Source organism: Salvelinus fontinalis, chromosome 4, assembly GCF_029448725.1.
Source record: "Salvelinus fontinalis isolate EN_2023a chromosome 4, ASM2944872v1, whole genome shotgun sequence".
NCBI lineage: Eukaryota > Metazoa > Chordata > Actinopteri > Salmoniformes > Salmonidae > Salvelinus > Salvelinus fontinalis.
Window position 1 is genome coordinate 30269936 of NC_074668.1, and position 144179 is coordinate 30414114.

At 42.2% G+C, this 144179-nt stretch overlaps 1 protein-coding gene, 1 non-coding gene and 1 pseudogene across 3 annotated transcripts; all 3 read right to left on the reverse strand.

The window, feature by feature from the left end:
* Positions 1-93: 93 nt before the first annotated feature.
* LOC129854638 (U7 small nuclear RNA) lies at positions 94-149 on the reverse strand. The gene has a single exon (XR_008759347.1). It is a non-coding gene; the product is annotated as a U7 small nuclear RNA (small nuclear RNA).
* A 10120-nt stretch (positions 150-10269) lies between these two features.
* Positions 10270-78593, reverse strand: lmx1bb (LIM homeobox transcription factor 1, beta b). Of its 2 annotated transcripts, XM_055919615.1 has the most exons (9): positions 78362-78593; positions 77966-78085; positions 76977-77163; positions 18387-18619; positions 16714-16889; positions 15764-15841; positions 15269-15335; positions 12898-13059; positions 10270-11760 (listed from the first exon to the last, which is right to left on the reverse strand). In XM_055919615.1, exons 2-9 carry the CDS (start codon positions 78027-78029, stop codon positions 11609-11611), a joined length of 1119 nt encoding a protein of 372 aa, XP_055775590.1. In that variant the 5' UTR covers positions 78030-78085; positions 78362-78593; the 3' UTR covers positions 10270-11608. The 2 variants fall into 2 exon arrangements, with proteins under 2 accessions (XP_055775590.1, XP_055775589.1); XM_055919614.1 differs by having other exon boundaries at positions 77966-78593.
* Positions 78594-98825: 20232 nt separating this feature from the next.
* On the reverse strand, positions 98826-139846 carry LOC129852845 (multivesicular body subunit 12B-like; annotated as a pseudogene).
* Between the last annotated feature and the right edge of the window lie 4333 nt (positions 139847-144179).

The window sequence follows — 144179 nt, forward strand, 5'->3', positions numbered from 1 at the left end:
TTGAGGACATTATTGTAGTAAAGTGTAGTGTTTACTGTAGTATTTTTGCAAACCTTACTGTAGTATTTACTATAGTGTTTTTATCTTTAGAAGTGGGTTCTTTCTCCTTGAGGAAAACTACTGGACAAATACTAAAAGAGCAAATTTTTCATAACCTGTACTGTAGGTAGGTAGGTAGGTAGGACTGGGGTCTGAAAAGATAGTTCAGAGCTTCTGCTCTTTTCTATAACCTATAGCGAACACAACACATCGTCTAAACTTGGCATGTAGGTTTCTCACTTATGGGTGGAACAAATTGGGATATGGGGAATGGGCAGGGTTTATGCAAATTAAATACTGTGGTATCACTATAGTTAAAAAACTGTAGTGTTTTTGCCGACTGTAGTATTTTTTCAGACAATACAATAATATTTACTGTAGTGTTTTTGTGGACTGTAGTATTCTGTTGTATTTACTGCAGTATCCTACAGTATTCAACAACATTCTAAAGTAAGTACTACACATGATCGAGGGATACTACAATGTACAGTATAGTATTCTACAGTATTCCGTTTACTACAGAATTCTATAGTAAATACTACAGAATACTACAGTCCGCAAAACCACTACAGTAAATACTATAGTAAACTGTAGTATTTTTCATGTGGGTAGAGCCATAAGAAATATGTTTAGACAAGAACAAAATGTATGCAGGTAGGACCTTTCTTTCCCCAATATGTCAAATTAATCAGCAAAGTGTACAACTGTGAAGTAATGCAGGCTGCTAAAGACGTAAGCTATTGGTCATTGGATATGGCCATAATACTAGATCAGTGTTTCCTCATTGTCCAGTCAACATGGAAGAAAAAGAGAAACCAATAGCCATTAAGACATTGCTCAGCACTTGTAGCCTACTGGGTCCTAAAGCACCAGTAATGTGTTGTTTCTATATGTCCAATGCTGATGAGTTTATTGTTTTAGAGCAGGGCTCCTCCTGCTGAGATCATTAACAGCTTTAAATTGTTCAAGGCTGAACTCGTGCTGAAATCCAAGCTCCCAGACATCATTCATTAATTCAATTAGGCTACAATGACATCATTTTCTGGGGGAGCATTGTCGTAAACACTAAAGATGGCTGACACCTGTCTATGTAGATACTGCAGGGCAGTCGTACAGTCACATACTTTGCATATTTCTCTCTTAATTGTATTAACACCCGCGCGGTCTATTAATGTTGCTCTGTTCCAATTGCTGTGGTGACACAAATATGCCGTGTTTGCCATCATCCCTGCAGTGTGAGTCTAGTTATGTTTGGCATACAACCTACTGCGGGGATAATGCAAAATTAGATGGTGTTTTCTTTATTGTCAGGAGACCAAGAAGAGCACTAACAAACTATGTTATTATCTATTTTTCTCTGTAAGGGATGAAAGATTTGGGATACACATCATTCTGTAAGCGTATGTCAGACCTGTAGCTATCTAACAGACCTGTGACAGGACTAGTTGGGCAGGGACATTTACACTTTACTCTTACAAACAGTTCATGTGGACTTGAAGGATTAAAGCAGGTACATTCCTCACCTGACACTGAGACAGCTTATCTTTTGAATCTTCTTCCAGACAGTTTGAACACAAACTTTAAGACAGTGAAGAGGCAACCCAATGTTTCCAGGGCAACTTGACAAGAAATGACATGCACCTTCAAATGTACAGCCAAAGGCAAGGGGTTTGTGGGTAGCCTTTCCTCCCTGAGCGATGGTAACTCATTCCAGGCTGGCTGGGAACACAGCCCTCTCTCTGTCAGGGCTTGCTGCCTTCACCTGAGCTTCCTGCTGCCTTCACCTGAGCCTCCTGCTCCCTCCCAGAAGGCTGCTGCATCACATTGTTTTCCTCCTCTCAGAGGCAAATCAGGTGATCCAGTTACACAGTGATTGACACCACCGATGTGCATCTCAACAAGAGGATTGGGTCTGCTCAAGAAGTATTTCAAATATTGTTTTGAGGAGCTAATACAGAATGGTTGTTTCTGAGTAATATGCAGATATCATAAAACTATGACACAAGAGCTTTCCAAAGCATGAGTAATGTTCATTTTAAATAAATCTTCCTCAAACCCCTTCTCTGAAAACGTTTTAATTTAGTGAAAAGCTATAACATAAAGACATAAAACCGTGTGTTACTTATCCTGATTCATGGCTTAGCGCTCAACGCCATATAGCTTGTCAGGCCTCCCTTTCAGCAGAGGAAGTCAACAGAGAGCTTCCATCAGTAGGGTACAGGGAGTCTGATGACATGCAGGGAGGTGGGGAACAGAGCCATGTGAACCCATGTATCTCCACACCACCTTGGGAGAGAACCAGTAAATGTCCGGGAGGAACCGATCCATCACGACCTTGACTTTCCATTGCCTGCTCTGCCTCACTGATGTGACGGTCTGACCGCACCAAGCGAGGAGGAGTAGGACTAGAGGGAGGGTCTGTGAAACCCAAGCCTCACACACACAAATGCATGCACGGCCACAGTCGGATGAGTAAACACACCGAGAGAATGTATACATAAAACCTGTTTACACAAGACCGGGCCGGGCGGTACTGGTGGATCCAGAGGCTGGGGCTGAGTCTGAGGCTGGGGCAGTGCAGGTCACCAACGCCTCTACAGCCTCTTCAGGAAAACACCACAACTCTATGTTCTACTCTGGTAGGTCCACTTAGGCTGTTGACTGTAAGGTAATCAATATCGACACAAAGGTCATTCTGGGAGGCCACGTCCTTTGATATCTGTGCTAGGATGTAATCTGCAACTAGAGATTATTGCTCCGGCTAGAAACATATACTATAAAAAATGATAACGCATCCCCATACCAACACTGACAGGTAAACAATCAATGAGATTGAGGTTTATATAACATGGAGATCAAAGAAACGTCAAATGATTTGACATACTGTACATGTTGTGGTGTTCTATGTCTAAATATTAACATGGATCTATTGAGATGAATATGTTATTACACCCACCAGTTAATCCCCCCAAATATATACGGAGAAGACAAACAATAGCAACACTTAATTTCACCAGACTCAGAGACATTGTAAAAGTGCAATTTCTCTCAAAAACGACCCCACAGTTAATTATTAAACCATGACATTTAAGAAAGCCCATAAAAATCCATATCGTGAATGTCCTAACCTTTTGAAGAAAAGTTTGGCGGGGCTGTTCATCTGAGGTTTATTTGGGATGTTTAAAGCCTTATAATAAAGCTGTCAAAGCCAGTGAAAGCTGCCCGTCTGAGAGCAACGGTCTTCTGGTGCGCCGGTTGGTCAGCTGAGAGAAGACTGGGGTTCAGTCAGGCCTCTGATACAGTCAATACAGTCTGGGAGGACACAGCCATAGAGAGAAGACTGGGGTTCAGTCAGGCCTCTGATACAGTCAATACAGTCTGGGAGGACACAGCCATAGAGAGAAGACTGGGGTTCAGTCAGGCCTCTGATACAGTCAATACAGTCTGGGAGGACACAGCCATAGAGAGAAGACTGGGGTTCAGTCAGGCCTCTGATACAGTCAATACAGTCTGGGAGGACACAGCCATAGAGAGAAGACTGGGGTTCAGTCAGGCCTCTGATACAGTCAATACAGTCTGGGAGGACACAGCCATAGAGAGAAGACTGGGGTTCAGTCAGGCCTCTGATACAGTCAATACAGTCTGGGAGGACACAGCCATAGAGAGAAGACTGGGGTTCAGTCAGGCCTCTGATACAGTCAATACAGTCTGGGAGGACACAGCCATAGAGAGAAGACTGGGGTTCAGTCAGGCCTCTGATACAGTCAATACAGTCTGGGAGGACACAGCCATAGAGAGAAGACTGGGGTTCAGTCAGGCCTCTGATACAGTCAATACAGTCTGGGAGGACACAGCCATAGAGAGAAGACTGGGGTTCAGTCAGGCCTCTGATACAGTCAATACAGTCTGGGAGGACACAGCCATAGAGAGAAGACTGGGGTTCAGTCAGGCCTCTGATACAGTCAATACAGTCTGGGAGGACACAGCCATAGAGAGAAGACTGGGGTTCAGTCAGGCCTCTGATACAGTCAATACAGTCTGGGAGGACACAGCCATAGAGAGAAGACTGGGGTTCAGTCAGGCCTCTGATACAGTCAATACAGTCTGGGAGGACACAGCCATAGAGAGAAGACTGGGGTTCAGTCAGGCCTCTGATACAGTCAATACAGTCTGGGAGGACACAGCCATAGAGAGAAGACTCTCTGAGGAGGCACAAGGAATCATGCTTGTACTTACACTATATATTCATCCATCTTATGAGACATGTATGGAAAACACATTCACATTCACATTAAAATAATAGCATTGCTGTCCTGACAAAAACTCTGGAGCCTTCATAATATCTCAGAGAAGTTCAGAGGGAAGGGCATGCAAGTGACAGTGGTAGGGACCTCTATCCTCTCTGAGAAAACACCCGTTATCAGATAGGTCAATTAGGTCATACATAGATCACACAGGGTGACGTGACAAGATCCAGAATCCAGCCCAAAAGTCATTAGGTTTGCACTGGTAAAGAATAGCTTTGTCACTGCAACTGGAGTTAAGCAGGATTCCAGCGTGGGGTTTAACGAGGGCTTAAATAATTGAGGTCAGCCAATTAGATTTTTGTGGATTCATTGCATGACTTGTCTGGGTGTAGTTAATCCCTTGGACCATTTCACTTAAACATGGCCCAAAGGTCCTTACTACTGTAGCTACTCCCCTCAGAATGTCATACAGTATGGCTCACACTGCCACTGACGTGGTAAAGCTTGAAAAGGAAGACCCTCATCGCTCTCTGTAAGAGAAGTATCCCTCCTGCTCTTGTTAGGAAATTGAATTATTTATACTGACCTAAGGACGTTCTTCTAAAAGTGGTCAATTATATAAAGTAATATAAAAGTAAATTATTTCATTGTTTAGAAGTTTTTTGCAATTCTATCAGAGTAAATTATTTCATAACATATGTGCAAAAGATGCTGCAAACTGGAGGCATCAGCTGATTTGAATAATAAAGATTAGGAGAACAATTATCACAGTGTCACTTCAATAAGTTTTGCACTCTGCAGATTTACTATTTTTCAAAGACCTTTGGGCATGAACAAAAACTTAAGCTAATTTATGTAAACAAATATAGACCTTGCTTTTTATAACTTCCCTCATAAAGAACAGAGGCAAACTCGTATTTTGTGAGCAAATGTATGTCTTACAAGTCAGCAATGGCCTACAGGAAGCAGAGAAAAAGGGTCTCTTATTGGAGGTATTAAGCGAATGTAATAAATAGAAAGTACATGACAGGATGTGCACCAAATGCAGAATTCCTGCCAGTTTAGTTGACTAGTTATTGGCTGTTGACTTTAGGATTTACTGTCTACGGCAAATTCTATGCCCACAGTACCTGTGATTTATTAGCCAATGGCTATTTCTGTCAAAACATCGTGGGGTGAAATATAGCAGAGAGCCTAAACACCTTGTCCTGTACTACATCCCAGGGTAACTGAAAGGTTTCTTCTACTTCCCAGAGGACTAGATGTGCTGTCTGCAGGGACACAGTCTGCTGCGAGCCAGTCGTCTGAGTCTTCCCTGCCCTGAGTGTGCCTGGACAAGTTGTCTCCTATTCAGTTTCAGCTATACAAGTGTGATAGGATCACAGAGTGCAGAAGGCATCGGGCTTTAACAGGCTATCAAATGAAACTGATTATGTCTCTCCGTTACATGAAGCCATTTTTTTTAAAGAAAATGAGACGGAATAAAATACTTAAATAGAGCTCTTTATTTGACGGTTTGTAAACTGCCTGAGTAATATGAAACTGCAGACACACACTCCCTTCCAAGTCTTGTGGTTAACAGACAGCTTATCTAGAGAGAACTTGGTGACAGGTTTGATTCTGTGTTCATTTTTGACGTATGTCCATCCAATACAACAGCAGAGGTGAACTTTAATTTGTTAGAAGTTAGCTCAGTAAATGTCAGTGTCCTGTGTATTTGCAAAAAGGTAAGTCAGGTCATGTAATAATGGTAAGCACACAGGTATCAGTTTACATTGCATTTCATGGTTATGAAACACTATAGTGCATGCAAGCAATGACTTTGCCACTGCATAGTGTTCTAACAAATCTCTAATTAAAGTTAAGACCACAAGCAAGATATTAGGTTTTCCAATTAACTTCTCTTTATCCACATTGAATAGCCTTTCTTAGGTTTCATAATAGGAGCATAATACTGTCTGTCTGTCCATTTTAATTAGACGCAGCAAATGGAAAACTCTTCCTATAGTCAGTCTTATTCTATAAATTGAGGTCCCCGGTCAATATATTGTTCTAGTTTGCAAGACATACAATTCCCACGAGGAAGTCCAAAAATGTCTGTGGCAAAAATGTGTTTGGGGATTGTAGGGCAGCATTAAAGGTGGATCTCCAGGAGGTTAAGGGTGCTGGCTTGTGTTGGCCCTGGAGGTTATCTCTACTACATCCATTGCCCCTGGCCTCACCATCCTCCTCAGACTTCAAACAGTCAGACTGCATTCCTCGGCCGTGTACAAATAAGGACTAATAATGCTGAAAAATAAAAAAAGCAAAACAGATGGTGTCCAATAGCGTGGGAGAATTACTGGGGCTATCCAAGGCTATGTCTACACTTCTGGGCACGGAGAGGTAAATCACATTCCATTTCTTTCTCAGCAAAAGGACACAGAGTTGACCAGCCTCTCACGACGCAAATAGTTTCATACAGTATCTGTGGAAGAGTGTGTTTTTTTTGATTGAGAGCCTGAACTTAAAGCTTCTCTGGGGGGCGGTACCTGGCTGGATAGCAGGCTATGACCTCTCTATTTGTTTACAGTCACAGCACAGTCAGTCAGCCTCAGTCGTGTGCTCATCACGTACAGGGCCCTTCAAGACTCTTTCTTCAAGAAAATGACTGGCTTGAAGAAAGTGTCAGAGTCAGACATTGGTTACCACCATTCTCCCTAACAGTTAACCACAAGCAATGAAAACTGCTCAACAAAAACGGAGAGAAGCTCCTCTGCTCCCCAGTTGGACTAGGGCTGAACTCAGATGATTGTGCTGAGAGCAGGGAGATCCAGACAGTGGTGAGCCCACAGAGGCCTGATTGTCTTTGGCCCAGCCTGTAATTAATTGGGCTGAGGGAAATGTGGTCTCAGTCGCTTCTAATTGTAAGGTTGGGAAATAATGGTGATAAAATACGCCTTAAAGGACCTCATTGTGTTAAAATATGCTGTGGATATGAAAACAATAGTCAGATAAAAACAATGTATTGTGGGATATTCAGAGCAAACCCAGTCATCTGTTACAGTAGATGAATTAATGAAGGGCCTCTTCTGATTTGAGTGATGGAGAGAGGATGGTTGTAAGGTCACTGACTGACACATACTGTAGTACTATCAATTGTCTCCAGCCATGCTGTGTTCTTAAGAGGCATGCTGCTAAGAATGTATGTAGCTATTCATCTAATACTTTGGATAAACAAACAGGACCATACATATGTTTTTTCTTGGGGCGGAATGTAAAGACAACATCTAGAAGAAAATAACAGGCCTACAACTGTCTCTCAGGTGGAAAATGGGGGATTTTGGTAATCAAATGAAAATATTGTCGCTGGACTAATTTCCTATGTGGTGCCAGAGCGGCAGTGGTGAAAATGTGTGAAAACTCTACGGAGGCCAACGGTTAACAGAGTGGAAATGTGTGTATGAGAGTGTGTGTGAGGGTGTGTGTGAGTGGTAGAGGTCAGCTCATGTTTCAGGAGTGGTGTTTTCTTGCCCAAGCCACCCCACTAGTGCCTAACAGGGACTTCTCTGGGCTAGCTGAATCTCAGAGCAGGCAGTGATACAGGCTGGCATTCAACTACTGCCTGCACTGTTTTGGCTTGATTAGTTCCGCTCTAATTTGAGAAGCTAGAATCTCAGGTTTGTGTTGATGATGAGCGGTGCATTATTAATGACAATAAGCAGTTCGTGGTTTGAAATGACAGGATATGAAGGCATGTGGATGGAATAAGGAATTATGGTTGGAAAAAGCTTAAACAACCAGTACATTATTGAGATCCAGAAGTTCCTAAGAGTGAAAAGGTTTAAAATATTGTGATGTTCACTAATATGATATAATATCTTCAAATAATGGAATCCAACATGAATAAACATGATGTCAACTCTGCACAGTAAAGTACTATACAGTACAGTATACCACACTACATGCTTGTGTTTGCTGGTAACTGAGCTTACAGTTGTTGTCAGAGCCCTACACTGTGGGTTCACCTGGCCTGATGTCTACTAGGTGAGGTCCTGACCAACAGTCTTTTTGAAATGCAAACACTCCGTGGGTGTGCCAGCTCCCTGTGTGTTTACTGTAAATGAGGCTTCTTTGTCATCCCAGTTTGCTGTGGCTTTCACTCTGTAATCAGTACGCACAACTCAGCCCATGGAGCCCATCGTATCAACCTGCTTCCTGAGAGGAGACATTATGATGCATGTTCCCTGGACGTACTGTATCTCTTCACAGCTGTACAGAGTCTTAGTTCATCTATAATAAATCATTCCTAACATACTAATAATACCACACATATATTAAAAGGATATAAGCTAATATTGTACAGTAGAAATTGCAACTGCATTTGGCTGTGGTAAGACTGTCATAGTGGAGAAATGACAGCAATTCAGCCAGAGGCCATAACTCACATAGATTAACAAGGTGATATGGGTGGTACCCATTTCCCTGTCATTTGTATCTGTAGATACTGAGGTGTTTGGGCTGAAGTGGTAATGTAAGCGATGCTCCTTTAAGGAGTGGCGGGATAATAACAGAGAGACGGGGGAAGACGAACGACCCTATACCTTCCAACACCTGTGATGTCAGATCTCGAGGTTGATAAGGAAGAGATATACTACTGTACCAGAGAGAGGAGGCCTTCAGCAGCTCACTCACGCCACAAGCCCTCCAAGCCTCGGTCATCACCATCACAGCAGTAGATCTCGCACGCATTGTTCTAGCTGCTGTGGAGTTGTCTTCAGGTGGACATTTATTTAATACCTCACTCACTCAATCACTCACTCACTCACTCACTCACTCACTCACTCACTCACTCACTCACTCAGTCACTCACTCACTCACTCACTCACTCACTCACTCACTCACTCACTCACTCACTCACTCAGTCACTCACGGATCCCTCCGGAACATTCATCACACACACCTGTCCCCTATTCCTACTGATTAGTATTTGTATATATGTGCCCTTTGGTTTCCATTGGGTTGTCGATTAATGTTACAATGTCCGTTGGTGCATGTGAGTACCTGTGCTGTGTGTTTTGGGCTTTTGTGCCATTGTGGTTTGCGCAGATGACTACGGGTCTCGTCCCATGTGTTAATCATTGTGCGCATGTGTTATTTATTCGAGGTACTCCTCACTCTTTTATTTGGGTTTCAACCCTGTTTTTGTATAGTGTTTGTTTGTTCTTCGTCCCCGTGCCTTTACACGGCACGCCGTAATTTGGGCTTAATAAAAAAAACTATTCCACATTTCCTGCACCTGTCTCCCGAATCATTCATACCAACATGACACACACTCTCATGTACGCTGTGCATGAGGCAAAGAAAGCAAACACACAGCAAAAAAAAGAAAGGGCAGCTACTACCCAATTATGATTTAAAAAAATTGAAGTGAACATCCTGACCACAGCAGCTAAAAGCTAAACAAATATACATACACATGTGATTCACTGTTTACAGAATGTCAACCTGCAGTCATAAAAGGACATAGAATGGGAGGACGAGGAGGACTCTACAATTGGATTGACAGAAGTATCACCTCATTTAGTATGATAAAATAGAGCTCAGATTAGAAGAGACTGTAGGCAGTAAGCAGGAGGCAAGGCAAAGCTCTGGAGGAAGTGTCAGCTTGCCTGACTGCATTGAGGGGCTGTCAGGGAGATGAAGGATCACCCAGGTGGTATCTAGCCTACATTCAAGCAGCTGCTGGGGGTGTGTCTGGAGCCTACTCAAGCCACGCTACAGTATCCTGCTCTCTTTTTCGGTCACCCAAATGACCCATTTCCCCCCCCCTCTCCCTCCCTCTTCTCTCAATTCAATTTAAGGGCTTTATTGGCATGGGAAACATATGTTTACCTTGTCAAAGCAAGTGAAATAGATAATAAACAAAATACTCTCTCTCCCCCCAACTCTCTCTCTTTCTCTCTCCTTCTCTTAATAAAATCATAAATGAACATGGTTGCAATTGCAAATTTCATCCATTCACAGAGTTTAATAAAAAATAAAAATAAACCTTGAGTTCAGTCGCTTTAACTATTACTATACAATGAAAATACACAATACAATGTTGAATTTGCTATTATGAGGTTCAGTCTTTTGAGTACAACAGTGTTTTAGTGTAGCATGAATTAAGCTATTATCAGGAGAAGGAAATATTGTTTATTCAATGAACCAATTGACTTTGGTAATTTAGCAATTTCTTAACATTCAAAATGTACATTTGACATGGTCTCAAGTCTGTACGAAATAAATAGCACAATTTTGCTCATTTACAGCTTGGCTGAAAAAAAGGGTTATGGTTGGTTCATAATTAAATGGCATACAAATTCATTTTAATAATCATGTTCTCACCAGTGGAGGCTACTGAGAGGAGGATGGGACATAATGGCTGGAATGGATTTTAATGGCTGGAATGGAGTGAATAGAATGGTATCAAACCCATTGACACCATATGTTTTTGATTCGATTCCAGTCATTATTATGACCCTTCCTCCCCTCAGAAGCCTCCACTGGTACTCATTAGTTACATAACAAAATATTATCCTTTTAAATAAAGCTTTTCAGATTCATAAGTACCTTCAAGAGCATGTTATAGTTAAATAAATAGAATGTTTTCCATTTTAACATGCACAACCAATCTGTTTGGGAAAGTATTTACACTAAACAGACACTACATTTATTTTTCGAAAGGTGTATATGTCGATGCCCGGACACATACATACTCACATCCTCTCTTGTGAACACACTGTCTATTTACTATGAACACCATATCTTCTCTTTAGGGCTAAAACTATCCATGGGATCAAGCCGAACGCATTATAAAGAAGACAAGGAGTTCAAAACCACGTTCTGACATCTCAACAATTCACATGATTTTTATTAAGGGTTTTTCACTTTTATGGTCATACGATTAACTATGGAGTCATGCATTTAGAGAACTGGTAGGCTTGTAGTATTTGGTAAGAGTTTTTTTTTAAATCAGTGGCTCAATGAAATGTCTTTAGGTGGACAAAGAAAGGTGTGCTACTTCTGTGACAGTACTATACAAATATGCTACCAACAATCTCTAGAAAGGAGGAGAAAATAGAATTATCCCAGGGAATCTTCACGGTTGAGAAACTAGTTTCTCTCTCTTTGAGTCCATTGTCTGCAAATGATCCAGGAGTCACTGGAAGAGGTTGTTGCTTATGTCTTGTCCATAGCAGTGTGGAAACTCCTTGATGTGAGGCAGTTGAGGAAGTTGAGAAGCAGATTCTGTGGATGATCTGCTATATTACATAACATCATTTCTGTTTGTGGTTCTTTCATGACGCAAAGTAAGAGTTCTGCATGGAATAGAGTCGGTCAATGGGTCCCACACGTGCTGGCATGTTCACTTCCGAAGATGCCATGAAGCAGTCACTGAGGCTGGTTAAAGATGTGTCGCTGTCTATGTCATGGAAAATTGAGTCATTACCTGTAAAGAAGAGAAAGAGAAAAATAAGTTGCAAGAATATAACCATGTACATAACAAATAAATACTAAACACGGCACATTGAATAAAAGCACACTGCAACTTCCAATTGCACTGATAATACAAATGATGTACTGTATTTATGACTGTCTTGAAAATGAATAATTGTTAGTCTTGAATCCCACTTTGAATTATTATTATTACATGCTAGTGTAATTCTGATAACTGTTTTGACAATAACTCCCTGAAGTCATTGTCCTTCCTCTCTGGGACAGTTACTACAGATCTGAGAGGAACATGTCAACAAAGAACTTAATATGCATCTCATAATTTCTTGTCCTATTATTTTCCTTGCGGGAATTGTTAACTTCATTGCACTCCAGATTTTAATGACACTGTTACACAAGACGGGGACAGAGTGATGAAGAGGCATATCGTTTAATGTGTTGGCAATATCATCCTTCCCTCTATTTATCCCATAAAATAGAGGGAGTGTGATGAGACTGGGACTTTGGGTGTTGCAATTGCAAGAAACAAAATGGTGGCTTAAAAAAATTATATCAAGTTCAAGAAGCTATCTTTATGGGGTTGGAGACCCTGCTCAGAATTGTCTTCTAACAGTTTCACCCTGTGAAAGTAAAGGGAAGAATAAAACAACAGATTCAAGATAGATTCAAATATTAGTTTTTTCTTGCTTGCACCTGCATCGCTCTGGTTGTCACATATTAATCACATAAAATTGTTATTTTGCATCGTGGCACGTTACTATACTCATCATGGTCACCATTTTTTTGATTATAATTTACCGCAAGCCCTTTGGATTATCTAAAAGCTCTTCACATAGTCTGCAATGCAAACTTTTAGATATCATACCAGAGCATGTCACCAAACCCCATGCATAGAGAGAATATAGCGAGTGATTGTCGGGTGGGAGTAGGAGGGTAGTAGAAAACATGTTGGATTGATTTACAAATGAACTTCAAAATAAACCAGTGGCCTGTTTGTGTCATCTCATGTGGGGGTGGGGGGGTGCTTGTACTTTGTGCGAGCGGCCTAAACCAGGGGTCTGTGGCCTGAACACATGTCCCACACTGGGGAGTATGTGAGGTTGAGTAGAGGGGCAGGGGGACTGATGCTCACCATATGGGTTCATGTGGTCTCCGGGCATCTGTGGGGGGGTGAGGCCCTGCTGGAAGGGGTCCGTACTGTAGCCGTTCTGATCCATGGCAACCAGCTGCTGCTGGGGCGGGACCAGTGGCGTGAAGGAGTTCATCATGCCCTCCATCCGATTGGACATCACCTCTGTATCACAGCCAACCACACGGAGAAAGACTTTACATTAAGACTGTTGTGGAAGAGGCATTTACCTGACAAGCATTTTTCAGCTGGAAGGAAAGCCATCGACTCTAAATCTAATATAGAAACTAGACCAAAAGCACTGTCTCCATGGAAACCCTCCCTGCTCTGCTGTGGCCAATGGAGATTCTCCCAGCATTTCCTGATAGAAGGCTGCTCTTGACTCACTCAGTGGTGAGTGGGACACACACACAGCCCTTGTTGCTTTAAGACTGGAGCTCACCACCCTGCACTTTCCTTTACATTGGTGAGCCCTTGTGAACATATGTCTGTCATTCATTTTAGTTCCAGAAGTTTTATATGTTCTTGAGATTTTTTCTTGTTTAAGTTAACTGCACAGAGTGGATTTTGTTATCTTAAACACATACAGTGCCTTCAGAAAGTATTCATACCCCTTGACTTATTCCACATTTTGTTATTACAGCCTGAATTCAAAAGGGATAAAATAAAATAAAAAATACCCAATCTTCACACAATACCCCATAATGACAAACTGAAAAAATGTTTGATCATTGCTAGACAACCATTTTCAGGTCTTGCCATAGATATTCAAGTCGTTTTAAGTCAAAACTGTAACTCGGCCACTCAGGAACATTCATTGTCTTCTTGGTAAGCAAATCCAGTATAGATTTGGCCTTGTGTTTTAGGTTATTGTCCTGCTGAAAGGCACTGTATATCCTATCTCTTCCCATACTATCCTATCCACAGTATGCACTTTTGGGCATTTCAGGGCATGACTATGTTCCTTTTTCTAGAGAGTTTGACAAAAGGTCCATAAATTAACAAGGTCAGTTTTACAAACTGGTCCATAAAATGAAAGCATTATTACATTAAGTTTATACTGTAACCGAAAATGATTCAATGATCTTCATGGCTTTTCAGTACCAAAGCAAGGTCTGTTCAGTAATACAATGTCAATGTAAGCCTTGGGATTTTCACAGAAAATAAATATAGAGCTCATTTAACTTGTAAAAATGTAATTTCTCTAGTGCAACATCTCTTAAATTGTGAATCTTATGTCTACTGTATACTTTGTTTTGATTCTTCCTTCTCACTGTTATAATTCTTGTGTTTTCTTACCATATTGTGAGATGCTTCCTCCATAGTGGATGTATGCCTTTCCAATTAAGCTTTTGTCTATGACTGGAATGATATCATTACCACAATTTAATCTAAAAATCCCAATCTAATATGATTTGTAAACTTTTTACAACTGCTTTAGGTATTTTGCCTGGCAGTGTTTTACCATGGCATTATCTGCAATATTTCTTTATTTTCCTCTGTTTTTATTTGCTTTGAAGATTGTCTGTGAACACGTGTTGGTGTGGCTCTAAGTTCGTGTGTGTGACATAATTTTTAAAAATGTATTTCAACTTTATTTAACTAGGCAAGTCAGTTAAGAACAAATTCTTATTTACCATGACAGCCTACCAGCGAACAGTGGGTTAACTGCCTTGTTTAGGGGCAGAACAACAGATTTTTACCTTGTCAGCTCAAGGATTCAATCCAGCAACCTTTTGGTTACTGGCCCAACACTCCAACCACTAGGCTACCTGAGATGCAGTATCTGAATTGGGACACGAGAGTTGGACCTGGCTACAGCATGCAGACTACAGTACTCACACAGAACGGGTCATCTAATTTACAAGGATGCTTAACAGGGTTTGAGTTGTAAATCTCCCCACCCACACACACAGCAGACACGGTCTCCCTTGTACCACGCCTGACTGGGGCCACAGACGCTAGCTAGCCTCCTCCACCTCCGCACACCAGTGGACACTAGGGATAATATGAGGGGGGTCACACATGAGTAGAAGCCATTACGACCGTTCTACTCCCATGGTTCGCATGTTCCTCAATTAATGCCATGTTTTAGAGTGGTCACACAGAGCTGTGGTGTGCAGTATGTGATTATCCTGCCTCTGTGCTTCTCATTGAAGTGTCATGCTACACGTTTAGCTGGCTGAAACATCATTTTCATTTCGCTATGTGATAATCCCAGATCACAATTTAAACATCATGTCAAATGCAAAATAACTGTCTGAAGTGGTGGTAATAACAGCTGTTTTTAAACTACTGAAACAGCTATTAAAAATGATACTGGGACAGTGGTTGTTGCCCTATTTCAGGCTGACCTGAAGGCTGTGTACTGTACCTTGGCCAAGCCGTTGAGAATTCTGTTGTTCCTGTTGCTGCTGCTGTCTTCTTGCCAGCTTCTTCATCTGAAAAAACGAGACAGAGTTTTAATGTACTCCCCAAACTAACATGTGCTCTTTTTAATTTGAAAATGATGCTCCTTGTTGCTCACCCCTGAGTGAACTACAGGAACACATATCTGACTGTACTTCATTATCAAAGGCTTTTGAAGATAATATCAAAAAAGGCAGTGGGTGTGGACATCTAATGGAAGCCTGAGGTAGATTTGCAAGCATTGCACTTTAACTTTACAGAGTTGAAAGGAACGCAATGAAAAAGTTAAATTTATCGTTGATAGCTGTGGTGATTTGATAGCTGTTTTAGAGTAAGTAATGTTTTGCCCATTCCAGCCAATCCGTGTGCACCATTGCTGTTGTTACTTTGTTCTCTTGATTAGTAACAAATAACATCATTATCTCAAATAACACTGCCTTTGGGGTGGTTATGCTCTCACCTTGGCTCTCTGGTTTTGAAACCACACCTGTACCACACGAACACTGAGACCTGTCTCAGCAGCCAGAGTCTCCCTCACCTTTAATAGTCAACACAAAAGCATTTCAACATCATACAAGAAAACAAACTTAACTACAGATTGGAATCGTATGTGCTTTTTGAAAAACTTTTGGCATGTTTCCAAGTGGGCACCTTGCCTCTCTATTTTCTTTGATTTCAAATGTTGAATTAATGTGGCGGTCTTTTTGGACTGCTTGGTTACTGCCTCTTCAAAGCTCTGGACCGGGTGCAGTGAATGCTTTTAGGGCCTACGCTAAATGCAGTTCCTCTCTCTCAGAATGTCATTTGGCGCAGGGCAGGCGGGCTGCGTTACCCTCTACCTCAGTTAACACAGACCAGAGTGCTGCTTGCCACTTCAAAGCACCGCTCTGAGGTGCTGGAGATTTTTTGAATTTGAGAATTTTATTTGTAAAACTACTGTAGGCCTCATGGCATGCATCCAATTCTCCACATGCCAGTCTGTCCAGGGGGATATTCTAAAATATTAGTGTGGATTTGTATCGACCGTATACTACAAAAGCACGTCAAAGCAAGCTTAAAAGATTGATTTTGTTCCACAAAACCCAGGTTTCAGTTCACAATGCGTGTATAATGTAGCCATGCAGACATTTCAAGTAGCTTTTCCAATGTAGGCCATTCTTACAGGTAATGTTCTGTACATAAAATTGTTCCTCAGCTACTTTTGTGCTCAAACTGCAGCCAGCTGTCTTCGCGTAAGAGGTTAAATAGAGTGTTAGTTTTCAGTGTTTTCACTCTGAAAACTCTAGTTTTCACTCTGTTCAGTGTACAGTAGGCAGACAGTGGTATTGTATGTGTCTGTCTGTCTGTCTGGTGAGAGTAGAGCTGCTGTGGCAGAGATCAGGTCATGTGAAGGACAGGAGAGGGCCTCACCTTTCTGCAGGGTTTGGAGGACACCTCGAAGGAGGCTTTGAAAGCTCGTCTCTGCTGAGTGGTCAGAATGGTGCGTGGCCTCTTGGGCCTCCTGGGGTCTTTCCCATCATCTCCCTTCCCCTGGCCTCCCGTGCCTTTCTCCTGCTTGATATCCACATCGTCATCGTCACTTTTCTCTGCATGGAGATACAGACATTTTTCACCAATATCAGCATGGGTTTGAGCTGACAACATCCCTGACAGTCTACTGATAAATATATGGTCTGATCTTTTCAATTCCAAGAGATTCAGACTCCACAACTGTATCCATAATGAATGGAGACACATGTGGTTTTAATACATTTTATCAATTTATTACAAAAACATTAGGCCACATGCACGATTAGACATTCAGAGGACTGAAAAGCATAATGAAAAATGCACATTTGTCATTAGATTTGACATTGTGTCATTGGTAATTCATTACAATGGTTGTTTTACACCAAATAAATCTTTGATAAGAATCCTACATAGCAGATCCACCCCAACATGAAAAGGCAGCATGAGCACATATGGGAAATTAACTCAAGATATCAAAGGAAATGGGAAATATATATTTTAGAACCACACAAACTCAAAATAAATGGAAAATGCACATTGGGTCCTAACAGACAAAAAGACTGAAGGGACGCATAAAGAGACAAATTGCAAAAGTTACCAAAAGGTGGAAAGCTGATGTAGATTTGATTGTCTATGGTAATTAAATGTGTCCATAAAGAGATCTCCATGTTTCTCTCTATTGGCACACATTAAGTGCTATCTTAACAAACGAGTTAAATTGCTTAATCATCAAAATAGTCTGCTAATCTAATAAGCAATATCAGTGTAATAGAAAGATAATCATAATTATAACACTGAACATAATGGCTTTGACTGTTAAACAATGTATCCCCAACGCATAAGTAAGATAACACAAGGCCTGTGTGAGTGAAAGGCAGTGTTCTCAGAAGCAGCAGCAATGTCAATTCAAGCAACAAATGATGTGGGCTTCCAGTGATTGCTTAGAGATGCATACATCATGGTTCCGTTCTGTCTGCTGTCATCTGGTTCTGATCATCTCTACTGTAAATAGTGTGGTGTAGTAGGCCAAACTGCATTTCTCCAGTTGATTTCAACATTCTGACTGCCCATCATCATCACGGTTATACTCTGTTCATGTCAACTCTGGAATTTTGGAGACCCTCCATAAAATACCAGTGTGATACACTGGGAGAAAACGAAGAGCATAAGTTAAAAAAATATTCCTATAAGTTGACAAAAGTGTACACAGGCACAGACGGTTTGATAAATTCTCTACCTTTGTGTGTGTGTTTAAATGAGAGCCAGATGGGTCTGAACAGTAAGGCTTGGCGAGATGCCTCACTGTGTGGAGGCGAGGCGAGGATGCAAGGAACACAGAGGAGCAGATAAGAGGAGCTACGCTCGGCCCTCCGCAGAAAGGCCCCAAATCCTCCCGTCAGTCAACATGATACACTGATTTAATTCCTTCCAGCACAATAGCCCGCCCACACAAGAACCCAACAGCCATTAATTGGCTTCTGCTCACTGCCCATAATATCCATTAGAATAAAATGAATCACAAAAGACTGGGTGTCTCAACCAGAATATGTTTTTGGGATAGGATTTGGTCCTACCTGAGTCAGAATCGTCTGGGCTGACAGAACTGAGCAGGTCCTTCTCCTTCTCATAGTCACTCTTACACAGCAGCTGGCCCTCCTTCAGGACAAACTCATCCCCTTTCCTCAGCTGCCGGTCACACACACAGCAGGAGAAGCAGTTTAAGTGGTATACACACTCCAGAGCACGCATCACAAACTCTGTGGGGGCGATCTTCTCCAGGCATCCACTGCACTTGGTGGCAAACAATCTACGGAAGAAGATGAGAGAAAAGGTACCATTACTAATTGATGCATTGAAAATGTATGTAACATTAATATTATTATTTCATCACAGAATCAAGGGGTCTACTTAGTCTCCCTAGCTTGGCCTGTCACCATGGGCTTTTGATTAAGAGGGTTTGGGGGCAGGGAGCAGGAGGCTGTGGGCTGATCCTGTGGGCAGCCAGTACCAGTAAGTGATTCTTTTGACTAGAGCTCATGTGTTAAAGTGCCTAGTGTTGCCCCAGCCCCACGCCACACCAACAGCGCTCGGTCATGGGCACCCAAATGCCTCTTAGCCTCAGACAGCTGGCCAACACTGGGATCAGTCAGTTATAATGCTCAATTAGAATCCACACATTAAAACCCTACACAAGTCTTTTTCACTTGTTTATCGTAATCACTGTTTCTCTGTCGGATTAGCATCTGATATATTTGGCCCTATGTAACTGTTGCAATAGGTTGTCAGCATGGTCCGTTTGAGTAATGCCTAGAAGTGGAACATGCCCATTGTGTCCCCTCCCCATTCTATTCTACACCCACTATATCTGTTTATTCTTCTCCTCCTACATATCAGACCTCATCTGGCCATCCTAAACCAGCCTCTATGGTACATTGCAACATTACCAGTACCCAGACAACACCTCCATCTTCCTTTCTGTCCTTTCATGAAGATGTAAAACTGTTTGTATTGTTTTATTGGTTGCTGGGAGAGTTTTTAATTCATTTGTTGTCGTTCAGAAGGAGCCCCATTAGCTGGAGCAAGGAAACAGAGAGTGTGCTTGATCTTGGCCAGCCTTGAAGCTGGATTTACTATTGGGCTCTTTGTTTGCGTTGGTTTGGAGGACAGCTGGCAGCCGCCTATCTATTTCTGGTGAACATCTATTTCATTGTGCAAGGGAGAGAGCACAGCAATTGACATAATCTGCTGTTTCAGGACAGGGATGAGCGAAAGTGATGAATATGTGTAAATATGAGGGGAGAGTAACCCAGGGAAGGTTTTGTCATGCTAATGTTATTGTAGATGCTGATTTAAAACTGCTAGGGAGTTTGTCTGCCACACAGTTCAGTAGAGCAGCTGTTTGCATGGTTGAAACAAGATAGTACATGTTTGGTTGCTGTCTCTTGTCTCAACATCTCATATTAGGTCCATCTTTGAGCTGCCATTTACTACAGATCAGACTGTACTAGAAATCAGACTGTACTAGAAATCAGACTGTACTACAAATCAGACTGTACTACAAATCAGACTGTACTACAAATCAGACTGTACTACAAATCAGACTGTACTACAAATCAGACTGTACTACAAATCAGACTGTACTACAAATCAGACTGTACTACAAATCAGACTGTACTACAAATCAGATTGGTTCTACTCCAGTGGATGGGTCATTTTACAAGCTATCCAATAGTATCATCACACAATTGATCATTGACATTGATAATAGAGCAACTATGCCATTTTCTGAATGATTATAACCTCCAAATATAATGTTTAATAGAAAATATGGCATTATTATCCAAAGAGGCGAACACATTTGACCTGAGTGTGAAAACTAGCCTCCGACCTTCATTTTCCCACACTGTGCTCCAACCAACTAGGCTATTGGAACTTCTCACTATAATGGAAAAACAACAGAGATATCAAAATTAGCCCACGTAGGATTGATGAAATCCTTTAATCTGTAATTTATTACAATACGTTAAGAAGATTATTATTCAACTATGGAAAAACCTTGAGGATAATCCCTTAAAAAAATGACTTTTTGCAAACACACTGACTTCTTGTGAAAACAACCTGCTGACCTACATTACGCATATCTGTTCAACAATGAAATGACTGTGATCACTACAAAATATGCTATTCATACAACCTTAATGATCGCCTAATATGAATAGTCATGCATTGTGTATCAAAAGATTATAGCAGGGACATCAAACATCCAAAATCTACCACAAAAAAATATAAGCGTAAAACAAAAAGAGATCAGTAACACTGATAGCCCTCGTGGATCAACCATGCAGTTGCTTGGAAAATTGCCTTTCCCTGTTTACACAAATCCACATTTTCACCTGCTTTTTCAAAGATAGATCAATAATCATTCATAGCTTTAGAAAGGACTGTCTAACTGTTGCATGCTGGGATTGAGGGACATGGGGGAATGAATGTGTGGAGAGGTCCAGAGGTCCAGCTCTAATGTTTAGCTAATGATTGGCGTCTTAGTCTGAGAGTATAAAGGCAGAGGAAATGACTTGTTAGTATGGTTTGATATGTCCCGGATTTCACATTCACCTTCAACCGCTCTCTCAAATCTTCTCACCCAGATGAAAACATTCTTATTCAGACCCTTCTTTTCTTTCTCTTTCTTTTGCTCTCTGATTCTAATCTTGTAAGCCATTATTTTTCTATTTCCCCTCTCTGTCACTTTGCATTATTTTTGGTGCTGTAATTCCTATTTGTCCCTTCTGGAATCTTCCTGTCCCGCTTTGTCCTCTGCTCTAATCCGGACTTCTAGCCTGTTGTCGGCCCCTGTTCCCCATTCTCAGTGGGGTTCAGATGGAATATCCATGCATGACGCCCCTTCTATGGCAACCACACCTCCACAGGAAGGCAACGGCGACTTTTCGGATGGGCAGAGAGGGCCTTTCAGAAGCTGGCAGCAGAAGTAAATCCTTCTCTAAGGAACAAGGGGAATTAGCAGGGAGCACTGGACTAGGGATTTAACCCTACCTCTCTCCTTTGAAAGGCCTAGTCACTCCGACTCCCGTGGCTAGCCACAATCAAACAGAAAGGGGGTGGAGGGATACGGTGCAGAGAAGAGAACACAGCTCCCTGAATGACACAAGCACTGGATTGTGGAGGACCCTAATCCCGCTTTAATACCTTTCCAAGTTCAGCTCCTAAAGAATGCTCTTTAAAACAACACCAGTGTGTGAGCAGTGAAGGCCGACCAGGGGGAGGCACGCCATTCAACCTCCCTAACATTACCTGATTAGCAGATAGAGGCCCAGGCGGTGGGGAGAATATGCCCACGGGAGACAAGGGAAAGACGTGGATTATGATGATTACGCTGATCCATAAAAATACTATAATAAACACATCAACTTGGTTGTGCTGACTCCACACATAAGAAGAACAGGGTCTGCAGTTTGTAGTGTAGGCTAGGCCTAATGGGGCAAGAGGGAAGAGATGCAAGAGTTGTTGGGCCAGCATTGTTAGATTATTACTTTCATCCAAACGTATAAATGTGATTATGACTCATAAGACAAAAAAATGACCAACTGACTCAATCAAATCTATCTGCCAAAGATCAATCAGTTTCTCCTGCTGCCAATATTAACCCCTCTGGAAGATGAGGTAGGAAGTTTGTTGTGTGGTCAGCCGCTGTCCTGTATGTTTACTGCAGACAGAGCAGGTGTGCTGTACGTTTACTGAGGACAGGGAGAGCAGGTGTGCTGTACGTTTACTGAGGACAGAGATAGAGCAGGTGTCCTGTACGTTTACTGAGGACAGAGAGAGCAGGTTTCCTGTACGTTTACTGAGGACAGAGAGAGCAGGTGTCCTGTACGTTTACTGAGGACAGAGAGAGCAGGTGTCCTGTACGTTTACTGAGGACAGAGAGAGCAGGTTTCCTGTACGTTTACTGAGGACAGAGAGAGCAGGTGTCCTGTACGTTTACTGAGGACAGAGAGAGCAGGTGTCCTGTACGTTTACTGAGGACAGAGATAGAGCAGGGACCAAAAAAAGGACCACCAGCAGAATCCTCTGTCCCTCCTTTAATTTGCAGTCAGGATCTGTGTTTCTCTCCTACCACACCTGAGCGCACGGATTAGCCCATAAGACCCTCCTGTGTGGATCAATGATCACGATTCCAGCAGCAAAGTGTCAACATTTACCCAGGCCTTCTCAGCATTGGACCTCATCACTAGAAGAAGACATACTCTCAGCAGATACCTTTAAGAGGGCTCCCAGGGGAATCATCATCTCCTTCCAATCCTTTGTCCACACAATTCCTCCTTCCATCCTTACGTCTCTCACCATCTCTCTTCCCTCACTCTCTCTCTCTGTCATGTACACATTCTATCAGTTGAGATTCACAAGAACCCAGACTCTCAAATGGTTAGAGCAATGCCCTACTACTACAGCATAGTTGTATTCGATATGGTGCAGCTAAGAACCCTCAAAGCACCTCTTCAGATGGAGAAGACAAAACTTTTTGACAAGCTTTGTCAGATAAAGATATTTCTAAAAATATCCCTGCATGGTCAAAGGCTAAGCTCAGCATAGCTGAGAGGCCTCAGCCTTGGGGAGTCGTGGGTTTTCACCTCCCTGCTCCTCTTCTTTCTTTCTCCTGCTAAAGCCCGCTGGAGAAGTATGAACTTTCCCTTTGAACTGATTACAGGCAATTTAAAGTGTGACAACATCTTAAGCTTTCACCACATGTTGCCAATGATTTCCCACTAAAGACATTACTTTCAATGCTTCTACCGCAGTGATAAGGATCAGGGTGAGTGGGTGAGATAAAAGAGGAGGCCAGAGGAGAGAGAGAGGTATGGAGGAGTTTGTGGTTTGATAATCATGGTACATTTAGCAACACATGTTCTCATCTCACCTACTCCCCCTTTGCTATTGAACAACCAGAGAAATAGCATAACAATTTAGTGAAGAATAGCCCATGCTATTATCTCACCGCATCCCCTTCAAAAGAAAGAGAGGATCAGGATTAACCCACGGAACAGCTGTAAACTATCACTTTGAAGATCCTCCTTGTTTCACTAGGAAGCGTGTGGGCCTGTGAGGCTAGCCATGTCAATCAGCCAGACGTGAGATAGGCCAGGGTCACAGCCACAGGAAGGCCTCCGGACACTGATTGCAGACTGACGACCTGTGGAGCGATCGGGCAACACTGCATGGCTGGAAGTTCATTGATTTATTTACAGGCTACATGTCTGGCTTGACCTTTCTCTCCAACTATCCATCTCCACTGCAGCCCAACAACAGCCCAAGCTGCCTGTGTCCTGGAGACCAAGGAGAAGGGTGGATGGAGAGAAGGTTGAGAAGGGGCCAAAGTTACTGATAAACAGCAGCTCCATAACAGCTCCAATAAACAGCAGCTCCATGGTAACTCTGTTCCAATGAAGTCTGGAGTGTAACATGCTGACCAGAACACATGCGCGGGTGCGTCCGCGTTGATCAGGTCACGCAGGTTGAAATATCAAAACAAACTCTGAACCAATTATATTAATTTGGGACAGATTGAAAAGCATTAAACATTTATGGCAATTTAGCTAGCTATGTATGGTTGCTGTTTTACCTGAAATGCACAAGGTCCTCTACTCCAACAATTAATCCACAGATAAAACGGTGAACCGAGTTCGTTTCTAGCAATCTTTTCTCCTTCAGGCCTCTTCTTTTTCTTTGGACTTTATATGGCGGTTGGCAACACACTTTAAGGTCCATTACCACCACCAACTGGACTGGAGTGTGGACCTCAGTTCATCTTTCAATCCCCCACGTGGGTATATGCTCCTAAAAACCAATGAGGAGATGGGAGAGGCAGGACCTGCAGTGCGTCGAGCGTCACAAATCGAACCAAGTTCTATTTTAGCGCCTAGCTACGTAGACACTCGTTGACACGCTCAAGCAGTGTGAGTGCAATGATTCAATAAACATGTATGTGTACATTTATTTTGCAACGCTCACACACGTGACGCGAGCAGTGTGGTCAGCATGTAACAACGTGCATATGAGGATGAGGTTTACAGTTGAACAGATTTACTGGTTGTGTATGTATTTTCATGCAATGATGAATAAAGGCGATCCTTTTCAACTTTATTTCACCTTTTAGAAAATGACTTTATGTACAATTGTGTTGGTTACTACATACAGCACCCTCTATGTTAGATCACAGAGGCACATGCTCTAAATATAGCAGCCTGAACCACAACCCTACTTTGTCTAATTGCTTACATTGACATGGGAGAGTATGGACTGTCATCATAACCAAATCAACACAAAACTTGTTCATTTACTCTCAATCCAATTGTAATCTAGAGCAGCATTACTTTTAATAATCCTAAAGGATATGGCTCAATAGCAGTAAGGTCTCAGCATGTATCTTAGGTTGGTGTAAATAGATACGCGTAGAAAGTAATGAAGCCAAATAAGAAATGCCATCCTTCTAGTCCCCAGGGCCAGCTCCAGTCAGCTCTAAAAGCTGCTTAATCACCTCCCTCCCCACTCTTAATACATTAGCATAGTAATGGGCTTTAAATTGAGGCTCTGTTTTTTAATTAAACTCCCAGCAGGTAAAAGTAAAACGCATTAGAGGAAAATGTGCACACCACTAATGGCCCAAAGGGGCCTTTTCCATCACAACAACGGGTGGCAGGTAGCTTAGCGGTTAAGAGGGTTGGGCCAGTAACCGAAAGGTTGCTGGTTTGAATCCCTGAGCCGACTAGGTGATAAATCTGAGCAAGGCACTTAACCCTAAATGCTCCTGAAAGTCTCTGGTTAAGAGTGTCTGCTGAATGTAACAACTCTCTCACCAGACTGGCATTTGCTAAGATACCTTGTTGAAGCAAGCTACATAATAGCTCATATGCACCTGCCCCAAAATTACAATTTTGCGATATCACTATGTTTAAAACATTATATAATGAACCACAGTCTGGGATGAGGAGGTGTTATTCTTGTCACTTGACCCCCACTGCCGGTCTGGCTCAAATTAACACAGTATTTCTATGACAACACGATTTCCTCTATACTGGAATACGGAGAGATTTCTTCAGTCAAGCCTCTGGCCACACAGACAGCCAGCTAGTCATATTAGTTTGGGCAATATCACTGTATTACACAACTATACACAACAGTCCTCTGCCTTTAGTCAGTTGTGTCATGTCGTATTTGATATCAATATTAAATGTCTTTACTTCGCTTTATATGGAAAAATGTATCAACTTCTATAGCTGCTGTTTGTTTCCTTAAAATTGCAATTTGTTTGTGGAGGTGTACTCTACCATAGCATGTTGGCCTTCCAGGATCCCCAGACACTGTAAACCCTGTGGGCACCACCTGACAGTCAACTGTGGGAGAATAAAAGGACCTGGGAGAGCCTCATCACACGTATAGGAAAATGTCACGGCTGCCTATCGTAATGCTATGTCTATCATTTACAAGACATTCTGCGGCACCAAGCATCAGAAAACAGAGCCAAGAACAACACCCACATTCCTCCAGGCATTGATCAACCCGTTGGCTACTTAAGTCTGACATATGGAGTCCCATTGTGTTGTTGTTGAGTTTAAAGGCCTGCTTCTGCTATGTTATCACCATCTTTCCCGTGAGTCTATAACAGAAGCAAATTAACACCATACAGTTAACCTCTATCTTTTTCACTCTGTAGTCAAGAGAGCGAGTGGGATAACGTTCTATGCATGTTAGGGAAAGAGTTGTACTTCTACAGGTTTGGGATCTTTATTTGACATATATTTTCACAGCAAACTAATTCTGCAGCAACGTGATTTGAACATTTAGTCCATAATGTTGCATGATCGGTGGTTAGGCTATTAGCTAAACAAAAGTAGGTTACATGAAAAGTGCAATACTGTTAATACAACCATGTGTTATTGTTGGTTTTCAGTGAATGTATGCAAATCACAAAGCTCATTTGTATTTCCTGCGCTGCAGGAAAATTCTTAGCAACAAGAGTGATCAAATTAAGATCTTACATCTGTAGCACACAGTGAGAGAAAAGCTAGTGTTGAAATGTGAAAGGACAGTGAAATGGCTGGCCAGCAGAAGAGGCTGAGTACACAACTAAGCCAATGAGCAGGCAGCCAGCTACACAAGTGCTGTTTGGACAGCTGTAGTTTCTGAAGGTGGATGCTCAATGCAACATCACATTCAAGCCCTTCAGTGTCATCACTCCCTCTGAGTAATAGAGTGGGTGAAGAAAAAAAAAATCACTCAAATACGCTAGTCTTACGATACATAGAATAGATTACCTTCCTGAGTATTGCATCTACATGTACATTTGCTAATTAATAGCATAATATTCAAGGTAATCACCCGACTGTCTAAAGCAGGGATAGGCAACTGGCGGCTCTGGGAAGACCGACTGAGTTCCAATTTTGTATTTATTTCCCCAGTCAGTCTCAACTTAATGTTTTTTTGTTTGTTGTGGCCCCCACCCCCATAAAAGTTGCCAATCCCTGGTCTAAAGGTTTAGGTCCATTATGTAATTGTAACTGTCTCTAAACTGGACCTTTATCTTGGATTCAAAACAGCTGAATTTACTCCTCTACAAATGAGGCCGAAGGCTGTGAATTACCAGACTGGTATTAAGAGTGCTCTGCTTCTTCTCACTCCAAACCAGTTAGTCTAGCTGAAAGTAACCGAAACTGTTTGTATGGCCCATCTCACCTGCCGCCCTGCTGGAGATTTGACATCTTAACAGCACATGCTCTGCAAATGAGAGCTGCCGAGAACAGAGCGAGGGCTGGGGATAGCTCCCATTTAAAGCCACTGTAAATTCCTCCGCACCCATTTTATATTTTTAATAACTCTATTGAGGGCCTCTCTCTGTCTGTCCCTTCCAAGCTAATCTAGGTGAGGTGTAGCAGACCCCCCATTAAGGGCTTGGCCCACTCAATGAGGCATCCTGGGTGATTGCTTCTTTTGAGAGAGGGAGCTGGTGATGGCTAGCTACAGTTGGATACATAGTTCTAAGATGTTTTGGAGTATACTGCTGCCTATAACTGCCCACAGATACAGTCGGCTCTTATGACAGTGGATCTGAGGCTTGCTGTACTTAGGGCAGCAGTTAGGTCTGAGGAGGCTCTGGGCCTGTGTGCTCATTACCACCCACTGCATCTGAGAGCTGACATCATCCTTCAAAAGTACAGTTCATAAAATAAACCAATAGTAATGGCTAAAGTTCCAGTTTTTTTTCTGTAAGTAAAGATGGAGGTCTTTGATGATGAATAACCTGATCCTCTATCAAACACCAATCTAAGACAAAATGTTCAAGACACAAAAAAACTATAAACTCTATAAACTCAACTCAACACAATACAGAAGCACTCCTAGGAATCAAGATGCACATGGTTGTTTAAATGTATTAAATAATGGGATTCTAACAACAAAAACCTAGAATTCTATTTTGGGACATTTTGGGGGGAAATAGATATGGAACATCAGCTTTTACATTCAGCGGTGAAATAGTTAAAAATAAACATTTGGAGCAGAGGGCTTTATAATTACTATTGACCCCAGAGGGTCCTGGACTAAGAAATAAAACAAACAGTAATATGAGGTGCTCTGCAAATATGGAAAGACAGGGTCTGGTGGAGAACATCACGCGTTGGTTTCTTTTCTCAGCTCCTAATCTGTGGGCGAACACAATATTAAAACGGCTTTGGATCCACTTGTGACCCAGCTATTCACTAATGAAAAATTCCACAGCTCCATGCAGAGGCCAATGGAGCCTGCCCCTCTACCACAAACCATGCCCTGTCCATCTTGTGGAGTTTACCATGGCTGAAAAGACACTGGATTAATAGGTAGAGCGGGAGAGGCAGACAATCTGGAAGAGAATCTCTTGTGTGTTTTGCCCCTCTGCTTCCGCTCATCTTTAGGATATTGGTGCAGACAAGTGTTTGCCCAGGTTTTAATGATCAGCAACGAGGTGGTGATTATTGTGATGGTGGATTGTTGGGTGAAGGGCTCAATTTATTCAACAGAGATTCAGCCTAAAATCAGTCATAAGAGAAGAATCCCAGGCAGCCAGGGCTTAGCTATTGTCCATGGGAGCCCGACTGCTCTGTTTGTATTCCTGCTTTTTCACTCTCCCCACTGATTCTGTCTTTCTCAGCGACATAAACCTCTTAACTCAGACTGCTCTGATCCACTGGTTTGATATCACTTTGGATGGAGGTCAGCTTTAATTATCCTTGGGTATTATCTTAATTACAGAAAAGTACTGATTAGAAGAAATCAAAAGCAAAATGTTACATTTCCAGCACAATTATCACAGAAATTCGAAATATATTTAATTCATTCTCAATGGTCCGGAATTGAACATCCCTCTTCAGCCCTCATGTTCCTGTCTGGCTAAGTATACAAATGCACATTTAATAGGCATACTGCAGGTTGGCAACTAGCTGTGAACAGCATAGCACACAGAGAAATACAGTCAACAGCTGCTCATCTGACTCCCCTAGTTGACTCTGAAAAACTATTTGGGCTGTAAAATGAAATCTACTATACAGATATTGTTTTCCGATTTATATAATTTCATAATGTCATACAATTTACAAAAGACTCCCTTAAAAACGTGCAGTATTAATTCCAATAAGGTTTTGACAGGATATGCCCAGAGTGCAGGCAGGCAACTTAACCATACTGTAGTAAGGCTCTTAAGAGATCTGGTTAAAGATTGTTTTGTGGGAAATTATGGCAACATTGGCAGGAGCTATAACATGTTTATGATGGATGTCCTGGAGGGTCTCAGCGTGAGGACACCACAGCATCCCTGCCACAGCCAGGACACAGAGGCAGTGTTCTTTATAGGACATGTTCTAGGCAGGGAGCACAGCACACATTAACCAGGGAGATGTCTGGGATGCTGATGGGAGAGGAGGAGGTTTACTCAAAATTCCATTGCTGCTTCTTCTAGGGACAGAGTTCACTGAAGGGACGTATGTAAACTCTGGTTCTCTCAAAAAAGATAATGAAAGGCCTTTTCTTGACAGGGTTAGCAAAAGCTTAAGAAGATGAAGCCATAGACAATGTAAAATGATAGAGAGAACAAATGAGAGAGAGTGGGACAGGATGGGATAGAGAAAGCCAATGGAGAAAAAAAACTATATTTTTCAATGACAGGATGTTTCAGGACCCAAAGGCCAGGGATTAACACTGAGATTAGCATACAAAGAATACATTTGAATTTCTGATCCGCAGGCCCCTTCAAAACACTAAATCCAAGATTAGCAGGTGTTATGCTAAAACAAGTTTTGTGTGACATAGTTACACTAGACAAACAAATATGTCTTTAGTGTGAAGGGCTGGCATGAATGTATGGCCGTAGCCATAGAAACCAACTGGTATCTCAGAGCCTTGGAGAGGGGGGACAGTGTTGGAATGTGTCAGACAGAGAGAGGGGCACACACACACCACAGAGCTAACCAAAAACCTGCTGTTTCCCCCCAAAAGCACAATCTACTCCACTGTTCTGCCTACAGACCACCTATAAATATCAAGTATCTTTGGAGAGGCAAATGAACATGTTCCTTGTGAGATCACAAAGCTTTTCAGTGCCTGAATATCTCTGTATTGTCTATGTTTTGTGAGAGAGGAACCAATTGAGGAAGATTTGAATAAACAAATGTGAATTCATGAAGTGAAGCATTCACACAAAACATGCAATTTACTGAAGATTGACATTGTGACGTACTGTGACGTACTGTCTGTGTTCTAAAATAGATGGACTATATGTGCACATAAAGGCTGCTTTCATTTTGTTGACAAAGAATTGTCACTCATATATCACTGCACCAATGACAGGGACCTGCAAGCTTTTAAAGAGAGAGACTGAAACTGCAGAGAATAAGATCAGATAGAGCGATGGCCCAGGATTCCTCTGGAATGTTAGGGGAAGCAGGAAACTGACTAGCTAAAGCATTCTGGACCTTCTGCCAAAGCCGCACCATGACGCATAGACCAGCAATGCCATAACGAGGTCAGTTATGGTATGATAATACAACTGAAACATGGACATGACTTGGTTTTGTTTTACACACAGATATACAGTCACAGAACTGGTGCCACTCCAAATCAAAACGATTGAAGAAAATCCTGCACTCAAATACCACTTTATTAGGTATTGGGTTATTTTCAAATGCTAACGCATTTGATTTGACACTGTTATGTAATTGGAGTAAGGGATGACAATCAGAGAGGAATATTCAGCATTTTCCCTGAGAGACAATCATCAAACAAGAGGGCAATCATAAAATCACTTGGAAAGGTCTGCACAGATTCATTAAGAGGTAAGTTACTGCAGGCAAAGAGAGGGTTAGCAATTAAATCGTTGTTTGCAGATATTAAGCCTTAAAGGCACAATACAGACATTTTTTTTATCTCAATATCAAATAATTTCTGGGTAACAATTTCATCAGCTGTTGTACAATATAATACAAAACACAGGGAAACGGAATTTTGACTGCACTGGGCCTTTAATATTTCTGCTGCTTTACAGTATACAATACAAAGTCTGCAATATTTCCTAACAATAACATTTACAACATGTTATTGTTAGGAAATATTGCAGACTTTGTATTGTATACTGTAAAGCAGCAGAAATATTAAAGGCCTGTGTTCTGTGTTTTAAACCTTCCATCTTGAAAATGCCACAGCACCTGAGGAGTAGTATTTTCCCTTTGTGAAACTGGAATGATTAGGCTGCATTTACTATGTGCAGAGAGCCCAGAAGTTTCTATAACAACAGCATAAAGAACATCAAATGTGCTGCAATACAGAGAGAAAACCATGAAAAGCAATTTCTCTGCATCACAGCGATGAGAGTAACATACTGTAATGTTTAGACATTGTGCAAGGAACAAATAACAACCCCAAAAGAACAATAAATAATTGTCTGAGTTGTCCCTTACTTGCTGAAACTTGTATTGGTATATCTGAATAGGAGGTATGTTTGTGTGTTTCATCTTGAATGGGTTTTTTCCACCCTACTTGTTGCCATCTTATGTTACCGTGAGGATATTCTGTTCATGTCTTCAAGTATTCAAGCATGCATTTTGCCTCCAGAGATCTGGCAATGGAGTTGTCTGTCTGATATGCGCGCGCGCGCGCCCCCCCCCCCCCCCACACAACATTTTCGTAACTCACTGAACTATGGAGCACACACGTACACACACACACACACACACACACACACACACACACACACACACACACACACACACACACACACACACACACACACACACACACACACACACACACACACACACACACACACACACACACACACACACACACACACACACACACACACACACACACACAGCTCTCTTTCATGCGGTTGGCTGAGTGCTTGTGTGAATCACTCCAGCTGGAAGAGAACAGGTTGGACAAAATTCTCACGTGGAGCCTTCGAGGCACTGAGAGGAACGGTAAAGCATGGCAGAGCATGTCCACTCTCCCCACAATCCAACCCACACACTGACTCCCAACATTCCCTACCAGCACTGACCACAACACATCTCACTGGTTTAACCATGGCTCCTGACTGCAAACTACCCCTCTGACTGTCCACCAAGGGATTTGACCCATTTAGTTAGAAGTCTTTTGAGGCCAAAAACACCTCAGCAGGACTTCTTTCTAAACATACCCTGTAAGTGCCATCAGCTGTGAGGTAAGAGGATGAATCCAGGTTAACAGAGATCCAACCTTTCTAGGGTATGTGACGTTGTACCAGCTGTATGTGCAGTGAATGTGGCTTGTCTACCAAACACCACTCACTATACAAAACAACTGATATGGATCTCGATTTCTCTTCAGAAAGGGTGACAGTGAATGTATCCTCCTACACTGACAACCTTGGCGATCCCTCTCAGCTAGTGAAAGGGTGTGTATTCACAAGCCAATTTTACACTCCCTTTGGGCACGCCCCTCATCGTGCCTGGGAGCAGCCCATTCTCTGGCCCTGCTTACAAAAAGCAGCTGTTTATATAATGCAGTGGCGGCACTTTATGTTACAGAATGATAAATAAAGGGGAAGACGCAGAGCTTAAAGCTAATGAAAAGCATCTAAAACACACAGAAAATTAGGGGGAAATACACACAAGCACCCACACACACACAATATGCATATAAGCACCCAGCAGGTAGGGGTGGTGAAGCACAGACCCAGCCAGAGGTTATGGGGACGTGCTGAGTGGCTAAAAGGACGATGCGCCCCACCAGCCGAGGTCAGTCCCAGGGGGGTGAGGGGGTGTGTGGCCCCCTGCGGCACCAGGGCCTGCAGCTCTCCTATCCTCAGGGCAGTCACCCTTCTCTCCACCTCCCACCTCTATACCCTAATGACAGAGCCCTGAGGCCTTGTCACTCCCACACTCCTACCTCCCCACCCCTCCCCCACTGTCCTTCCCAGGTGTCTGTCAGAGGGGTGTCTGCTTCACGACTGGTGTCACCATGGCCCAAGGCCCAGTCTTTCATTTGGAGTGCCCTGGTCCAGCTCTGCCACAGCCTGAGCCCACGGCCCGCGGCCTGGGCCATTGTCTGGCCTCAGAGAAACACCATTATTTCAACTCAATTTACTGTGAGTAAACACTGAGTGATGAGCCCCCCCACCCTGTCCTATCCCTCTCTCTCACACACACACACACACACACACACACACACACACACACACACACACACACACACACACACACACACACACACACACACACACACACACACACACACACACACACACACACACACACACACACACACACACACACACACACACACACACACCTCTCTGATTCCTCTCTCCCTCTCCAGATTGTCACTCAGTAATTCACTTCCCAGCATAGAGTGGAAGACAAGCCCCATGTGCTTCTGAGTACGCTTTCATCACTGAATGGGTTTTAAGGGCTGCTGGCCCTATGGTGCACCCTTATAAATAATATCCACAACACACTGTGACCATTCTGTGACCACCATGGTTCCAAACAAAAGAAAAGTTATCAGACTCTAGTGTGACTCTAGTGTGTTATCAGACTCTAGTGTGACTCTAGTGTCTTATCAGACTCTAGTGTGACTCTAGTGTCTTATCAGACTCTAGTGTGACTCTAGTGTGTTATCAGACTCTAGTGTGACTCTAGTGTCTTATCAGACTCTAGTGTGTGTCTCAAATATGTGTAGATGGTAGAACCTCTGGTTTTGTCATGAGAGACAAACGGTGAGGCAGTTCAATTGAGCTGGGAGTATACATTTTTGTGGCTTTTGTGTCCCTCAGACAATGGTCACAGCGTGACTTGACACACGCAGCTGCAGAATTAGAACGCTGGGAGTGTGTCTAATGTGGTCAGAACAGTCAGTCCACACAGTCAAAAGGCAACATGAGACCGGCATTCACTTATTGACACGTCAGACGAAAACGTGAGGATGTAGACGCGGGAACAGCCATCCACCAAACTCTGTGCATTTAAAAGACATTTGCATAAACATTTAAAATAAAGGGGAAAAGACGTCGTTGTCTAGTGAAATAGCACCATATTCCTATTTAAAAAGCCTTTATGTGGGAGACAATACATCTTAATTATGGTGAATTATCAGGCAGCTTTAACTAGTGGTCGTTTGCACTGTCTCTGCCCAGCATTGGTAATAGGATTATTTGGAGTGTACTTTATCTTAGGCAGAAAGAGGCTGACACAGTAGCACAAACTAATGTGATAAAAGCTCCTGCTATCACTGCTTGATTCAAGGATTTTAAAGGTAACTCTTTATGACAAGGTAATAATGCTGCATGCAAAAGGCTGGCCTGTAAATTGGTTAGTTAGGGCATGATGGATGAGGGAGAGACTAACCTTATTTCCAATACAACTGCTTGATTTCTGAAGCTGAGGATAATGAATTTGATTTAATTAGCCCCTCCCTTATCTAGTTAAGAGTTTAAGAAATTTGACCCCGCATGTACTCACATGCAAAAAAAATAACATTTTGGTGAAAATGATAAAAAATATTTGAAACAAAACCCTCAAAATAAAGAACCACAGCACACAGGAGTAAAAGTGAAAAAGGTATAGTGCATTTGAGATATTTTTCCCTTTATTTGACATCCATCTGTTTAAGCATGGCATCATACATTTAAGCAATAATGCATGATAAAAATGTCATAACACATGGACTCGAGTGTATTATTGCTTTTATACAACGGGTTACCAGCATTGAAAAGCACGATTCTTTACTAAACCATACATTTTTCCACAAAACATGACGCTACATTCACTCATAATGGTTGGCAAGTGCAATTTTAGGCATTTTCTGGTCGTTAGTTCTATTCGTATTGACTGCCACGTAAAGCAAAACTACCCAAGCGCTGGTTGATAGTTCCAGAACTTTGCAGGTAGCTATGGCAACAACAAAAATGGTTGCTATGGAGGCTCTTCCCCCTTGCTAGCTAGCCAACTACACAGCTAACACAATCACTTCAGAATGAAGCTGGAAATATGGCAAACTAGCTGCATTTTGTTGCGTTTCACCTGTTTTTCTATTGACATTTCTTTGTATGTATCCATAAAATTATGCGGATTCATGATTTCGACTGGCTGAGAAAAGCTGCTTGTCTGTCTCTTCCCGACTCCCGACACGTTCATTATTATGGGACACAACGGAGATCAAATTTCATATTTTACAACAATGTTGCAAATGTTGGAGATAATGAGATAATTAGATAAGAGATAATTAACAGTGGAGATCAAGTTTATAAGTTGCATGACTGGGCAAATGAGACAGTGGATCTATAAAAGTACTATTACTACTACTAGTAGTAGTAGTGGTAGTAGTGCGTTGCTACCAATGTTCCCGCTAATTGTTTTCGACACTGACAAAATTTTAGAAAGCAAACTTGAATTTTGTGAAAATCTGTGCTACTTCCAGCCCGCGTTTACTGTGAACACTGAGGCTGTACCCACTTTAAGTTACAGTTTTAACAGTGGCCAAGTAGGCTATTGTGGCTATTTGATCATAATGTATGCATACCAGAGTGGCCTACCATCAAAAATAATGTAGAAAATGCATTCCATAACATTTTAACATGGAAATAGCTGTTCTATCATTCAGCCTACAGTAGCAGCCAGATGTTTTAACATTAATTAAAAAACATAAGCATATGCAACATTAACCAATTAAAAACAGTACTGTAGCAATGAGGTCTGTGCAGTAAGCTGTAGGCCCAATACATTATCACCGCATATTGGCTTTGCTTGAATAGCCCTGCCAATGCATTGTTGTTGAGGCCATGTTTTTAAATGATATTTCAAAATTTAAGGTAGGCTATATGTGCACACCGATAATAGATCCGCTGTTTTATTACTTGTGAGGCACAGCTGAGTGAGCATATATTTAAATTATTTGTATTTTACTGGGCTGATGTTGCCTGCATCTGATGGTCAGTCTCAGCAGACGGAGAGAGCAGCAGACTGAGGGTCCGCCTCGCAACATCCCTCCGCTCTCCCTTTCCTCCACTGACCAAAAGGGACACAATTTTCCAGCTGATGGAGAAACTTGAGTCGCACAGCATTATTTCTGCCTCATGCACAAATTCAATGCAATCCAAGCCTATAGATACACTTTCCTACTCATTCATTACTGCTGCAGTACTTGTTGCGCTGAGTGGAAATAAGAACATGCATTTTGTGGCTTATAAAAGTGTTGAATACAAAGTGTTGACAGTGCTGAGTAAGAACTTCAACATGAACTCAGTCATAACAACAGCAACACTTTGCTGTATTCGTTGACAGTCTCTCTAGTCATGGTTTTAAACGATTTGAAATCTCACAGTATCAACTTAGCTGTAGCTTTCTTTTATGCCTGTTACTTTACTGCAGACATGGTAATCTGAGCCATCCGATTGGCCAGCGGTAGGCATATAGTGCACTTGATTTACTCTCTGGGCCCACCTGGAAGGCAGAGTTTGTACCTTCAGACACATGAAACGGTTCAAAATGGCAACAGTTCGCCTATCCAAAACACCAGTCGACTGCAGTTACTGCACTTTCACTGCAGTTTTAAAACTTCAATCTTTTTTTGTAAGTGTCCCAAGGGGAGTTGCGCAGCAGTCTCGGGTCTACTGCACGCCTACGCGCAGTTAAGAGGTAACATTGGTTGCTAAGTAACAATGTAAACTATGGCACTTTTTTATGAATGTGGCCATGTGTGTTGTGTAGTATATTATGGTCAGCATAGACTCTAACTATGGGAATTCCAAACCACCCGTTGTACAATTTGTACTATCGCCATCCCTTTTACCAGTTTTTCTACATATCTACACTAAAGAAAGGAAATACATGAGGAAGTGTTGTATACAAACCTTTAAGAAGTCAGCTGAGAGGAGGAGGCTAGGGATCAGGCACTATCTATAAATTGTTAATTAAGGTAGTGATTCATCATCAGATTATTAATGAAGCTTGTGTTGGACCCTCAGCTCCACAGTAATGGGGTGGTGTATATCTCTCTCCTCCTGGCCCTCTGGGTGGACCTGGGCCTGGTCTAGCACTGCCAGCTAATCTATTTAAAGGGAGAGCCAGGCTCCATCATGCCTCTGAAATGTTACCCATCTATGGGTCCCCAAGCCTTTCCACACAGGCCTGCCTGACACCTCCTATTATGACTGCTACTTCTATTCCACCTCTGACAACAGCCCACTCAAGTCCATCATTCTGACAGCCCCAGGTATGTGTCATCTATCACTAATTGACCATGCATGTGAGAACCCCCCACCCCCCAAAAAAGCAAGCACAAAGAAAAACAGAGGTGAGAACAAACGATGAGTTCAGCCACTGCAGAACCTCCCTCTCCAATATAGGGCATGGTGTTTATACAAGTCAGGGGTTTTCTGGGGTTATTTATTTAAAGCCAGCTTTGATTTGCTGTGGGTTGTGTTGATGTCTATGGCCTGAGTCCTAAACTTCCTGGTTGAGGAAATCAGCCCGCACTACAACAAGACTTCAAGAGACATACTTATCACTGGCAGTTCATCTCACGCTCCCACTGGTAAACTGGGGGAACAAGAGCAACAATACACAGCCCATTGATGCTTAAGAGGGGTAGCGCATTGGAGATCCTATTACCGGTAATACACATTTCACTTTATCTCACTCTCAGTCATTATCTAAACTGCATACATATCATTAGAGTACCTGGTTGAGAAGTGTGTGTGTTTTTCTCGGTCTCCTAATAGGGCCCAAAGGGACATTGTTGTTTTGTAACTAACCCTCTGTAGGCCATGAAGGAATGGGTTTATAAACCATTTACAAACTGGAGACATGCAGGACCCACAGAACACTACCATGACGCATCAAATACAAACATATCTGTCATGAGATGGAGACGGTGAGCTCTTTCTCCCTCCTTGTGCATTGTAGAAGCACGAGATTAATTATGTGATTGTGGAGAAGAGAAGGAGCCCAACAACCCTCAGTCAGACTCAGACCAGTTCCTCATTACATTACTGAGGCCTCTGGAGAAACCCAATTGACTTCAGACCCACACAGCTCCACTGCTTCAGAGGTGGAGGAGAGAGGTACCTACCCAAAGTAGATTTACACTGATTGAGAACCATAACATCTATTAAGGGTGTATTTCTGCTTCTCAGATAATGTCTCTGTGTACTTCCACAAGGGCAATGATACATTTCAGAGGCTAAAATATAGTTGTAGATTAAAACTGACTGCAGTGGCAGCAGAATTACACTATATTTCAGTTTGCATACATAGACAAGTTAGCCTCTTATGCTATCAATTATTAGCACATAAGAATGTTCCGGTATTCTCCTCTACTGGATTATCCATACAGTATTGTATGGAAGAAATGCATTGTGGCTCCAAAATGGTCAAATCCTTGAAAACCATACATAATCATTGTGGATGACATTAGAAATGAAGCTGCTTTAAAGAGCAGTACAGTGCCTGACTTCTGACCACCACAAGCATTCCTTTTAAGATGGTGGATATGAGTAAGAAATTATTACCCTACTAAGAGCCAACAAAAATCACATATTACAGTACAGCTTAGATACAGATAAAATAACACATTGGCATTCAAATATTCCTTTTTGTGGACTGTCAATGTATTATTTTCCTTTTTTTTGGTAACATCATGCTCATACCATGCCATTCAGTTAGTTGGCTGTACTACAGTATTGACTGTGACGTTGATACATGCTAAAGGAACAAATAGTAATCTCTCACATCTAAAGCACCAACAAAAGCTACCATCTCTTGTTCTCATAAAGATATCCAAGCAAGTTAGATCTATGACCATGGCCTTCTCTCTGAGAGCCACACACCTATGCAATTACAGAAAAGGTGAGGCAGAAAATGCCTCATCCATAGGGAGTTTCACACAAGCAATAACATGCTATCAGAGAGATAGACAGCTAGATTAGATAGAAAGACAGCTAGACAGGCAGAGATCAAGCTGGATCCGTCATCTGGCTATATGTTCACAGGTCAGTCTTAGCTAATCTAATTCCTAGGGTTTCCCACAAAAAAGGCGAGTGCCACTCAGGAGAAGTGGCAGGGACAGAGAGGGGGTGAGGGTGGATGGGGAGAAAGGGCTTGAATAATTATGAATCCGGGAGCTTAACCTTCTGGGGAGTTAATTTGAAGAGCACTGGGGATAGGGTAGAGGGACTCTTTATTTCCCTGGGGAGCCTCTAATGCCATTGTGTGGGAATGGAACGATCAGGCCACAGTGCAATATCGTGTCTGTTAACAGCCATATGACGAGCTGACCCCACTGCCATGCCCACAATCACACCTGCCGTCATCACGGCTAATTAGTTAAACATATCAATAGCGCTCTATTGGCCTTTTCTCTCCCGTATTGGCCCATTGATGCTGCCTGTGTGCTGAGTGACAAGTCACCCCCCCCCCCTTCCAACCCCTTTGAAGAAAATAAAGAAAAAGGAACTCATCAGATTCCCAGCTATGTATTGGCTGAAATAACTAAAATGTGTTATAGAGCAACAGATGATGTTCAGCATAACATTAAATAGAAATAGATGAATAAGGATTAATTAAATGTATGATTTTTAAATATGCTCTGTGTAAATGTATTATAGACCTACTTACAGTATATGATGGTGTTTCCCACACCCCTCAAATATTTTCACTGATCTCCCATGTTTAAGTTGTGAGAAATAGAGACAGAGAAGGGGAGAGAGAAGGGAGAAAGCTGGGAGGGAGGTGAAGGATACAGACATAAACCAAGGGTTAGATAAATCAGCATGTGCAGAAATGATACTTTGCAGCCCTTGGCTTTGTTAGGGGGGCTAGCTGGAATTCTTTCATTTGGACTGGGGGGGCCCGTCCCCAGCTCTCTCCAGGAGTCTCCTGTCATGTTTGCAGCACGGAGGCTGAGAGATTGGATCGGTGGATGGCAGAAAGGCTCTGTTGTGTTGCTCTGGCAGCAGCCAGGGCTTATGGCAGCACGGGCCATGACATCTGGATTGAGTTTGCTGTGAGCACACTCAGACAGGGCTGCCTCTGCCAAGAGGAATCTCAGCCCTTTGACTCCTACTCCCATGGCTTGCTCTAATTGTCATCTCTCATTATTTAGTCAAAGGTGCAGGGATGAATCATAAACTATTATGTAGGGATGACATTCTCCTCTCCCTGTGAAATCCTCCTCTCCTTCTAGCTCTCTCCCCCTTCTCGCCTTTTCTGATAACGAAACTAGATTTTTTTTATCGGGGGAAAGACTGGAAGATAAACATTGCTCATCTCTCAGACTGGATTGGTTTCTGCTCAGATTTGGCTGAGAGGGGCTCTGAATTCTCTACTAGAGTTTCTTCCCAAGCCGCAATCGACATAAGATGAGAGCAGGGGAAGTTCACAATGATTTAATGAGAGTGTTCAATTAGAGAGGACTTAGAAAGGACTTTGTCTTTTGTCAGGAATGTCTCAACACAATAATGGGAGTCAGTTCCAGGCTAGGGTTTAACCAGTAGCAATTGAGGGGATTATTGCAAATAAAAACAATGTGTTTACTGTTTTATAGAGCATGGTGTGCTCTAATAAAGAGCTTCATATTAAGAGGTGGGTACTTCATATGAATCAACATCAAACTCAATGGGATTATAATATTCCAATAATTTATAGGTAGTGGAGACAGAAATATGGCAGAGAGCTCAGAGTGTAAAACAGGGTGTGGGAGCTTTAGACTATTTCAACAGTATCAGTGAATAAATCAGAAAATTCTCTAAGATAGCTGTATATATGTTTATTATCGCACTCCATACGACATTCTAAGGTATTACTTTCACATTTCATGGTTGAGGCCCACTGGTCCAAATCTGTTTAAACAAATAAACCTTTGACATTTTGATTAGATAATCTCCCCCAATTAAAAATATATATACTTTGAGACAAGCAACACCAGAAATAAATAACTATAAGTAATTTAATATTGGGTGAGAACAAAATGTAGCACTGTTATATCATTCTAAGCATCCATAGTACAGTCCCTGTTCAATGTGGCCTCTACAACCCTTGGGTCATAGGTTCAGTGAGCCTAGACTCCTATCTGATGTTGTTAAAGAAAATAAAAGTCACACATAGCTCCCAATTATAGCCATCTAATCCTGCTAGCTATATGGCTGAAGAGTGTGTCAGTCAGTCAGGTGAGAAAAGGTTGCACTAATGCGATGTGGTTCTCTGAACACGGCGGGGTCTGCCTTTGACGTGTCAAATGCTTGTTTTGGAAACAAAGTCAGGCGTGAATATGTGGAGTGTGTGTGTATGTGTGTATGTGTGCGTGTGTGTGTGTGTGTGTGACATGGCCTGCTTGTCACCCCACTGGTGGTATGCTGCTGTGTGCTCTTCATGACACACACATCACTCTCCTCTCGTGCCATACATTCTACAGGGATGAGCAGGGATGAGCTAACCTTATGTCTAGATCCTCAGGCTAGAGGCTACAGATTATGCAACAGATTAGAACCAACCAAGCTATTAAGACATAGCTGGCCAGAAAGTATAATAGGAATCGAATCCTATGTATTGAGACACCAAATTTCCCCACTTTGAGAGACTACAAGTACCACTTGCATTTGCAGGTATATTGAATGGTTCAAAATGAGGTGGAAAGATGAGTATCAGTCCCGTCTCCCTTACACAGCTTTGACTGCTCTGTTTATAGTAGCCATTACTCATTCATCACTGGTTGGGAGGGCTATTTTTTCACTTTTGTGTGTCAAGCATACCATCAGATTAGGAGGACTCAGATTTCATCACTAATTCTGCTCGTCCACTTATGAAGGTGACAGCTCCTCGAGTGAAGAAGCAGGCCTTGGTGACATGACACTATTCCATCATTGGCTAACTGATCACATCCCTCTCAAGGGCTATACGCTAACACTATTAGCACTACTGCTGGGCGTCTGACTAACACATCACTCACACAGAGCTACATGCTAACATCATTAGCTAGCTCTAATGTTGGGCTTCTAACTAACACATCACTCACAGAGCTACATGCTAACAGCATTAGCTCTGTTGCAAAAACACCCGGACCACAATGCAGCCTTCTAAAAATATAAGATAGATTTTTTGCCTCAAAAAATGTGGTTGTCGTGAGAAATGCCCTCATTTGTCTCTGAGAATGTGGCCTACAGTGTTAGGGAGAGAAATACTGTTCTGATTCCACCCTCTCATGCCCACAAAAGCTCTATACATGTTATTGAACTTGCAGTACATGCCCTTAGCAGAGCAACAGGACCCACCATTCAAATCCTATTATAATGTAATATTTCACATAGACATTGAACTACCGAGATGATTTGTAATTAGAACCAGAATCAGTCAAATGAAAATAGGATAGAGACAATAAAAAAGGAATGTTTTCATCTATGGGAGGATTCTCTGGCTTTATTTAAGACCTGTGAAATGTGCTAACAGCATTAATGATGTTAGAAAGAATTATGAGGAAATCAAATTTGCCTCGCCACTTGAGCGCCACTAAAATGCCAAACAATAAACTACCAGATTGCAAATTAGATCAGTAAAAATATCAAACACATTGCAGTGGAAGAAAATCCATAATTGCGTTTAGCGCCGGGCCTCTCCTGGGAGGCGAGACACTAAAGATCATCAGCACGCTGCTACATGGGATCTTCTATTGACAGAGCAGTACAAATCGACAGGCTAACTAAATAAACACTCCAGGCATCATTAAATATTCAACAGCTGAGATTTGACTGGAACGCCCGCTTCTCCCACCCCTTCCGATGGCTTCTCTCTGAAGCACATCTTCCTCAGTCGACCCATCCTCCACCCCCCTGGCTCTTCACAACAACAAATGATGCGGTGCCTGAGGGCCCTACTCCAGCGGGAGACGTGGCTGGGAGGACAGGTGCAGGAGAGCAAAGGAAATAAAGAGGAGACAGCCTATGACCAATGCCTATTAACTGAGGGCTGAGGCAAAGCCCTATGGCATCCAGTGACCCCCCCTCAGCCCTCATCTATAGAGACAGAGAATGTGTCACACACGGACATCCACCCACCTAATGCATCGTACCTCATTTTCTCTATCAAGATGTCCCATCAAAAGTGTTAAAGAGAAATCCAACAAATCTGATCCCATTCACCCAAATCACACTGTGGAAAAATTCCATTGTATCAGCAGAAAGACCAAAGGACCTGTTAAAGGACAATTATATTCGATTACAGTATCAGAGGGCAGTACAGTTAAACACACAATATATGGTGTTGCACTGCTAAACTAAACACAATCCAGCATCTGTTTGATCATAGCTTCTGTATTTCTAGTACTGGCAGCATAAAGGAGAGAAAAACATATATCCATAAATAATATAAACTCCCTGAGGCACATGACAATATCATATACATTCATCTGCCTGTGTGAAGAGAGCGGGGTTATGCAAATGACTGATGACAGCATTATTGTGTGAGGAATATCAATGGAGTAATTACTGTTATATGCCCCTCCACCGCTGAGCCTTGCTCGACGCTCTCCATTTCTCAGCCACTCTCGAGGGGGAGATGAGCCGCACGCTCGAGAGCAGAGCTAATAACGGCAGCTCAGATACGGGCATGACTTAGACGAGCCCTGGGGTCCTGAGCCGCAGACTGCTAAACGTCGCCCGGGTCTCAGGAGAGGTCCCCACCACAGATCAAATGATTAAAAAACCTACCCGAGCTGTGTGACAATCATGCCTGCCACCTAGGAGACTCTCTCTGTATGTCGGGGTCAAACCAACAGCTCTCACTTCAATAAGAACAACCGGTGACTTTTTATCACATCAGATGACCAACAGACACTGACACGTGTGTTTAGTCCCCAAAACCTCATTATATAATTGGAATAAAACAAACTGATGTAAACTAATGCTACATTATTCAGAAGAATAACCAAAGTATTTTAAAGTCATTATTATTAAATATCAAGGCAGATGAGTATGTTAAGTAACCATACATTTTGATATGACTAATATCATGTACAGTAATGAACGTGTAATCATTTTGTTTTACGGTTACTGTTAATATGCAGGACCGAAGTGATCTGGTCTGACTTTTGTAAATATGTCTTGGCACCTGGCCAATGAGCAAACACTCTTGGCATGTAAGTATCTTCTAATGTAAAGCTCAAATGTGTTTTAAGTGCTTAAGAAAACACTCGCCATGCCATTAATCTATGTGCAGCAGCAGCAATCTGCCTGAAGACCTCTAATATGTCATCTTCATCATATTTTACAGGTGAGTGATTGTCTAATAAATAAAAAGGTAAGAGGGCAGAGGTATGTTTCAGAGAGAGATATAGAAGGATTACGGGGAACTTCAAAAGAAGGAGGTAGACTTGTGTAGGCCCTGAGGCTCATACCAACCAACCAGGAATGTTTTCCCCACATACCTTATCAGAGAGGGAAAAAATGACTGGTTCATACTGAGAAAACACATCTTGTTGACTGTATTTCTGTATAAAATCACATTTGAATACAAGAAAACAAATTCCCAGGGATGAATTTAAGATGCAAGTGTAAGCTACCCTTACCCTGTAAGTCAGATAATGATCTAGTGTGCTGCAGTGTGGGTTGAAGAAAGAGGGCCAGGGGTCGCAATTGTACCCTCACACCATTCATTTCCTGATCAGGTGCAACTCTTGCAGTGTCGACACCTCATATATCTCCCTGAGTAGGATCAGGTTGATCTCCACACTTATCTCACAAGTAATAAGTCCCACTTAGACCTGCACCAGTCTAATACAGTGTCAAGAAAAAGTGTGTGAATTACCCTTTGGAATTACCTGGATTTCTGCATAAATTGGTCATCAAATTTGATCTGATCTTCATCTAAGTCACAACAATAGACAAACAAAGTGTGCCTAAACTAGATCAGATCAAATTTTATGACCAATTTATGCAGAAATCCAAGTATTTCCAAAGGTTTCACATAGTTTTTCTTTCCACTGTAGATGACCAGGTAGGGTAGGTCCAGATACTTGGGTGGTAGGCTACACTGCCCCTAACACAGGTTTGACTATGAACACTGTCATCTCACCTTACACACGCAACACACATGCACTCACACGAGCGCACGCAAATGCACACACAACACGATTCAGTTAAGACATTGCTCCAAGCCACACAAGATGCATTCCAATACAGAGCTGTCTGTCAGGATGTATAAAACACTTACAAAATGATTCACCTACTGTCCTCAGTCTGTACCATTTTTACAAAAGAAATACAACTTTTTCTTCTACTGATGTAAGCATTACATCATCAGGTCTGAAACTATCATTTATCATTTTGACCACAATGCTGAAATAACAACCCCAAAAATGATGATGCTATTCCAAAGCATTTTTAAGCAGGGGTTTAGTCTAAAAGTAGTGAAGACCATTTCAGCCATTAGCTTCAAGCTCAGCTATACTTCAAGACTAAAAGACAGTCCGTGCTAAAACAGTCAGATCAATTAGACTTCCCTAGCCGACGAGCACCAGAAAATGCCAGTATTTTAACGGCTGAGTAACAGAACCGAGCCACATACTGGTTCTTGTCTGACATGAATGCTTCATTCACACAGTGTTCTGCTCAACGTTTCCTCACAAACCCAGAAACGCATTGAGAATGAAAATGCTGTCAAACACAATTTTCATCCAATTAGTGTTCTGTTTCAATCCTGGACAGAGAAAATAAAATATTACAGAGCAATAAAAAAAGAGCCAAAAACAGAATATACTGTATGTCTGTGGTGTGACAGTTCAACTGTTTTCTGTGAGTTTTTTCCTTTCCCCTACTTTTAACTGCTATTGTTCTTATGTTCAAGTGGTCTGGTTTTTATTTTCCGTCTTTTTTTCACAGCAATAAAGAAAAATATAGTAAAGAAATTGGCCTCTCCCCGGCATGGTTTCTCACCCTGGGATGAGTTGTAAATCTGATAGCATGATTAACCGTGGATGACAAAAATAAGGCCATTTTGTTTATTTGTTCCTGTTTCCTTGCCTAATGTCCTTTCAACAGGGCTTTGATCCCTCTAACCTTATGGATCTTCACCGTAAACACGTACCTTCTCATGACACTTTTAGTGCCATGAGGTTTGATGCCAGGCATCTGCAAGGAAGTCCAGAAACAGATAAAATCCCAAGGCAGGAGAACATATCGTACAACTGTCTCTCCTATTGAAAGGTCTTGGAATTATTGTAGTATGCTGACAGATAAAGGACATTCAATGACTCCTTTCAGTTCTTGCTTTCTGAAGATAATGTTGTGCAGACGTTGCTGTTGTGGTGAGGTTTTATCTTATGAAATGTTCTCTCATTGTGACAGTAGGCTATGCTATTCACAGGGAGATTAATCTTTGAATATCATCTGTGCTGCAGAGATACCTGGCTTCTCTCACAACCAAAAGGCCACCTACACCCAATTTCAAGAGAAGAGCTTCATCTGAAGCTTTGAAAGGCATTGCAAAATTACCCCAAAACCACCGTAACGCCTTCTGCCGTGAGACATCTCTACACATTCGAAAGGACAGTTTAGACATGACTGGCTTTGATACGGCCAACCAGACACATTATTGTAAACAATGTGGTTTTGACCCTGACCTAAACATAATCATGATCTTGATACTACCATACTAACTGTCTTTTAATTCAGCAATAAGGCACAAGAGGCAGTGCTGTATATGGCGTCGGGCCGAACAATGCCATTTACCTGTTACTGTATTCATGATACAGCACTGCCTCACGTGCCTTATTACTTTTATAAAACTGTTACAAACATATATAAATAACAATTAATTACATAATTTCGTTAAAGATGCACTATGCAGAAATCACTCCACCATTTCCTGGTTGCTAAAATTAGAATAGTTAGCCTAATTTCAGTTTATGTGACAAAAGAAGCAAGTAGAGCGTAGATAATCATTGTATCATCTAAACCGCTGTGAAATATCTTTTCCATATTATATTTTCAGCTGTTTGAAGCTGGTGTTACAAAACCAAAACTTAAGAACGGGAAGCATAGAAATAGCTTACATAGAACATATCTACTGCTTCTTAGACTTGCTTTCAATAAGAATGACATATCTATAACTCACATTTCTATGTGAATTTGGTCAGGTCACCAAAAATGTTACATATTGCAGCTTTACATTTTATTTTGATAAGTAAATTCATTCAATTTCATTCTTCCAGATATGAGATATAGTCTGAACAAAAATCTGGTTGTTAGTTCTTTCGGTCATGTTGCTACAGATGCGACCTAGTCGTTAATTATTTTTGCATAGTTGCTTTGCTCAAACCCATGCTCAAGCTCTACACCCCAACCCAAGCACTCAGTTCTGCCACCTCTGGTCTCTTGGCCCTCCCACACCTAGGGAATCTCCAGCTCAGCCCAGTCCAAGCTCTTCTCTGTCCTGGAACCCCAAAAGTGGAACCAGCTTCCCCCTGAAGCTAGGACAGCAGAGTCCCTGACCATCTTCCGAAAGCACCTGAAACCCTACCTCTCAAATAATATTTTAAATAATAAATAATCTCCCTCCTCACCTCGACCCCCCCCCCCCCCCGAAAAATACATTCCTGATCCAACACTTTCATTTGACTACGTTATGAAATGACAACACGCCCGCCACCTTTATACGCTCTGTCTTTGCTGATAGCTACTTTATTGAGGAAAAGTGTACTTACTATGCCTGTAATACGTGGTTGTCCCACCTAGCTATCTTAAGATGAATGCACTAACTGTAAGTCGCTCTGGATAAGAGCGTCTGATAAATTATGTAATGTAATAATGTAAATGCAAAGGCCTGGTCGTCTGTTCTAAACAAAATGGTTGCTACACAGGCTGGATAACGTTCTTGCCACTTGCTAGCTAGCTAGACAACTTCAGCTAACTCAGTCACGTCAAACTGAGCCTGGAATGACAGTACACTAGCTGCATTTTCATTTGTTTTGTCATTTACTTGGATATGTCCATGATAATGACATTGATGCGTGATTTTGCCTGGCTCAGAAAAAGTTGTCTTGTCTCGTCTGGGCACCGTTCACTCTATGTATTGTACCGAGATCGAAAATCAAAAGTGAAACATTGTTTCTGAGGATGGACAGGCAAGCAGCAATGCTTATATTAACCCCACTGTAACAAACTAAATACTAGGCTTGAAGCAAGGTGAAATAACGTGTGAGTTGAGATAAATACAAGAGATGATTCAAACAGCAACATGAACATGATATTCTTATGGAGGTGCAGTGTTCATTTTCAGATGGTAGCAACTGTTAGCGAGCATAGTGTGCTTGTGATGGCCAATGCCAGCATGGCTTGGAACACAGCTTGTCCAATTAGCATCCATGATCCAAACAACCAGTTTTACAAGCATAAATATAGAAAACATCCAAAGGCCAATATAACTAATCTAATATTATTCATAACACACAAACACACACATACAAAGACATGCCACAACAAAACACACAGCACACAACAGTGAGAGCGGAAGTACATTTGCAGAGAGCATGAAGAAGATGACCACAGGAATTGTTTGTCAAAAGGAATCAGAGTGACTAATCACAAGCAGTCTTGGACATCTCAACCTGTTCGAGTTTCACAAGTTTCTTCATCCCACACTGACACATGTGCCATGGCATGACCTGATCCTCCTCCTCCTCCTCTCTGCCCTTCCAGCCCCTGTCACAGTCCCAGGCACACAGCTCCAGAGGAACACTCTGTGATGTTCCTCTCTTTCCCAGCAAGAATACAAACATTCAGGCCGAGGGCACAGCGAGCAGGGCACCGTGTCTTACTCAAGACAAATGTTCCCTTTCGTTTTGGTTTATATATCCCATCAATAATCTTAATAATTAGCAGATAATGCATATTTTTCCTCTCTCAACCATGTGTTCATGCCTATGTATATCAAAGAAGCAAAGGAATAATTATTGTAAAAAACTAAAAATGCAACCAGAAGAAGGGGAACTAAACGTGATTGCTACTAGGCAAAGTAAGTTTCCATTAGCAGTTGCCAAGGCGCCATTAAATGTTATGGGCACATGTTGGTCAGCACAGTGTGAGTATGACATCTTACACTGTGCAGGGCTCCATTCTGGACCGTGGAGCCAGCTTCAAAAGAACTAAACCATCAAGAAAAACAGAGTCTGTATGAGGCTACCATGGAGCCAAGCAGCATTCCTAACTTAGTTCCACTATTGTTTTCCTATAAGAGCTAAATTCATTTATGGCATAAGGCAAATGTTGAACCAAGCAACCATCCTGAAGATTGGAAGTATTGAAGGATGTCTGTCACTCAAATAACAATAGTGTAATATTGTACAAGACAAAACTCAAACAAAGCCCCCATACACAGCAGCTCCATAACTAGCCGATGGAACAGAAATGGAGCCCTACTGCCCATAAGGGATGTTTCAGAGCCACTCAAACGCTTTTCAGAGCAGTTTATTACTTCCCTGAAATATCTGTAAAAGAGGAGCTATTGAGCAAAAAAAAACTGTTTCAAGGACTTGGGGTGTAAATCTTTTTTAATGTTGCTGATCCCTGTGTTAGTGATGCTTCCAGAAACCACCCGCTGTTTCTCGCACCCCACAGTTCCCTCATTACGCATCGTCTGGGAGAGAAAGCTACTATTGCTTCTCAAATATTGCAAACTATAAGCGGTTTCTAAAGTTATAACTGCAGAGAATGACTCTGCCAAGAGTCTGTCGCTCTCGCTCTCTCTGTTTTTGTTGCTGTTGGTTAGAAAACCCATGAAAACAGAGCTAAAGTTGTGACATAATAAGGCTCTTGCTGTACATTACAGCTCTGCCTCTGCTTATATTTCTACTGTGGATTCAGATTCAAATTCATCCTTGATATTAATCAATAGATATGGCATATCTGGTCAATTGAGTATTTACCAAATAATATGTACATTAACATGTTGACCATCTACATCACCTGCCAATGCAACAGAAGGTGTGTGGATCTGTCCAGGCAAAGATGGCCACCCCCCCTCCATATCTTCCCCAAGGGTCATAGTGGGGCGTTGTTGTGTAGATTGGCTTCTCTCTCTCCCATCTTCCTGCCATCCCTCTGTGGGACATCACTCCCTGACAGGCTCCAAAGCCACACGCTTCCCCTGGACCCAGAAGTGCTGCATGTCTGCATGCGTGTATTCTTTGAGGGGGTGTATCTGTGGTGTGTGGTGTGTGTGTGAGTTTATTAGTGCCAGGATATGAGAGGGAGGGAGGGAGGGAGAACATCTCTGGGTCGGCTGTGTGTACAGTATCTAAAGAATACCCATCAAACCCTATGCAACATCACTCCACTACTAAGTACCGTGACATGAGAATAACTTCCCCTGACAATGCACTTATAGTCATGATGATCCCCTATGTAAATATAAAACCACACCTATTAATGATATCAGCAAGACTGTAGTTATTGATGTAATTACAAGAGCTCAATACTGCATGGTATGTCGATGGGCTGTCACATACACGTGATTTACAAGAGGAAACCTTTGAAACACACATAATTTATAGTCTTTACTATGCACATTTGGGAAGCAGACAAGAAAGACTGACGCAGTTGGCATGAGCTCACAGACTTAGCTCTGCAGTCGCCTCAATGATGTTGTGCTCTTTTATTTTACTACCGATAATGAACAATAAGAAAAAAATTCAAAACTCTTAGCTCCAACTACATCACAGCCCTGATAGCTATACTAAAACAAGTTATCCAATGAAGGGCATTTAGAACAGGAAAGAGAGGGGGAAAGAGCTGTTTTACTTTTCTTTCTTCTGCATTCATTCCCATCTCAGAGTTATGGTGAACTTAAAAGCTAGAATAAAATAATGAAGAGCAGCGGGTGTAGATGATCTCTCTCTGAGAAATAGTTGTGGAAAAAGAAAGACATATGCTGCATAGTGGGGCACCAAACCTGTATTTCATACATGACTTTGGAGAATGCTAATAAGGATTAGAAACATACTTCAGCTAATGCACTTTTTTCAAGGCCAACAGTATTTTTTTATTTTACTTCTGTCTCTGAAAGAGAAGGATATGGAGATGTCCAATTTACAAAGAATGGATAAAACTTAATTAGTTAGAATATTTGATTACATACAAAATAGGACTGGAGGTAGACTGTAAAATGGTATGTCACAGTATAGAGATCTATGTAGTATCTATTGCATTAGATCTGACGTGTCAGAGAGCATGCTCTGACCTTACAAGCCATCCAGCCGGTTCCATGGTAACCGGGATCCAGTTGAAAGCTAAAAGATGCCTTCATGCGTAGATGGACCTATTCATCTGATAATGGTCACAAATCCTACAACATGTACAAGCGTGTCTCTGATCATGTGGGTTAAAGATGTTTAGGGTATGTATGTGAAAGAGAGAGACATAGAGATACACTGTAACTCCGTAAGAGTAGAAGCTTTGACATTTATGAAGATTATTCCATTTTCTCCAATAGCCTATTGAGCCTGTTCAGCTATTTACACTAATGTTACAATGCTCATGTACAGAAACTTACTGCACATACACACACACATTAACACCCCTGGACTGGAGGAAACATTTATGCAAACATTCCCTCGACTGCCGTTTTGCATGCACTATTCATTTGTCAATTGATGAATGTGTATAGCCACTCAGAATAAGAGGTCACAAGTGTATGCAACTGTATGCAAATATAGGCTCTGGGTCAGTGCATTCCCCCTGAAGCTAGAACGTATCTGCAAAAAAGGACTGAAATGAAATACAGTGAAATAGTAAACCATCTGTCAAAGCCTTACCGGTCTGTTTGAAAACACAACACCAGAGCACTTAAGGGTTTTAAACAGCCTCTTTTCACTGGCATGGCCATGAATATGCCTATTCTGAGGGAAATCCTTTCATTTTCATGTGAGAGATCTGAGTCACTCGCAGTCCTGTCTTCCGGAGGGGTGTGTGTGTTGTGCCACTGCAGGCCGGCCATGCAAAGGGGTGAGAGGAAGGAGAACGAGGAGCTGACAGACAGGGCCTGATACTACACCTCCACCGCAGGCGAATCCCCAGCTAACCCCTGTGCTGACAGCCAGGATGTAGCACTCATCCACAGGCCACAGCTCAGGGCCCAGAAAGGGAGAGCAGAGAGAGGGCCAGCCTGCCTATGATGGAGGGGGCGGTGGTTTGGGTGGCACGCACCGCTTACTGCATCCAGAGCCGCGCAACCGGGAGGAGAAGCCACAGACTGTGTCGCCTGCCAACACCGTGTCCAATGCCTGGCTGTGGGACAGATCCACTACAAACACAGACATTATGCACACACTCACTCACTGAATGTATTATACCACACAAAATACAGTGCATTCGGAAAGTATTCAGACCCTTTGACTTTTTCCACATTTTGTTACATTAGTCTTATTCTAAAACAGATTAAATAAAAAATATTCCTCATAAATATACACACAGTACCCCATAATGACAAAGCAAAAACAGGTTTAGACATTTTTGCAAATTTATAAAAAATTAAACAGAAATTCATAAGTATTCAAACCCTTTGCTACGAGACTGAGTGGAGCAAAGTACAGAGAGATCCTTGTTGAAAACCTGCTTCAGAGCACTCAGGACCTCAGACTGTGGCGAAGGTTCACTTTCCAACAGGACAACAACCCTAAGCACACAGCCAATACAATGCAGGAGTGGCTTCGAGGACAAGTCTCTGAATGTCCATGAGTGGCCCAGCCAGAGCCCGGACTTGAACCCAATTGAACATCTTTGGAGAGACCTGAAAATAGCTGTGCAGCGACGCTCTCCATCCAACCTGACAGAGCTTGAGTAGATCTGCAGAGAATAATAGGAAAAACTCCCCAAAAACAGATGTGCCATGCATGTAGCTGTAATCACTGCCAAAGGTGCCTTAACAAAGTACTGAGAAAAGGGTCTGAATACTTCTGTAAATGTGATATTTCAGTTTTGTTCCGTTTCTGCTTTGTCCAGTGGTGGAAAAAGTACCCAATTGTCATACTTGAGTAAAAGTAAAGATACCGTCATAAAAAATGACTGAAGTAAAAAGGAAAGTCACCCAGTTAAATACTTCTTCAGTAAAAGTATTTGGTTTTAAATATACTTAAGTATCAAAAGTATAAGTAAAAGTATAAACCATTTCAAATTCCTTATATAAAGCAAAGCAGACAGCATCATTTTCTTGTTTTGAACATTTAAGGATTGCCAGGGGCACACTCCAACATTTACAAACAATGCATTTGTGTTTAGTGAGTCCGCCAGATCACAGGCAGTAGAGATGAGCACATGTTGTCTTGATAAGTGCGTGAATTGGACAATTTTCCTGTCCTGCTAAACATAAAAAATGTAACAAGTACATTTGGGTGTCAGGGAAAATGTGTGAAGTAAAACGTATATTATTTCATTTCGGAATATAGTGAAGTAAAAATAAAAGTTCAAAAATATAAATAGTAAGGTAAAGTACAGATACCACAAAATTACTTAAGTAGTATTTTCAAGTATTTTTACTTTACACCACTGGCTTTGTCATTATGGAGTCGTGTGTGTAGACTGATGAGGGGAAAAAACGATTGAATTAATCTTATAAGAAGGCTGTAACGTATCAAAAAGTGGAAAAAGTCAAGTGGTGTGAATACTTTCCGAATGCACTGAATGAACATAATATACACAGTATGCGTATACTTACAATATTGTCCCCCCTCCATCTGCTTAAGAGGCTTTGAACGTGAAAGAATAAAATTAAGTGTCAAAAATTTGTAGAATCGAGTAAATACTGGTTATTAGATCAAAAACGTGTGCTGGCACCAGTAATATAAAAATATTTAATCCCTAAAATAAATATATATTCAAACAGCAATTGTGAAATACGACACTTTTCAAACAAATACTGTTGGGTCTACAGTAACTGCTGTTTATTTACTGTAGATACACAACCCATCAGTGTGTTGTGTTTGAGTCTGCCAATAACAAGTCTTACACCGCCAGTCTGTGTAAAGCAGAGGACTCTCCAGTCCCAGGGCACACTGCTGTGGTGTAGAGTAGACTGAGCAGAGGGAGAGAGGCAACTCGTGACCCCAGTTCCACACTGAGAGAGAGGCCCCGGTCAGAGCAAGCGCTGTCTCTCCAGCTGGGATCACAACGCTAGACTGAGGGTTGGGTTTCAGAGCTGGACCCCAGCCTAGGGGGTGTAGAGGTGGGATGCCTGTCCCCTGTGTCGGCAGGGGCAGAGCCCAGCGGCAGTCCTGCAGGACTGACATCAGACAGACGCCCACCCCAGGGGGCTGGGCCCGCTCACCCGCCCTCTCTCAGGAGGAGGTAGCGACAAGCACAGGGGCCGAAGACAGATTGGGCTTCCATAGAGCTGTCATAGGGCTTCCATAGAGCTGTCATAGGGCTTCCATAGAGCTGTCATAGGGCTGTCATAGGGCTTCCATAGGGCTGTCATAGGGCTTCCATAGAGCTTTCATAGGGCTGTCATAGGGCTTCCATAGGGCTGTCATAGGGCTTCCATAGGGCTGTCATAGGGCTTCCATAGAGCTGTCATAGGGCTGTCATAGGGCTTCCATAGGGCTGTCATAGGGCTTCCATAGAGCTTTCATAGGGCTGTCATAGGGCTTCCATAGGGCTGTCATAGGGCTTCCATAGGGCTGTCATAGGGCTTCCATAGGGCTTCCATAGGGCTGTCATAGGGCTTCCATAGGGCATCCATAGGGCTGTCAGAGGGCTGTCATAGACCACAAGTTTGCCTTTTAAACTGCTGAGTTTGTATTTGCATCCCACCACAATGTACAGTTGAAGTCGGAAGTTTACATACACTTAGGTTAGAGTCATTAAAACTTGTTTTTCAACCACTCCACAAATTTCTTGTTAAGAGACAATAGTTTTGGCAAGTCGGTTAGGACATCTACTGTGTGCATGACACAAGTCATTTTTCCAACAATTGTTTACAGACAGATTATTTCAATTATAATTCACTACATCACAATTCCAGTGGGTCAGAAGTTAACGTACACTAAGTTGACTTTGCCTTTAAACAGCTTGGAAAATTCCAGAAAATGACATCATGGCTTTAGAAGCTTCTGATTTGATTTGAGTCAATTAGAGGTGTACCTGTGGATGTATTTCAAGGCCTACTTTCAAACTCAGTACCTCTTTGCCAGACTACGGTTTGCAACTGCACATGAGGACAAAGATTGTACTTTTTGGAGAAACGTTCTCTGGTCTGATGAAACAAAAATAGAACTGTTTAGCCATAATGACCATCGTTATGTTTGCAGGAAAAAGGGGGTGGCTTGCAAGCCGAAGAACAACCGTGAAGCATGGGGGTGGCAGCATCATGTTGTGGGGGTGCTTTGCTGCAGGAGGGACTGGTGCATTTCACAAAATAGATGGCATCATGAGGCAGGAAAATTATGTGGATATATTGAAGCAACATCAAGACATCAGTCAGGAAGTTAAAGCTTGGTCGCAAATCGGTCTTCCAAATGGACAATGACCCCAAGCATACTTCCAAAGTTGTGGCAAAATGGTTTAAGGACAGCAAAGTGAATGTATTGGAGTGGCCATCAGAAAGCCCTGACCTCAATCCCATAGAAAATGTGTGGGCAGAACTGAAAAAGCTTGTGTGAGCAAGGAGGCCTACACACCTGACTCAGTTACACCAGCTCTGTCAGGAGGAATGGGCAAAAATTCACTCAACTTATTGTGGGAAGCTTGTGGAAGGCTACCCGAAACGTTTGACCCAAGTTAAACAATTTAAAGGCAATGCTACCAAATCCTAATTGAGTGTATGTAAACTTCTGACCCACTGGGAATGTGATGAAAGAAATAAAAGCTGAAATAAATCATTCTCTCTACTATTATTCTAACATTTCACATTCTTAAAATAAAGTGGTGATCCTAACTGACCTAATACAAGGATTTTTTACTTGGATTAAATGTCAGGAATTGTGAAAAACTGAGTTTAAATGTATTTGGCTAAGGTGTATGTAAACTTCCGACTTCAACTGTGCATGTATTTCCATCGATGGGGTTTTCCACCTCACTGACTCAAAATAACAATCTTATTAAGGCACTGGCATTGAACAAATGTAAACAGCTACAGGGCCAAAGTGAGACAAATCAAAGAGATTGTGGGGGTACAGTAAAACTCTTTGAAAAGTATTATCCATGATGAGATATGGCAATAACTGAGCAAACGAAACAACATATGGTAAATACGTCAAATCATCCAGAGGTCAATAAATAAGATTCACACTATTCTCAACATAGACTATACTGTAGAATCCATATAGTGACAGTTCTCATACAAAAACATAAGTACAGTATATCAAATCAAATTGTACTTGTCACATGCTTTATAAACAACAGGTGTAGACTAATAGTACTTACAGGCCCTTCCTGTTATGCCCGTCGTTAGATGAATTAGACCAAGGTGCAGTGTGATAGGCGAACATCTAACTATTATTTAAAATGAACACAAAAAAAACAACAAAATACAACAACGAACGTAAAGTTCTGCAGGCTACACAGTAACTAACAAAATCAAGATCCCCTAATCTAAGGTGGGAAAAAGGGCTGCCTAAGTTTGATCACCAATCAGAGACAACGATACACAGCTGCCTCTGATTGGGAACCATACTAGGCCAACAAAGAAATAGAAACATAGATTTGCCCACCCAAGTCACACCCTGACCTAACCAAATAGAGAATAAAAAAGGCTCTCTAAGGTCAGGGCGTGACACTTCCCAACAACGCAGAGAGAAAAAAAGAGAAACAATAAATAATTAAAGGAGGAATAAATGTGTTTTTCCTATTCAATGTCTTTCACAATTTCAAAAGAATTGAGACACATGAATCTTCATTAACACTTCATAAGAAAATATATCAGAAACAATGTTCTATCTCATTCTGTAAATCTTCCATATTTCATCCCTTTATCCAGCTCTCTCCAAGGTGCAGGGTCATTTTGCAGTACTCACGAGCGCTGGAATGTCCCAGGAAGATGTATTGTGGGTGTTTTCGGGGAAATATTAAGATCCAGCCAGCAGAGAGAGAAGGTGAGGTACGGGGGGAGGGAGGGGGTCACAGACGATCAGTATCATAGTCTCTCTGATGATGAAATGCCTCTTATATCCCAGTTCTCTCTCTCTCGTCTTTTGCTCATCTCTCTCTCTCTCTCTCTCTCTCTCTCTCTCTCTCTCTCTCTCTCTCTCTCCTTGTCTTTTGCTCCTCTCTCTCTCTCTTTCTCTCTCTCTCTCATTGTCTTTTGCTCCTCTCTCTCTCTCTTTCTCTCTCTCTCTCCTTGTCTTTTGCTCCTCTCTCTCTCTCTCTCTCTCTCTCTCCTTGTCTTTTGCTCCTCTCTCTCTCTCTCTCTCTCTCTCTCTCCTTGTCTTTTGCTCCTCTCTCTCTCTCTCTCTCTCTCCTTGTCTTTTGCTCCTCTCTCTCTCTCTCTCTCTCTCTCTCTCTCTCTCTCTCTCTCTCTCTCTCTCTCTCTCTCTCTCTCTCTCTCTCTCTCTCTCTCTCTCTCTCTCTCTCTCTCTCTCTCTCTCTCTCTCTCTCTCTCTCTCTCTCTCTCTCTCTCTCTCTCAAGCATGGTGTCTGTGTCCTACAGGGTGGGCAGGGCAGGCAGCCACTCAGTACACTAGTAAACACTTTCCACTGTCATCACCACAGTACTACAGAGCCTCAACATCTGTCTTACACTGGTCATCAGCACCCCACATCCACCCCCTCCTCTCCCTCTCCTCCAGCTCCCTCATCTATATCATCCAAATATTTCCCCTCCGTGCTTTTTGAAGCTTCCATGGGTCACGGGACCCTGAGCACAAATCATTTTAGCTGGTTGTGGGGGGGCTGACCAGAGAGGTCGGGAGAGACACATGGAAACCTAATCTGCAATGTTTTCATTCCAGGGTTATTTTTCTTGCCAAGACAGCGATGGTCAAACAGTGGTGATCCCCAAACAAAGAGGAGGTTTAGGAAGCCCTCGCTGGTCTGAGTGTCATCGTTGCAGTTTACTTAAACCTTTCTCCCCTCCTGCTCCAGGGGAATAGGCCTAAGCATATTTAGAGTCGCTGACAGCCTGCTGTGCCTGGCGGATTTAGCCCCGGATCCAGGGCCCTGGCTCTCCTTGATAGATGGAGAACACAATACATTTCCTGGTTTCCAATAAAACGGAGTTGTTCGTTTTTACACTGTGACACATCACTTGCTGTTCCTGTTGTTACTGAATTATGGCCCATTGAGCAGGGGAGCCAAAAAGTACAACATATTTCTGAGAGACCTGTTACTGTTACTTCAGTTGCCCCAGCACCACATATCTGACCTATAAACACTAATAGATTGTAGAAAGAACCAACATCAACCAACACTTTTATTTGCAGGCCAATACTGTAACTGTATGAGGTGATAATTGTCTAAACATTCATAGTGAATACACTTTGGAGGCTACTCTACAGGCAGCATTCATATTGAACACCTCTGTACGCCATTGGCTTGAGAGACAGAGGCTGCTGATGGACAGGTCAGTGAGCCAGGGAGATGAGCCAGAGCAGTGCCAGTGACCCGCCCACCTGCAGCCTACATCAGCTACAGTATGAGTCAGGAGAGGAGAGAGGCTAGGGAGGAATCTGCAGGCCTGGTTAAAGTAATCAGATTGTTTCAGTGCATGTGATCAGCAGTCTAACAGACTTCCAAACAGTTGAATGAGTAAATAAAGTGCCCCAGGGGACTCCTGCTGGAGACGGATTACCGTAAGGGTACACACAAAGGAGTTTAAGCCCCACAGTACTCAGGGGACTGCAGACAAAAGCCTATGTTGGGGTTCTACCAGGGAACTGGCCCGGTTTATTAATCTTATCCTGGGCTGCACCTCCAGCTATTGCAAGTCATGCACTCATTCATATACACACAAACACATACCTGTGCTCAAGTGTACACACACACACTTGCATGCACTGTATGTGCCCCCCCCCCACCATTTCCGTAACTCACTGAACTATGGATATGAGTTGAATGTTTGTGGGGGTGTGACTCATAAGATCAGTCCCCTGCTCACTTGGCTGTGGTAGAAGGCTTAGGGGGAAGTTGGAGCTGAGGCATTATGGAGCCCCATCCTATTCTGCCTCCATTCTTCCTCCTCTTTGGACCTGACACAAGTAAAGGGATTAGGAGCCCCTGTTTCCGTCAGGCCCTCTACCCAGGACAAAGCACTGCACAGCTTAGTGTCACAGTCTATGATAAAAGTGCAGATCTCTGTCAGTCAGCTTGGGCAGACAGTGTTTGGAAGCTAATCTCATTAAGAGATGAAGAAAAAGAGTGGCAGAGAGAGAATTTGTTTTGAAGTAATGACATTCGCTCAAGTGTCAGAGTACATACAAAATCAGTCAAAAGTTTGGATACACCTACTCATACAAGGGTTTTTGGAATCATGTAGTAACCCAAAAAGTGTAAAACAAATCAAAATATATTTTAGATTCTTCAAAGTAGCCACCCTTTGCCTTGATGACAGCTTTGCATTCTCTCAACCAGCTTCAGGAGGTAGTCACCTTGAATGGTTTTCCAAAAAGTCTTGAAGTAGTTCCCACATATGCTGAGCACTTGTTGCCTGCTTTTCCTTCCCTCTGCGGTCCAACTCATCCCAAACCATCTCAATTGGGTTGAGGTCGGGTGATTGTGGAGGCCAGGTCATCTGTTGCAGCACTCCATCACTCTCCTTCTTGGTCAAATAGCCCTTACACAGCCTGGAGGTGTGTTTTGGGTCATTGTCCTGTTGAAAAGCAAATGATAGTCCCACTAAGCGCAAATCAGATGGGATGGCGTATCACTGCAGAATGCTATGGTAGCCATGCTGGTTAAGTGTGCCTTGAATTCTAAATAAATCACAGAGTCACCAGCAAAGCACCCCCACACCATCACACCTCCTCCTCCATGCTTCACGGGTTGAACCACACATGCGGAGATCCGTTCACCTACTCTGCGTCTCACAAAGACACGGCGGTTAGAACCAAAAATCTCAAATTTGGACTCATCAGCTCAAAGGACAGATTTCCACCGGTCTAATGTCAATTGCTCATGTTTCTTGGCCCAAGCAAATCTCTTCTTCTTATTGGTGTCCTTTAGTAGTGGTTCAACAGAGAGCTATATTTTCTGGGTGATTTAAATATTGACTGCCCACTCAAGCTACCCACACAAGAAAAAGCTTAAAACTGTAACCAGTGCCTGCAACCTGATTCAGGTTAACCTACCAGGGTAGTTACAAACAGCACAGGAATGAAATCATCAACATATATTAATCACATCTTTACTAATGCTGCAGAAATTTGCTTGAGAGCAGTATCCATATCCATCGGTTGTAGTGATTAAAATATAGTAGCCTTATCTAGGATTCACAAATGTATTGCAAATTGAGAAATCATGTGACTAAACTGAATAAAAAGAAGAATAAACTATACTATGGAACAAGGATAAATGACAAAGAATGATAGTAAAAAAGCTTTCAAGCAACTTAAATTACATTTGGGAAAAAAGGCAAACTCAGCTCCATCATTCATTGAATCACGTGGCTCATTCATCACAAAACCAACTGATATTGCCAACTACTGTAATGTTTTTTTCATTGGCAAGATTAGCAAACTTGGGCATCACATGCCAGCAACAAACGCTGACACTACACATTCAAGTATATCTGACCAAATTATGAGAGACAAGAATTGTCATTTTGAATTCCGTAAAGTGAGTGTGGAAGAGGTGAATTTTTTTGACAAACCAACATTGACAAACCACCGGGGTCTGACAACTTGGATGGAAAACAACTGAGGATAATAGAGCACAAAATTGAGTAACAAAATTATATGCCTTGTATGCATAGACTGGTACCAAGCGTCACAACAACCAATTTCTTGCCACTCCTATATGGCATATTTTCTATTTAAGCCTACTAGAAAGTGTGTGCCTCAGGCTTGAAGGGAAGCAAAAGTCATTCCGCTACTGTAACGGCTGTAGTCCTCCTCGTCTGAGGAGGATAAGTTAGAAGGATCGGAGGACCAATGCGCAGCGTGGTAATTGTTCATCTTGTTTTAATAAAGGTGAACACTCAAAATACAAAACAAAAAAAGTGACAACCGAAACAGTTCTATCTGGTGCAGACACACAAAGACTGAAAATAACCACCCACAAAACCCAACACAAAACAGGCTACCTAAATATGGTTCCCAATCAGGGACAACGATTGACAGCTTCCTCTGATTGAGAACCTGTCACGATCGTGTGGTGGATTGACGGACCAAGGCGCAACATGATTTGAATACATCTTCTTTTTTAATAGCAACGACGAAGATGAACACTACACACTTATACAACACTAACGAAAACAACAAACGATCGTGAAAACTTCAAACGTAAGTGCACACACAAACTACTTACGTCGAACTATACATATACACAAACAATGACCCACAAACAGCTAAAGCCCATGGCAGCCTTAAATATGGCTCCCAATTAGAGACAACCGAAATCAGCTGTCTCTAATTGAGAACCCATTCCGGCCACCATAGACTTTCCTAGAACTACACCCAACATAGACACAGCTAGACACATACACTCAACACCAAACCCATATACTACACCAACAACCCCTTTACCATAGAATCACCCAATACCAACAAAAACACAAACATTCCCCATGTCACACCCTGACCTAACTAAAATAATAAAGAAAACAAAGAATACTAAGGCCACGGCGTGACATAACCCCCCCCTTAAGGTGCGAACTCCGGGCGCACCATTACACAGTCTAGGGGAGGGTCTGGGTGGGCTTCCATCCATGGTGGCGGCTCCGGCTCTGGTCGTAGTCCCCACGTCACCACAGTCCCTAACCGCCTCCTTAACTTCCTCCAAATGACCCCCCTCCACATTAACCACACTGCATTAAGGGGCAGTTCCGGACTAAGGGGCAGTACCAGGGTAAGGGGCAGTACCAGGGTAAGGGACAGTACCAGGGTAAGGGACAGTACCAGGGTAAGGGGCAGCACCAGGCTGAGGGACTGCAGCACCGGACTGAGGGACTGCAGCTCTGGACTGAGGGACTGTAGCTCCGGACTGAGGGACTGCAGCTCCGGACTGAGGGACGGCCCATGGCTGGCTGACTGACCTGGCCGCTCATGGCTGGCTGACGGATCTGGCTGCTCATGGCTGGCTGACGGATCTGGCTGCTCATGGCTGGCTGACGGATCTGGCTGCTCATGGCTGGCTGACGGATCTGGCTGCTCATGGCTAGCTGACGGATCTGGCTGCTCATGGCTAGCTGACGGATCTGGCTGCTCCTGTCTGATTGGCGGCTCTGGCAGATCCTGTCTGGTTGGCGGCTCTGGCAGATCCTGTCTGGTTGGCGGCTCTGGCAGATCCTGTCTGGTTGGCGGCTCTGGCAGATCCTGTCTGGTTGGCGGCTCTGGCAGATCCTGTCTGGTTGGCGGCTCTGGCAGATCCTGTCTGGTTGGCGGCTCTGGCAGATCCTGTCTGGTTGGCGGCTCTGGCAGATCCTGTCTGACGGACGGCTCTAGCGGCTCCTGTCTGGCTGGCGGCTCTAGCGGCTCCTGTCTGGCGGACGGCTCAGTAGGCTCATGGCAGACGGGCGGCTTTGCAGGCTCATGGCAGACGGGCGGCTTTGCAGGCTCATTGCAGACGGATGGCTCAGATGGCGCTGGGGAGACGGATGGCTCAGATGGCGCTGGGGAGACGGATGGCTCAGATGGCGCTGGGGAGACGGATGGCTCAGATGGCGCTGGGGAGACGGATGGCTCAGATGGCGCTTGGCAGACGGATGGCTCAGATGGCGCTTGGCAGACGGGCAGTTCAGTCATCGCTGTGCAGACGGCAGACTCCTGCCGGCTGAGGCGCACTGTAGGCCTGGTGCGTGGTGCCGGGACTGGTGGCACCGGGCTGGGGACACGCATCTCAGGGCTAGTGCGGGGAGAAGGAACAGGGCATACTGGACCCTGGGGACGCACATTAGGCCTAGTGCGTGGGGCCGGAACTGGTGGTACCGGACTGGGGACACGCATCTCAGGGCTAATGCGGGGAGCAGCAACAGGATGCACAGGACTCTGGAAACGCACAAGAGGCTTAGTGCGTGGTGCCGGAATTGGTGGTACCGGGCTGGAGACACGCACCATAGGACGAGTGCGTGGAGGAGGAACAGGGCTCTGGAGACACACTGGAAGCCTGTTACGTGGTGTATGTACTGGTGGCACTGAACTGGGGCGGGGAGGTGGCGCCGGAAATACCGGACCGTGCAGGCGTATTGGCTCCCTTGAGCATTGAGCCTGACCAACCTTACCTGGTTGAATGCTCCCCGTTGCCAGACCAGTGCGGGGAGGTGGAATAACCCGCACCGGACTATGTAGGCGAACCGGGGACACCATGCGTAAGGCTGGTGCCATGTAAACCGGCCCGAGGAGACGCACTGGTGGCCAGATATGTAGGGCCGGCTTCATGACATCCGGCTCAATACTCAATCTAGCCCTGCCAGTGCGGGGAGGTGGAATAACCCGCACCGGGCTATGCACACGTACAGGAGACACCGTGCGCTCTACTGCGTAACACGGTGTCTGCCCGTACTCTCGCTCTCCACGGTAATTACAGGGAGTAGGCGCAGGTTTCCTACCTGACTTCGCCACTCTCCCTTTAAGCCCCCCCCAAAGAAATTTTTGGGGTTTTCCCACAGGCTTCCTACCGCTTCGTCGTGCTGCCTCCATTCGCCGGTATCCCTCCTCGCACTGCGCCAGAGAATCCCAGGCGGGCTCCGGCACTCTCCCTGGGTTGATCGCCCACCTGTCGATCTCCTCCCACGTAGTGTAGCCCAGATCCTTTGTAGGTTCCTTTTCCTGCCTCCGAGCTAGCTCCTCATATCGCCGCCTCTCTGCTTTCGCTGCCTCCAGCTCAGCTTTGGGGCGGTTATATTCTCCTGGTACCTCCCGGTCTAAAATTTCCTCCCATGTCCATGAATCCTTGTATTGCTCCTGTTGCCGCTGGTCATGTTGCTTGGTCGTATATAGGTGGGTCATTCAGTCACGATCGTGTGGTGGATTGACGGACCAAGGCGCAACATGATTTGAATACATCTTCTTTTTTAATAGCAACGACGAAGATGAACACTACACACTTATACAACACTAACGAAAACAACAAACGATCGTGAAAACTTCAAACGTAAGTGCACACACAAACTACTTACGTCGAACTATACATATACACAAACAATGACCCACAAACAGCTAAAGCCCATGGCAGCCTTACATATGGCTCCCAATTAGAGACAACCGAAATCAGCTGTCTCTAATTGAGAACCCATTCCGGCCACCATAGACTTTCCTAGAACTACACCCAACATAGACACAGCTAGACACATACACTCAACACCAAACCCATATACTACACCAACAACCCCTTTACCATAGAATCACCCAATACCAACAAAAACACAAACATTCCCCATGTCACACCCTGACCTAACTAAAATAATAAAGAAAACAAAGAATACTAAGGCCACGGCGTGACAGAACCATATCAGTCCAAACACAGAAATAGCAAAACATAGAAATACAAACATAGACTGCCCACCCCAACTCACGCCCTGACCATACTAAATAAAGACAAAACAAAGGAAATAAAGGTCAGAACGTGACAGTACCCCCCCCGCCCCCCCTCCCCAAGGTGCGGACTCCGGCTGCAAAACCTGAACCTATAGGGGAGGGTCTGGGTGGGCATCTGTCCGCGGTGGTGGCTCTGGCGCTGGACGTGGACTCCACTCCACCATTGTCTTTGTCCGCTTTCTTAGCGTCCTTTGAGCGGCGACCATCGCCGCCGACCTTGGCCTGGGAACCCTAATAAAGGGCCCCACTGGACTGAGAAGCGCCTCTGGACTGAGGGGTAGCTCAGGACTGAGGGGTAGCTCATGACTGAGGGGTAGCTCATGCCTGAGAGGTAGCTCAGGACTGAGAGGTAGCTCAGGACTGAGAGGTAGCTCAGGACTGAGGGGTAGCTCAGGACTGAAGAGCAGCTCCGGACTGAGGGGCAGCTCCGGACTGAGGGCAACTCCGGACTGAAAGACAGCTCCGGACTGAGGGGCAGCTCCGGACTGAGGGATAACTGGACTGAGGGGTGACTGGCGGACGGCTCCGGCAGCTCCTGACTGGCGGGCGGCTCTGGCGGCTCCTGACTGACGGGCGGCTCTAGCGGCTCAGGACAGACGGGCGGCTCTGACGGCTCAGGACAGACGGGTGGCTCAGACGGCACTGGACAGACGGTCGGCTCAGGCGGCGCTGGACAGACGGGCAGCTCAGGCGGCGCTGGACAGACGGGCAGCTCAGGTGGCGCTGGACAGACGGGCAGCTCAGGCGGCGCTGGACAGACGGGCAGCTCAGGCGGCGCTGGACAGACGGGCAGCTCAGGCGGCGCTGGACAGACGGGCAGCTCAGGAGGCGCTGGTCAGACGGGAGACTCTGGCCTGCTGAGGCGCACAGTAGGCCTGGTGCGTGGTGTAGGCACCGGAGGGCTGGTGCGAGGGACTGCCACAGGAGGGCTGGTACGTGGGGCTGCCACAGGAGGGCTGGTGCTTGGAGAAGGCACCGGATAGACCGGACCGTGGAGGCGCACGACAGGTCTCGAACACCGAGCCTGCCCAACCCTACCTGGCTGGATGCTCACTGTAGCCATGCCAGTACGACGAGGTGGAATAAGCCGCACTGGGCTATGTACACGTACAGGAGACACCATGCGTAGGGCTGGTGCCATGTACCCCGGCCTGAGGAGACGCACTGGAGACCAGATGCGTAGAGCCGGTTTCATGGCACCTGGCTCGATGCCCAATCTAGCCTGGCCGATACGAGGTGCTGCTATGTACCGCACACGTACAGGAGACACCTTGCGCTCTTCCACATAACACGGTGTCTGCCCGTACTCTCGCTCTCCACGGTAAGCACGGGAAGTTGGCGCAGGTCTCCTACCTGACTTCGCCACACCCCCGGTGTGCCCCTCCCCCCAAGACATTTTTGGGGCTGCCTCTTTCTCCTGTTGCGCTGCCGTGTGCGTGTAGCCTCCTCCATTCTCCTGTAACCCTCCTCGCACTTCTCCAGCGAATCCCAGGCGGGCTCCGACAACGATTGACAGCTGCCTCTGATTGAGAACCATATCAGGCCAAACACAGAAATAGCAAAACATAGAAATACAAACATAGACTGCCCACCCCAACTCACGCCCTGACCATACTAAATAAAGACAAAACAAAGGAAATAAAGGTCAGAACGTAACAGCTACCTAAGAATAGTAAAGCACCCTTTACTGGCTCAAATAGCCGACCAATCAGACTGTTACCAACCCTGAGTAAACTTTTGGAAAAAAATTGTTTGACCTGATTCAATGCTATTTTGACAACAGACTTTCAGCATGCTAATAGTGAAGGACATTCAACAAGCACAGCACTTATACAAATTACTGATGATTGGCTGATAGAAAATTATGATAAAAAGTTTGTGGGAGCTGTTTTGTTAGACTTCAGTGCGGCTTTTGACATTGTAGATCAAAGTCTGCTGCTGGAAAAATGTATGTGCTATGGCTTTACACCCCCTGCTAGATTATGGATAAAGAGTTACCTGTCTAACAGAACACAGAGGGTGATTTTTAATGGAAGCCTGTCCAACATAATCCAGGTAGAATCAGGATTTAAAAAAAATCTTTATTAATGACATGCCACTAAAAAAGTAAGGAACTTGTATGTCGGCCTTATATTAAAGAACATAAATGGTTAAAGAAAAGTGTGATAAATAAAAACATATACCAATTTCATTTAAGGACCAAAAAACTTACAGCTGTGCCATATAAATTGCAAAATAGTTGGGAAGAGATTTTCGATGTACCCATTCCATGGCACATGGTTTATGAATTGATACGCAAAACAACGCCGGATTCAAAACTTCGAATTTTTCAATTTAAATTATTGTACAAAATTCTTGCAACTAATAGAATGTTATATATATGGGGGATACAATCTTCCCAGCTCTGTAGATTCTGCTGTGAGGAGGCAGAGTCATTAGACCATTTATTTTGGTATTGTCCGCATGTAGCTCATTTTTGGTCACAGGTCCAGGAATGGTTGAAGAATTGCAACATTTGCGTAGAACTAACGCTACAGATAGCAATACTGGGGGATTTGAAAAGCCATAGTCAATCAATCAATAATATAATAATTATTTTAGCAAAAATGTTTATTTTTAATTTACAATCCGTGGAAGCTATGAGAATAGGAAGATTCAAATCTTTTGTGAAGCATCACAGCACAGTTGAAAAATATATGGCATATAAAAATCCGAAATGGATGATGTTAGAAGATAGAAGGGAAAGGTTGAGTGGAGCTGAAGGGTGGGACTAATAACAAGATAAACAATGTAGGGCATACGGGATCTGTGAAATGTGTATAGGTGCGGAGCTATTGTGAAATAGCACAGTTACAAGTGGAAATCAAACTGGATGGACAACAGAAATAGAGGAAGGACTAAGAACAAACAAGAGAGAACTATTATAAAGTAGACTGTGTCTGTAAAATGTGTATAAGATGTATAAATTGAAGGTAAAAACAGAAATGTTTATCAGTTTACTCCAATTGGGGGATCGGTGGTAGGGTTTGCGGGGAATAATAATAAAGGTATACTCTTTAAAAAAAGTATGTATGTCTATGTAGGTATGTGTATGTATATATGTGTATATGTATGCATACGTGAATGGATATATATATATTTACCCCCAAAAATATGGGGGATTGGAAATGATGCAGACAATTACATTGGAAGCAACATTCTTTCCGCAATATTAAGCTGATCCACCCCCCTCCCCTCCAAAAAAAATAAAAAAAAATATAAAAAAATGACATGCCACTAGCTTTAAGTAGAGCCAGTGACATTATCAACAAGGCAGGTCCTAGTTTTGTCGCACCTGGACTACTGTTCGGTCATGTGGTCAGGTGCCACAAAAAGGGACTCAGGTAAATTGCAATTGGCTCAGAACAGGGCAGAACGGTTGGTCCTTGGATGTACACAGAGAGCTAATATTAATAACATGCTTGTCAATCTCTCCTGGCTCAAAGTGGAGGAGAGATTGACTTCATCACTACTTGTATTTATGAGAGCTGTTGACATTTTGAATGCACCGGTGCATACCCCACAAGACATGCCATAAGAGGTCTCTTCACAGTCCCTATGTCCAGAACAGACTATGGGAGACGCACAGTACTACATAGAGCCATGACTACATGGAACTCTATTCCACATCAAGTAACTCATGCAAGCTATAAAATTAGATTTAAAAAACAGATAAAAACATGCCTTATGAAACAGCGGGGACTGTGAAGCACAAACACAAACATAGGCACAGGCACATGCATACACACACGATAACATACACACTGTACACACGCGTACACATGGATTTTGTACTGTAGATATGTAGTAGTGGTGGAGTCGGGGCCTGTGTTGTGAAAACTGTGAATGTGCTGTAATGTTTTTTAAATTTTTTATAAACTGCCTTAATTTTGCTGGACCCCAGGAAGAGTAGCTGCTGCCAATGGGGATCCATAATAAATACAAATACTTGAACTCTGTGAAGCATTTATTTGGACTGCAATTTCTGATGCTGGCACCTCTGGGTCTTCCTTTCCTGTGGCGGTCCTCATGAGAGCCAGTTTCATCATAGCGCTTGATGGTTTTTGCGACTGCTCTTCAAGAAACTTTCAAAGTTCTTCATGTCTTAAAGTTATGATGGACTGTAATTTCTCTTTGCTTATTTGAGCTGTTCTTACCATACTATGGACTTGGTATTTTACCAAATAGAGCTATCTTCTGTATACCAACCCTAACTTGTCACAACACTCAAACGCATTAAGTCGAAAAGAAATATCACAAATGAACTTTTAACAAGGCACACATGTTAATTGAAATCCATTCCAGGTGACTACCTCATGAAGCTGGTTAAGAGACTGCCAAGAGTGTGCAAAGCTGTCATCAAGGCAAAGGGTGGCTACTTTGAAGAATATAAAATATATTTAGATTTGTTTAAAACTTTTTTGGTTACTTCATGATTTCATATGTGTTATTTCATAATTTTGATGTCTTCACTATTATTTCTACAATGTAGAAAATGGTCAAAAGAAAGAAAAACCCTGGAATGAGTAGGTGTGTCCAAACTTTTGACTGGTATTGTAAATATGTCAAAGAAGTCACAAAATGCTCCAAAATTATGACATTCCTACTGAGCATGACAGATTTCATTAATCAGTGAGTGTAAGTAACACAGTAATGATTTATGAGTTATCAGTGAATGTACTGCTCCAACAAAATATGATTACAGACTGCACAGGGGCAGAAGAAACGGAAACAGGGAGATAGAGAGAAAGAGAGAGATCCACTGATTGAGGGTAGGCCTAATGCTACAGTGCATTCGGAAAGTATTCAGACCCCTTCACTTTTTCCACATTTTGTTACGTTTCAGTCTTATTCTAAAATGGAATCAATTGTTTTTTCCCCTCATCAATCTAAACACAATACCAAATAATGACAAAGCTAGAACAGTTTTATAGAAATTTGGGCACATTTTTTAATCACATTTACATACATGTTCCTGCCCTTTACTCAGTACTTTGTTGAAGCACCTTTCACAGTGATTACAGCCTCGAGAATTCTTGGGTAAGACGCTACAAGCTTGGCACACGTGTATTTGGGGAGTTTCTCCCATTCTTCTCTGCATATCCTCAAGATCTGTCAGGTTGGGTGGGGAGTGTCGCTGCATAGCTATTTTCAGGTCTCTCCAGAGATGTCCAGGCTCTGGCTGGGCCACTGAAGCCACTCCTCCATTGTCTTGGCTGTGTGCTTAGGGTCGTTGTCCTGTTGGAAGGGGAAACTTCCAGTCTGAGGTCCTGAGCGCTCTGGAGCAGGTTTTCATCAAGGATCTCTTTGTACTTTGCTCCTTTCATCTTTCCCTCGATCCTGACTAGTCTCCCAGTCCTTGCTGCTGAAAAACATCCCCACAGCATGATGCTGCCACCACCATGCTTCACCGTAGGGATGATGCCAGGTTTCCTCCAGAAGTGACGTTTGGCATTCAGGCCAAAGGGTTCAATCTTGGTTTCAGCAGACCAGTGAATCTTGTTTCTCATGGTCTGAGAGTCCTTTAGGTGAGTTTTAGCAAACTCCAAGCTGGTTGTCATGTGACTTTTACTGAGGAGTGGCTTCTGTCTGGCCCACTCTACCATAAATTCCTGATTGGTGGAGTGCTGCAGAGATTATTGTCCTTCTGGAAGATTCTCCTATCTCCACAGAGGAACTCTGGAGCTCTGTCAGAGTTACCATCGGGTTCTTGGTCACCTCCCTAACCAAGGCCCTTCTCCCCTGATTGCTCAGTTTGGCCTGGTGGCCAGCTCTAGGAAGAGTATTGGTGGTTCCAAACGTATTCATTTTAAGAATGATAGAGTCCATTGTGTTCTTGGGGACCTTCAATGAGGTAAAACATTGTGGTACCCTTCCCCAGATCTGTGCCTCATCCTGTCTCAGAGCTCTACGGACAACTTATTCGACCTCATGGCTTGGTTTTTGCTCTGACATGCACTGTCAACTGTTGGACCTTATATAGACAGGTGTGTGCCTTTCCAAATCATGTCCAATCAATTAAATTTACCACAGGTGGACTCCAATCAAGTTGTAAAAACATCTCAAGGATGATTAATGGAAACAGGATGCACCTGAGCTCATTTTCGAGTCTCATGGCATTGGATCTGAATACTTATGTAAATAAAGTATTACTGTTTTTAAATTTTTTAATACATTTAAAAAAATCAATTTTCACTGTGTCATTAAGGGGTATTGTGTGCAGATGGATGATGAAAACATTTATTTAATCAATTTTAGAATAAGGCTGTAACGTAACAACATGTAGAAAAAGTCAAGGGGTCTGAATACTTTCCGAATGCACTGTATGCCCAGAACCCTTTGTGGTTGTAGAATGTGTGACGTTAGTGTGAGAGTGAGCTACAAGCATACAGCACTCGGACTGCAGCACTTGCCACCCTGATGCCACCCCTTTCTTGTGTATCTGTGAAAAGCCTACGTGTTGGAAAAACATTCCAGAGTGGGATCACATTTACAGAGTGCAGGGGGCCAGCCCTGAAATCCTGAGCCAGAAGAGGCCTTGTCTCAATTCCACATGCACGTTCGACTGGGGTGCTTGTAGAACAGGCAAGGAAAGAGCCGATGCTGTTTTGCAGATACATACACTAAAACGTTATTGTAAAAAAAATGCATTCCAATTATTTATCTATTTTTCACAATAAAATCAATGAAAAACGGCAATCCTACTATCTTTTCCCAAATTGACACCTCTACTAATGTGCCATTAACTCTCTCCCTTTTTCATTGTATCTTCTCTGTTTTTCTCTCTCAGCTTCGAAATGATCAACTGGATATTTAGCTTTTTTCATATTCATTCTAGTTGTTATTTTTAGATTGCATTTTTGCAGCATATTGCGGTAAACATTTGCGGTGTGTTTTGAATAGTTGTCATCCTCTGCAAATACATTTGATCCCCTGAAGAGTTGAAGCTGCTGATGAAAATCACCATGTACTAGTTTCTTTACCATAGCTGAGGAGTATTAATATCTGACTGACCTGTCCCACTGGCTCCCTCACTGGATCCCTAACAAACAACTTTAGTAGATGAGGTTATTGTGGCTACCAACAAATTGCATGCTTGAGTTGCTTTGCATCCTTTGCTATCATTCTAATGTGAACCCACTAGACAGCTCCCAGTACAGGTCTGACTCCCCTCCTCTCTTCCTCAGGCCAACAGCTCCCCCACACCAAGCCACAGAGGTGTAGCCCCACATCCCTACCCATCAGCCTGGCCTCTTAAGTGTTGATGGGCATTAACATGGTTGAGCCTCTGTGGCTTGCCAAAGTATTCTGCTAGCTCTTTGTTTTTCAACTTTATCATGCACACATGCAAGTATGCATGCACTCACAAAGACACACACAAAGACACACACACACACACACACCACACAAACACACACACACCACACACACACACACACACACACACACACACACACACACACACACACACACACACACACACACACACACACACACACACACACACACACACACGCACACACACACACACACACACACACACACACACACACACACACACACACACACACACACACACACACACACACACACACGCACATTGTGATTAAGCAAGACGTTGTTGCAGACATATTAAACACACCATTTTGTAAAGTATTAGTTTACGAATGACTACGCCTATATTATGTTGGGTATTATGACCTGTTCAATAAAATATGAATCATTTAATCTACAAGCTTATAATTGGAAACTCAATTAACCACTGGGAAATGCACCAAGTGAATACAAAGTGCATACGGCATTACACATTAATACCCATAAAATACCCTTAACAGGTCACAATGTGTAGGGGGAAATGGTTTGCACATTATGAAATGACAGATGATTGCATCATTTTATGTTGCTAGGATAGGCCAGGCAATGCTGACACAGAACCCAATACTTCCTTACAGAGGAATACAGCTAACCCAGTCAGTGCACCAAGAATCCAGGCAAGCTGAAGCAATATTATCCAGCTTACACCAGCTAATATTAGATTTGTCTTTCTGCAGGGGCCCTCTACTTCGACACCAGCACTAGCCGTAGCTACTTCTTCACCCCCTTTCACTCTTTCTTTTGGAAAAATGTGAGAATAAAGAACACTACGTCTTGTGAAATACATCTCACTATTTCTGACCTGCCTAGTCTTTTATCCTATCATCTGAACACCATGCCATAGCTACAGTATGTATGTGTAAGAGTAGCTTTGCGGCAGGAGAAAACCTTGTCCATTTTGCGTGCATCCCTGTTCACACCGAGAACAAAGGCCACGCGGGAGTGTAGTACACTACAGTGAGTGGAACACAGTAAGTTAGTGCAGCTTATGTAGAAACCTAGCCGTCAGCATGTAGCCTATCCACCACCCCGCATCCCAAACACAGCTAATTAAAAAACACAATTTCACAGGAGGACACCCCAATCCAGCATAAAAAGCACCTATCAGCACACCAGGGGATCGTCCAACACTGAGAATTACGAGGGAAGGAGTGAAGGTAAGGGGGCTCTGGTGTTATGAGTTCAGTGGTCTGTTAAAATAATGTGGCTAGTGAATTGAACAATACTGCTGCTTCAACATACTGTATATTCATATAGTGGATCAAGTGGTTAGCAATATAGATTAAAAACTGTAATATTGCAATAGATAGCAGAAATTTTTATTCAGCAAAACAATGCATTCTAATTTTTATATTTCCCTAGATCTGTTGTCACTCATCTGCACTTGTCTGAGCATCACAATATAATAGTTGACAACAATATATCTTCAGAAATAATACACTTTAATATTCTCATAAACTGACAAAACAGCCAGACCATTAGAATGCTCAACATTCCTCAATAGTAGTCTACTGTCCAACACATGTGGAGTGACACCCTTATTACACGGGTATTTTCAGACCAGATGCTTGGTTAGGGAAAACGCCCCTCTCAGCGAGATGTGTGTCCTCTAATGATGTCTAATTGAACTCCCAACACCAGGTCAGAAGCAGCTATCAGGGGGATGGTGTATTTCCACTCCACTTCTCACACATCATCTCACTCCCCGACCGACAGACAAATGACCACCTCATGGTCTCTATGGTTACAGCTCCCACCCAGCAGACAACCAAACCAACCATAACTATTTACTTTGATTAGTAGTGGCTTTACATTGTAACCTATACTGGTTTAAACTACTACACATCATAGTTGTGGGAAGTAGGGATGCTGAGGGTGCTGCACCCCCTGAAAAATCTGCATTTTTGTATTTGTAGTGCACAGGGCCTTTACTAGTCCTGTATCAGCAGACCGATAACGCGGGGGAAAATGCTCAATCCAGTTGTTAATATCAACAGGAGGTCTTCTGAACATTTATAGAATTAAATTGTACCTTCATCCTAAAATATCATTATTCAGCCTAACAGGTTTTGTAAAAATACATTGGAGGGAGAATTTACTGGGACACAAAATCATAAAATCTCCTCTGTCTGAACATACAGCTGTAAATTGTGTTATAGGTGTGAAAATAAACGTTTGCCAATCCATTGATTTACGGTAGCCAGATATGAAAATGGGGCATGAATCAATTTCTGTAGGACTCTAATTAGGCACATCTCCTGTTGTATGACAAGGAGTCTGCCTTGCAGCTCACGACAGTTTGTGGGCTGATAAATGCACCTTAAATTGGTGTCATAAAAATCAAAATGGTGCCAATTACATCTCTAAGTATCCCATCAATGCAAAAGAAATAAACAAATACAGGTAGTGTTGTGTACACATGGGACCCCCCTGCTAGTTGTTGACCTGAGACTGATGGAAGGTGAGGAAAGGGAGGCTGGATGGTGTAATGATGGATCATAGTGTGGGAGTACATGACAGGAATCAGCAGGTTGCTGTTTAGAGGCTGTGGATACCCTGAAAGCTCACACCATTACAACAAGTTCACGGCCAAAACAACACCCCAAATGTGACTAGAAATTACTGCCTGTTCAGACCTCATACACAATTTGACACACACACACACACACGCACGCACGCACGCACACACACACACACACACACACACACACACACACACACACACACACACACACACACACACACACACACACACACACACACACACACACACACACACACACACACACACACACACACACACACACGCGCACAGTCTTGTAAAACTAACCTTGTGGGGACACACAATTCAGTCCCATTCAAAATCCTATTTATGTAACCCCTAACCCTAAACCTAACCTTAATCTGAATACCTAACCTTAACTCTAACCCTAGCTCCTAACCCTAAAACTAACCCTAGCTCCAAACCCTAAACCTAAACATAATTCTAACCCTAACACTAATTCTAACCTTAACCCCCTGGAAATAGCATTTGACCTTGTGAGGACCAATAAAATGTCCCCAGTTGGTCAAATTTGTGTTTGTTTAGTATTCTTGTGGGGACTTCTGCCCCCCCCCCCCTCCACACACACACACACACACACACACACACACACACACACACACACACACACACACACACACACACACACACACACACACACACACACACACACACACACACACACACACACACACACACACACACATTCTCTATTCGCAAACAACACAGACAGAAAGGTGGTAAAATAAGAGGACCCCTCTCTGCTGGCCTGCACCGTTTGTCTATGTCACTGTTTCCTGACTGCATCTCCCAGGCAATGGCATCCTGGAGCTGCTGCTATGAAATCCACATTGTTACCACTAACTGCCGATGGTCATGTCGGACAGAGCAGGATGAATGGCTGACTAAAACAGTGATGCAGGACAATATATGTAGCTCATTGTTTGTTGCAGGGCATCTAGCAGGGAGCTATAATGTCCCAGTGATTGAAGTAGCAATGTTAAAAAACCCTGACACAAAAAGCTTCAAATGTAGTGACAAGCATGAAGAGCACTAATACAATGAGTGGGGACATAGGGCCACATGTTGCACACAGTCAGTGAGGCGGAATAAACGTAAGCCTCCCATCGAGACAACAGCAAACGTCACCAGCCAGTGAGTTTCACTATTATCAAGGCGCACTGATTGGATGCGCGCAAAGGTAACTTTGCCAATAGAATTCCGGGACTCTCTTGTCCTTTCCACGCATGCATGTCGGCTAATCCGCAGCAAAATACCATAATTTAAATGTGCCCATGTTCTTACTGTTGGTTATAGATAAATAACTACACAAATAAATGTCGTTTGTGTAATCATTTCACAATACATTTCCATTCAAGTCTTATTAATCTACCAATTAAACATTTCCGAAAAGTTGTAAAGACCAAATAATAATAATAACAATAATAATAAGTTTAAGAAATTATAGTTTAATTCTCAGAGTGTAAAACCATTTGAAGACCACGAAGGCCACAAATCTTTAGCAGGCCATTGTTGCTTTGCGCGTGGAGTTGTTTTAATGGTCGCATGCTGACATGTTATTCTTCTAATGTAAGAAAGGAACAAAACTAAAGCCAGTATTTTCATATAGGCCCACTTTATTCGAAAAGGCTTATAGCTCCTTCTAGTTCTATTTTGTTCGTGTGTGTGTAAGTATTACCATGATATAGGATTAATAACGAAATAATATCAAGAAACTATTCCAAAAGGTGGGTCGATATGTTTTGGTTGTTGTTTTATCTTGAAACGAACAAAAGGTCTAGCTACATTTAAATCTAAAATTGTTCAATTGAATTGTGCTTTCCACGTACCATACACAGCGGTTAGGACAAATGCTCCGCTAAATCCTGCAGTGACCATCATCGGTCTCCAATCCAAGAGATCCTTGTCATAACAATTCAGAAAATATCAACAAAATTGCAGATAATTAAGTGCCAGTAAAAGCAATCGTTTTGTGACTGACTATAGTTTTGACTAAGTCGTCGATACTGGATAGGCTATAAGAATACATCTCCGTTAGAAACGTATTACGATTAACACTAAAGTGAATTATCACATGCCATACAAATAGAAAGAAACGATTGAAAAGCAAAATGTTCTCAATTATAGGTATATAATAAATGTAGGCCATATTTTCTAAAGAGCGTCTGGCAACTGACAAGTAGTCGGAGCGCGTATCTGGAGCGCACAGTGTGAGAGTGACAATACTGGGAAAAATGTACCCTTTAGCGTATAGTGTAGGCCTACTGATAGATCATGGGATGAATAAAGTTCAGTTTAAATTGATTATTTGGCTGGAATTATACAATTGTTGGACACCTTCTAAATATAATTACATTCATGCGGCCCAAGTGAATAGGCCTAGCATACTTGGTGATCTTTCATTGTGCGTAAAACAACCAGAGAATAGTCTATATGTAAATATTATTTTTCTTACTGTTGGTAGTCATGTTTGCAGTACAGTTTCCTATCTCGGAAGTAACAACTGGTAGTTAGAGGTTGTTGACACACAGCGCACTGCAAACACTCCTCATGCCATGAGGAATCGTTGACTCTCATCAGAAACCTGTCAGATATTGGACGCTGGCATCCTTCACATACAGATTGGTGATGGCATTCCGTCCCTAAAATGGATGTAAAATAAGTTAAAAGGGCAAAAATATTTTAACAATAGTATGCATACTAGCTATACTTTATGGACTGTGTGTCTCTTTTTTTATATAGTTACCGGTTTATGACATGTTTATAATCTATATGACCTTATATTTATTAGCTAAACAATGTAAATGTTCAGTTTCGCTAATAAATATAAGGTCAGAGATTATAAACATGTCACAAACAGGTAACTATAAAAAAGACAAACAGTCCATATCACACTACAAGACCCGGTTTTAGGGCCTACCTAATCTTATAATTGGAATTATCTAAATATTCTAAACCTAAGATATGAACGTGCTTAAATTGGCTATCTATACCACAACCACAAAATCTGAAAAGAGAAGGTATCAGCTTGCGGTGAAAATACAGTATTTGTTAAATGTGATATGCCTAAAAAACAGCAATCAATTGCAGTAACTGTAATCCAATTATTTGAAATAGTGATAATTTCACAAAGTAATGAAATAGGCTAGTTTGTCAGTGTAATAGGGAGATCATAAATACAATTATATATTTGTGGTATTATTTGTGTTAAACAGGCCGGCCTACAGTAAATGCACTACATTCATAATTAAAATGATAACTAAAGCAAATGGTAAAAGATGTCAAATGTTAAGGAGGCCTATGGCTCGTGAGAGGATAGTCTGCACGTATAGCTGCAGGACACACACTTATAGCAATGTAAGTATTTTCTAGAACTTTCTCGTATTGTGTGTGATATCTGTGCTCCGGGCTCTTTTAGATGCAGATGAAACTATGCGGACTTACCAAGCACGACTCCAAGGGTAGCTTGACGATGGGGATGATCTTCAGTCTTTATACCGTCTAACATCCTTGGGTACTTGGATTGGTTTCTCTTCAAGAAACAGCGTTCCAGTGACTCCGGACCTGTTGCAATATCCATAACAATGTACTGTCAGACTTTCCTTCGCTTCAAATACTAGCTAAATGCCACAATATTTGCTGAGGCTACTTGCACACACATACACAAACAATGGGTTTTCCCAGATCGCTGACTTAAAAAAAAAAATATTAAAAAAAAGTCGTCCCAATGTTAAGACAGGCGCCACTGTTTGTAGGACTATCCTAAGCAGAATCGTCATATGTCACAGAATCGGATGAGAAGCGACAATAAACCCGACAAACACTATTTGGAGCAGTCACCTGTTAATTTGTACTGAATATGTATACTGTAGGCTATCTTCTTGTTTGCACCCGCGCGTGACCAGAAGAGAATTATATGGAGGATGTAGCTTATCCGCTCGAGACGTATGTTTCTACCAAGAAAAACTACTAAAACAACAACAATTGTAACTCCAGAAAATATGAGTGAAATGTTCCAATGGTAACTCTTCAAATACTATGCCCCTTGGACGGATCCCTGCCGCTTGAAAAGTCTGCATTACGAGATTGAAGCGAATGGATCCTAATCCCACCCCTCTGGTGCCGCGTCACTTTTTTAGACTATTTACTGACATTGAGATGCTATTGGTGCTCACTTTTGGTGCGCTCTAAAAGTTGAACTATGTTTCGCCTATCACTTTGAACAAAGCTATAGACACAATATGGTGAGAGAAACAAAAATACAGTCAGTGTACAACAACTCAAATACTGTACATTGTAATCTAAAGGTATATCAAGTAGTTTAACTTGCTATGGCCATTTGCAATATATCTTTATTTAGTTAAAAGTGAACCATTGTTAAGATAATACTTCTTTATTGCAATTGATATTATAATAATTATAATAATACATAAATTATTATAATAATTATTACAGTAGAAGTATAAGTAGCCTAGTAGGCCTATTGTTGTTGTTTTTGTTGTTTTTTGTTGTTGTTGTTGTTGATGCTTCTTCTTTTTCTTCTTCATGTCTTCATATAGGTTAGTAAAAGCTTTGAAATTAAGTATTGGACCAATACGCTTTCGACGTTCACATGCTTTGTGGTATTGTGTCCACTGTGCGCCACAAAGACTCGAACCTAGTGACTCCTGTACAGCCGATGCACCTGGCGATGGGTGGCGATAACTGAGCACTGTGCAGCCTTGATGCCGACGGTGAGAGTGGCTTCCACTGAAACATACTTGAAAGTAGCCCGTGTAGAAAGTAGCCTATACTGACTTTTTCTTCCTCTAATCATGTTGCTAGAGCTGTTGCTAAAAACAGGATGGAACCCTTTTTATCTCATTCAATAAATTAGGGCTATCGTTTTCATAATTTAGGTCTATGTTAAATTGTTAGTAATATTGTTGCCTAATACATCATGGAATGCGACCTGTTTGGCTATGCACCTATTTAAGCCTAGTTATTGTACGCAGTTGGACATGCTTCTCTTTTTGGTTGAGTGCATCCCGAGGAATCAAAAATATTATTATTGTGGTGTAATTTTCGGAACTAATTTTGGTTTTAAAAAATTGCATTTTATTTACAATATTTATCATAAACAAACAAGTGTAGTTATACTAATTATTCATACTGACACAATGCAGTTCTGTTCCGGACACAGGCCTTCATTATAATTCAGCAGAGGGCTATAATTCCTTTAATCTTTTTTTATCAATTGCACGTGTCCTCGGTTGTGATTGAGATGCACAGGACTTGGAACCAGATTTATTCATGACAGCATGGCTCAGAAAAGCAAGCCTTGGAATCGAAAATAGTATCCCCCACAAAAGAAGCACTCCTCAATTATTTCCAATTTTAAGCAATGATACACATGTAAAAAAGAAACCACGTGAAACCATGTTTTATTAAATGCAACTAGTTGCCATTGTGTAGGCCTATAGACTATAACATCATGTTTGTCTTAAAGGCTATGAAAATATTTTAGCTTTCCAATGCGGGCTTCATGTTTTAAGTTGTCTGCAAAGGTGAGGAATGTGAGTCTACCGTAGCTTAAATCACAGGGTGCTATAGATAATTCGTCATGCCTCCCCTTTCGCAGTACTCCAGGGATTCAGTACCTCAGAGGCATAACGACACTTCAAGCAGTCACTCTGAGATACAAGGCCTCTTACCTCTTTTACCTCACCCCTCTCTATATCTCTACACCAGATGAAGGCCTAGAAAGTCTTGAATTGGCTAATAGACGCACACCTTCATGGTTTTGACCATTCCGTCGCCCATTGCATGGCTTTAGGTCTGGAGATTCCTCAGCTCAGCGGTTTAATGCGATTCTAATCTCAATGTGATCAAGCACAACATCGGGCAGGAGGTGGGTTGGAAGAGACGTCCTCTGCTTAAGTTAATTACTTGGATCAGCTATTATTTATCGCCGCTCGTCTAAATCCAAAGGATATCCTAAATGTCCAAGTAGTCAAATAAATACTAGATCAAACTCAAACCGACTTGTCAGCGATAGAAAGGAGACTGGCTACATTTTCATCGTTGTTTAAATAGCTTAAAGGACCTAAATCAGGTGGTAATAGTTTATTGCATTTAGCCAGTCTTTTTTCCAATAGTATTGCTTCATGTTGTTGCAGGGCTGATCCAACCAAAGCCAAAGTTGGGATATGTGTACATATAGACTAATAAATAAGAAATATGGTAAAGATGCCAATGATGTGTTGGCCGATGCAAATTATTTGAGCTAAAATTCGATAGAATGTTACACAATAATTAGCAACCACATCAAATACAAATTAACCAAAACAACAATCAAAAATAACATAATACTACTACTACTACTACAAATAATAATAATTTTACAATCGTAGTAAAGGCATTACACATAACCAGGCAGCCTATATTACACATATATAAACATAACCAGGTTTATTACACATAGGCCTATAGAAAATAATAGGAAAGACAAATTACAAAATGAAACATGCCGTTTTGAAAATAAAATGCATAACATAATCCTATGAAAAAAGTACTACACGTGATCGAATGATACTACAGTGTGTAGTCTTAGTTTTAGGTTAGAGCTACCTGGTATCCATATTGTTCTTGATATCCTTTGTGGAACATACAGTGAACCTACTTTGCAATGTTCAAGCCGATGCCCTCTGGCGTTCAGAAGAAGAACTTCTACCGACTGGGTCTAATTAAGAATTGTCTTGACAATAATTATTCGTGCATGACAATTTAGACATATTCTGGATTGGGCTGGATTTGATTTGGTAAATATACTTGTTTATATGCTTCGGTTCTCGTACAAAACTACTGCCTCAACAGAGACTAATGCTGGATTTACTTTGCTTATAGGATATACTGTATGTCAGAGGCATCAGACAAAGGTATTATGTCATATTCAGAAAACGCATTTTGAGAAATAGTTAATTCGCGTACAATAGAAGAGTATAGGTCTATAATAGATAGAACAATAGTAAGCTTCCTGAACGGTAGGCCTATGGGATTGATCTGCCTTCTGTGAGGATGGTATATATGTTACTCTCATTGCATCATATCGACAAGACAAGTCATACGTGCTTATCATGAACACCAACTACTGCCTATCGGATAGGCCAATACTAAACCAAAAGCTGTGTTTTTGCCCGCGGCGTTTAATGGTCTCTACGTGAGAACCCGGTCCCGCTATAGTCCTACTTTCGAAGAAACTTCACGCAGCAGGTGTGCTGCATGTGCACCTTGGGAAAGGTCCCAATAGTATGCAAAGAAGATTCTGTTTCAGTAAAACAACCCATTTCTATTGCATCCACCGAAATTATAAAGAGGTTTTGTTTGAATGAAATGAAATGCACGCACGCTTAAGTTGAATTCGTTGCAGACCTATATAGCAACAACAACATTTCCTTGATGTATATTTTAAATAGGCAACAGGTCATTCAAGACATAAGAGAACGAATCAAGTAACCGAATAATAAACTGCTAACTCCTATTTTTAATGCTAATTTGAGTCAAATTTTTAAATTGGTGGTTACAAACTGTAATTTATTATTGTGTCCATTTTGATTACATGTATCTTATGGTAAAATAGACGATATTGTAGTACAACAGACCAATAATCAATAGACAAAAACTGAATCTGCTAATAAATTCGTTAAATATCTAAATCGTTTTATTATCGTATATATAGATCAACAGTGATATGAGAACCAAATGTGGTGTATTCTTTATTCGGCACGTTTTTCCCCTCCGTGAACAGTTAACTTTCAGAGCCCGGGGCAAAGAGTGTGTGTTTGTGAGATCACTGAGAGAGATGTGAAGGGTCAGGTCAATACCTATTTCATTATCGGCTCGAAGAACATGTTACTTGTTATTTTCATCGCCAAACCTTCTATAATAGACCGACAAGGAATTAAACACGGGTTATAACTACTATATAAAAATATATATTATAGATAATATATTGATAAAACAATTCAAATATCAACTTTATATCTTTACCACCATCATAATGACGGGTCTCAAACATAGTGATAACTAGTTGAATTACACACACAAAAAAAAAATCGTTTTATTGATTTACTGTTATTACTGTTACCTTAAATAATAATAATAATAAAACAGAAAACCTAAAATCGTGGTATAATGTAGCCAAGTATAAACATGCATTTGATTGTTATGTATTTCAAAGGTACATTTTAATACACTTAACGTCTACAAACTTCTGGTAACTATAGGCTACTTCAATTTAGTTTGCTCTCACCAATATAAAAGTTTTTCGATTTCAATAATGAGCATGGGGCACAAAATACGATTTTAAGTAATGATGATGACATTGTAGGGCAAACATAAGGCGTTTAATTGAGTTAAAATTGGTCAAATCAGTAAAATTGATAGGTTCGCTTTCAGTTCAACATATCCAATATAATCAATAATCAACATAATGAGATAATAATAACCATTTAGAGTGTACATTTTGTGGAAAAGTTTGTAAAGCTTTTTACTGGAATCCTGTACTCTACAAAACACTATAATTATACTTTAAATACATCAGATCGGATTATATTAAAGTCAGATAAATAGTATTCCAAAATATTGACAATCGCTACAAAAGGATATACAAATACAGGAACGCAAATCAAACTTCCCTTTAAAAATGTGTAAATGTGACTTATTTAGTCTAGAGATCCTAGTGAAAAAGCCAATTCCTGACTGAAAGCATACACCAGATACATACAGTTAATTGCAGTGGTGGAGGACTTTGGTGGTTTAACTCACTTTGATCTTTTAATGAATGTTCCTCAAAACCCCTGGCTCTCCATGATGTGTCTTTAAAGGCAAGGATAAAATCTCCCAAGCCCCACACAAGATATGGCTTACTGTAGCTTAAATAGCTGCTTACAAGCATCGGCTGAGGTACACAGAACATGATCTCTGAGATATCATACAAAATGGCCCTAATATATTATTAACTAGGTGTTGTTTATTCAACTCTTGATTTCTGAAGGCCCCTCCTGGAGGCCAGTATAGACCACCAGAATCCTTTATCATGCAACTCAATCATGCCCTCTTTGATACACTCATATCCAAAACTACAAACAACATCCTTGATTTAGCCTAATCAAACATAGGTTTAATAGTCAACTAAATATATGAAAGGGAAATAATTAGCCATTAAAACACTGAAAATGACCACAAAAAAAAGAAAAGAAATATGACTGCATATTATATGTATATCATGCTGCAATCCCAAAACGACATTATCATTTCACACCAGTTTTTAAAATACACTGGTTACTCCTTTCTGAACAAACAGCAAACACATGGTTGCTTTGACAGCAGAATGTACTCATGCAGATACACAGAAAGAAGGAAGAGAATGCTGTAATTCTACTGGCAACATCAATAAAAACAAACAAAATATAACATACATAATCAACAACAACAAAAGACCAGCAAAACAACAGTGCTGAAATTCTATAATTTTCACAGCGCTGCCTTACACCCCCCCTGAGAGAAAAGATGACACGCAGTGGCTCTCTTCTCTTTCAGAACTACAATGATGCCCCCTGCTGTACAATCTAACAGTTACATGTGACACACTTATGGTTCATTCCCACACACTGCAGAAATATGAGCTACTGTTTTTGTTCCAGAACTATTTTCAATTTAATATGGCAAGAGATCATAATAACGTTATACACAAAATGTGTCATGCCAAAATCTTGAATAAGTGTTATCCACAATAAATGAGAATGTCAAATTGCTACACAAGGTTACAGTGAACAGCAATTTAATGTTGCATAGAACAGGGGGGGCAATTCTTCTTCTTTTTTTTGTTGCATACAATATAGCTCAGTACTTGTATTATTTATTTTATACAGTCTTTTTTGCTCAATTTTATCAAGGGTTTCAATCATTTTGGATCTGACTATAATGAGTGAGTAATATAATCTGAGCAATATTTAATAGGAATAAATAACAATATCATCAAAGATGACAAAATTCAAGACTGGCACATCTTATCCAAACACCGATGAATAGATGTATTATGGCGTAAAGAATACTGGGTTGCCAATGAAGGGTTGTTCTACTTGCCATTACTGCAGTTTCGTAAAACACACAAAATGTGTCTGCCTATGGCATGCCATTCACACAGATCAAACAACTTTCCCCACCAAAGTCCTCCTCCAATCATTGTGGAGAGAGCAGATGAAAGATACCAACAGATGAAACATAGTGTCAAACCAGCATTGGAAAAGGCTTTGTTTTCAGGCATATGGGTATCTTTCTTCTCTGCTTTGTGTCATATATACAAGGTATTGTAAAACACGTCTTCATACAGCCAAACACTTATCAAATACCCAAAACACATGGCAAGATGTTGTATTAACAAAACAGTGCTAGTACCAAATCTCTGTCAGTCACCCAACATCTCTCCGTGCCACTACCCAGATGGTTGTGACCATAGTTGACCATTCCATTGTTGGTAAAGGCTGCCATGATCCATCTGGCATATGTATAGTGCTGTGACTAAGAAACATTAAGCATCTGAGGTAAGTGCAGAACGAAGCTGTAGAACAGTACATAGAAAACCAAGCCACATCTGGAGAAGTTAATAGGCCAAATAGACAGACAGGGGAGTTGTGTCTGTGAGTGGGAGATGATAGAAAGGCCAGAGCAGAGACTACTCAGCTGAAACAATAGAGAACATACAGTACACGTTCCATTTGCTCACAAAAATGGACAGATAGAGTGTCCTTCCTGGGAAATAATTATAGAAGAAGTGAGTGTAACAGCTGCAGAAATATATTTTCGCCTGCTTTGAGGCTCTAGCGATGGCAAACATTTCTCAACTTCTAGCACGATTTACAATGCCTTTCATCGGATGGTTGTGTTGTTCATTTGATTTGTCTCCAGAACAATAATGTTTCCCTTGACAGAAAGCAAGGCTGCAGGAGGTTCCTAGCATGATTGTAGGATATGTGCCATTTACAACAGGCATAAGCAGATCTTTCTCATGTGGGACGCATAAATTCTCTATGAGCTCTCTAAATGATATGTGCCTACAGACCTTGTGGCTAGAGCACTGAAAGACACGTTAAATGGATCTACAGACTCCATGCTGTGTCATAACACCATGTTAGTTTTAGGAGTTCTGAAAGCTGTATAATCATGACGAACACCACACTATGGGGAATCCATTACAGAGGTACTTGGAGACAATTGACATCAAATCCAAAGGCATTTACATGCATTGCATGCAATACTATCACAAATTATGCTAAACAGAGACTAGACATGATTTCATCATTTATTGCACAGTTATACATGCAACGTAAGTCCATAAGGTTTAGTAGATGTGTGAAGGCAATGCACAGTCACACCTACTGTGCAATGGCTTGGGGGCCAGAGTTACTAAGAAAAGTACTTAAACTATTATTTTTAGTTATATAATTGAGTTAATTACTTCACGAACACGTCCCTTTTCTTGTGCAGTCCATTGGTGTAACACAGTGTTCTTGTGGAAGTGTGTGTGTGTGAGTGTGTTTCCCATTAAAAGGCTTCAGAGAAAAGGTAGAAATCCACCAGATGTTTATCCGCTGGGTGGATCTGGTAGTGAAGAACTAGACAGCATCTCTCACAAGTGAACATTTCCAATCTGTCCTGAACATTAGGCATAGTATTCTAAAACCCCCCTCCATCACAACGTGCTGCTCCTTATGTACTGACCACAACTTCAGCATATCCCTCCCAGAAACAAAGAAATACTTGGAACGTCTGACTGAATAGTTACATATACCTTGAGTGAGAGTGAGAGTGAGAGTAAGAGTAAGAGTAAGAGTGAGACAGAGACAGAGACAGAGAGAGCGATAGAGAGAGAGAGAGAGAGAGAGAGAGAGAGAGAGAGAGAGAGAGAGAGAGAGAGAGAGAGAGAGAGAGAGAGAGAGAGAGAGAGAGAGAGAGAGAGAATGAGTGAGTGAGTGAGAGAGAGAGTGAGTGAATGAGTGAGTGAGTGAGTGAGTGAGTGAGTGAGTGAGTGAGTGAGTGAGTGAGTGAGTGAGTGAGTGAGTGAGGGGAAAAGGCTATCTGGCTTTTGTCAAGATGAGAAAGCCAGAGCAGAGAACCATAAAGTCTAATGAATATATTAGTGGATGTTTTCTGCCCCTTAAAGGAGAGCTAACAGGCTAAATGAAGTTATTAGAGCCCCCACCTGGGGCTGAAGACCAGGGCTTGGAACTAGTGGTCTAGTGGTACTCACGGAGGTCACTAGAAAAACAATCATCTATAGTGTAGTAATACAGCACAGGGTTTCTTGCTAATAATATTTGAATGATTATTCATGTAAAAGGATCTTAAAATACATTTGGTACCATTTAGAATTTGTTTCTGCAAGTCACAAAAAATCTTGTAAAAATTAAAGGAAAGTACACCGAACATGCTACGGGTCAGGTCTGCATGGAAGTCGTATGTAGGTAAATACCCCCCTCAGTAATGTGGGAGTAATTGAGAGGGTGATTGTTAGAAAGTGACCTTGCTGGTCTGCTGGAATTTCCTTCCTGGAGTTCATGTGCCTAGTTACCACTTTGGCAACCTCGTGCCCTATGAACTGACCCTGTCCTCCCTCTGGGTTCAGCCGGGAAAATAAACCCATCCTCTGTAGAGCGCTGCAACTAACAAGAAAAATGCTGCCCAAATCTCTCAGTACTGCTCTGTGTTTTCCCTCCGGACCACTTTCAGCTTAATAAACATCTTAACTGGGCAAGCGTCCCACGGGAGTTGCTTGGAAATCCTATGGGCAGCCGGAGCTCAGAAGCTGACCCTTTATTGCATCCAGGTGGCTGTGTTAAAAAACGCTGCCCGGCCATAAATGTCCAATAAAAGGCATGTAGCACCTCCAGGGGTGTGCGGGGTCACTGCACCTGTCTGTGGAGTAAGTCTCTCCTCTCTCCCCATGGTCCATCACCTTGCTGCACCACACCACCTCCAGCCCCTCCCTGCTTGTCATACAATGTCATCTGGTGGCATTAACTCTCCCATAGTAGTACTATACTACATAACAACTACTAAGCTCTCATTTCCACTGAGGGGAGTTTTAACGTCTCACTACAGTATTTGACGTCCAGTAGATATGAAAACACATTATTCCTTGACGTTTTTGTGTGACTGTTGATTATTGCAAACAAATGTCTGAAGGGATGTTTGCATTTGTTGTACACATATTTTGAATTATCTAAATAATCTGAAATATACAAAATCTCATTACCAAGTTGGTTTGTTTGCAAACATCCGTCCTAGTCAATCACATCACCATTGTTTACGACTAGCTCATACATATGAGACACATGGCAGCTTACTCCCTTCATGTGTCCAATCAGAAGAGCTTAATGAGGCTGCAGGTTCTGCTGAGGTCTGGACACAGCACATTGGCCCTTTGATCTCACATGAAAGGAGTTAATTGATCTCTGTGTTACAGGCACTTTGCGTTGAAGGCCTACTCTCCCAGGAGGGAAAAAAAGATTCTGACTGGTCATCTCACATATGGAGAAATATCAGAGAGACGGAGGGAGAGAGAGATCACCTCACGCCCGGCTCCATCCTTGCTCAATTACAGTAATGTGGCTCACATGGCCCAGACGCCATGGCAGATAGGAGAGGAGAGCCGTGGGGCTCTGTTCTCCTCTGTGAGATCACTCATTGCACCACAGCGCTTGCTGTACTTGGCCAAGATGGTTTTGATATCCCTCTCTCCCTTGAGTCCTGTTGAGGCTTGTTAAGGTAGAGGTGCAGGGAGGACCACACGTTCAAGCTCCCCTCTAAAAGGCTGGACATTCCACTACCTGACGACACTCACAAAACAACAAAGAGACTAGAGGCTTCTAGGTGAACTTCAAACAGTACTGAAGTACCACTTAGAGCAGTACCACCTCCCTCTACCATGGATGGTCCTATCCAGGTACACAGCGCTAAGCCCATTAAAACAAACTACAGTGTCACGTGTTGCTGCACGTGAAGCAGGAAACATTTTCTAGATAGTAATAATATCTGTGTTGCTAACCTAACCTACCAGATCATAGATCACGTGTTAAGCTACAGTGTGATAAAAGACAAAGCTAAACTTCTTGCTTATCCATATCTTGCGAATGCAAAAAGTATTTGTGGTGTAGAGGCGTATTGTAGGTTGGGTGTGTTGGGACTGTGCGTGTGCCGTTGCTATAATCAGATTAGTGGTGTATCGGTGGAAGTTGTGTGTATGCCGTTGCTACTGATCAGACCCTCTGTGCCAGCGGGAGAGACATGGTCTCTGCAGCACATCAAATAGAAAAACAGCCCGACATGCTCTGGGATTAATGGCTCCCTGTGCTCCTTTTCACATTGGAGGCAGAGTTTATCAGTGGGCTGCTGGATCACAGGAGACCTGCCTGCCTGCCTGCCTGCTGTATGCCCTGGGTCTATCGGGCTGCCTGCCCCTGACAAGCCTCACATCGTCACTCTCTTTACCTCCCTCTCCCTGGTCACAGAGGAAGCAGGCCTGTCAGAGGGAGAGTGAGAGGCTAAGCCAGTCTTAACACAGCCCCTCAAACCACCTCATAAATACAGGCTTCCTTTTCCAATTTCCAACTGGCAGATCCACCTCTGTCTACATGCTTACATACTGTTCCGTGTCTTGGGTGTGAGGTAAAAAATGACTATGGTGCATCTGGCCTGACTCTCAGAAGGCGGAGCTTTGAAGTGCTGATCCAGAGTTCAGTTGAACTTCCTTAAATCAAATCTCACATGTATTGTAGCTGAAAATGAAGAGATCTCCATGCCAATGGTTGTATATAGCAGTACCAGAAATAGCAGGGGAGTTACAAAGAGATACCTTTAAATAGATCCGCTAAAGACACATGTGCAAGCCTCTACCCTTTTAACTAGGGCATGGGTTTACACAAAACAGGGACAAAATATAGACCTATTCCTTTCTGATTTTACAGTGTGGTCTCTGAATATCATTATTATTTTTCAATATCACAAAGTGGAGCAGAGGGAAAAGTGAAACCATGTGAGGCAGCTTTTTGAAGGGGCGCTGGGCATGGCTTGTGAAGGAGCTGTGGTTCTGATGGAGGAGGGCCTATTCTGAGCTGTGGCTTGGCCAGCCACAGTCCCCAGCTCAGCAGCAATGCGCCCCCACAAAATTGCCCAAGTGACATGGGCCGCCACAGTCTAAGTGTACAAATTCAGCCCTGAAATCACATCTGACCTGCTGTGCTTCTATTCTGGTCTAATTGGATCTGTGTTACAATTATTACCTTTCAATCGATAAAAGATTAGACAACAAAAGACTAGTCTTAAGGGGGCGAGGGATCATTAAAAAAAAACAGTCTCACTCACATTGTTTGTCAAACGCTTGCTTCCCATATGATGGATCAGGTGAAAATGGGTTTAATGCTGACTAGAGTGTGAGACAACAGTTACTGTGGCAGGCTGATAGCAAACACTCATATTTGTCATTACTGTCACTCCACTGTCACATAACACAGTGCTCCTCCTGCCTTCTCCCAAACTGCATAGAGAGCGTCTCAAACTGTGAAGAGAGCAATGTGTTGGTATTAACACTTAACCCTGCTTACCTCTACAGTAAAACACTTAACCCTGCTTACCTCTACAGTAAAACACTTAACCCTGCTTACCTCTATAGTGAAACCTATGAGGTTGTATAGTCTTGTGTAGAGTATGTGTGCATGGGTGCTCCCAAGTGGCACAGAGGTCCAAGGCACTGCATCTCAGTGCTAGAGGCATCACTACAGACACTGGTTCAATTCCAGGCTGTATCACAACCGGCTGTGATTGGGAGTCCCATAGGGCGGTGCACAATTGGCCTAGCATCGTCCGGGTTAGGGTTTGTCCGGGGTAGGCCATCATTGTAAATAAGAATTTGTTCCTAACTGACTTGCCAAGTTAAATAAATACAATGAATGTAGTGTAGCTGTGTGTAGTTCATTGGGGTAGTGTGTGAGGGTGCGGTCTCGGGCTGTCACTGTGCTTTAGGGCTTCACTGATATGGGGTGATGGGTGTCACCTTGAACAGCAGAACAGGAGACAGACCGTCACAACACAGAGGGTTGTCATCTGTTGCACACATCACTAAACACCTGGGAATACCAAAAGTCATTAGGAGTTTCGGTAGAAATCATATTAACACTGCTTATACAGAAATCACTAATTCATCAAGGTAACAAGCGAGTCTAATTAAGGAAGCAAATCATTACATTAATGTAATTTCATAAACAAATTAAATCTGCAGAGATGAGCAAATAGATTCTGCTATCTCCATTCGTTCAGAATGACACATTTCAGCAGTTGTTGTTAAAATGTTGTAAAATGAAGAGACAACATGCTACCATTTAAACTTAAGCACTGGCCCTTGGAAAGAGAAAGAGGTGTGATTCTAGAGTGGAGAGGTAAAGGGAGATTACAGGTTAGGTCATTTGTGAAACTGGACTACAATGGGGGGGCAGGGAATACTTCATTTTTGATAACATATTATACAATTTGCTGGAATGTGTGTGTGTGTGTGTGTGTGTGGGGGGGGGGGGGGGGTTCTGTGAAGTGGTGGCTCACATATCATGAAGCTTTGCTCATTCTTGCTGCACAGTGCTCATGATGGACTCTGTGATGGATGTCTGTGCTTGTTCCTCATACAGTACACCTTCAAAGAGAACTGACTAGCTGACTGGATCTGTCTCTCTCTCAGAGAGAGCAGAGCAGTGATGCGGCCTTCCATTTATTCCCTGCAGTCTCAATCCCTGCTACTGGTACACAGGCTCAATCCTAAATGTTAGTATGACAACCAAAAGGGAGACACAATGACATTCAGTGGTAGTCATGGGAATTGTAAGCAGTTTATTCATTTTTAGACATTGTATAAAATGTATGTATAAAATGTACAGAATAACATTTGAGTTAAAAAAGTTCAACAAGAATAGCAATATAACATGTGTATAGCCTATTTGATTGTACCAACTCATTATGGCAATTTTTCCGAAATAAAAAATTGAAAATATTATCATATTTGGAGATGCACTACTGCAGTGGTTCCCAAACTTCTTATAGTGCCGTACCCCTTTACAAACATTCAACTTCCAGCTGCGTACCCCATCCAGCACCAGAGTCAGCGCACTCTCAAATGTTGTTTTTTAGCCATCATTGTAAGCCTGCCACACACACACACTATACGATACATTTAATAAACAGAAGAATGAGTGTGAGTTTTTGTCACAACCCAGCTCGTGGGAAGTGACAAAGAGCTCTTATAGGACCAAGGCACAATTAAGGCTAATGAGAAGTGTGTGCTTGAAAGGATGCACATAACTCTGCAATGTTGGGTTGTATTGGAGAGAGTCTCAGTCTTAAATCAGTTTCCACACACAGTCTGTGCCGGTATTTTGTTTTCATGCTAGTGAGGGCCGAGAATCCACTCTCACATAGGTACGTGGTTGCAAAGGGCATCAGTGTCTTAACAGCGCGATTTGCCAAGGCAAGAAACTCTGAGCGCAGCCCTATCCAGAAATCTCTCTTGTTCAGATATCATTAAGTGGACTGGAGGTAGGCCATGAAAGGGATAACGAATCCAGTTGTTTGTGTTGTCCGTTTCAGGAAAGTACCTGCGTAATTGCGCACCCAGCTCACTCAGGTGCTTTGCTATATCACATTTGACATTGTCCGTAAGCTTGAGGTCATTTGCACACAAAAAAATTATACAATGGAAAGACCTGTGTGTTGTCTTTGTTAATGCAGACATAAAAGAGCTCCAACTTCTTAATCATAGCCTCCATTTGTCCCGCACATTGTATATAGTTGCAGAGAGTCCCTGTAATCCTAGATTCAGATAATTCAGGCGAGAAAAAACATCACCTAGATAGGCCAGTCATGTGAGAAACTCATCATCATGCAAGCGGTCAGACAAGTGAAAATTATGGTCAGTAAAGAAAGTTTTAAGCTCGTCTCTCAATTAAAAGAAACATGTCAATACTTTTCCCTTTGATAACCAGTGCACTTCTGTATGTTGTAAAAGTGTTACATGGTCGCTGCCCATATCATTGCATAATGCAGAAAATACACGAGACTTCAGGGGCCTTGCTTTAACAAAGTTAACCATTTTCACTGTAGTGTCCAAAATGTCTTTCAAGCTGTCAGTTATTCCCTTGGCAGCAAGAGCCTCTCAGTGGATGCTGCAGTGTGCCCAAGTGGCGTTGGGAGCAACATTACTACTCCACTATGTCTCCCTGTCATGTATTTGGGCCATCAGTACAGATACCAACACATGTTGACCACCAAAGTCCGTTTGATGTCACAAAGCTGTCCAGTACTTTAACAATATCCTCTCATATTGTCCTGGTTTCCAGTGGTTTGCAGAAAAGGATGTCTTCCTTAATTGACCCCCCATAAACGTAGCGGACATATACCAGGATCTGTGCCAGGCCTGCCACGTCTGTTGACTCATCCAGCTGTAATGCATATAATTCACTGGCTTATATGCAAAGCAGTAATTGTTTCAAACCATGTCCTACCATGTCACTGATGCGTCGTGAAACAGTAATGTTTGATGAAGGCATTGTTTGTATATTTTTGGGGCCTTTTCACCCAGTATTGTCCCAGCCATATCCGCGGCAGCAGGAAGAATTAAGTCCTCCACAATAGTATGGGGCTTGCCTGTCCTAGCCACTCAGTAGCTCACCATATAAGACGCTTCTAGCCACTTGTTATTAATGGTATCTGTTGCTTTTATACATGTCTTACTACTCGAAAGCCGTCTTTATTCTCGCTCAAAAAACTCCCTTGGCTTATTTTTCAAATTGTCAAATATTTTTCAAATTCTAAATGTATGCGTAAGAGTGAAGGTGTCCCGGGAGAGAGTAACGGTTAATATCATTGGATGATAATTATTTGACTAGGCTACCTGTATTTGACATTGTGTTGTTATTTTGCTGAACACTAGATGGTTAAATTGTATTTTTGGCAGTAAAACGAGGCTACGCAGGCGAGAAAAAAAGCTCACACAAATGTATAGCCCAGTTGGAAAATATAAATGTACTGATAAAACATTTTGATTAAAAAAAATACATGTATATATATATATTTTTTAAATTAAAATGTTAATCACTTTTTTAATTGGCATACCCCTGACGGCATTGAGCGTACACCTGGGGGTACCTGCACTACAGGATTAAAAATACATTTCCGATAACTTGAAGTATGAGTACATGACATTTAGTGTGAAGTCACCCAGGTACATTTGGGCAAATCGTGAAGGAGACATTTGCCTTCATATGTTTCTGCAAGATTATCGTTCAATCTGTATACTTGGACTTTGATTTAGCTTTTCCAGTATTAGTAGCTGTATTATAAGTTCAACATTTGCAAAACAACGAGTTTTCATAACTTCATAACTCTGAATATTCATATAATTTTTGTCCAAAAGGAAAAGGCAAGCTGTCGCAAAAGGTTAGCACCTACATTTTGCAACAAATACAGGGTTTCTGGATACTCCCGTAAAGCCCAGCTCATTGGCTATCTAGCTAGCTTTGTTTGACCCCGATTGGTGCTTATTTGACAAAGATACAGTCAATTAAATGAAGACCGTCCGCATCATCGGCGTGCCATGAAGGCGACGCTCTCTGACCAAATTTGGTATCGAATAGGATATACTACACCCCTAATGATATAGTGAAATCTGGTTACGCTCTAGGATCTCTGAGGAATACATATGAACGTGATTTGACTGGTTAAAACAACGTTTAGGGTTAGATTTTCACAGATTCCTTTCTTTGCAAATTGAACGAGTGGAAATACAAAATCGATTGTGCATGCTATATGGACCTTTTTAGGATATGAAAAATTATTTTATATAACAAAACAACACTTCATGTTATCTCTGGGACCCTTGGGATGATAAATCAGAGCAAGATTTCAGAATGTAAGTACACATTTCACCTTCAGAGGTGAATTTATCAAACCTATCACGGTGAAAAAAGTATTTTGTTGTTAGTAGCTCTCCTCAAACAATAGCAGTAAGCAGTAATAGCTACTGTAAATTGGACAGCGCAGTTATATTAACAAGAATTTAAGCTTTCAGCCGAAATAAGACACTTGTTGAAGCTCCCGCGCTCAGGTCTGTTCAACGCTGGTCCGACCAATCTGATTCCACGCTTCAAGACTGCTTCGATCACGTGGATTGGGATATGTTCCGCATTCCGTCCAACAACAACATTGACGAATACGCTGTATCGGTGAGCGAGTTCATTAGAAAGTGCATCGGAGACGTTATACCCACAGCAATGATTAAAACATTCCCAAACCAGAAACCGTGGATTGATGGCAGCATTCACGCGAAACTGAAAGCGCGAACCACTGTTTTTAACCAGGGCAAGGTGACCGGAAACATGACCGAATACAAACAGTGTAGCTATTCCCTCCGCAAGGCAATCAAACAAGCTAAGTGCCGGTATAGAGACAAAGTAAAGTCACAATTCAACAGCTCAGACACAAGAGGTATGTGGCAGGGTCTAGAGTCAATCACGGATTACAAAAAGAAAACCAGCCCCGTCGCGGACCAGGATGTCTTGCTCCCAGACAGACTAAGTAACTTTTTGCTCGCTTTGAGGACAATACAGTGCCACTGACACGGCCTGCTACCAAAACCTACGGACATATTCAATCAATCCTTATCCCAGTCTGCTGTTCCCACATGCTTCAAGAGGGCCACCATTGTTCCTGTTCCCAAGAAAGCTAAGGTAACTGAGCTAAACGACTACCGCTCCGTAGCACTCACTTCCGTCATCATGAAGTGCTTTGAGAGACTAGTCAAGGACCATATCACCTCCACCCTACCTGACACCCTCGACCCACTCCAATTTGCTTACCGACCCAAGAGGTGCACAGACGACGCAATCGCAACCACACTGCCCTAACCCATCTGGACAAGAGGAATACCTATGTGAGAATGCTGTTCCTCGACTACAGCTCAGCATTTAACACCATAGTACCCTCCAAACTCGTCATCAAGCTCGAGACCCTGGGTCTCGACCCCGCCCTGTGCAACTGGGCACTGGACTTCCTGACGGGCCACCCCCAGGTGGTGAGGGTAGGTAACAACATCTCCACCCTGCTGATCCTCAACACTGGGGCCCCACAAGGGTGCGTTCTGAGCCCTCTCCTGTACTCCCTGTTCACCCACGACTGCGTGGCCATGCACGCCTCCAACTCAATCATCAAGTTTGCGGACGACACTACAGTGGTAGGCTTGATTACCAACAACGACGAGACGGCCTACAGGGAGGAGGTGAGGGCCCTCGGTTTGTGGTGTCAGGAAAATAACCTCACACTCAACGTCAACAAAACAAAGGAGATGATTGTGGACTTCAGGAAACAGCAGAAGGAGCACCCCCCTATCCACATCGACGGGACAGTAGTGGAGAGGGTAGTAAGTTTTAAGTTCCTCGGCGTACACATCACGGACAAACTGAAATGGTCCACCGACACAGACAGCGTTGTGAAGAAGGCGCAGCAGCGCCTCTTCAACCTCAGGAGGCTGAAGAAACTCGGCTTGTCACCAAAAGCACTCACAAACTTCTACAGATACACAATCGAGAGCATCCTGTCAGGCTGTATCACCGCCTGGTACGGCAACTGCTCCGCCCACAACCGTAAGGATCTCCAGAGGGTAGTGAGGTCTGCACAACGCATCACCGGGGGCAAACTACCTGCCCTCCAGGACACCTACACCACCCGATGTCACAGGAAGGCCATAAAGATCATCAAGGACAACAACCACCCGAGCCACTGCCTGTTCACCCCACTATCATCCAGAAGGCGAGGTCAGTACAGTTGCATCAAAGCAGGGACCGAGAGACTAAAAAACAGCTTCTATCTCAAGGCCATCAGACTGTTAAACAGCCACCACTAACATTAAGTGGCTGCTCCCAAAATACTGACTCAACTCCAGCCACTTTAATAATGGGAATTGATGGAAATGTATGTAAAAATGTATCACTAGCCACTTTAAACAAGGCCACTTAATATAATGTTTACATACCCTACATTACTCATCTCATATGTATATGTATATACTGTACTCTATATCATCTACTGCATCTTGCCATCTTTATGTAATACATGTATCACTAGCCACTCTAAACTATGCCACTTTATGTTTATATACCCTACATTACTCATCTCATGTCTATACTGTACTCTATACCATCTACTGCATCTTGCCTATGCCGTTCTGTACCATCACTCATTCATATATCTTTATGTACATATTCTTTATCCCTTTACACTTGTGTGTATAAGGTAGTTGTTGTGGAATTGTTAAGTTAGATTACTCGTTGGTTATTACTGCATTGTCAGAACTAGAAGCACAAGCATTTCGCTACACTCACATTAACATCTGCTAATCATGTGTATGTGACAAATAAAATTTGTTTTGATTTGAAATTTGATTTGATTTGTACCAACATTTGTTGTTTCTATAACATCTGCGATCGTGACACAAGGCTCTGCATGATTTACAACTGTCCCGTTGACGGGACGCCGATCCCTAAGCTTAAGACATTAGCAGGCAATTAAGGTCACAGTTATGAAAACTTAAGAAACTAAAGAGGCCTTTCTACTGACTCTGAAAAACACCAAAAGAAAGATGCCCAGGGTCCCGGCTCATCTGCATGAACTATAGGCATGCTGCAAGGAGGCATGAGGACTGCAGATGTGGCCAGGGCAATAAATTGCAATGTCTGTACTGTGAGACACCTAAGACAGCGTTACAGGGAGACAGGATGGACAGCTGATCGTCCTCGCAGTGGCAGACCACGTGTAACAACACCTGCACAGGATTGGTACATCCGAACATCACACCTGCGGGACAGGTACAGGATGGCAACAACAACTGCCCGAGTTACACCAGGAACGCACAATCCCTCCATCAGTGCTCAGACTGTCCTCAATAGGCTGAGAGAGGCTGGACTGAGGTAGGCTTGTTGTAAGGCAGATCCTCAGCAGACATCACTGGCAACAATGTCGCCTATGGGCACAAACCCACCGTCGCTGGACCAGACAGGACTGGCAAAAAGTGCTCTTCACTGATGAGTTGCGGTTTTGTCTCACCAGGGGGATGGTCGGATTCGCGTTTATCGTTTGAAGGAATGAGCATTACACCGAGGCCTGTACTCTGGAGCGGGATCGATTTGGAGGTGGAGGGTCTGTCATGGTCTGGGGTAGTGTGTCACAGCATCATCGGACTGAGCTTGTTGTCATTGCAGGCAATCTCAACGCTGTGCGTTACAGGGAACATCCACCTCCCTCATATGGTACCCTTCCTGCAGGCTCATCCTGACATGACCCTCCAGCATGGCAATGCCACCAGCCATACTGCTCATTCTGTGCGTGATTTCCTGCAAGACAGGAATGTCAGTGTTCTGCCATGGCCAGAGAAGAGCCTGGATCTTAATCCCATTGAGCACGTCTGGGACCTGTTGGATCGGAGGGTGAGGGCTAGGGCCATTCCCCCCCAGAAATGTCCGGGAACTCCCAGTTGCCTTGGTGGAAGAGTGGGGTAACATCTCACAGCAAGAACTGGCAAATCTGGTCAATGAGGAGGAGATGCACTGCAGTACTTAACTTTTGATTTTGACCCCTCCTTTGTTCAGGGACACATTATTCCATTTCTGTTAGTCACATGTCTCTTGTTCAGTTTATTTATCAGTTGTTGAATCTTGTTATGTTCAAACAAATATTTACACATGTTAAGTTTGCTGAAAATAAACGCTGTTGACAGTGAGAGGGTGTTTCTTTTAGTTTATGAGATACATTTTTTACTGTGGCTCTTATCAAGCAAAAGCAAACAATAAGTGAGCACAAACAATTTAATGAGCGTAAAGCGATCACAAATTTGATCACAAGTTCCCAAATTAGACCATAACTCTGAAATATATAGAGCTATGAAGAGATTGAAAATGCACATTTAGAATATTTTTCTCCAATATTAAAATATTTAGAATTCTTTTAAACTTCACATCCTGTTCATGAGGTTTCTGCTACCTGTTCCTTTAAGATAGATTTGAATCCAGTCGACTTCTGATATTGTGGACTATTGTGAATGTGTGCTCTAATCTGGACATTAAAGAAATCATTCCAGTAAGTGCTTTGCTGTTGTGGAATGGGAGACCATTCATAAAGGTTCTGCAGTCTTATACCCTGTCCCTCCAGAGTATTCCTCACTCCATGCAAGGCTCTCTCAGTACTGGCTCTGGGTGTGCCTGGGTGGCAGATACAGGCTGATGCTGTGCTCCATGCTGAAGTTGTACTCATACTTAAACACGATAGAAGAATAGAAGGATACAACATACAGTAGTAGTATATCCAGTACAAATAGTTTATGTAGGAAAACACCTCTGCAAACCCATTCAGATATGTTGTGAGGTAATATTAGTTCACATTGACAGATCTTTTCAAGGAAAACTCAATTTAAGGTTTGATTAAGCATCGTATAAGCAGTCTTCTCAGAACCAGAGCACTTTGCCTTTACTATTACAGGATGGGTGGTGGGTTTGGGTATAACCCGAAAGAAGAAATATGAGCAAATACTGTCTCCTTGTGGAATAAGATGAGAATGGAAAATAATGCAAAAAGGCAAGGCGACACTGTGCATAAATGGGTTGAGGGGAAAATAACAAGACTTCTGAATTTGCTTTAAACAATCCATCTCCCAGATGTGTTCATTTTATACATCACACTGTTCTTCTAGGCTTTCTCAAAGGATAAAAAATATCTCCTATTTCTATGTTTAGTTTGAGGCCACATCACACGCAAGAATAAAAACAAATTGCAGTCAAGGAAAGCAATTCAAATCAGTTTATAACATATTTGGATGCAATTAAACGTTTTTGTTTTTTAAACTCCAGGAATTAATAGTAAGGTTGTTTAAAGAGAAGTACCACCTATGAACTGCTCCCACTGGAATTTTACTAAAACAGGCAAGCAGACAAACAATAACAATGAAGTGCCTCTTGTAGATTTATCTCTGTTTCTGCCAAGAATAAATCCAGACAGACGTTTTTGCTCCCATAATTGGGCTCCACAAAATACCAACCCATCACTTCAATAGTCTAATCTGCAATACTGAGGAACAGCTCTAGGTGATGCTGCAACATCATAACATATGTTTTAATATCTAGCTACATTCCAAGATCCCAACTAAGCACAATGGATGTATTGGGGATCTCTACGTCCAACCAACACCCCTATGTCTTTCAGGAAAATGTAAGTTACGCATCACATGTCACAAGACGGTTAGTTATAATTAAATTGAGCCACGACACCTCGCAAAATAAATAAATAAACAAATAGAAGTAAGTGTGAGCATGCGTGTGTCTGTGTGGATGATGGATGGGGGAATGGGGTGTTATCAGGAAGAGCATGTATCACTGTCTGCCACTTTTACACGTGGGCTGACAGGACAGTGACACGTAAGAACATGGGCGGCAGTCACCCAGATGAGCAGAGCTTCATTTCCTGTCCCTGCTCCACTGCCAAAAATATGTGACATGTTGTCTTCATCAATTCCACCTCTATTTGGAGCTCTCTCTCTCTCTTCTCTCCTTTTCAGTCTGTCTCTCTCTCTTTCTCATTGTCTCTCTCCCACTCTCTCTTGTCTTTCTGTCTTTCTCTCTCTGTCTGTCTGTCTCTCTTACACACTATATGCACCAAGGCACGTACGCACGCACACACACACACACACACAGTTTACTTCGGAAACACACACACGTGCAAATGAAAAGAGCCGTCAGATGCATACACACATATGGAGAGACATCCACACTAACAGACACACTCTCACACACTAACTCTGAAAATCATTAGCCAAATGCCAATAACAAAAATTTTCAGCAGTGCAAACTACATAAAGACGTCAGCTCAAATCTCTTACTAATTAACACTTAAAAAGACACAAATTAGATATGCGTGGCTAAAAGCAATTATAATCTCCACAAGTTTTGCGAGTCATTTGGGAAATGAAAAGAATGCCTAATTGCTGGAACCAACATCATCTAAGAAATATGGCTTAGTTGATGCCTAGGAAACGTTCTTATCTACAACACTGTATGTGATTACAACAGTTTTCCTCAATTACATGTGCAAATGATAAATACCACCAAGAACCTCTCTTTTATGTATCTATTTTTAATGAAATTCGAAATCAGTCAATTAGAATGTGCTTAATACCGTAAAGGCTTTCTTCTGCCTGAAGAGAGAACGCTAACTCCTCCAGTAAGTGTACACTGACAGTGACCTCTGCTGGACAACTGAAAACCACTCACAAGTGAACAAGAACGGTCTGTTCATGTGTCTTCATATTATAAAAGCTGCACGCACTAAATAGATACATTGATGGAGGTATTGGATTTGATCCACTGAAAACAAAGATATCTAGTTCCTTGAATATTCCCCCCCCCTCAAAAAAATGTCATGCAAGTCAGTTAAGAACAAATTCTTATTTTCAATGACGGTCTAGGAACACTGGGTTAACTGCCTTGTTCAGGGGAAGAACAACAGATTTTTACCTTGTCAGCTCAAGGATTTGATCTTGCAACCTTTTGGTTACAAGTCCAACGCCTCCCCAACTACTACTAATCTTTGATAACTGTAAATATGTGTAAACAACTGATTTGAGCAGGTGTTACTAGTAAGTACAGGGTAGTCAGTTATTGATTGGGTATTTTAGCTTCAACATTACGATAGAACAGAAAACCCGTATCTACATTTTGGAGCCCTACTTTCAAATATGACATATCTTTTTCATATTTAACAAAAAATATACACTCCAAAAGTCCTGAAAATATATTTGGCATGTGTAATATCAAACTGAAAGATTATATATTTTCCCATCTCTAGATATATTGTAGCAAGAAGTAAAAATAACACAATGGTGAGGGATGTTTCCTCTTGGAAACTAATTATCAAGCTAAGCTGTGACTTCATCCCCATCAACCTGGCCCCACCATTAATCTTGTGCTGTCCTCCACTTCACTAAATCCTGCGTGTTACACTATCTCACATTTACTTCATCAGTTCCAGCTACCACCGTGGTAATGAATGATTCCTCGCGCCCTTCCCTTCACTTCCTCGGCTCAGCTCGCCATGTGTCCTGCTGCTAATCACACTCTCTGAGAGGAGAGCGAGCCTACGGGACGAGCTGCCAGGCTGTTTCCATCAGCAGTCCACAGTGGCCAAACACACACACACACACAATATTAGTACCTGAGTTGACAATGACAATGAGCTCCATTCTCAGAGACCAGATGACAAGATGGCGACTCTGTGTGATTTCTATACTATGTGACAGAATACAGAACCAGGGAGCAGAACAGACACCCAGTTTGATGAGGGAGTGTTTGCTCTGTAACACATCTCAAACCCAACAGCACCTGTTCGTTTACAGTGGTCTGTCACTTCCTGGCAGTTCTGATACCCAGATATCGTGCTAATGAGAGAGAGGGTGGGGGGATGTCACTCTCTTTAGTGCACACACAATAAGAGTGTGAGAACACACACACACGAGAACGAACACACACACACACAGACACACACACAAGAATGAACACACACACACACGCACGCACGCACGCACGCACGCACGCACGCACGCACACACACACACACACGCACACACACACACACACACACACACACACACACACACACACACACACACACACGCACACAAACACGCACACAAACACGCACACAAACACGCACACAAACACGCACACAAACACGCACACAAACACGCACACAAACACGCACACGTTTGTTTTACCAAACAATTAATTCCCATTCAAAATTCTGTTTTCCCTAAAGCTAACCCTAAACCTTTAACCTAATCCTAACCTTAACCCTAACCCTAACTCCTAACCTTAATTCTAATCATAACCCTAATTGTAACCCTAACCCCTAAGCCTAAAATAGTAGCTTTCCTTTTGTGGACCAGCGAAATGTCCAAAAATCCAAAACACACACACACACTGTCTAATTTGTTCCTTACTAAGAATGCCTGTAGGGTAGTCACGGGGCCGGCCCTAGCTTTTTGGGGGCCCTAAGCAAGATTTGGTTGGGGGGCCCTAGCGACCATTTATGTTGCTTATGCCTGGGGCCAGCGCTGGGTAGTCACTCTGTAACAGTACACTGTAGAGGTCTTCACAGATCCCCCATTACCCGAGACTAGATCAAGGACCCAGAGGGTCCGGAATTCTAAATATTGTCACGGGTCTGGGTCGGATCTGATATGATTGTCACAGGTCTCGGGTATGTGTAATTTTAACTGACTTATCCGGAAGGGCCCATACATATCTGAACATGACTGCTGCAGTAGAGAGAGATATTTCATCATTTATGCTGCTGTACCCGCAAAGACCTCTAGTACACTGTTTGTATTGTTTCATTTGCTCTATATGAACTTCAATCTCTACTGTCTGTATGCTGGCTATGTTATTGGGTAAGAAAGATCAAGTAAGGCTAATTGAAACCAAGCACATGCAGTAGGTGCATCACGCGGACTGGGATATGTCCCGGGTAGCCTCAGAGAATAGTGTTGACGTATACTCTGATTCGGTGAGTGAGTTTATAAGGAAGTGTATAGGAGATGTTGTACCCACTGTGACTATTAAAACCTACCTTAACCAGAAATCGTGGATAGATGGCGGAATTCGCGCAAAACTGAAAGCGCAAAGCACCGTATTTAACCATGGAAAGGTGACCAGGAATATGGCCGAATACAGAAAGTGTAGTTATTCCCTCCACAAGGCAATCAAACAAGCAAAATGTCAGCACAGAGACAAAGTGGAGTCGCAATTCAAAGGAAAACCAGCCACCGACATTTTGCTTCCAGACAAACTGACCACCTTCTTTGCCCGCTTTGAGGATAATACAGTGCCACCGACGTGGCCCGCTACCAAGGACTGTGGGCTCTCCTTCTCCATGGCCGACGTGAGTAAGACATTTAAACATGTTGACGTTCGCAAGGCTGCTGGCCCAGACGGTATCCCTAGCTATGTCCTCAGAGCATGCACAGACAAGCTGGCTGGTGTGTGTTTACGGACATATTCAATCTCTCCCTATCCCAGTCTGCTGTCAAGATGGCCACCATTGTTCCTGTACCCAAGAATGCAAAGGTAACTAAACTATATGACTATCACCCCATAGCACTCACTTCTGTCATCATGAAGTGCTTTGAGAGACTAGTCAAGGATCATATCACCTCCACCTTACCTGTCACCCTAGACCCATTTCAATTTGCTTACCGCCCCAATAGGTCCATAGACGATGCAATCGCCATTGCACTGCACACTTCCCTATCCCATCTGGACAAGAGGAATACCTATGTAAGAATTCTGTTCATTGACTATAGCTCAGCATCCAAAAACATAGTACCCTCCAAGCTCATCATTAAGCTTTTTTTCTTCTTTTATGGGCAAGCAATCTAAAAGTAAATGAAAGTAATCAGATTATGTTGCTGAGTTTGGGTAATCCAAAATGTACATTACTGGTAATAATTTTGGACAAGTAACTAGTAACTGTAATGGATTACATTTAGAAAAGTAACCTACCCAACCCTACAGGCATTAGATGGATAGGCATTACAGGACACATTGGCCTCCTTGGTTTCTCCACAGTGAAACTAGTCAGTTCTCAGAGAGAGTGGCTGCCCAGCCCCAGCTTGGGCGTACTCTAATTCAATCTGGGCTTAGTGTAGCCAAAAGGTCCTTGCCCATCTCAGACACTTAATTACAACCCCCAAGAACGTTTGCTTTACATTTTGGGCCAACGGTGTCTGCGGCAGCCGAGCATTGTAGCCCCTACTCACTTCCTCCTCGATCTCTGCCAAGGATTTGATCGTAATGCCCATTAAATTGACTCAATGCATCTGCAATCAAAAGCAGAGAGAGAGATAAAAACAAGAAACATGGTGGTTAGGCACATGGCTAAGTAAGCATGCTTCAAATCTTTCATCCTCTCTCTGTGTCAATACAAACGGTGCTATAGTGACAGCTGCCGCCAGCCAAATGGACTGCATTGAACCAGCTCTGCCTGGCTGCACGTATTAATCAGTCAGTCTACACTGGAGGAGAGGAGAAGATAGGAGAGGAGGTGAGGGAGATGACTGGAGAGGAGAGGAGGTGAGGGAGATGACTGGAGAGGAGAGGATTGGAGAGGAGAGGACTGGAGAGGAGAGGATTGGAGAGGAAGTTAAGTTTAACAAATTAGAGGTGATTAAAAGAAAAATACTTTTTAGTTAGCATAATTCTAAAGCTTTTTGTAAACACTTACTTCTGCAAATTTCTCAGAGATTGTGAAGGGCACGCCATCCATTGCTGAAAAGAGACAATACAACTTTGAGTGGAAACATAAGAAAATATGAACATGACAACAAAATTCATACATTTCATACAAAACCAATCATCTCAACCTTGTAGGAGTATAAAGTATAACAGATGAATAACCCCCCACAACCCCCCTCCCACCTCAACCCTCCCGCAATAGCTTGAAGATGAAATACTTTTTATTCTCCACTGTATTTGAGTACCTCCACCCTCCCGCTTCCTTCCTTCTACCAAAATCCTCGCCTCGCCCTCCTCCACTTTAATTACTCTTGATTATTCCTGATTCTGTCTTGTCGGAGAGATGTTCCACTCTTAAACAAAGACACACTCACACTTGCGCAGAAAAAGGGAAAGAAGGGAGACAAAGCATTCACCGGATACTGATTTGCATGAAAATAAGCCACAGTGTTCGGCAGGCAAAAAAGTGGATTGAAATGAAGACTTGCCAAAAGCGTGGTGGTGTAATTAGCGTTTCACCAAACAAATGAGCTTCAACAGAGCTATAATTAAGCAGGTCTGTAATTAAGTGTATGCCCTTTATCATAATGATCATGGTTAAAATGGTGTGATGGCTGCCAGTTGATTATTAATAGTGTAACCCCATACTGCAGGCAGCCTGCACAGGATTCAGTGTCGCGACTGTCAGGCTAGAGAGCAGTCCTTTGTTTATAAAATACATTAGGGCCCAAATTAACACAGGGTGACAGGGGACACAAAGGCTCTCGTTCCTTTCCAGACGAGAGGGGGGAACTAACTGCCACAGCTCGGCTACACTTAAAATCTCCAAAATCACGAGGCACACCAATTCCAGCTCCTCTCTTTCTCTCTCTGAGGGGCCACAAATATCAAGAGGCCAACCTTCCAACTGGTGTTTTTTTTTACCCATAGTCCATCATCCTGCTGGCACAGGAAAAGGAACTCATAAATGTAACCAAAAGCTTCTCATGAGTCATTTTTGGATCTGATATTAGTCTGTGGAGAATGCAACTTAATAACAGTATTTCAAACAATGGCATTTGAATGATCCTTCATTCTGACACGTATGACTGCCTTTTTGTGTACCTCAACAGTAGAGATCCATGACACTGGACTTTCCACCCAGAAATTAGATTTTTATTTTGCTACAATGAGATTTTTGTAATCTACCCATGACCTCACATAATGTAATGACTACAAAGCACTGAGAAAAATACATTGAATATCACCTCTCCCTGAAATCCACCATCACATTTACAATCCACTACTGTAATATTAAACCCTGAGATAGGACTGATGAGAGGCTAGCCTTTGGCTCTCATTTACCATCACCCTATAGCCATTCAGAAAGCTAGCCCTGGCATGTGTGATTCACCCCGCTCAGAGCGGGACTATTTAGCAGCAGTGCTAGCTGAAGGGCTATCTGCAGCAGCAGGGCTGGTTGATTGGGTGGATATGATGGCTTGTTTAAGCCCATAAAAACAAGTGAATAAACATGTGCTACTGTGTCACTGGGAGCAAAGAGGGAGGTAGGTGGGGGAACACATTAGAATCTATACCCAGCAATTGGAAGTGCAGATTGTGCCCTTTTGATGGGTCTGGGTGTAGCAGACAGATTAATCCAGAACTGAAGGCTGGGGTGCTTCTTTATTGTTAGTTGGGGTACATTTCACTTAGTATCCCCCCCACCATCCATACTGGAGGGTCCATCTCACACCCAGATGAATGGAGGAACTTGGACCTGATTGCACTGGGCGAGAAATTGACAATTTACCAGCGACACATAGTATAGTTGTGGAAAGTGCTGAAGTAATGTTAGTCCAATCTCCTGGTTGAAACAATCCCAGTCTAAAGCATACACTACCTACTCAAATGTTAAATAAATAATAACTACTTGCCTAGTTAAATGAAGGTGAAATAAAACACAAAAAAATAAAAATGGCCAGGGCTAGTCTGTCTGGGCAATGAATCAGGTTTCAGAAATTTGTGTGAAGAAAACAAATATCAAATCAATCAAATAAAATGTTGTTTGTCACTTGCTTCGTAAACAACAGGTGTAGACTAACAGTGAAATGCTTACTTACGGGCCCTCCCCAACAATGCAGAGAGAAAAAGAAAACAATGGAAAAATAATAACACAAGAAATAAATACACAATGAGTAACAGGAACTTGGCTATATACACAGGGTACAAGTACCGAGTCGATATGCAGGGCTACGAGGTAATTGAGGTAGAGATGTACAGTATATTTAGGTAGGGGTAAAGGGACTACAGTAGGTAACAGGATAGATAATAAGCAGTTGCAGCAGCATATGTGATGAGTCAATATTTTTATGTGCAAAAGGGGGTCAATTAAGATTGTCCGGCTAATTATTTGGTGAACTGTTTAGCAGTCTTATTGCTTGGGGGTAGAAACTGTTCAGGGTCCTGTTGGTTCCAGACTTGGTGCATCAGTACCACTTTTAATGCAGTAGCAGAGAGAACAGTCTATGACTATGGTGGCTGGAGTAAATTTTTAGGGCCTTCTTCTGACACCGGCTGGTATAGAGGTCCTTGATGGAAGGTAGTGTGGCCCCACTGATGTAATGGGCCGTACACACTACCCTCTGTAGTGCCTTGTGGTCGGAGGCCTAGGAGTTGCCATATCAAGCGGTGATGCAGCCAGTCAAGATGCTTTCAATGGTGCAGCTGTAGAAATTTTTGAGGATCTTAGGGCCCATGCCAAATCTTTTCAGTCTACTGAGGGGAAAGAGGCGTTGTTGTGTATTCTTCACAACTGTGTTGGTGTGTGTTGACCACGTTAATTCCTCAGTGATGTGGACACGAGGAACTTGAAGCTCACGACCCGCTACAGCCCCATCAATGTGGATGGGGGCGTGCTCGGCCCTCCGTTTCCTGTAGGCCATGATCAGCTCCTTTGTTTTGCTGAGGGAGAGGTTGTTGTCCTGGCACCACACTGCCAGGTCACGGACCTCCTCCCTATAGGCTGACTCATTGTTGTCGGTGATGGTGTTGGAGTCGTGCGTGGCCACGCAGACGTGGGTGAACAGGGAGTACAGGAGGGGACTAAGCACAGACCCCTGAAGGGCCCCTGTGTTGAGGGTCAGCGTGGCGGATGTTTTGTTGCCTACCCTCAACACCTGGGGGGCAGTATGGATGTCAGGATGTCAAGGATCCAGTTGAGGAGGGGTTCAGTCTTAAGGTCATGAGCTTAGTGACTGAACAGCATTCTCACATAGGGGTACCTCTTGTCCAGTTGGGAGAAGACAGTGTGTAGTGCAATAGATATTGCGTCATCTGTGGATCTGTTAGGGCAGTATGCGAATTGGAGTGGGCCCATGTGTCTGGGATGATGGTGTTGATGTGAGCCATGTCCAGCCTTTCAATGCATTTCATGTCTACAGATGTGCGTGCTACAGGATGATAGTCTTTTAGACAGGTTACCTTGGCGTTCTTGGGCACAGGGACTATGGTGGGCTGCTTGAAACATGTAGGTATTACAGAATGTGTCAGGGAGAGGTTGAAAATGTCAGTGAAGACACTTGCCAGCTGGTCAGCGCATGCTCTGAGTATGCATCCTGGTAATCCGTCTGAATGTTATTAACCTGTTTGAAGGTCTTACATCGGCTATGGAAAGTGAGATCACACAGTCATACGGGAATCGCTGGGGGCGCTCATGCATGGTTCAGTGTTGCTTGCCTCGAATCAAGCTTAGACAGCATTTAGATTGTCTGGTAGGCTTGTGTCACTGGGCAGCTTGTGGCAGGGTTTCCATTTGTAATCCATTACAGTTTGCAAGCCCTGCCACATCCGACGGCGTCAGAGCTGGCGTATTAGGATTCGATCTTAGTCCTTATATGTAGGAACTTTTAATGTCTTTGAAATTCTGAGTTGGTTTAACGTTGGAATAGGGCAAACGTTTGCTAGCTAGCTAGCTAAAAAGCTTGTGTGTACAGAGCAGCACTAGAATTAAAAAGTAGTACTTAATAAATCAAATTTTAAACATGATAACTATAGTATCCTTAACTGGCATTGAAAATTAAACATCTCTCCCTAATTTCTGAACTACGCTTGTAAAGTCAGCAGTAGGCTACAGTAACCTACGCTTCAGAGGGTTAGTGGCAGGTAGCCTACACACACATGCACACCCACTGGCAAAGATTTCCAGCTGGCAGGCATGCGCTGCAATAAGTTTGAGTGACAGAATAAGGGCTTCGCATAGACGCTTTGTTGCGATTTTTGTGGGACTCTAAAAAAAATGCCCTGAACATAAAATAACATTATTAACTCGTTCCCATGCTTTCAAATGAATGGTTCTGTTCCGGAACAGTATAGATTACTTTCGTTTTCAGTGTGGGTTCTGTTCCGACAAACAATGTTTTTATTTTCCAGTTTTCGGTTCTGTTCCCTGAACCAGTTCCAGCCCTTGTCCTGAATTGTCGTCATCGATGCACTTATTAATGAAGCCGGTGACTGATGTGGTAAACTCCTCAATGTTATCGGATGAATCCCGGAATATATTCCAGTCTGTGCTAGCGATTCTCTAAATATTTTACCATTGGTCGTGTGGTCCAATCTATATTTGTGTAAATGGTGCAGTAGAAATGTGTGCATTATAGAGTGATTATGTATTTGGTGGGATGCCATTTCTATAACATCAGAGCCCATGCAAAAATGTGCAGGTGCTCAAATTATGACTCTCCTAATGAAAATTATGATGTAAAGATGCTGATCATGACGATAACAATGATGAAGATGATAACAATGAGGACGAAGATGAGTGCAGTGGTGTTAGCGAGTAAGGGCCCTGTGACCTGACTGATGGTAGAGTAAAGAACGGAGTCAGCACGCGCCCCGTTTGGATCATTGCCTTATTAATGGCTCGTCAGGTGCGATGAGGAATGGCTGCATTGTCATCTCCAGCCCCTTGGTGCAGACAAATGACTGTTTCAGGACGGAAGGGCTTCCTCGTACACTGCGCTGAGCACTAATCCCTCATATTTCTATTGTTGGATACATTGTCACTGAGGACCTCAGCTTCAGTCCCGTTATGACCCATACACAGCATCTCCAGGGCTCTAACGCACACCCACACACAGATGCATGCACACACACACTCACAACCTACTCACACACAGATTAATGCCGACAGGGTAATATTCAGACAATGACTGACACACACACACACACACACACACACACACACACACACACACACACACACACACACACACACACACACACACACACACACACACACACACACACACACACACACACACACACACACACACACACACACTGCCCACAACCAACTCACACACAGATTACTGGGAAATGCTCAGATATTGGCTAATGGAGGACTCTGCGTGGGTGATCGAGCATACACTATATATACAAACGTATGTGGACACTCCTTCAAATTAGTGAATTCGGCTATTTCAGCAACACCCTTCAGCAACACCCATTGCTAACAAGTGTATAAAATTGAGCACATAGCTATGCGATCTCCATAGGCAAACATTGGCAGTAAAATGGACTTACTGAAGAGCTCAGTGATTTTCAATGTGACACCGTCATAGGATGCCACCATTCCAACAAGTCAGTTCGTCAAATTTCTGCCTTGCTAAAGCTGCCCTGGTAAACTGTAAGTGCTGTTACTGTGAAGTGGGAACGTCTAGGAGCAACAACGTCTCAGCCGTGAAGTGGTTGGCCACACAAGCTCACAGAACTGGACCGGCGTGTGCTGAAGCGCGTAACGTGTAAAAATCATCTGTCCTCGGTTGCACCACTCACTACCCAGTTCCAAACTGCCTCTGAGAGCAACGTCAGCACAATAACTGTTTGTTGGGAGCTTAATGAAAAGGGTTTCCATAGCCAAGCAGCCGCAAACAAGCCTAAGATCAACATGCGCAATGCCAAGTATCGGCTGGAGTGGTGTAAAACTCGCCGACTTTGGACTCTGGAACAGTGGAAACACATTCTCTGGCAGGAGAACGCTACCTGCACAAATGCATAGTGCCAACTGTAAAGTTTGTTGAAGGAGGAATAATGGTCTGGGGCTGTTTTTCATGATTCGGGCTAGGCCCCTTAGTTCCAGTGAAGGAAAATCTTAACGCTACAGCATACATTGACATTTTAGATGATTCTGTGCTTCCAACTTTGTGGCAACAGTTTGGGGAAGGCCCTTTCCTGTTTCAGTATGACAAAGCCCCCATGAACAATGCAAGGTCCATACAGAAATGGTTGGTCGAGATCGGTGCAGAAAAACTTGTCTGTCCTGGACAGAGCCCTGACCTCAACCCCAGCAAACACCTTTGGGTTGAATTGGAACGCCGACTGCGAGCCAGGCCTAATCGCTCAACATCAGTGCCCGAGCTCACTAATGCTCTTGTGGCTGAATGTAAGCAAGTCCCCACATAAAAGTTCCATCATCGAGTGGAAAGCCTTCCCAGAAGAGTGAAGGCTGTTATGGAAGCAAAGGGGGGACCAACTCCATATTAATGGCCATGATTTTGGAATGAGATGTTCGACGAGCAGGTGTCCACATACTTTTGGTCATGTAGTGTACCTCATATAACTTGAACCACAATTCTTAACAACAACAAAAAAATGTTGATGAACTTTTCTTTCATACTTGAAGTGAATCTGCTGTTGCATAGGTTAGAAACACATGGTTTTGTTGCTGGAGCTTTTGATTGGTTCCAAAACTACCTCTGACAGAACCCATGGTGTTGCACTGGAGGGCATGAAATCAGAGTTTCGACAGATCACAAAAGGAATCTCTTAAGGATTCATTTTATGGCCTTTGCCTTTTTACGGTGCTGGATGCCATGTATCACGGAGCGCTTAGGTTCATAACCAATGCCAGACTGAACTATACAGCATGGTGAAGTGGCCCTCCCTTCCTACCAGAAAGCTTGAGCACATTGGCACATATTTTGGCACAAGCCAGTGCTTGGGCTACTCCTCACATATCTTTGCTAGCAACAACATCACAATCCTACAGCCTCCACTCTCAGTCAGGGCTCTAGTTCACAGTTCCAAGGACAAGGACTGAATAAGCAAAAAATCATCCTACAATGCTTCTTGGTATTGGAATGAGCTACAAAATACTTTACAACTGGAGGAGAGGGTCTTGCTGAGTTTGAAGCTCTGATAGAAGAAAATGTTGTTGACCATTGCAATTTTTATGTAATGTGCTCTTGTGTAATGTGTACATGCTGACTATTTCCTGCTGACCTCGTTCCAGGTCCCCCTCGTAAAAGAGGTTTCTAACCTCAAGGGTCTTTCTTGCTTAAATAAAGGTTAAATAAAAAATTATTCAACATAACTGCACTGATCTGTGACCAGTGTAATTATCAGCTGAATCAGGCTGACTCCTGTATCATGTGTAAGTACTGAATATTTACTCAATACAATCTTATGTGCATGTGGCTATTTTGAAAGTGACTATGAATCAATGTATAGTAATGTTTGGGTTACACTACCACTACTGTGGTAATTCTGTTGAGATACAGTGAGTGGACAGCGGGAGCGAGTTTGTGAAATATGATGGTGAAAAACCGACTGAATCTTCCCCGTTGGCCAAAATCTATCACAGACTCAGTTTGTAAAAGTTATTACCTCTATAAAGAGTTTCCACTTTCCATTCAAGCACTTGGACTTCCCTTTAGACGTGATCTTAACCATGTATCCCTTCTTTAGGATTTATGCATCTACTATATATATTTTTCTGATCCTAACTCTACAATATAAACTTTGTGCACAACCACACCAGTGTCCAAATACTCTATTCTAGGTTATTTTCCATGCTCTCTGCTTCATTTAAGGTAAATGGAGAGTGGATCCACATAAAGAAAGTGGAGGAGGACTTCTTCTGCCCACTCACAGCCCTTACCCAGACACTGCCATGAGAAATAGTGGCCAGTCCCGACAGCATCTCTGAGACATATTGTAGTTTATTTTGTCGCCCGGGCATGCCATCTGTGCCGTTCCAATAGAGGCTGTGTGCTCAGGCTGCTGCAGGAGAGAGGGCGTGAGGCGCAGGGTCCCTTAGTAGTTCTGCAGCCACGGCAGGTCATTAGTCAAATTGCCTAATGAGAGAGAATACAAATGGCCCCCTACCCTGACAGGAGGAATTTTGGAGATGTCAAAGCTCCTGACCCGTGCTATGAGAACAGATGATGGCACGTTGCTATTTTCAGATCATTTTAATGACTATGGCTCTATGAATTCCATTCTTTTTCCTTTCTCTTTTTTTCATTCCTCCAGACAGCATAGGGGAGATCGGGGGGAAATTTCCTTAAAGCAATTCTGAAAATCTCCCATGGAGAAGCAAAAAAGTGTTATTTTGAATGATTACTGTAAATGCAAAATGATCTTTGGCTCAATGCACTTACTAATTCAGAATTGCAACCCTCCTAACAGTTAAATAGATGCAGTCACCAAAAATAGATACCAAAGAAATATTCATGAAATGGAGACAATTGTGAAATGCCAATTCCTATACTGAACAGAGGGGTCTGCTAGTCCCAGATAGTTTGGAGGGCATGGTTCTCTGTCTCAGTGCAGCTGATCATTAGTATACAGTAGGTGGATTATATGAGTGTCTGTGTAGACTCCTCAGGGGCAGCAGTGGGGTTGCTAAACACACTCCCAGGTTTACACAGAGAAAGAGAGTAGGGAAAATGGAGGAGTATTTAGCAAGGAGGGAGTGGAGTTATTTTTCCATCTGTGCGACAAGCAGCCCTTGAAATCTGGTTCTGGGTTGGAAGCCAGGAGGCAGTCCCAGTAGGGTGCTGGTCCATCAGTCTTCCAGAAAGTGGGCAGAGCGAGCAACACCTACAGTGAGTTGGCCACAAACACTCCAGCACAACAGTGGATATTTAGAGCGGCAGTCTCATTTCAGAGAATTCCTCCTACGTGAGGTCCCATGTTTTTCCATTTCTGCAATGGACACTAAATGCGTATGATGACACAACAGACAACTAGAATTCAATAAAATGGAGGCTATGGCATAATGATCAATCATGCATAGAGGAGCGATCTTGTCACAAATGCTATTTTTACAATTCAAATGTTTTGATCAATCACATTATGCTTGTATGTATTGTGCTTGGTAATTGCACAACAAAGTCAAACATCACTGTTAAAGTTTGACATTTCCAATGTAGGCTAACCACGAGGACCACTTAGCACAAGTCTGGGAATTGAATAAACATACAAACTTGATGAGCAGCACATTGTCTTTAAATACTTAACAGTGGCACCATCATTGAGCCCCAGCTGTGGTTGCTGGTAAATGGGCAGCAGGATTTCTGTATAAATGGGGGACGCTTCTCTGGACAAGTGTAAAACCTGGCAGAGGGCTGACAATAAATTGCATGCGCTGGATGGGACACAGCAGAAGGCACAATTACACAAATCCTCTTAATTAGCGGATCTGTGGGCAAACTAACCTGTAATGATGCAAGGGATGTGTTGAGCTCAAAAAACCTAACTTGGTACACTCCAGAACACTGGAGAGAGGGTCACATGGCCATGTGCCCTCTGAAGAGGATCAGAGAGTGACGTGTGATCTGTTGTGATCAGAGCAGCTGTACAATACAGTAAGGGGTGGTCCCCATTCTGTACTGCTCCCACCGGCTCTTAGCCCTGTCAGAGCACCTTGCCCTCTGGACTGTGGGCAGAGCAGCAGACCCTGCGAGGTTGTTGGTGGCGTTATTAAGTTTTCCATGCTCACAGTACCAGGCAATGTAAAGTGGCACCTCACATGGTGAGTAATGAGCGGTGCCAGCGCGGAAGCAGGAGGGATGACAGCCAGAGAGGCCTCCTTGGCAGCCACTAACCCGGGCCTCAACCAATTCATCATCCCCCTAAAACCAAACCACCAATGCCGACACGGCATTTGTCATTCATTATGCTAATAAGCACACCATTACTCTCCTGGTGAAACAGGTGATGGTTATTAGTTAAGGCCTTTTGGATAGTTTGACACATCGGAGTATGTTTGTACAAGTCACCGTGTAGGTCAGTATACCGTATGTGGATGAGGTGAGGCCTATAGTGTTTTGTGTTGGGGAGACAAAACAGTTTATTCAGTTGAAATGCTACAATAAAAAGTCCATTGTATACTGAACAAAAATATAAACGCAACATGTAAAATGTTGGTCCCATGTTTCATGAGCTGAAATAAAAGATCTCAGAAATTTTCCATATTCACACAAATATAATTTTTCTGTTATTTTGTGCACAAATTTGTTTACATACCTGTTAGTGAGCATTTCTACTTTGTCAAGATAATAATCCATCCATCTGACAGATTTGGCAGTTCAAGAAGCTGATTCAACAGCATGATCATTATATAGATGCACCTTGTTCTGGGGACAATAAAAGGCCACTCTAAAATGTGCAATTTTGTCACACAATACAATGCTACAGATGTCTCAAATTTGAGCATGCAAAAGTGAGTGTGCAATTGGTATGCTGACTGCAGGAATGTGTACCAGAGCTGTTGCCAGAGAATTGAGTGTCATTTCTCTAACATAAGCCGCCTCCAACATAATTTTAGAGAATTTGGTAGTACGTCCAACCGACCTCACAGCGGCAGACCACGTGTAATCATGCCAGGTCAGGACCTCCACATCCGGCTTCTTCACCTGCGGGATCGTCTGAGACCAGCCATCAAGACAGCTGATGAAACTGTGGGTTTACACAACCGATGAATTTCTGCACAAACTGTCAGAAACCATCTCAAGGAAGCTCACCTGCTTGATCGTCATCCTCACCAGGGTCTTGACCTGACTGCAGTTTGGCGCCGTAACCTACTTCAGTGGGCACATGCTCACCTTCGATGGCCACTGACACTCCCGGTTTCAACTGTACCAGGCTGATGGCATACAGTGTGTATGGGGTCATGTGGGCGAGCGGTTTGCTGATGCCAACGTTTTCAACAGAGTGCCCCATGGTAGTGGTGGGGTTATGGTATGGGCAGGCATAAGCTACGGACAACAAACAGTGTACTGAATAACCATTTAAAGTATGTTCATGGTTCTCCTAAAAAAGAGACTAATACTGACTTTTATTCAATCATATGGGAACTGTTTCTTAAATCAGGTCCTTTGCTATGTTCACAAACAACTCCATCTTTGTAAAGAGGGCGATTTGTTAGAACATTTCTAAAGCATACTTCACAGTTCCTCGTAGAGAAACAGTCTGAGCAGAACTATTCAATATCCCCAGATACCATTTCCAAAACGACTTAATTTCCAAAATTTCATTGTGCTCTTTAACCTGTTGGGGATGGGGGCGCTGTTTAGACTATTTATGCTAATGTGGCTAATTTTTTAAACGGCTTCCCACAAAATCCTTGATCGTACAATATGCATATTATTATTATTATTGGATAGAAAACAGTCTATAGTTTCTATAGGAGTTGAAATTTTGTCTCTAAGTGGAACAGAGCCCATTCTACAGCAATTTCCCTGACATGGAGTCAGATTTGAGAAACGTTGGCCACTTTTCTGAAGTCATTTAAAAGGGCTCTGTCGTTGCTATGACTATACGGACACTTCTTACGTCTTCCCCTGGATGCCTTTACGTGATGACGATTCCAACGGGCTCGATTGCTCGTTCACAGGCCCTACAAATGAAAAAAACCTTTAGCTAGCAAGTCTTTTCTTGCTGCGTAACGCGCGTGGAAGACACCGACCCTCTCCTGTTCCAAGCTTTAGTTTAGCCTGTTATATTTCTCCGGTCATCTTTTCACTCGTTATAGGAGTTACAAACATCACAAAGTAGTTAATTTAAAGCGTTTTATAGCAATTTATATCCGTTTAGTGCGATTTTGGGACATTTATTTTTGCAACGATGTGAAAAGTTGGAAACGCTTTTCAGTTCATCCCGAACGTAGTTGACATTTCCACATGGCAAGAGGACAGCTTTCCACCAAAAGACGATTTCTCCCAAGAAAGGATCCTTTGCCCAAGATACTGATGGAAGAACAGCTCAAGGTAGGACATTTTTATTATGATAAATCGTGTTTCTGTCGAAACATTTTAGTGGCTTAGGACGCCATGTTTTTTGACGTAGCTTCGCTTGGCGCAAACTGTATTGAAAAGTAAGGATAAATTAAAAAATGTAATAACGCAATTGTATTAAGAATTAAATTGTCTATCAATCCCTGTCCACCCTATATTTTTTAGTCACGTTTATGAGTATTTATGTATAAGAGTAGATCACTGTCTAAGTGGCGCAAGGACGTTTTCTTTACCAGCTTGTCTACATTTCACATTGTCTAACCATGATTTTGGTGGCTAAATATAAACATTTTCGATCAAACTGTATATGCATGTTGTAATGTGATGTTACAGGAGTGTCATCGGAAGAATTCTGAGAAGGTTAGTGAAAAAATTAATATCTTTTGGCGATGTTGACTTTTATCGCTCACTTTGGCTAGAATCAATGCTGGGCTGCTAATTGCTATGTGCTAAGCTAATATAACGATTTATTGTGTTTTCGCTGTAAGACACTTAGAAAATCTGAAATATTGTCTGTATTCACAGGATCTGTGTCTTTCGATTCGTGTATGCTGTGTATTTTTACGAAATGTTTGATGATTAGTAGTTAGGTAAACACGTTGCTCATTGTAATTATTCTAGTCCATTTGTGATGGTGGGTGCAATTGTAAACTATGCCATATACCTGAAATATGCACTTTTTTCTAACAAAACCTATCCCATACCATAAATATGTTATCAGACTGTCATCTAATGAGTTTTTTTGTTGGTTAGGGGCTATAAATATCTTAGTTTAGCCGAATTGGTGATGGCTACTGGTGTTGGTGGACAAATAAAAGATGGTGGATTATGCTAATGTGTTTTTAGGTAATAGATGTACATCTTTACATATTGTGTCTTCCCTGTAAAACATTTTAAAAATCGGAAATGTTGACTGGATTCATAAGATCTGTGTCTTTCATTAGCTGTATTGGACTTTAATGTGTGAAAGTTAAATATTTTAAAAAAATATTTTTTTTGAATTTCGCGGCACTGGTTTTTCAGTGGGGGGGGGGGGGGGGGGCCGCTAGCGCCACGCTGATCCTAGACAGGTTAAATCACACTACAGGATGATTTAGGAGATCATTAATTACAAACTTAACAAGTCAGCAGAGCCATTAAAAGATCTTTAAGACATATTTGACCATACATCTCCTTAAACTATATTTAATGACTGGATTTCTTGGAAATATTTTTTATCAAGTTCTAATTAGATGTGTGATAACAAACCCTGCTGTACATGGAGGGAATGAGGGAGCTGTGACAGGCCATCCATTGATGGTCTCCATGTCTGGCTACTGAGAATAATAGAGCACTGCTTTTATCCCAGGGAAGAAGAGAGAGCAATGAGGGATGTGACTTCAGATTCCAGTCAGGCCTGCAAATGCAAAGCTATTCAAAGTCACTTATTTGAGTCTATAATGGGATTCTGAAACATTGCATTGAAGTAATTTATTGGGAAATATATTAATGTGCTTGAATCATTGGCCTTTTGCAGTTAGCAGATTATCAAAACAGAAATCATTTTAATTAGCTATCAAGGTGAAATTGACAAAATAAAAGAGTTGTAATATTCAAGATACTAATAACCAAAATGGTAAAATGACCAGCTACATTTTGGGGATTTTCACTGTGTGAGTAAGAATGCTTTAGCCCTCTCTTGCTTCTCTCTCCACATTGACCATAAGAATAAATCATTCATGGGTTTTAGAGAAAGAAGCTTTGCAGTTTTTCATGACTTGACGCAAGCCCGAACCCTTTGGCTTTGTTTCAGACATTTAGAACAGTTTTACCGTACAGGAATTGGATACTTTAAATCTTGTATCATTTAAATTAAAACACTGCAGTAAATCTGCCAATACTTCCCCCCATGAAATATCCATGCAAGATTAATTTAGCTAAATTTAGCTGATGCTAAACAGAATCCAGGTGAACTTTGTATGGACCCTTACAGGAGAAGAAAACACCAAACTGGTTAGGGTTTTAATCAACCACCAGAGGAACCACTAAGCCGCTGAATAAGAAGAACTTGCTGATGACTTTTGTGTCAGTAGCCAGAGTTTGTGTATTTTAATCCCTCAGCCTAAAGAATGTTGTTATTATAAAATATAGCCACACTAGTGCAAAGGCTGTTAAAATACATCATAGTGGGTTGGGATTAGAGTGGGAGATAAGCAGGGGCTAAACTCCTCCCTCTGCAGAGGCTAGTCCAGCAAGCCGAGCACCACAGAGAGAGATAAGACGGAACTTTTGTTTGAAACCTGATGAGAAGCCTCTTAATGAAAGTGCTGGGCTAAAAATAATCTTTTGTCTCTGTGTTAGTCAATCAAAAAATGATGTAGTTGGGAAAAAGAGGAGAAAGAAAGTAATTTTGCATAATCAGTGAGCACCATCTGGAACAATTAACCGAATTCCACAAAACTCAGAGGATCAGTCATATTGGCTTATTAAAGATCCAGAATTATACAAGTAATAAATCCTTGGAAAAATGAAGCGTACCCCTGCCTGTCACGACTATTTTAACTTCAAATACAGTGGAATGCTTGATAAGGCTGAAATGAGGAGATTAATATATGCAAATTATGTCGAGCATTTAAAAGCCCCCCAACAACTGTCTCCTTTTTTTCTGTCTCTTATTACGGGGCTTTATGTTTTATTCATACACCAACTCACCTGTCATTTCATAAGATATAATATTATGAGGGTATTATTAAACAGTGTAAAGTGGCGCTTTAATTGGAGAGCTCCATTGCATTTTCCAATTCTTTGGAGCAAATTAAAAGCAGATGCACATAGTTTAATAAGGATTCTAATATCATTTCCGGAAAATCTAAAATCATTGTCATCCTTTTGCCATGATATTTCACAACCCCAAGTTAATTTTGAATCTCCTCCAGAGTATGAGCCATCTCCCGTCTGTTAATTGAACTTCTTTTAATGGATTGGGAAATAATTGCACTCCATATTAGGTTAGATCAGGGCCAATGTCACTTTTTTTATTAACGCAATAGATATGTTAATATATTAGTTTTTATTAGTTTACCTTTTTATCATGAGGATGTCTGATGAATATGATATGCTGTTCCATGGATACACAATAAAGCAGAGAGTATATGAACTCCATTCAAAACACCATCATCTTATGACTTTATCCAGTGAAGTAAAGCAACGGGAAATAAAACAGTACTCCTCATTATCTAAATTAATACAATACTATATACCATTGAAGATGCATTTTGATGCAATACAATACATTTCCTAACCCCTTTCCTAAATACATATTTCAATATAATTAAATCCACCAAGAAAAACTTGCTCCCCTGTCAATGGTATAGGAAATAATTGGCAAAGAAACTTGCCTTGGATCAAAGAGATACTGATGAAATAAAGAAAATGTTGGGGCGGTTCTGAAAACTCCATCTTTGTTAAAATGAGCTTGAACTGTCAAGTGAGAGAAGGTTGCAAAATCAATGTGAATAAGTTTGTAATATTCTGGTAATGAATGTCAAAGCGCCTGCACATCACATCTGCACATAATGTGACTGAAGATGACAGTTTTCCCAGACATGTTGCCTCTCCTCCCCTCGACTCATTCTTTTTTTTGTTTGGGGTTTTTGTTTTGTTGGGAAGTGACGGAGGGTTTAATCAAGAAAGCAGGCAATTCATCAATCCTAAAGAAGCCGCCTGTACAACCCTGACAGAGCGCACATGGTTTTAGACCAACTCGAACCTGGCCAGCTGTCAACACACTACACCACACCACACAGCTCACAATTAACACAAGCCCACCGTCTGCTCCGACCCCACACTTGGTCTGCAGGTCGTCACACTGTTAATGAAGGAGGAAAGATACTGCCTCCAACAATCTAAATGTGTGGCTGGAAGGCTACTACGTGTGGCTGGAAGGCTCTCTTTCCAAGACAAATGAAGCTGAAAGATAAAGCTTTTGTACAGTATGCCGCTTTGAGAAGATTAACCCCAGAAAGTGATTAAATGAAAAAGAAAGGCATGTAGGCTTTGTGACATGGAGATAGAAGAGCAGGCACCAAATGACATTGGTACAATTATAGAGCACAGTCTCTATTGATAAAGGATGATTTTTGGCATTGCACTGAACCTCCATGGTTCTTATAGTCACTCAGATGGAATGCCACAGAATAGGCTGAGGTAAGTAGCAGGTAGCAGAAACAATAACATGAACATTCTAAATAACACTGAAAAAATGAATCTCCAAATTGTGTGAGCTCATATAATTCCAGACTGGTAAGCTTGACTATCTGTACAAACAAGTAAGGATACAGTCCGTGTGTGACAGGGATAACTGAGATGATAACTGCATGCCACAGCCCCGCTATCTCTCCACTGTGGAACAAGAGGAATCCTCACCACATGGTGTCTCTCTCCAGCTGGATAAAACCTGCTTGATCTCCTCTCCACACACCTCGTCTGGAGCAGCACCACCCCAGCCAGTACGACGTTTTAGCAAGTTCTGACTCAACAAGCAAGCCCAGTCCAGATCAATTTCAGTACACTTTCCACTCTATTATTACTAAAAGAGCATTTCTCCTACAACTGCAGGTAAATGTTAGTGTGGCATGTGATGAATCATATTTGACAGCTGTTAAACGTTCTCTTGAGTGTAATGCTGAGCTCCTCTGGGAAGCAGTGTTCACTCTTTCAGATAAGCACAGCACTTTACCCGTCTGTGATAAAAGATTGACATATACGATATGCATAGATCAATTACCAAAGGAGCGATCTACTCGTTGGTGAAGATTAAATACTTTCAGAACAACATACAGCTAAAAAGATGAAAAAAACTTGATCTGCAATGATTATAAGTGAGTGGAATTTAACACTAGCTTTAATTTATCGGTGGGTCAAGTTGGGGCACAGTGAGAGAGCTAAACAGATTTAGAATACAGTTCAGATAATTTGCAAGACGCCTTACTACACACTGTATAATCTGCACCTTCCATATTATAGGAGGGTCTACACAATGAGACTCCATACACGTGTTGTTCAGTTTGGTGCAATAAAAAGGCAGTTTAGCTGATATGTATAGAGCACCTGCTGGTGCTCCTCCTGTAGGGGTTGGTGGGGGGCAGTTGTGGAAAAAGTACCCAATTGTCATACTTGAGTAAAAGTAAAGATACCTTAATAGAAAGTTACTCAAGTAAAAGTGAAAGTCACCCAGTAAAGTACTACTTGAGTAAACGTCTATAAGTATTCAGTTTTAAATATACTTAAGTATCAAAAGTAAAAGTATGAATCATTTCAAATTCCTTATATTAGGCAAACCAGAAGGCACAATTCTCTTGTTGTTTTATTTATTTACGGATAGCCAGGGGCACACTCCAACACTCAGACATAATTTACAAACTAAGCATTTGTGTTTAGTGAGTCCGCCAGATCAGAGAAAGTAGGGATGACCACGTGTTCTCTTGATAAGTGTGTGAATTGGACCATTTTCCTGTTCTGCTAAGCATTAAAGATGTAACTAGTACTTTGGGTTGTCAGGAAAAATGTATGGAGTAAAAAGTACAATATTTTTTTTGGAATGTAGTGAAGTAAAAGTAAAAGTTGTAAAAAATATAAATAGTCAAGTAAAGTACAGATACCCCCCCAAAAATGACTTAAGTAGTGCTTTAAAGTATTTTTACCTAAGTTCATTACATCACTGCTGGGGAGCACTACAGGTATTTGCCTGGAGGAGATAAAGCAGCATGCCATGTCAAACGAGTGTACCACAACATTGAAGGTGACATTTTCTCTGAGATCTGGAGAAGAATGCCAAGGTGTAGATTCGTTGTCAGGAGGGGAAGGGATTCACAAGGGCAGGATCTTCTTATTCCAACCCCATCATCCCCACAACAACACCCACACTCCCTTCAAGATCAAACAGAGACCTGATCAGGACAAGACACAGCTGACAGAAGAGTGCTGGATATCGAGACGTGAAATAAAAGCTATCCTGAGCTGCCCAGGAGGTTTTGGCAGACCGTTAATGGTTTGGGTCTAGGATTAGGGGCTGGTTAGTGCTAAAGGAATAGAACTTGTCTGTTTTACCATACTATAGGCTGGTACTACAAAAAATGCAGGCACTTCATGGGCAGTTGGAGCTAACAAACTTTATAAGATTGCAATCCTCATCAATCAAGCTATCATGAATTACACCCTGTGACTCACCCCCACTGATCGATAAATCCACAGCAAGCGCAAGGAATTTCTCAGCTTCAGAACTGCATAATGTGACATTGGACATGCTTTGAAGTTAAACGAGCTCCTCCAGAACAGGATTAAACATATCTGATGTAGCTATAGGCTACAGTGTGTGCAAAAATGTAGGGCAACGCTGAGCAAGATGTTAATGTAATATCATACTAATGAGAACTTGAATTCAAGGATTCAAACAAATAACTAAATACACTCTTTAGACAGAAAAAAAAGAAGCAAACTAACTTTAGAAAAATATAGTTGTGTATTATGTGTATGTTTATGTGTGTTTGCCCATTTGCTCTGTTTGTGGTTAGGAAAATGCATCTTGAGGAGGCTGAACAATTAATTTCCAAAATGCAAGAGTAACGACATACAGTATCTGACAGTATCTGCATATTCTGGGGGCAACACGGCACTATTTTACGTTTTTATCTCTTATGATGAGATAAATAAATGCAATAATTTATATCAAAAGCAATAAAACAAGCTCCCTGACAGTTTGTGATATTTATGAGCTGAAGTCTGCAACTCAGATTTATTTGCCATGATAGGGTCGACTTTTCCCCTGTTCATTTACATCAGCATTTGGCCATGTTAAATCCGGGCCAATGGTGAATTTTTAAAAGGTTGGCATCAATCTTGTGGAACCGATTGCCACATTTAATGAAGACTTCCCTTACCTTGCAAAGGTTGACTCCAATGCTGAAAAAGGAAGGGACATGCCTCTCCAAGCTGTGAGACATTTCACAAACACTGATAAACTGAAGGAAGATTGTTGACGCTCTTTTGAAGAAATGCGCTTGAGCGGTTTGGTTCATGATATAGCATAGAACAATGAACAGATCCATTGAGATACACAAATGTAAATGAAGCATTCAGAGAAGACCTATTTTAAAACATACATTTGCTCAAATATCACCACTTTGATAAGGTCAACATTTAGATTTGTTTAGCCAGCCTTTGAAAACTATTCTACTCAAAATGGCATCTTTCCTGGTTTAAGAACAAAGCACTTCATAACGAAATTATGGGTTGCCACTGACTGAAATCAAGGGAAGATCAGACAATGCCATAGAATAGGGCATAGCTGATTCTCCTACAAACACAGATCTTCATCGAACATGATCGAACGAAACTGGATTGAATGAAATCAGCAAACTGTTCCCATAAATTGCAACTCTTTTGGTTCTAATATAAAGTAAGAGGTCTAAGAGTTTTCATGTTCATATTCATACAAAACACAAAGAACAGTGTCAATCCAAATTCTGGGATTTCTAGACATAATTTGGGTGCACTGGCTATAGGGTACCATATGGCAAATCAATTACATGTCTAATTCTTAAAACAAAAACATGGCAAGTGTATTGCTACATAATCAACGGCAACGGTTGGGCTCAGATTATGTTGGCCACTGGAGTTTTGACTACAATTCATCATCATTCTCGGCAACGAGAGCCATATTGACACTTGTTCCTAATTTGAATATTTAATTACAGTGTAGCTCCTCATTAAATTACTGTAAAACTGGGAACATAGCCTGAAAGATTTAAACAATTACAACTTCACTCAGGAGCCCATTGGCCCAATGAAACCGATGCGGAATGTAATCACAAACACATATGCATAAAACCCATATGCATAAAAACCTGATTCACTTTGAGCTGGCTCACATTACATTTTCAAGCCAGGATTTTGTAAGTAAAACTAAGGTACTGCTGATTGCTTGATAAGATCACTTAGCTGTCTAAATCCTACATTAGTCCACAATATCAATTTATGGTTTAGGATATTTGTTTAATGTGGCCGTGCGATAGAAATGAGGTAAAATAAAATGAAGCTGTCTATCTGTTAGACAAGTAGTAGTCTGCAGACAGGCAAGTAGTAGTCTGCAGACAGGCAAGTAGTAGTCTGCAGACAGGCAAGTAGTAGTCTGCAGACAGGCAAGTAGTAGTCTGCAGACAGGCAAGTAGTAGTCTGCAGACAGGCAAGTAATAGTCTGCAGACAGGCAAGTAGTAGTCTGCAGACAGGCAAGTAATAGTCTGCAGACAGACAAGTAGTAGTCTGCAGACAGGCAAGTAGTAGTCTGCAGACAGGCAAGTAGTAGTCTGCAGACAGGCAAGACAAGGATAAAAATAATATCAGTGAAGAGAACGAGCTCTGATAGAGTTGGGAGTTCTTATTTTGACACTCATCCAGCCTCTTCCATGACAACATCTCCACACCTTCAACATGCAGACAGTCCTGATTTGCAGGGGCTGCTTTCTCAACCATCATTATCTCCCTTTAAGCTTTGTGTCAGGTGCTGAAAAGAATAGCTGCCTGAATTCACAGGAATCTCTGAGCACACTGAGCATCAGATCTCACTTGATGATTCTATCGTTTGTGGCACAGTTCTGCATCCATTTGCTTGATTTTGAGATACATTTGCAACTTTTTTAAGATTCCACAAAGTAAAGAAAAGGAGTGCTTTCAAGAAGTGTGACGGTGACGTTACAGCTGGGAGCTCTGTCAAAACAGCACACTCACAGACAATGATGGTCTCCCTCTAGAAACAGGTAAAGGGAGAGTGCTGGTTAGGCAGCAAGGAATGGTGACAGGTACAATGCCAACACACAGCTGGAACACTTTGGAAAGTGTCAAAGGCAGAGGAAAGGACAATATAAAAGTTAGAGAGTGCATGCATGCATGCCAACCCTGGCATTGGGATTGAGACTTTTTTTCTTTCAATTATAGTGCCTGACCTCCATCAGACACAAATACTTTATGAATAACAGTTTTGAAAACCAAAATCATAAAAATATGGTCCAGTTACAGTGTGTAAAAGATTCTTGGCCTCAACATTTTTATCGTTAGGCCATTTGATTTAAAAAGTGTCCAGGCTATTATTCTAAGAGAAATGCCAAAAACCTTGATTCTGTGGGGAGAAAAAGACATGACATTGTTAGTACAAAGCTAATTTATGCCACCAGTCTGTCTAGAGGTCAGATATCAGCCTCAGAAATGACAGTTTTATCAGGAGAACAAATGGCAGCGTTGGAAAAGAGGAGAGGAGAGGGGGCTGCTGTAGTGGACGCATTAAAAGCCTGACCGAACGGCACAGCTTTTTCACATAAGGGAGTCAGGAACTGGCCGACTGGCCCCTCTCAGAATGGAAAGAGAGTTGAAGTGGTTGACATCAGGCCAAAGAAATTAACGGGACACCCAGCAAATCAGGATGTTCCAGACAAAACTGATCAGAAAAAAGTACAAATACAATAGGATGTAGGATCTTAATTTGATCATACTGTTGCAGGATAACTTTCCTAAGTGTTTGAGATTTAAAAAGGCTTCTGAAGTTTGTAATTTCCACTTTGAAAAATGAGTCAACCCCTACGAAAATATCCATGAATTATAATCCACATAATAATTAACATTTCCTGTTGCTGCAGGATTATTTTCCTGCTGTAGCAAACTGGCTCAAATTAAGATTCTACATCTGTAACATCATAGCTCTTCAGTTTAGCTAGAGGCTCAGGTTATTCAAAACAATGCCTAGGTAACTTTAACCTAGATGCTGACAGCTTTAAATGTAAGGAATCACCAGCATTGCAAGGGTCATAAAATATTTACACAACATTGACTGCGTTTAAAACATATTTTCCACTGACTGTGAAAGGCACTTACTGTACATTTAAGGGGTGCCATTCCTAAAAGGCCATACAGTTCTTATAGATAGCCCCAAGGCAGCATAGGTCATAGGAGGGAATTCTCATATGCTGAACATGGATAAGGAAAGTGGTCAGGTGATGCAACCACATTTTCAGAAATGACAGATACCGAACTGCCGCAGTAGTTCAAAAACACAGAAATGCTTATTTTGGTAGCAGTTACTGACTGAATTGAATCAAACATAGCCTATATGCCTCAAACACATATTGCAATGTATGGTAGCACAAGATACTCAGTATTGTGAAAGGGTGCACATTCTCAATGTTGTTTATCTGTCTATTATGAGGGTTCTGGAGCAGCCAAACAAGAAGAGAACAGCAAAATAGGCTTTATAAAATGGCATTGTCTACTTTGGCTGGCAGGAGCTTCTTCTTCAGCCCACCTTCTTGCTCCTGTGTGTCTGTGCATTGTCGATGGAAATGCACTAAAGCAAGGCTCTCACACTGTGGCATGAATTTGAATGTTAATTCAAAAACAGGAGGGTGTGATCGCAGCAGGCATCAGGAGGGGGTGTGTAAGTGTGTTGCTTCCATGTGCAATTTATTCTTACCCCCCAACGCCTCAGCAGCTTGAAAGTGTGCTTCAAAAGAGCTAAGGATTATCGGTAACAGTTGAGGAGTTATACGGCCTAGGCTTTCTCGATCGTTTCGAGACATCAAACATTATTAACTATCTGCTCCCCAAATATTTGTGAATTACACAACTCTATTTTTTGGGTCTCTCCTGTCAAACCATAGTTGGCTGACTTTAAACCTTGCCATTAAAACGAGCAACTTTCACTCATCACACCGAGTAGCTATATGAACAGTGTCTCACCTCTGAATACCCCTCCCTCAGTCTGACCTCTGCTGTGAAGTGGTTGGTTTTCACACTGCACTCTACACCGAGCCTCTAACATGCCAGGACAAAGCACTTCAAGCTGGCAACTTCATGGCAGGATACCCCTGCCAAGCCTCCCTCCCCACCGCCACTCAAAAGGAGCCTTGATTGTTTATTTACAATTTGCTCTGGAAATCCCCAGTACTTCATTGCAATAAATAATTGAGTTGTTGGATTTGGCTGCAGTACAAAGGCCTGCTCCTTCTATGTGGGCCCCAGGCAGGGGAAGACAGAGTAGCTGAGGATGGGGGTATGGTACGGCAACAGTATGGCATGGTGGAGCTCTCTGCACTGCCTGCCGCTCTCTTCCCTTCCTCTTCAGCTGTTTCTGCCTCTCTAGGCTACGTTTCTTCCCCTTTGTCTGCACAGTACAACAGCACTTCTGCCACCACAGTCAGAGAGCAACCCAGCTCTTCCTCTTGGGACAGCACAAATAGTAGGAGTTTAGCCCTTGTTGAACTCATGTTCCCATTCAGGGGATCCTGTCTAGGTTACCTTTTGCTTCAGTACTCCCTCACTGCTTTCTCTGACCAGGCACAGCCATAAGGTAATGTATTGTATGAGTATGAACAAGTGTCAGTCACTTGTGTCTAATAGATCCCATCACTCAAGAGGTATTGACTGACTAATGGGTCACAGATTTACCAAAACGGTAAACATGTGTACATCTTAAAATGGGACTCAAATGTTTCCAAATACTCTAAACAACAACACAAAGGCATGGGCTTTTCAACTACAAGTTGAGACAGAGGGTGTTAATGCTAATTTGGTCATAACAGTATGATTATGAACTTGGTATGTACCTTGTTGTGTTGGGCATTGATTCGTAGATAGAGGTTTCTGTGGATGGATGGATGGATGGATGGATGGATGGATGGATGGATGGACATTCCTCATTCGGTACCAAATCCCCAAATTGTTTAGCTATCTGTAGAAACAAAAGTCACACACCACTCATGTAAAAGTACCCCTCAATTCATGAGCAACATGATTCCAATGAACTATTGAAAAAAAACAACTAATGAGAGTACAGCACATATATGTATATAATTGATGAACAATGTCATAAATCAGGATGATCAGAGTAGAAGAGTGACCCCTTGTCTCTCTTGTGTCCCTATGGTAAAAGTAGGTACTACTGGCAGGCTGTGCACTGTTCATGTCAAGGCAGGTGGCTCAAGCAGGCCGCAGGAAAAGTTTGTTTTGAGCAGGAAAATAGGGATCCTGCTCATTGGAGACTATGTAAAATCAAAATCAAATCATACACATTTTTAGCAGATGTTATTGTGGGTGTAGCAAAATGCTTGTGTTCCTAGCTCCAACAGTGCAGTAGTATCTAACAATTCACAACAATACACACAAATCTAAAAGTAAAATAATGGAATTAAGAAATATATAAATATTAGGACGAGCAATGTCGGAGTGGCATTGACAAAAATACAGTACAATAGAATACAGTATTTACATAATAGATAAGTAAAGCAGTATGTAAACATTATTAAAGTGATCAGTGTTCCATTATTAAAGTGGCCAGTGATTCCATGTCAATGTATATAGGGCATCAGCCTCTAAGGTGCAGGGTTGTATTATCGGATGGTAGCTGGCTAGTGATGGCTATTTAACAGTCTGATGGCCTTGAGATAGAAGCTGTACTGACCTCGCATTCTGGATGATAGCAAGGTGAAAAGGCTGTGGCACGGGTTGTTGATGTCCTTGATGGTCTTTTTGGCCTTCCTGTGACATCAGGTGCTGTAGGTGTCCTAGAGGGCAGGCAGTGTGTCACCGGGAGTGATGCATTGGGCAGACTGCACCACCCTCTGAAGAGCCCTGCGGTTGCGGGAGGTACAGTTTCCATACCAGGCAGTGATACAGCCCGACATCTGTAAAGGTTTGTGAGGGTCTTAGGGGCCAAGCCAAATTTATTCAACCTCCTGAGGTTGAAGAGGCACTGTTGTGCTTCCTCACCACACTGTCAGTGGGGGTGGACCATTTTAGATTGTCAGGGATGTGTACGCCGAGGAACTTGAAGCTTTCCACCTTCTCCACTGCTTCTCCACAAACTACCTCTGCTGTTTCCTGAAGTCCACGATCAGCTCCTTCATTTTGTTGATGTTGCGGGAGAGGTTATTTCCCTGGCACCACTCCACCAGTGTCCCCACCGCCTCCCTGTAGGCTGTCTCGTCCTTGTTGGTCATCAGGGTTACTACTGTTGTGTCGTCTGCAAACTTGATGATTGAGTTGGAGGCGTGTGTGGACACGCAGTCATGGGTAAACAGGGAGTACAGGAGGGGGCTGAGCACGCACCTTTGTGGAGCCCCTGTGTTAAGGATCAGCGAAATGTGATGTATCCTACCTTCACTACCTGGGGGCGGCCCGTTTCGAAATCCAGGACCCAATTGCACAGGGCGGGGTTCAGACCCAGGGCCCCGAGCTTAATGATGAGCTTGGAGGGTACTATGTTGTTGAATCCTGAGCTATAGTTATTTTTTTAAATGTAACCTTTATTTAACTAGGCAAGTCAGTTAATAAGAACAACTTCTTATTAACAATGACGGCCTCCCAAAAGGCCTCCTGCGGGGACGGGGGCTGGGGATTAAAAATAAAATATTGGACAAAACACACATCACGACAAGAGAGACACCACAACAATACAGAAGGTGTTAGCTTGTCTGGGAGCAAGATGTCAGTGTCCGCAAAGTGGCTGGTTTTTCCTTTGTAATCCGTGATTGTCTATAGACCCTGCCACATCTTGTGTTTGAACTGTTGAATTGCGACTCCACTTTGTCTCGGTACTGACGTTTTGCCTGTTTGATTTCCTTACGGAGGGAATAACTACACCGTTTGCATTCAACCATATTCCCACTCACCTTGCCATGGTTAAATGCGGTGGTTCACGCTTTTAGTTTTGTGCGAATGCTGCCATCTATCCACGGTTTCTGGTTTGGGTAGGTTTTAATAGTCACAGTGGGAGCAACATCCCCTATACACTTCCTGATGGTCTCAGTCACCATGTCCATGTATACGTCAACATTATCCCAATCCGCATGATTATAACAATCTTGAAGCATGGATTCCGATTGGTCAGACTGGCGTTGAATAGACCTTAGCACGGGTACTTCCTGTTTGAGTGTCTGCCTATAGGAAGGGAGGAGCAAAATGGAGTCGTGATCTGATAATAACACAAAAAAAGTTCTGGGCTAAAAATTTAAGAAATAACACATAAAAAAACGAAATACTGCAAAGTTGCTTAGGAGCTAGAAGCAGAGCTGCCATGTCTGTCAGTGCCAGTCTTGCCAAACCTACTGAACCTACTGAGAATCTTGGCATGGTACTGCATGCCCATACAAACACAATGCTATGGGTATCAGTGAGAAAGTTCGAAAATAATTACAATATTCCTTCTGCCTTCCACAGGTCTGTCCAAATACGCAGAACAAGTGTAGTGTGCAGGGGTAAGCTCGGACATCCCCTGGATCTGCATGTCACACACAGCAGTCTTTGTGGCTACGTGTAGGCCGAGCTTTACACACAGCCTCCTCTTCCTCAAGGCAGGCTCCTCTGACAAGCAACAACAGAGACAGACCATATTAGGGATCATTAACTAGAAGCCAAATTCTACTCTTGGTCACAGCTATGCATGGTAGAATGATATAAAGTATAAACACAGAGAATACACTGTAAGCACTGACAAAAACCAAATGATGATGATCGTTTAACATCTTTGTTTAGAAAATGAAAGACAAATGCTAACCCTTACAGCAGCCACAGTATATTGCTAGCTAATATAAATGTCAATTTTTACTGGATATGGAGGGTAAAATGTCATACATAATGTTAGTTGTATACATTAAACATGGATTCACATAAAGTAATAAAAATTACATTAAACCATAGCACAACAATACATAATATTTCTGTTCTTTATTCCAGTTAGAAAACAAGCCATGCCTTCCCATATTACTTCTGTGCCTTGCCCATTTATTTCCAACCAGGGATAGAAAGTGCAGAGTAAATGCGATGGTAATAAAAAGAATAAACAAGCTGTTCTCACTCCACACCAAAATATTATTACATTTTCAAGGCCCGGATAGTGAGGGGGGAATACAGCACTCAAAGACCACTAAAGCATTGGGGAATGCATTTCATTAATATTAGATAATCCCATCCACTCGTCCTCTCCCCAAATAAATACATAAATAAATAAGCCCCTCATAAAGAAAAGCACAGCTCCAGCTGAGATAAACAATGACTCATGATTCTCTTCACTTGTACCTCCAGGGCAAAATGGTTATTTTATTCCCACAGACTATCGTAAATAAAACTAACCTGCACCAATAAAACATTCACCTTCTCAAGCAAAGATGTGGTTTAGCGGAAACTGCTTACTTATTGGTGTCCACTGTTTCTTGGATGGGTATAACGCCCTTTGGTAGAGTGTCCTTCAAATCGATCAACCTCATGTCAACGAGCACATCTGATGACTGGCTCTACAGGAAAACATAAAAAAATGACATAATCACACACTTTATGCACATTTCACATATACTGTAATAGACTGTAAGAACCAATTCTCATTCCAAAAGTAGTGAGGGGGGTAAGGGTTATTCAGTTTTTGTAAGGGTCTGAAAATAAATTACAAAGACAATTGTATCTGCGATTTCCTAAAAGCTTGGGAAGTCTCTAAAGAGAGGAGTTGACACGATGGTGGAAGTAATTACTCCAAAATAGCTTCTTAAATTTTTTGGAATGCATCTGTGAACTTGCAATCATTCTCAACCCTCCGAGAGATGCACAATGTGCGAGGCAGGAGTGCCTGTTCATCAGAATGGGACTGGTTAAAAACAATCAGGGACTGTTTATTTGTCATTCTCAAGCATGACTCCTCCCAGCCTCCAGTCATTATTTTGAAAATTTTCCCCATAATAAATTGCAATAATACACAGCGGCATTGGAGAGTGTGGCGACCGAGCCGTGACTTGACGCGTCCGAAAATCTGGATTCCACTGCTCCTTTTACCCGGCAGTTATTACCACTAGATACATGTTTTATTCATTGTTTTTATTCTGACTCAGGGTGGAATATGGATGAATGTTATTACTATGCATGAAACCTTTTATTTTATTTATTTTTTTGGTTGCAAGATAGATTTTTCCCATCAGGACCTGACAAAAGGGCCATCTACATCCAACCTAGAGTATGATAAATCACAAACTGTTTACTTCCCTTCCACATAATTCAGTGGCTAATTTTGCAGAATCTGTTTTTGTCAATGACAATTACAGAGAGGGCTACAATGACTGGCAGACAAAATAGCCTTTGTTGATGGCTCTGTCATGTTTTATTTGTGTCAAAGTCTCTAAAACAGTGCAGACACAAATTTTAAGATAATACACAGCAATGAGGGCAAAGCTATTTGTGTGATATGCACTAAACTGTGGACCAGACTGAGCTCCGTCTACAGGTGCCTTTACAAGGCCTCACATATCTCAGAGGTTTCAATCACACTCACAAGGATTCTAATGGAGGAAGAATTGTCAGAATTAGTAGTAGTGTCTAACCATAAATTACTGATTTGTCATGCACGAGAATATGTCAAAGTGAGCACACAGAAATAATTTATTGTAGATAAAAATCCTGTTATGTATACCAATGAGGTAAAATCATAGTTTTATCAAATAAAAGTTGATTGCTGTACAATGTGGCATTCATTCAGCTGATGAACTCTAACCACAAGGCTGTAAATGAAGACACTGACAGAAACTGTGGAAAGGAACAAAGGTTGAAGTGGCTGTCGAATCATTACAATCCTGTTTACGTACCATCAGTCTTTTGGACTGATGAATGGTAATGTACTGTATAGGTCCCATCTAAATCATTGCTTGTTTAATGTAGGCCCATTACTTGGTCAGTCTGATGAATGGAGTAAACCCATGTCACATATTTAGCTATATTTGTGCGAGTTAAAAAACAATAGCATAGTTAGCATAGGTAGTATATGGTTATGAACTGTTACATTTTCTTTAATTAAATAGGCAACTTAGCCACAGGAAAAGCAAAGGAATTGTGAATGTTGGAACAGATGTTTTGATGACAACTATGAAACACTTTGTGCCCACTACTTGAAAATGTTTATATTCCATGGTAACTTTAGGCTTTATACTAGGAGCATCGTTGTTCTCTATTCTCAAATGTTTTTAATATGTAAAAAAAGACCATGAAAATTTGCGTATCACACATCAATAATAAAATGCAATCATATAACACAACATTCAGATTGGTTTTTGCAATCATTTCAAATTCCAGACTTTTAAAATTCATGGAACATTATTGGACTTTCAATGATCAAAGAGCTCTACAGGAGAACGCTAGAGAGGGCAAACCAAGCAAGCCAGTGCCAAAAAAGGTGTTAGGGATGAGGTGTTACTGCACGATGCATGGGGAAAGGGAGAAGTTTACATTTCCACTTACATTATCTCTGGTGAAAGAGAGGTAGTGGGCGACCTTGGATTTGAATAAGCCGTCCTTCCACAGGTTGGGGTCGGAGCCATCTGTTGTTTGTGCAACCTACGTGAAAAAAGGAAAAGAAATATACAAGGAGAGAAGAACATGCGTGAGGTGGGATAAAGTTAATGTATGTATGGTGTGAGCGTGTTGCTTTTAGCCTCTTCTCTTGCATACTTAATTAACGGTCGCCTGTGCTACAGATCCATCTCATTAGTGCCCTGTGTGGGCAAAGAAGGAGCCTTAGACCCCAAACAGGTGGCTAAAAATATCATCCCTTGGGATGGGGCTGATTAATTAAAGACAACCTGACAAAGATCTGGTCTAATAAGGAAAACCAAACTTCATTGTGCTGCTAAAAGATTCTGATGGGAATGGGGAGATTTGAGTATTTACAGTGTATTGTGTATTCGGATATGGCAACATAATGCACAAGAGCCCAGGCACATGTTAGAAAAGGCTATGACGGACAGTGTTGGCAGCCCACCTAGTGTGCATGAACTGAAGAATGATGAAGCCAAAACGACCCTCACATGAGTGAGTCAGACACTTCTCCATAGCTACCAGCAAATAAGCTTGGCTGAAACGTCATGTTACATTGGCCATCGTCGGTAAATCACCAAAATGACTGCCAGACTTATTCTCCGAGAGGATCCTTCACAAAGAAGAGTGTATTTAATGAGGTTCATTCAAACGAAGAAGTCCTGGATCTCTGCACCCACCCACACACATTACCACCCTGACAATAATGATGAATGACCCTGGTGATTGGCTGTAGAAAACATGGTAGGGAGTGACTCATGCAAAACCACCAGTGACTAGATGGGATGAGAGAGGGGCTGAGAGAAAGAGAGAGAGGGGGGAAGTGAGAGGGGGGAAGAGAGAAAGAGAGAGAGAGGGAAAGAGAGAAAGAGAGAGAGGGGGAAAGAGAGAAAAAGAGAGAGGGTGTGCAGGCATTTCCAGCAGGCAAGGTAAAAGGTCCGATGAGAAGCCCATACATCACCAAAAGCCCCACCTCCTTACAAGACAACCCGTCTTGGCCACTTTTTCCAGGTCAGTAGCCAGCGCATCCTGTCAGCGTAAACAAAGGACTGGCTGTGTGAAACCCAAAGTCAAGCAGGGGAGTAAGAGGGCACAGTGCTCCTACAGTAGGCGGCACCTCAGGCGTCATCCTGCCACAGCTCCAGCAGCAGGGGGCGACGCGGCCAGAATTTGAAACAACAATTGCAGAGTCGCAGAGGGAGAAGCAGGAGAAAAGTTTGGATGAACTTGCTCTCAATTTTCTTTATACTATCTTCTGTTATGTGGCTCCCATCGTCCAACAGGGCTCATTGCTTTGAGTGTTTCCACTTCCACTTTCCAAAAGTCTGAAGAACGGTATCTAACTTTATATCAATCTTTGAACTCTGATCTTCTCATTTTTATGTCATGTACACATATAAAGTGGGCTGATTGACTGACATATCCAACTGCCAATTCTACACAAATGAAAAACTGCTATGGAATAGGTCAATCTATTGGGAGTACTGGTAATTCCTGACAGATCTCAAAAGACGGAAAACGTCACTGAGTTAATAATGAGAGCGAGCACCTACAATAGGGAGCCTCGTGGGACTTTAGCTGGGAAAAGGCTATGAAAGACAACTGCTACCATTGAAACCAAAATATCATTAGAGCCATACCAAAAAAAAAACTGATATAGTAGATTATTTCAATAATCACGTGAGCTTGAAGACAAATCATTGTGCTAATACAGTAGACTACATTACTGAGGGAGCACTTACAGTGCATCCGGAAAGTACTCAAACCTTTTGACTTTTTCCACATTTTGTTACGTTACAGCCTTATTCTAAAACGGATTTAACCGTTTTTCCCCCTCATCAATCTACACACAATACCCCATAATGACAAAGCAAAAACAGGTCTTTAGAAATGCTTGCGAATGTATTACAAATTAAAAACCTAAATAACCTTTACTCAGTACTTTGTTGAAGCACCTTTGGCAGCAAGTACAGCCTCTAGGCTTCTTGGGTATGACACTACAGGCTTGTTCACTGCAGATCCTCTCAAGCTCTGTCAGGTTGGATGGGGAGCATCGCTGCACAGCTATTTTCAGGTCGCTCCAGAGATGTTCGATCGGGCTCTGGCTGGGCCAATCAAGGACATTCAGAGACTTGTCCCGAAGCCCCTCACGCATTGTCTTTGCTGTGTGCTTAGGGTCGTTGTCCTGTTGGAAGGTGAACCTTCACCCCAGTCTGAGGTCCTGAGCAGGTTTTCATCTCTCTGTACTTTTCTCCGTTCACCTTTCCCTCAATCCTGACTAGTTTCTCAGTCCCTGCCGTTGAAAAACATCCCCACCACCATACTTCACTGTAGGGATGGTGCCAGGTTTCCTGCAGACGTGACACATGGCATTCAGGTCAAAGAGTTCAATCTTGGTTTCATCAGACCAGATAATCTTCTTTCTCATGGTCAGAGTCCTTTAGGTGCCTTTTGGCAAACCCCCAAGTGGGCTGTTGTGCCTTTTACTGAGGAGTGGCTTCCGTCTTTTACCATAAAAGCCTGATTGGTGGAGTGCTGCAAAGATGGTTGTCCGTCTGGAAGGTTCTCCCATCTCCAGAGGAACTCTGGAGCTCTGTCAGAGTGACCATCGGATTCTTGGTCACCTCCCTTACCAAAGCCCTTCTCTCCTGATTGCTCAGTTTGGCCAAGTGGCTAGCTCTAGTAAGAGTAAGAGCATTTAAGAATGATGGAGGCCACTGTGTTTATGAGGACCTTCAACGCTGCAGAAATGTTTTGGTACCCTGCCCCAGACCTGTGCCTCGACACAATCCTGTCTCTGAGCTCTACGGACAATTTATTCAACCTCATGGCTTGGTTTTTGCTCTGACTTGCACTGTCAACTGTGGGACCATTATGTAGACAGGTGTGTGCCTTTCCAAATCATGTCCAATCAATTGAATTTACTACAGGTGGACTCCAATGAAGTTGTAGAAACATCTCAAGGATGATCAATGGAAACGATCAATGCACCTGAGTTCAATTTCAAGTCTCATAGCAAAGGGTCTGAATTTCTGTTTTGTATTTTTAATAAATGTGATGAGGAAAAACTTTTATTAAAGCAATTTTAGAATAAGGCTGTAACGTAACAAAATGTGGAAAAAGGGAAGGGGTCTGAATAGTTTCCGAATGCACCGTAGGTGAAGCACACATTGCCTCCCAGTCATCGAGATCACAAATAAACTGCTCAATGATTATTCTTCTACACAGGGTTGGGGAGTAACTGATTACATGTAGTCAGTTACATGTAATCTGATTAACAAAACAAAATTGTAAGTTTAATCAGTTACGTTACCAGCAAAAATATTGTCATCAGATAGTTCTGGAAAACTAGATGATTACATATTGGATTACTTTTCGATTAAAAAAGGATGTTTGGGTAAAAATACATTATGACACCATTCTGTTTTCTCAACGACATTAATTTCAGCATTGAAAATAGGCGCAATTTTAAGTTTGTTCCATGTGATTGAGTCTTACAACAAGTCAGAGACCACTATGATGACATACCAAATGTGTTTGATGGATCCTTTTTTTGTCTTATTTGAATGCCTCTAAGGGTGAAGCAATCCAAAAGTAACTGAAAGTAATCCGATTATGTTAATGCATTTGGGTCATCCAAAAGTTACATTAATGATTACAGTTTTGGACAGGAAGCTAGTAACTGAAACGGATTACATTTGGAAGGTAACCTACCCAACCCTGCTTCTACAGTATAAAACGGACACAAGATTCAGAGTCATCAAAGGTTGGTTAACCGATTCAGCGGAGGTCCTAGCCAATTACAGGAGGCTCAGATCTCAGGCTAGCGCTACACTCCTCCAAATAAACTTATGTTAATGTGTTCATGAGGGTAGTATGTTATATGCTCAGGCAAATTTGAATGACACCCAGCTTCCCTTTGCGGCCCAAAGTGTCTGTGTCAGTGCCAGTGCCCGCTTAAGGTGTTTGATGTGGGGCGGCTGCTGCAGCTTGAGCAAAGATCCTGATCCCTGTGGAACAGTGTTTGATCTGGGCCTGCTCTCTTGTGTAGGAACAACCTGTTCAAGTTTAGAGATGTGAGTGCACTGTAGTGGAGAGCAAAAGAGTTAATCAGCTCATTGATCTACTACGGCATAAAACGTATTTCTAAAACGCAGTCATTGTTGAAGAGGAATTCAAAAAGGAGCAACCAAAGAAGGTCTAGTCTATAACATGAACAGCAGAAGAACATGACTTGCCATTGATGTAACTAGACTACCAAAGCGGAGCAACACAACCATTCCCTTCAGTAACAGAGGGATCTATCCTACTGAAGAAACCAAGCAGGAAGTCAAGCAGCATTTTCATTCTCGTTCACTGCCATGTGGTATGCATGGTATGCATGCAGTCCCAATGCCAGTAGGCAACGCATCGTCACAATGCCAACCCACCATCACCCACCAGAGATTACAACAGTTGGGCTGTGTGGGTTGGGGCAGGAAGAGAGAGAAGGGGATGAGAGGAAGGAAAAAGAAAGAGAGAGGGTAGAGAAAGAAAAGGAGTAGAGATCTGCCCTTGAGCCTACTTCAGGCTACATCACTGTGTATGCTTTGTGCTTTGCTAAATTCACAAAACATCTTCCTCTCTCCATCTCTCTCTCTCGCTAGCTCTCACTTCTCACTCGTTCAAAAATATAAACATGGTTCCCATGGGCCAGTGATATTGCTGTCCTACTTTCCTCTCTCTCACAACCAGATTGTTCAAACTTGCTGGGGTGCCAAACAGCCGGCAACCCCTCTTCGCTGAGAGTGTTAAACAAACATGGGGACACAGTGCCAGAACTGTGGGGGGCATTCACCAAGGGTTGTTAAACCATAGCCTTTGGTAAGGCTAAAGGACTAATGGCAACAAATAGGTCTACAGTAATCATCTTCATCATCAAAGTAAACTGCATGAATTAGTTATTTGATTCGTCTCACAAAAAACACAACACTACTCAGAAGTGATAGCCAAGGGCATGTCCAAGTGCTTCATGGCTACCCTCCAAAAACAAAATGGTAGAATCCACAACAACACAGCAATGTTATTGAGAACACAGTTTTGATCAAATGCTGATTACAGAAGGTATTGAATTTACCAAAATAGTACTGTACCTACTTTACAACATATGCATATGCATAAGCATAACATCATATATTTGCCTTCAAATGAGGTTGAAGTCAAAGGAACTGGAAAATGCTGAGCGAAGTGCAGTAACATTTATTTATATTCCATGATAAGCATTGCTATATGCTTTTATTAAATTATATGCTTCATAATGTATCCTCAATCTAAAAGAGTGAATGATTAAAAAAGCAAGAAGAAGTTACTCACAAAAAAAGTATCCAGCAGGTTCCTTGCTTCGGCACACCACCACAACAACTCAAGTGATGGGCTCTGTGGTCAGCTCTGGCAGGGCCTCAGACAGGGTCTCCTGGAACTCAGGAATTATACTGGACCTCTGGAAAGACGGCATAGTTAACTTCAAGGCCTTTCCTGGGATACTAGTTATCGAGGTAATACTGTAGTACCCTCACTCCTTCACAAACCAGCTGTGCAACACAGGTGAACATCTGAGACAAGTGGACTAGAATCTTAGCTTCAGAGTCAACAATCTTTTCTTCTTGCATTGAACTACAGTATTTAAACAAGGTTTTGCTCACTCTTATTATGCTGCTTTTTCCTGTAGTGCTGCATGTAGTCTAGTGCTGTTGGGCAGACTTGACAATGGCCTTCCTGCACAGAAGATTTACAGCTCATATATTTCTAATCACCGCTGGTTTGAAATAGAGCATACTACATCATGACTAAACCCAGAAAGATTAGTATTCCCCAGTATTGACTTCTGCCGGCTTCTTGGGATCCAAAAGAAAAAGTGGCCTCCGAGCTTTGCATCGAATGACAAGTGAGACCAGTGACAAACAGCAATTAGAGGCAACTACAGTGAAGTCACCCAATAACAACTTAGGAGTGATCAAATATTTGCAAGGAAATCCAGATCAATTGTTTTTTATTCCTGTCCAAATAAGCTTTAGCTTAATGTGTATGCAAGGCTTTTACAAAGTTAAGTGGCTTTGCAGAGGTTCCTTTGCCATTTTATTAAATTATGTTTAAAGCATCCTAGTGGTGTAAGTGACACAGTTACTGCATTCAACCTAAATGTTTACTGAATTTATTGTAATTAAGTTTATTGAATATAGTAGATTTACTACAGCAATAGCCATTTCTTTAGAAATGTTAATTGGATTGACTTATTAATAAGAGATTCAGGACAGCAAATTAGTTTAGGGAGGGAGAATGATCTCTTTCTTGCATTAATTTGTGGACTAATCAATCTAGCTTTTCCTAACTGAGGCATAGTGGCTGGAGGCAAACTGCCATTAAGCCACACTCTGTAAGATGTACACACCATCAAAGAGTGCACCACCAACAAAAATGGGAACAATAGAGCAAATGCATCCAATCAGATCTTGACATGCTGCACTTGTGTGATGCAGACAGTTTAGGGATACGGCTAGCTGAAATGTGGCAACCTGAGATTCAGCAGTAAATACATCTGAACCCTACGGGTCCATACTTGAGAACACATCTCAAAATCTGCATCAGCCAATTACAAATGTTGGCGTAGTTGACAATGATTGAACACTTTTTCACGAAAGTGTCCTTAACTGAAGTCAATTCTGCTATTAAAAATTACTAAAACATGTGCAACATTTCAATTGGACGAATAGCATGCAGTTTAGCTAGCCTGGCTCCTGGTCATTTTGCAGTTTGTGGCAAGTACGAATCTAAGGAGAGATACCGTTTTTTACAGTTGAAATGTAAATTACAGCTGTTGCAAACGGAAGTCCTTCTTGCAGACCGACTATGTAGCAGTAGGCTACTGCTACATAAATCATTTCCCCTACAATATAGGCTATATAACAGAAGTGTAGGCCACACTTACTACATGTACAATGTTTTATATGCATTACAATAATCATCCACTTCATCACATACGCCTTATTTGAATCTAGTGTCGAGGACCAGCAGTGAACAGTTTTTTCGTAACAAAAAAAGCTTGACGCGAGGGGCCCTTGAACCCACAGTTACATCCACTGAAGATTTAGAGATAACCTCCTTACTAGTGGTCTATGATGGTAATAGAGGTACATGACAGCTATTTTACAAGACCTTAAGGCTCCTCGACTTAGAAAAAAATGATGTACGATTAACTAAAATGTTGTATTTTGACCACATTACATTTTTGGGGGGGATGTGTGTGAAACGGATAAGCAAAAACGTGGGATTTTGTCATCTGTGCAAAAATGTGCCTTTTGAATTTTGTTTAATGTTAGCAGCTTGTAGCCTAGTCAAGGATGCATCATGCAATATTGAGTCAATATACTTGTTACAGACCAAGTAGAACAAAAGTAAACCTTGAAATTGGAGGTATAAATATCCCTCTGGCGGCCAAGATCAAGTATTTTCAGAGAAATGCTTAACTTGCAAACTTTACTCAACAGTGCAGTAATCAATAGCAAAATCATATAACCAATAAAACAATATACACCACCTTTCAAAAGATTGGGGTCACCTTGAAATTTCCTTGTTTTTGAAAGAAAAGCAATTTTTTTGTCCATTAAAATTACATCAAATTGATCAGAAATACAGAGTAGACATTGTTAATGTTGTAAATGACTATTGTAGCTGAAAACTGCAATTTATTTGTGGAATATCTACATAGGCGTACAGAGGCCCATTATCAGCAAACATCACTCCTGTGTTCCAATGGCACGTGATGTTAGCTAATCCAAGTTTATCATTTCAAAAAACCTAATTGATCATTAGAAAAACATTTTGCAATTATGCTAGCACAGCTGAAAACTTTTGTCTGATTAAAGAAGCAATAAAACTGGCATTCTTTAGACTAGTTGAGTATCTGGAGCATCAGCATTTGTGGGTTCGATTACAGGCTCAAAATGGCCAGAAACAAAGAACTTTCTTCTGAAACTCGTCAGTCTATTCTTGTTCTGAGAAAGGAAGGCTATTCCATGTGAGAAATTGCCAAGACACTGAAGATCTCGTACAACGCTGTGCACTACTCCCTTCACAGAACAGCGCAAACTGGCGCAAACCAGAATAGAAAGAGGAGTGGGAGGCCCCGGTGCACAACTGAGCAAGAGGACAAGTACATTAGAGTGTCTAGTTTGAGAAACAGACGCCTCACGAGTCCTCAACTGGCAGCTTCATTAAATATTAACTAACCCTAACCCGCAATACACCAGTCTAAACGTCTACAGTGAAGAGGCCACTCCGGGATGCTGGCCTTCTAGGCAGAGTTGGGAGAACATACCCAACAGGTTAGGAGAACTTATGCAGCACGTTAGGAGAACTTAAACAGCAGGATAGGATAACTAACTAGGATAAGTTATGCAGCAGTTATTGACAATTTAAACAGCAGGTTAGGAGAACTAACACAGAAGGTTAGGAAAACTAACACAGCAGGTTAGGAGAACTTACACAGCAGGTTATGAGTACTAACACAGCAGGTTAGGATAACTAACGCAGCAGGTTAGTAGAACTAACACAGCAGGTTAGGAGAACATAACCAACAGGTTAGGAGAACTTATGCAGGACGTTAGGAAAACCTACACAGCAGGATAGGATAACTAAAGCATCAGGTTAGGGTAGGTTACGGAGCAGGATAGGATAAGCTATGCAGCAGGTATTGACAATTTAAACAGCAGGTTAGGAGAACTAACACAGCAGGTTAGGAGAACTTACACAGCAGGATATGTGAACTAACACAACAGGATAGGAGAACTAACACAGCAGCTTAGGAGAACTAACACAGCAGCTTAGGAGAATTAACACAGCAGGTTAGGAGAATAAAAACTGCAGGATGGAGAATTAACACAGCAGGTTAGAAGAACTTATGCAGCAGGTTAGAAGAACTTACGCAGCAGGTCAGGAGAACTAACACAACAGGTTCGGAGAACACATTCCAGCAGGTTAGGTGAACTTCCCCAGCAGGTAACGAGCTATTGCCAGCAGCATACCACCCTGCATACCACTGCTGGCTTGCTTATTAAGCTAAGCAGGGTTGGTCATGGTCAATCCCTGGATGGGAGACCAGATGCTGCTGGAAGTGGTGTTGGAGGGCCAGTAGGAGGCACACTTTCCTCTGGTCTTAACACCAATAGGGTGAAATCTTTTGGATGGAATGTTTTGATGAATTAACACAGCAGGAAAGGAGAATTCCCGCAACAGGTTCGGAGAACTGGCACAGCAGGTTAGGTTATCTTACCCATTAGGTAAAGAAAATTAACACAGCAGTTTTGGAGAACTGACACAGCAGTTTAGGAAAACTACCAGAGCTGGTTAGGAGAACTAATGCAGCAGGTTAGGATAACTTACGCAGCAAGTTAGGATAACTTACCCAGCAAGTTAGGAGAACTAACCAGCAGGTGAGGAGGACTAACACAGTAGGTTAGTAAAAGTAACACAGCAGGTTAGGAGAACTAACACAGAAGTTTAGGAGAACTACCAGAGCTGGTTAGGAGAACTTACGCAGCAGGTTAGGAGAACTTACGCAGCAGGATAGGATAGCTAACAAAGCAGGCTAGGATAACTTACCCAGCAGGCTAGGAGAACTAACACAGCAGGTTATGACAATTTACACAGCAGGTCTTGACAATTAATGCAGCAGGTTAGGAGAACTTACAAAGCAGGTTAGGAGAACTTATGCAGCAGGTTAGGAGACCTTACACGGCAGGTTAGGAGAACTTACACAGCAGGTTAGGAGAACTTACACAGCAGGTTAGGAG

What these genes read in the sequence shown, in the direction of transcription:
- lmx1bb (XM_055919614.1), bottom strand. Translation starts at nt 78,101, where the DNA reads ATGGATATTGCAACAGGTCCGGAGTCACTGGAACGCTGTTTCTTGAAG. An exon ending in TGCAAACATGACTACCAACA is followed by an intron (nt 18,620 to 76,976) that starts GTAAGAAAAATA and finishes CTTCTTCCGTAG; the next exon opens with ATTGTTTGCCACCAAGTGCA. An exon ending in TTCTCAACGGCTTGGCCAAG is followed by an intron (nt 13,060 to 15,268) that starts GTACAGTACACA and finishes GCTGTGATACAG; the next exon opens with AGGTGATGTCCAATCGGATG.